This window comes from Doryrhamphus excisus, linkage group LG9 (genome assembly GCF_037039965.1).
Source record: "Doryrhamphus excisus strain RoL-2023G ecotype Guam linkage group LG9, RoL_Dexc_Guam_v1.1, whole genome shotgun sequence".
NCBI classification, from domain to species: domain Eukaryota; kingdom Metazoa; phylum Chordata; class Actinopteri; order Syngnathiformes; family Syngnathidae; genus Doryrhamphus; species Doryrhamphus excisus.
The window spans coordinates 12,857,422-13,001,600 of record NC_136365.1 but is presented as its reverse complement, the minus strand read 5'-3'; the positions used below and the strand labels follow the sequence as shown (position 1 = coordinate 13,001,600).

Below are 144,179 nucleotides of genomic sequence, written 5' to 3'. Positions count from 1 at the left end.
TTTACTCATGTCTAAAGGCAAATACACACATGGCATGATGTAGGGAGGTTATAGGACATCCTTGGCACTTTCCAAACTTGAGGCTCTCTTGCTAGGTGCTAGCCGTTAGCATGTTAGCATTTAAGCTAATTTACTCATGTCTAAAGGCAAATACAAACATGGCATGATGCAGGGAGGTTATAGGACAACCATGGGACTTTCTAAACTTGAGGCTCTCTTGCTAGGTGCTAGCATGGTAGCCGTTAGCATGTTAGCATTTAAGCTAATTTACTCATGTCTAAAGGCAAATACACACATGGCATGATGTAGGGAGGTTATAGGACAACCTTGGCACTTTCCAAACTTGAGGCTCCCTTGCTAGGTGCTAGCATGACGACTATTAGCATGTTAGCATTTAAGCTAACTTACTCACATTTAAAGGCAAATACACACATGGCATGATGTAGGGAGGTTATAGGACATCCTTGGCACTTTCTAAACTTGAGGCCCTCTTGCTAGGTGCTAGCATGGTAGCCGTTAGCATGTTAGCATTTAAGCTAATTTACTCATGTCTAAAGGCAAATACACACATGGCATGATGTAGGGAGGTTATAGGACATCCTTGGCACTTTCCAAACTTGAGGCTCTCTTGCTAGGTGCTAGCATAACCACTGTTAGCATGTTAGCATTTAAGCTAATTTACTCACGTTTAAAGGCAAATACACCCATGGCATGATGCAGGGAGGTTATAGGACAACCTTGGCACTTTCTAAAGTTGAGGCTCTCTTGCTAGGTGCTAGCATGGAACCCGTTAGCATGTTAGCATTTAAGCTAATTTACTCATGTCTAAAGGATAATACACACATGGCATGTTGCGGGGAGGTTATAGGACAGCCTTGGCACTTTCTAAAGTTGAGGCACTCTTGCTAGGTGCTAGCATGGTATCCATTAGCATGTTAGCATTTAAGCTAATTTACTCATGTCTAAAGGATAATACACACATGGCATGTTGTGGGGAGGTTATAGGACAACCTTGGTACTTTCTAAACTTAAGGCCCTCTTGCTAGGTGCTAGCATGATGACTGTTAGCATTTTACCTAATTTACTCATGTCTAAACGAAAATACACACATGGCATGATGTGGGGACACTGTAGGACTGCCCCAAACTTTTCAGGACCTGAGGCTCTTTTGCTACGTGTTAGCACGGTAGCCGTTATCATGTTAGCATGTTAGCATTTTAGCTAATTTACTCAAGTTTAAAGGCAAATACACACTTGGCATGATGTGGGGACACTATGGGACTGCATCAACCTTTTCCGTACTTGAGGCTTTCTTGCTAGGTGCTACGGCGGGCCCGAGGTTCACAGCACAGGTGGCCAGTCCATCAAAATTTCCGCGGGAATTTTCTAGTTATGGACTGGCCCAGTAGCCAGCCCATAGACTGCTACTTGCAGTAGCAGTCTATGGGCTGGCTACTGAGCCAGCCCATATTGTTATTGCTGTTTAGTTATTATTATTCCGTATATCTTAATCTTCCCTTTTTTGCGCGCGTAATGCGGCCAAAACCGCAAGAAGGACCCCCACACATGTTACACCGCCGGAATCGTGGCGCTCGGGACTACAGCGGTATTTAGTTTTTGGAACATTTTGTGTAACCATGGCGACGCTATTAACCAAAACGTTCAAAAATGGGCCACTAGATTAGGTTTTCACCTGTTCTATTTTTAGAACAGCACAAGGCAGAGAAAAAAACGAGAATCTACACATTTTTCACAGCCTTGTAGCTCAGCCATACGGCCACGTAGAAACGTGATTAACGGCTCATTTTTGAGATAAACTTCTCTACTCTCTCTGTGGCTAATTAGTTTTATCGTAGGATGTTTAGTTTTCGCTCTATCTTCGTCAGAAGGAGGTGTGCGCTTCGCCAGCGTCTCCCACTCTGACTCCACTGTGGCAGGGGAGACGAAAAGAAAACTTTTTGGCTTTGCAAACAACTCCTCTTCCTGGCCACACCGTTTTAGCCAGCTCGATTTAATTTGGTGAAAACGTAGGAAATCTTGTCCCCTTTCCAAAAATGTCACTCTTATGTCTGAGAGATGTACGGATTGCCTTCTGGGCCCTCAGAAGCGAGAAGAGCGCCGGCATGTCTCCCATTCACTCCCATGTTAAAGACGCCGTCTTTTCTTTCTCCAAATCTTTAATTTTCTGTGTTTTCAACTCGTCATCCTGCGGTCATTTCTCAACCGATATGCAAAACGAGCAGATCTATGCAAAGCCCCGACCCTCGGGCCGCTCACGGTCGTCTCGTGGTGTCCATATCTCCAATCGTTTGGCCGTAAGAAGCTTCTGTTCGACATGAGCGATTCAGCCCTCTGTGCTCATTCACTGCCATGGCCACCACCTCCTCCTCCTCCTCACAGCCCCTCCCTTCAAAAACCCCCTTCTCTTGACATGTGGATTACAATGATTCCCTTCCCAGCTGATACCATACAGCTCATTTATTATGTAGATTTTAAAAGTTAGATTTTTCTAATTAAGCACAGTGACTCCAGGCACCTCAAAGACCAAAGTATCAAAATATCAACATTTTTATAGAATCCATGATACAGCAATGAGCTGTGTTATCATCATGTCAGGAATCGATAGTTCAGTATCGACCCGCATGTCAGGCACTCTCTGCTCTTTAGTCCTCCATGGCAATGCAAGTGATGCTTTCAATTGGAAAACATCACATGACATGTACAGACACCACAGCAGTGCCTGGCAACTTTCAAGACTTGATGCTATGTTGCTCGGCCCTCTTGCTAGGTGCTAGCACGGTAGCCGTTAGCATGTTAGCATTTAAGCTAATTTACTCATGTCTAAAGGCAAATACACACATGGCATGATGTAGGGAGGTTATAGGACAACCTTGGCACTTTCTAAACTTGAGGCTCTCTTGCTAGGTGCTAGCATGACGACTGTTAGCATGTTAGCATTTAAGCTAATTTACTCAGATTTCAAGGCAAATACACACATGGCATGATGTAGGGAGGTTATAGGACATCCTTGGCACTTTCTAAACTTGAGGCCCTCTTGCTAGGTGCTAGCATGGTAGCCGTTAGCATGTTAGCATTTAAGCTAATTTACTTATGTCTAAAGGCAAATACACACATGGCATGATGTAGGGAGGTTATAGGACATCCTTGGCACTTTCCAAACTTGAGGCTCTCTTGCTAGGTGCTAGCATGACGACTGTTAGCATGTTAGCATTTAAGCTAATTTACTCACGTTTAAAGGCAAATACACCCATGGCATGATGCAGGGAGGTTATAGGACAACCTTGGCACTTTCTAAAGTTGAGGCTCTCTTGCTAGGTGCTAGCATGGAACCCGTTAGCATGTTAGCATTTAAGCTAATTTACTCATGTCTAAAGGATAATACACACATGGCATGTTGCGGGGAGGTTATAGGACAACCTTGGCACTTTCTAAAGTTGAGGCACTCTTGCTAGGTGCTAGCATGGTACCCGTTAGCATGTTAGCATTTAAGCTAATTTACTCATGTCTAAAGGATAATAAACACATGGCATGTTGTGGGGAGGTTATAGGACAACCTTGGTACTTTCTAAACTTAAGGCCCTCTTGCTAGGTGCTAGCATGATGACTGTTAGCATTTTACCTAATTTACTCATGTCTAAAGGAAAATACACACATGGCGTGATGTGGGGACACTGTAGGACTGCCCCAAACTTTTCAGGACCTGAGGCTGTTTTGCTACGTGTTAGCACGGTAGCCGTTATCATGTTAGCATTTTAGCATTTTAGCTAATTTACTCAAGTTTAAAGGCAAATACACACTTGGCATGATGTGGGGACACTATGGGACTGCATCAACCTTTTCCGTACTTGAGGCTTTCTTGCTAGGTGCTACGGCGGGCCTGAGGTTCACAGCACAGGTGGCCAGTCCATCAAAATTTCCGCGGGAATTTTCTAGTTATTATTATATCTTAATCTTCCGCTTTTTGCGCGCGTAATGCGGCCAAAACCGCAAGAAGGACCCCCACACATGTTACACCGTCGGAATCGTGACGCTCGGGACTACAGCGGTATTTATTTTTTGGAACGTTTCATGTAACCATGGCGACGCTATTAACCGAAACGTTCAAAAATGAGCCAGTAGATTAGGTACAGAATTCTATTTTTAGAACAGCCGCATTCCAGAGAAAACGAGAATTTACAGACTTTTCACAGCCTTGTAGCTCAGCCATACGGCCACGTAGAAACGTGATTGATGGCTCGTTTTTTAGATAAACTTCTGAACTCTCTCTGTGGCGAAATGCTAATTGCTAGCATGTTAGCATGTTAGCATTTAAGCTAATTTACTCACATCTAAAGGCAAATACACACATGGCATGATGTAGAGAGGTTATAGGACACCCTTGGCACTTTCTAGTAGCCGTTAGCATGTTAGCATTTAAGCTAATTTAGTCATGTCTAAAGGAAAATACACACATGGCATGATGTAGGGAGGTTATAGGACAACCTTGGCACTTTCTAAACTTGAGGCTCTCTTGCTAGGTGTTAGCATGATAACTGTTAGCATGTTAGCATTTAAGCTAATTTACTCACGTTTAAAGGCAAATACACACATGGAATGATATAGGGAGGTTATAGGTCAACCTTGGCACTTTCTTATTTTGAAACCCTCTTGCTAGGTGCTAGCATGGTAGCCGTTAGCATGTTAGCATTTAAGCTAATTTACTCATTTCTAAAGGCAAATACACACATGGCATGATGTAGGGCGGTTATAGGACAACCTTGGCACTTTCTAAACTTGAGGCTCTCTTGCTAGGTGCTAGCCGTTAGCATGTTAGCATTTAAGGTAATTTACTCATGTCTACAGGCAAATAGACACATGGCATGATGTAGGGAGGTTATAGGACAACCTTGGCAGTTTCTAAACTTGAAACCCTCTTGCTAGGTACTAACATGGTAGCCGTTAGCATGTTAGCATTTAAGCTATTTTACTCATGTCTACAGGCAAATAGACACATGGCATGATGTAGGGAGGTTATAGGACAACCTTGGCACTTTCTAAACTTGAGGCACTCTTGCCAGGTGCCAGCATGGTAGCCGTTAGCATGTTAGCATTTAAGCTAATTTACTCATGTTTAAAGGCAACTACACACTCGTCATGATGTGGGGACACTGTGTGACTGCTTTAACACTTTTGGGACCTGAAGCTATCTTGCTACGTGCTATCATGGTCGCCATTAGCATTTTAGCATTTAAGCTAATTTACTCATGTCTAAAGGCCAATACACACATGGCATGATAGAGAGAGGTTATCGGACAGCCTTCGCACTTTTTAAACATGAGGCTCTCTTGCTAGGTCCTAGCATGGTAACGGTTAGCATGTTAAACTTTAGCTAATTTACTCTTGTCTAAAGTCAAATACATGGAATGATGTGGGGACACTATTGGACTGCCTGGACACTTTTGGGACTTGATGCTACGTTGCTAGGTGCTAGCATGGTAGCCGTTAGCATGTTAGCATTTAAGCTAATTTACTCATGTTTCATGTAACCATGGCGACGCTATTAAACGAAACGTTCAAAAATGGGCCAGTAGATTAGGTACAGAATTCTATTTTTAGAACAGCCGCATTCCAGAGAAAACGAGAATTTACAGACTTTTCACAGCCTTGTAGCTCAGCCATACGGCCACGTAGAAACGTGATTGATAGCTCGTTTTTTAGATAAACTTCTGAACTCTCTCTGTGGCGAAATGCTAATTGCTAGCATGTTAGCATGTTAGCATGTTAGCATTTAAGCTAATTTACTCACATCTAAAGGCAAATACACACATGGCATGATGTAGGGAGGTTATAGGACAACCTTGGCACGTTCTAAAGTTGAGGCTCTCTTGCTAGGTGCTAGCATGATGACTGTTAGCATGTTAGCATTTAAGCTAATTTACTCACATTAAAAGGCAAATACAAACGTGGCATGATGTAGGGAAGTTATAGGACAACTATGGCAGTTTCTAAACATGAGGCCCTCTTGCTAGGTGCTAGCATGATGACTGTTAGCATGTTAGCATTTTACCTAATTTATTCAAGTTTAAAGGCAAACACACACTTGGCATGATGTGGGGACACTATGGGACTGCATCAACCTTTTCCGTACTTGAGGCTTTCTTGCTAGGTGCTACCGCGGTAGCCGTTGGCACACCGGGCCCGAGGTTCACAGCATAGGTGGCCAGTCCATCAAAATTTCCACGGGAATTTTCTAGTTATTGTATCTTAATCTTCCGCTTTTTGCGCGCGTAATGCGGCCAAAACCGCAAGAAGGACCCCCACACATGTTACACCGTCGGAATCGTGACGCTCGGGACTACAGCGGTATTTATTTTTTGGAACGTTTCATGTAACCATGGCGACGCTATTAAACGAAACGTTCAAAAATGGGCCAGTAGATTAGGTACAGAATTCTATTTTTAGAACAGCCGCATTCCAGAGAAAACGAGAATTTACAGACTTTTCACAGCCTTGTAGCTCAGCCATACGGCCACGTAGAAACGTGATTGATAGCTCGTTTTTTAGATAAACTTCTGAACTCTCTCTGTGGCGAAATGCTAATTGCTAGCATGTTAGCATTTAAGCTAATTTACTCAAGTTTAAAGGCAAATACACAAATGACATGATGTAGGGGGGTTATAGGACAACCTTGACCCTTTCTAAACGTGGGACTCTCTTGCTAGGATCTAGCATGATGACCGTTAGCATGTTAGCATTTAAGCCAATTTGCTCATGTTTAAAGGCAAATACACACATGCATGATGCAGGGACGTTATAGGACATCCTTGGCAGTTTCTAAACTTGAGGTTGTCTTGCTAGGTGCTAGCATGTTAGCCGTTAGCATGTTAGCATTTAAGCTAATTTACTCATGTCCAAAGGCAAATACACACATGGCATGATGTAGGGAGGTTATAGGACAACCTTGGCAGTTTCTAAACTTGAAACCATCTTGCTAGTTGCTAGCATGGTAGCCGTTAGCATGTTAGCATTTAAGCTAATTTTCTTATGTCTACAGGCAAATTCACACATGGCATGATGTAGGGAGGTTATAGGACAACCTTGGCACTTTCTAAACTTGAGGCTCTCTTGCTAGGTGCTAGCATGATGACTGTTAGCATGTTAGCATTTAAGCTACTTTGCTAATGTTTAAAGGCAAATACACACATGCATGATGCGGGGACGTTATAGGACATCCTTGGCACTTTCTAAACTTGAGGCTCTCTTGCTAGGTGCTAGCATAATGACTGTTAGCATGTTAGCATTTAAGCTAATTTACTCACGTTTAAAGGCAAATACACACATGGCATGATGTGGGGAGATTATGGGACAACCTCGGCAGTTTCTAAACTTGAGGCCCTCTTGTTAGGTGCTAGCATGGTAGCCGTTAGCATGTTAGCATTTAGGCTAATTTACTCATGTCTACAGGCAAATACACACATGGCATGGTGTAGGGATGTTACAGGACAACCTTGGCACATTCTAAAGTTGAGGTTCTCTTGCTAGGTGCTAGCATGATAACTGTTAGCATGTTAGCATTTAGCTAATTTACTCATGCTTAAAGGCTACTAAGCACATGTCATGATGTGGGGAGGTTATAGGATTACCTTGGCACTTTCTAAACTTGAGGCCCTCTTGCTAGGTGCTAGCATGATAACTGTTAGCATGTTAGCATTTTAGCTTATTTACTCATGTCTAAAGGAAAATACACACATGGCATGATGTGAGGACACTGTAGGACTGCCCCAAACTTTTCAGGACCTGAGGCTATTTTGCTACGTGTTAGCACGGTAGCCGTTAGCATGTTAGCATTTTAGCTAATTTACTCAAGTTTGAAGGCAAATACACACTTGGCATGATGTGGGGACACTATGGGACTGCATCAACCTTTTCCGTACTTGAGCCTTTCTTGCTAGGTGCTACCGCGCTAGCCGTTTTCACACCGGGCCCGAGGTTCACAGCACATGTGGCCAGTCCATCAAAATTTCTGCGGGAATTTTCTAAATATATCTTAATCTTCAACTTTTTGCGCACGTAATGTGGCCAAAACCGCAAGAAGGACCCCCACACATGTTACATCGTCGGAATCGTGACGCTCGGGACTACAGCGGTATTTATATTTTGGAACGTTTCGTGTAACCATGGCGACGCTATTAACCGAAACGTTCAAAAATGGGCCAGTAGATTAGGTACACCCTTTCTATTTTTAGATTCCAGAGAAAACGAGAATTTACAGACTTTTCACAGCCTTGTAGCTCAGCCATATGGCCACGTAGAAACGTGATTGATGGCTCATTTTTTAGATAAACTTCTGAACTCTCTCTGTGGCTAAATGCTAATTGCTAGCATGTTAGCATTTATGCTAATTTACTCACGTTTAAAGGTAAATAGACATATGGCATGATGTAGGGAGGTTATAGGACAACCTTGGCACTTTCTAAACTTGAGGCTCTCTTGCTAGGTGCTAGCATGATAACTGTTAGCATGTTAGCATTTAAGCTAATTTACTCACGTTTAAAGGCAAATACACACATGGCATGATATAGGGAGGTTATAGGACAACCTTGGCCCTTTCTAAACTTGAAGCCCTCTTGCTAGGTGCTAGCATGGTAGCCGTTAGCATGTTAGCATTTAAGCTAATTTACTCATGTCTAAAGGCAAATACACACATGGCATGATATAGGGAGGTTATAGGACAACCTTGGCACTTTCTCAACTTGAGGCTCCCTTGCTAGGTGCTAGCATGGTAGCCGTTAACATGTTAGCATTTAAGCTAATTTACTCATGTCTAAAGGCAAATACACACATGGCATGATGTAGGGAGGTTATAGGACAACCTTGGCACTTTCTAAACTTGAAACCCTCTTGCTAGGTGCTAGCATGATGACTGTTAGCATGTTAGCATTTAGGCTAATTTACTCACATTTAAAGGCAAATACACACATGGCATGATGTAGGGAGGTTATAAGACAACCTTGGCACTTTCTAAACTTGAGGCTCTCTTGCTAGGTGCTAGCATGGTAGCCGTTAACATGTTAGCATTTAAGCTAATTTACTCATGTCTAAAGGCAAATACACACATGGCATGATGTCGGGAGGTTATAGGACAACCTTGGCACTTTCTAAACTTGAGGCTCTCTTGCTAGGTGCTAGCATGATAACTGTGAGCATGTTAGCATTTAAGCTAATTTACTCACGTTTAAAGGCAAATACACACATGGCATGATGCAGGGTGGTTATAGGACAACCTTGGCAGATTCTAAACATGAGGCCCTCTTGCTAGGTGCTAGCATGGTAGCCGTTAGCATGTTAGCAATGAAGCTAATTTACTCATATCTAAAGGCAAATACACACATGGCATGATGTAGGGAGGTTATAGGACAACCTTGGCAGTTTCTAAACTTGAAACCCTCTTGCTAGGTGCTAGCATGGTAGCCATTAGCATGTTAGCATTTAAGCTAATTTACTCATGTCTACAGGCAAATACACACATGGCATGACGTAGGGAGGTTATAGGACAACCTTGGCACTTTCTAAACTTGAGGCTCTCTTGCTAGGTGCTAGCATGATGACTGTTAGCATTTAAGCTAATTGACTCATGTTTCAAGGCAAATACATACATGGCATGATGCAGGGAGGTTATAGGACAACCTTGGCAGTTTCTAAACTTGAGGCTCTCTTGCTAGGTGCTAGCATGATAACTGTTAACATGTTAGCATTTAAACTAATTTACTCACGTTTAAAGGCAAATACACACATGGCATGATGTGGGGAGGGTATAGGACAACCTTGGCAGTTTCTAAACTTGAGGCCCTCTTGCTAGGTGCTAGCATGATGACTGTTAGCATGTTAGCATTTAAGCTAATTTACTCATGTCTAAAGGCAAATACACACATGGCATGATGCAGGGAGGTTATAGGACAACCTTGGCAGTTTCTAAACTTGAGGCCCTCTTTCTAGGTGCTAGCATGGTAGCTGTTAGCATGTTAGCATTTAAGCTAATTTACTCATGTATAAAGGCAAATACACACATGGCATGATGTAGGGAGGTTATAGGACAACCTTGGCCCTTTCCAAACTTGAGGCTCTCTTCTAGGTGCTAGCATGATATCTGTTAGCATGTTAGCATTTAAGCTAATTTACTCACATTTAAAGGCAAATACACACATGGCATGATGTAGGGAGGTTATAGGACAACCTTGGCAGTTTCTAAACTTGAGGCCCTCTGGTTAGGTGCTAGCATGACGACTGTTAGCATGTTAGCATTTAAACTAATTTACTCATGTTTAAAGGCAAATACACTCATGGCATGATGCAGGGAGGTTATAGGACAACCTTGGCACTTTCTAAAGTTGAGGCTCTCTTGCTAGGTGCTAGCATGGTAGCCGTTAGCATGTTAGCATTTAAGCTAATTTACTCATGTATAAAGGCAAATACACACATGGCATGATGTAGGGAGGTTATAGGACAACCTTGGCACTTTCTAAAGTTGAGGCTCTCTTGCTAGGTGCTAGCATGGTAGCCGTTAGCATGTTAGCATTTAAGCTAATTTACTCATGTCTAAAGGCAAATACACACATGGCATGATGTAGGGAGGTTATAGGACAACCTTGGCACTTTCTAAACTTGAGGCTCTCTTGCTAGGTGCTAGCATGATAACATTTAACATGTTAGCATTTTACCTAATTTACTCATGTGTAAAGGAAAATACACACATGGCATGATGTGGCGACACTGTAGGACTGCCCTAAACTTTTCAGGACCTGAGGCTGTTTTGCTACGTGTTAGCACGTAGCCGTTATCATGTTAGCATTTTAGCATTTTAGCTAATTTACTCAAGTTTAAAGGCAAATACACACATGGCATGATGTAGGGAGGTTATAGGACAACCTTGGCACTTTCTAAAGTTGAGGCTCTCTTGCTAGGTGCTAGCATGATGACTGTTAGCATGTTAGCATTTAAGCTAATTTACTCACGTTTAAAGGCAAATACACACATGACATGATGTGGGGAGGTTATAGGACAACCTTGGCAGTTTCTAAACTTGAGGCTGTCTTGCTAGGTGCTAGAATGTTAGCCGTTAGCATGTTAGCATTTAAGCTAATTTACTCATGTCTAAAGGCTAATACACACATGGCATGATGTAGGGAGGTTATAGGACAACCTTGGCACTTTCTAAACTTGGGACTCTCTTGCTAGGTGCTAGCATGATGACTGTTAGCATGTTAGCATTTAAGCTAATATGATCATGTTTGAAGGCAAATACACACATGCATGATGCAGGGACGTTATAGGACATCCTTGGCAGTTTCTAAACTTGAGGCTGTCTTCCTTGGTGGTAGCATGTTAGCTGTTAGCATGTTAGCATTTAAGCTAATTTACTCATGTCTAAAGGCAAATACACACATGGCATGATGTAGGGAGGTTATAGGACAACCTTGGCACTTTCTAAACTTGGGACTCTCTTGCTAGGTGCTAGCATGATGACTGTTAGCATGTTAGCATTTAAGCTAATTTGCTCATGTTTAAAGGCAAATACACACATGCATGATGCAGGGACGTTATAGGACATCCTTGACACTTTCTAAACTTGAGGCTCTCTTGCTAGGTGCTAGCATAATGACTGTTAGCATGTTAGCATTTAAGCTAATTTACTCACATCTAAAGGCAAATACACACATGGCATGATGTGGGGAGGTTATAGGACAACCTTGGCAGTTTCTAAAGTTGAGGCCCTCTTGCTAGGTGCTAGCATGGTAGCCGTTAGCATGTTAACATTTAAGCTAATTTACTCACGTTTAAAGGCAAATACACACATGTCATGATGTGGGGAGGTTATAGGAAAACCTTGGCAGTTTCTAAACTTGAGGCTCTCTTGCTAGGTGCTAGCATGTTAGCCGTTAGAATGTTAGCATTTAAGCTAATTTACTCATGTCTAAAGACAAATACACACATGTCATGATGTAGGGAGGTTATAGGACAACCTTGGCAGTTTCTAAACTTGAGGCTCTCTTGCTAGGTGCTAGCATGGTAGCCGTTTGCATGTTAGCATTTAAACTAATTTACTCATGTCTGAAGGCAAATACACACATGGCATGATGTCGGGAGGTTATAGGACAACCTTGGCACTTTCTGAACTTGGGGCTCTCTTGCTAGGTGCTAGCATGATAACTGTTAGCATGTTAGCATTTAAGCTAATTTGCTCATGTTTAAAGGCAAATACACACATGCATGATGCAGGGACGTTATAGGACAACCTTGGCATTTTCTAAACTTGAGGCTGTCTTGCTAGGTGCTAGCATGTTAGCCGTTAGAATGTTAGCATTTAAGCTAATTTACTCATGTCTAAAGACAAATACACACATGGCATGATGTAGGGAGGTTATAGGACAACCTTGGCACTTTCTAAACTTGGGACTCTCTTGCTAGGGGCTAGCATGATGACTGTTAGCATGTTAGCATTTAAGCTAATTTACGCACGTTTAAAGGCAAATACACACATGGCATGATGTAGGGAGGTTATAGGACAACCTTGGCAGTTTCTAAACTTGAGGCTCTCTTGCTAGGTGCTAGCATGGTAGCCGTTTGCATGTTAGCATTTAAAGTAATTTACTCATGTCTGAAGGCAAATACACACATGGCATGATGTCGGGAGGTTATAGGACAACCTTGGCACTTTCTGAACTTGTGGCTCTCTTGCTAGGTGCTAGCATGATAACTGTTAGCATGTTAGCATTTAAGCTAATTTACTCACATTTAAAGGCAAATACACACATGGCATGATTTAGGGAGGTTATAGGACAACCTTTGTAGTTTCTAAACTTGAGGCCATCTTGCTAGGTGCTAGCAGGGTAGCTGTTAGCATTTTAGCATTTAAGCTAATTTACTCATGTCTAAAGGATAATACACACATGGCATGATTTAGGGAGGTTACAGGACAACCCAGGCACTTTTTTAACATAAGGCTCTCTTGCTAAGTGCTAGCATGATGACTGTTAGCATGTTAGCATTTAAGCTAATTTACTCATGCCCAAAGGCTACTAAGCACATGTCATGCTGTGGGGAGGTTATAGGACAACCTTGGTACTTTCTAAACTTAAGGACCTCTTGCTAGGTGCTAGCATGATGACTGTTAGCATGTTAGCATTTTACCTAATTTACTCATGTCTAAAGGAAAATACACACATGGCATGATGTGGGGACACTGTAGGACTGCCCCAAACTTTTCAGGACCTGAGGCTGTTTTGCTACGTGTTAGCACGGTAGCCATTATCATGTTAGCATTTTAGCTAATTTACTCAAGTTTAAAGGCAAATACACACTTGGCATGATGTGGGGACACTATGGGACTGCATCAACCTTTTCTGTACTTGAGGCTTTCTTGCTGGGTGCTACCATAGTAGCCGTTGGCACACCGGGCCCGAGGTTCACAGCACAGGTGGCCAGTCCATCAAAATTTCTGCAGGAATTTTCTAGTTATAAATGTGACACTGGCTATACAAAACTTGTGAATGAAAATGTGCCACTGTTTCGCTCTCTGTATGCTGATTAGCCACCATCTCATTCCATGCCGTACTTCTGTGTACTTGTGTGTACTTGTGTGTACCTTGAAGCTGCTGAGTTCTTGCTTGGTGAATCCATTGCTGTGTATGATCTTCATTTGCTTGACCAAAGTACTTTTACCGCTTTCCACTGCACCTGCAGGGTAACAATTGTAAAGATATGATTTGTTTCCTACCCAATAAAAGTACTATTGTTTTATGTATTTACTAGTGTCAAGATTTGGACAGAATTGAAAGATAACAGAAAACAGAAGAGAATATTGGGGGGTGGGGGTGGGGGTTTAAGGTAGACTCACCCAGTAGAAGTATTTTAAGCACATTCATGTCCCGCTTGGCACACTCGAACAAGTCTCGGTCCACCTTTGCGTTGTGTATCATCGCCTTCTTCTCCTCCTCCGTAAATTTGGTACCGAGACACGGTCCCATCCCGAGCACTCATCTCCTCCCGGGGACTGGACTCAGAGGAAGTCCTGGCTGCCTTCCGCTCGCTTCATTTCACGCTTTTCCCAAGTAGACCCCATAAAAACAACTTGTTGTGGGCTGAGGTGGAAAAAACAAGCTTAACTCATCGACTTGACTGCTTTTCTTCCTTCAAAGGTCTGTGAAACAACAAAGACTCCAAACAATCCACAGAATCAGAACCTCCCACTGAAACTGCACTGGTGCAAACCACCCACGGTGTGCTGACAGATACCAATATCGACATCAAAGGTAGCATCAGTATTGCATTGCTACTAGCCTGTCAACAAGGACATTTTTCTGTTCTCTTCTGTTGATTTTTGTTTTCATATTCAGATAATAACCATAATCAACAAATTCATGTCACAATCATTTCATGATCTTTAAAACTTGAAAAATAAGCAGTATCGATATCAGTATCAGCAATACGCCTGTATTTATTTGGTATCTAATGGATAACAAGCCTGGCCCACAAACAGCTGTCCCTTTAAGCCAGTTTGTACTGTACTTGTATACTACTGCAAAGTACACAGACCACAATAAGAAGCACAATTGTTTGGATATTTTTCTTGTATGGGAGGTTGTTACATTGTAGAATAAGCGCCATTGTAATGGCACAGTATGACTGTCACGACGTGGGCGTCACCCTCTCGTGACAGCTCTCTTTGTTTCCTTCTCTTCCTCTGTTCCTGTTTCCATGCCCTTATTTTGGTAATCACTTCCTTCTGTTCTCTTCCGTTTTCCTTACCCCTGCTCTTTTCACACACCTGCTTCTAATTTCATTACCCCTATTTAGTTCAGGTGCGTGCTCTTTCTGTTGTGGTTTCATTGCGAATTGTCCTTGCGTTGAAGTGGCTGTTGTGTTTTCCTGTTGCTGCCCTTTTTGGATTAAACTACCCTTTATTTGAACTTTTTGTCCTGCTCTCTGCATCCTGGGGTCGCAACGCAACACCGTCGAGCGCGCCCGTGACAGAATGAAACCACCACCAGACGACCTCGCGGAGAGCGATTTCGATTTTCATTGGCAGATCTTCAAGGCCTTGCAGAAGGAATCAGCCATGTTTACCCCGGAGGAGCTGGAGGATATGGTTTGGGGGCCGGACGGCACGCTCATCCCCATGGCGTGGGTGTATTCGGGACCCGCAATGGACAAGCCTATCCGACCACGACGCCGACGCACGTCTCGGCCGACCTCTGCAAAGGGTTTACGTGGCTGTAAGGTGAGGGCACCCCCTTCCTCCACGCCATGCCACGTCAAGGCGGAATTAACCCCCCATGCTGTCGCTGAGTGCCGGCCCATCACTCCACTAGTGATGGTGCCCCCGTTACGACAGCCCACTGAGCCCCAGCCGCCTACCTTTTCAGATTCCCTGTTGCCCCCCATGCAACACGAAGAGGAGCACGGCACACTTTCCCCTCCGGTGCCCGAACCACGCAGCCTCAAGGGTTCCCAAACCCCGGCTCCCGTGCCAAGCAGCGTGACGGCCCAGATTCCTCCTGTGCCCAAGCCACGCAGCCTCAAGGGTTTCCAAACCCCGGCTCCCGTGCCAAGCTGCATGACGGCCCAGATTCCTCCTGTGCCCAAGCCACGCAGCCTCAAGGATTCCCAAACCCCGGCTCCCGTGCCAAGCAGCGTGGCAGCCCGGATTCCTCCTGTGCCCAAACCCCACCTGAGGTCCCTTGTAGACCTGGTCCGGGCAGCTGAGCAGGCGGAACTCAAGACCCTCCTCCAGGTCCCCCTCCTCGCGTCCCAGGTTCCACATCCAGCAGCATACGGCGTCTGGAATCTGCCTTCGGAAGGGGGGGCTAGTAGGACCAGCAGTGCGTCGGAGGACGCACATCACACCCTGTCCGTGGAGTGTGGGGACGATGCCCTCTGCTGGTCGCCCAAGGAGGAACAGCCCACCGGACCTCCAGCACGACCGGTTCTAGCAGCTAACCGGGATGTGCTGTCCGGTATGTTACCATTCGCCCAAGACTCACATTGCTGTTCCTCTGTTTCACAGTCCAGCCAAGATCCAGGACGCGCCCCTCCTCCTCCGGCGTCCGCTCTTCAGCGGTGGCATGCCGCTCCTCCTCCGGCGTCACCGATACCACGGCGGGACGCCACGCCTCCTCCTCCGGCGTCACCTCTTCCACGGCGGGACGCCACGCCACCGCCTCCTCCGGCGCCACCTCTTCCACGGCGGGACGCCACGCCGGCGCCACCTCTTCCACGGCGGGACGCCACGCCGGCGCCACCTCTTCCACGGCGGGACGCCACGCCGGCGCCACCTCTTCCACGGCGGGACGCCACGCCGGCGCCACCTCTTCCACGGCGGGACGCCACGCCGGCGCCACCTCTTCCACGGCGGGACGCCCCGCCGCCGCCTCCTCCGGCGCCACCTCTTCCACGGCGGGACGCCCCGCCGCCGCCTCCTCCGGCGCCACCTCTTCCACGGCGGGACGCCACGCTGCCGCCTCCTCCGGCGCCACCTCTTCCACGCTGCCGCCTCCTCCGGCGCCACCTCTTCCACGGCGCCACGCCGCCGCCTCCTCCGGCGCCACCTCTTCCACGGCAGGACGCCACGCCGCCGCCTCCTCCGGCGCCACCTCTTCCACGGCGGGACGCCACGCCGCCGCCTCCTCCGGCGCCACCTCTTCCACGGCGGGACGCCACGCCACCATTTCCTCCGGTGCCACCTCTTCCACGGCCGGACGCCACGCCCCCGCCGCTGCCGCCTCCTCCGGTGCCACCTCTTCCACGGCGGGCGGGCCTCCCCTGCCAGGCCCACCACCCTGACCGGCCCCCAGAGGGGTCCACCCATGGCTTCTGCTGGGCCTGCTGTCATGGCCGTCCTCCAGAGGAGCCCGGTTCCCTTCGGGCTGCTCACCCTGCGGGCCGCCCTCCTGCGTGGCCTTGCCACCCTGGCCGACCTCCGGAGAGGTCCGGCCAGCAACCCACCTCCGGTCCCCCCGCCTCCCCATCCCTCTTTGTCTGTGGACTTTTTGGACGTCTGGGATCCGTCCTTGAGGGGGGGGGTACTGTCACGACGTGGGCGTCACCCTCTTGTGACAGCTCTTTGTTTCCTTCTCTTCCTCTGTTCCTGTTCCATGCCCTTATTTTGGTAATCACTTCCTTCTGTTCTTTTCCGTTTTCCTTAGCCCTGCTCTTTTCACACACCTGCTTCTAATTTCATTACCCCTATTTAGTTCAGGTGCGTGCTCTTTCTGTTGTGGTTTCATTGCGAATTGTCCTTGCGTTGAAGTGGCTGTTGTGTTTTCCTGTTGCTGCCCTTTTTGGATTAAACTACCCTTTATTTGAACTTTTTGTCCTGCTCTCTGCATCCTGGGGTCGCAACGCAACACCGTCGAGCGCGCCCGTGACAATGACACAAGGGAAGTGTGCACTTGCAGCCGTGCCTAAAATAAAAGTAAAGTCACACAGAAATAGTGTTTAGTGGAAAGGTCAGTTGTAGATGAGCAGAGATAGATCAGCTCATTATACCATCATCGATACCACACAATTCATAGTTCCTCACTGGCAGAAGGTGTGCTACACGACACTGCATCATGCTTACACGGGTGTGCTACACTACACTACACGTACACAGGTGTGCTACACTACGCTTACACAGGTGTGCTACACTTACACAGGTGTACTACACAAGTTTGCTACACTACACTACACTTACACAGGTGTGCTACACTATACTACACTTACACAGGTGTGCTACGCTACACTACACTACACTTACACAGGTGTGCTACACTACGCTTACACAGGTGTGCTACACTACACTACACTACGCTTACACAGGTGTGCTACACTACACTTACACAGCTGTGCTACACTACACTATACTACACTTACACAGCTGTGCTACACTACACTACACTTACAAAAGTTTGCTATACTACACTACACTCACAAAGCTGTGCTACACTACACTACGCTACACTTACACAGGTGTGCTACACTACGCTTACACAGGTGTGCTACACTACACTACACTACGCTTACACAGGTGTGCTACACTACACTATACTACACTTACACAGCTGTGCTACACTACACTACACTCACAAAGGTGTGCTACACTACACTATGCTACACTTACACAGGTGTGCTACACTACACTGCACTACACTTACACAGGTGTGCTACACTACACTACACTTACACAGGTGTGCTACACTACACTACACTTACGCAGGTGTGCTACACTACACTACACTACACTCACACAATTGTGCTACACTACACTACACTCACACAATTGTGCTACACTACACTACACTTACACAGGTGTGCTACACTACACTACGCTTACACAGGTAGGCTACACAACACTACACTTACACAGGTGTGCTACACTACACTACACTTACACAGGTGTGCTACACTACACTAAATTTACACAGGTGTGCTACACTACACTACGCTACTCTTACACAGGTGTGCTAAACTACACTACACTTACACAAGTGGGCTACACTACACTACACTTACACAAGTGTGCTACACTACACAACACTACAATTACACAGGTGCACTACACTACACTACACCACACTGACACATGTGCTACACTTACACAGGTGAGCTACACTTACACAGGTGAGCTACACTACACTACACTTACACATGTGTGCTACACTTACACAGGTGTACTACACTAGACTACACTACACTAACACAGGTGTGCTACACTACACTACACTTACACAAGTGTGCTACACTACACGACACTTACACAGGTGTGCTACACTACGCTACGCTACACTTACACAGGTGTGCTACACTACAATTATACAGGTGTGCTACACTACACTACACTTACACAAGTGTGCTACACTACACTTACACAGGTGTGCTACACTACACTACACTACGCTTACACAGGTGTGCTACACTACACTGCACTACACTACACTAACATAGGTGTGCCACACTGCACTACACTACACTTACACAGATGTGCTACACTACACTGCACTACACTACACTAACATAGGTGTGCCACACTGCACTACACTACACTTACACAGGTGTGCTACACTACACTATACTACACTTACACAGCTGTGCTACACTACACTACACTTACACAGGTGTGCTACACTACACTACACTTACACAGGTAGGCTACACTACACTACTCTTACACAGGTGTGCTACACTACACTAAACTTACACAGGTGTGCAACACTACACTACGCTACTCTTACACAGGTGTGCTAAACTACACTACACTTACACAGGTGCGCTACACTACACTTACACAGGTGTGCTACACTACACAACACTTACACAGGTGTGCTACACTACCCTACATTTACACAGGTGTGCTAAACTACACTACACTTACACAGGTGTGCTAGACTACACTACACTTACACAGGTGTGCTACACTACACTACACTTACTACACAGGTGTGCTCGACTACACTACACTTACACAGATGTGCTACACTACGCTTACACAGGTGTGCTACACTACGCTTACACAGGTGTACTACACTTACAAAAGTTTGCTACACTACACTACACTTACAAAGGTGTCCTACACTACACTACACTACACTTACAGGGGTGTGCTACACTACACTACGCTTACAAAGGTGTGCTACACTACCCTGCACTACACTCAAACAGGTGTGCTACACTACACTACACTTACAAAGGTGTGCTACACTATACTACACTACACTTACACAGGTGTGCTACACTACTCTAGATTACACTTACACAGGTGTGCTACACTACACTGCACTACACTTACACAGGTGTGCTACACTACACTACAGTAACATAGGTGTGCCACACTGCACTACACTACGCCTACACAGGTGTGCTACACTACACTACACTTGCACAGGTGTGCTACACTACACTACACTACACTACACTACACTACACGACACTTACACAGGTGTGCTACACTATGCTGACACAGGTGTGCTACATAACACTACCCTACAGTTACACAGGTGTGCTACACTACACTACACTACGCTTACACAGGTGTGCTACTCTACACTGCACTACACTACACTAACATAGGTGTGCCACACTGCACTACACTACACTTACACAGGTGTGCTACACTATGCTACATTTACACAGGTGTGCTAAACTACACTACACTTACACAGGTGTGCTAAACTACACTACACTACACTTACACAGGTGTGCTACACTACGCTTACACAGGTGTGCTACACTACACTAGATTACACTTACATAGGTGTGCTACACTACGGTTACACAGGTGTGCTACACTACACTGCACTACACTTACACAGGTGTGCTACACTACGCTTACAAAGGTGTGCTACACTACACTGCACTACACTCACACAGGTGTGCTACACTACACTACACGTACAAAGGTGTGGTGCACTACACTACACTACACTACACTTACACGGGTGTGCTACACTACACTACGCTTACAAAGGTGTGCTACACTACACTGCACTACACTCACACAGGTGTGCTACACTACACTACACGTACAAAGGTGTGCTACACTACACTACACTACACTACACTTACACAGGTGTGCTACACTACACTAGATTACACTTACATAGGTGTGCTACACTACGGTTACACAGGTGTGCTACACTACACTGCACTACACTTACACAGGTGTGCTACACTACACTACACTAACATAGGCGTGCCACACTGCACTACACTACACTTACACAGGTGTGCTACACTACACTACAATTCGTTTACACAGGTGTGCTACACTACGCTTACACAGGTGTGCTACACTACACTACACCTGCACAGATGTGCTACACTAAACTACACTTACACAGGTGTGCTAAACTACGCTTACACAGGTGTGCTACACTATGCTTACACAGGTGTGCTAAACTACGCTTACACAGGTGTGCTACACTATGCTTACACAGGTGTGCTACACTACACTACAAATTGCTTACACAGGTGTGCTACACTACACTACACTTGCACAGGTGTGCTACACTACACTAAACTACACTACACTTGCACAGGTGTGCTAAACTACACTACAATTCGCTTACACAGGTGTGCTACACTAGGCTTACACAGGTGTGCTAAACTACACAACACTTACACAGGTGTGCTACACTACGCTACATTTACACAGGTGTGCTAAACTACACTACACTTACACAGGTGTGCTAAACTACACTACACTACACTTACACAGGTGTGCTAGACTACACTACACTTACACAGGTGTGCTACACTACACTACACTTACTACACAGGTGTGCTCGACTACACTACACTTACACAGATGTGCTACACTACGCTTACACAGGTGTGCTACACTACGCTTACACAGGTGTGCTACACTACACTATACTACACTTACACAGGTGTGCTGCACTACACTACACTTACAAAAGTTTGCTACACTACACTACACTTACAAAGGTGTCCTACACTACACTACACTACACTTACAAAGGTGTCCTACACTACACTATGCTTACAAAGGTGTGCTACACTACACTACACTCAAACAGGTGTGCTACACTACACTACACTTACAAAGGTGTGCTACACAATACTACACTACACTTACAAAGGTGTGCTACACTACACTATACTACACTTACACAGGTGTGCTGCACTACACTACACTTACAAACGTTTGCTACACTACACTACACTTACAAAGGTGTCCTACACTACACTACACTACACTCAAACATGTGTGCTACACTACACTACACTACACTAACATAGGTGTGCCACACTGCACTACACTACACTTACACAGGTGTGCTACACTACACTACAATTCGCTTACACAGGTGTGCTACACTACGCTTACACAGATGTGCTACACTACGCCTACACAGGTGTGCTACACTACACTACACTTGCACAGGTGTGCTACACTACACTACACTACACTACACTTACACAGGTGTGCTAAACTACGCTTACACAGGTGTGCTACACTATGCTTACCCAGGTGTGCTACATTACACTACCCTACAGTTACACAGGTGTGCTACACTACACTACACTACACTACGCTTACACAGGTGTGCTACACTACACTGCACTACACTACACTAACATAGGTGTGCCACACTGCACTACACTACACTTACACAGGTGTGCTACACTACACTACACTAGGCTTACACAGGTGTGCTAAACTACACTACACTTATACAAGTGTACTACACTACACTTACACAGGTGTGCTACACTACACTTACACAGGTGTGCTACACTACAGTACACTACACTTACACAGGTGTGCTACACTACACTTACACAGGCGTGCTACACCACACTACAATACACTTACACAGGTGTGCGACACTACACTACATTACACTTACACAGGTGTGCTACACTACACTGCACTACACTTACACAGGTGTGCTACACTACACAACACTTACACAGGTGTGCTACACTACACGACACTTACACAGGTGTGCTACACTACACAGCACTTACACAGGTGTGCTACACTATGCTACATTTACACAGGTGTGCTAAACTACACTACACTTACACAGGTGTGCTAAACTACACTACACTTACACAGGTGTGCTACACTACACTTACACAGGTGTGTTACACTACACTACACTTACAGTTGTGCTAGACTACATTACACTTACACAGGTGTGCTACACTACGCTTACACAGGTGTGCTACACTACACTATACTACACTTACACAGGTGTGCTACACTACACTACACTTACACAAGTTTGCTACACTACACTACACTTACAAAGGTGTGATACACTACACTACACTACAATACACTTACACGGGTGTGCTACACTACACTGCACTACACTCACACAGGTGTGCTACACTACACTACACGTACAAAGGTGTGCTACACTACACTAGATTACACTTACACAGGTGTGCTACACTACGGTTACACAGGTGTGTTACACTACACTACACTACACTTGCACAGATGTACTACACTACACTACACTTACACAGGTGTGCTAAACTACGCTTACACAGGTGTGCTACACTACGCTTACGCAGGTGTGCTACACTACACTACACTTGCACAGGTGTGCTACACTACACTACACTACAATTCGCTTACACAGGTGTGCTAAACTACACTACAATTCGCTTACACAGGTGTGCTACACTATGCTTACACAGGTGTGCTACATTACACTACACTTGCACAGGTGTAATACACTACACTACACTACACTAACACAGGTGTGCTAAACTACGCTTACACAGGTGTGCTACACTATGCTTACACAGGTGTGCTACATTACACTACGCTGCACTTACACAGGTGTGCTAAACTACACCACACTTACACAGGTGTGCTACACTACACTACACTACACTTACACAGGTGTGCTAAACTACACTAATTTTACACAGGTGTGCTACACTACACTACACTTATACAGGTGTGCTATACTACACTACACTTACACAAGCTTGCTACACTACACTACACTTACACACTACACTACACTACACTTACACAGGTGTGCTAAACTACACTACACTTACACAGGTGTACTACACTACACTTACACAGGTGTGCTACACTACACGACACTTACACAGGTGTGCTACCCTACACAACACTTACACAGGTGTGCTACACTACACTACGCTACATTTACACAGGTGTGCTAAACTACACGACACTTACACAGGTGTGCTAAACTACACTACAGTACACTGCACTTACACAGGTGTGCTAGACTACACTACACTTACACAGGTGTGCTGCACTACGCTTACACAGGTGTGCTACACTACACTACACTTACACAAGTTTGCTACACTACACTACACTTACAAAGGTGTACTACCTTACACTACACTACGCTTACACAGGTGTGCTGCATTACACTACACTATACTTACACAGGTGTGCTAAACTACACTACACTTAAACAAGTGTGCTACACTACACTACACTTACACAAGTGTGCTACACTACACTACACTTACACAGGTGCGCTACACTATGCTACATTTACACAGCTGTGCTAAACTACACTACACTGAAAAAAATAACTCATTGGACTAACGAAATTAAAATGTTTAGCCCCAAGTCACAAAAAGTATGTTTGTACATTGTAATATATTAGTGTTTGTTGATCTTGTTCTTTTCCTGTTAATCCAACTCAAATTAATCTAAATGAGGTAAAAAAAATATAATTGAGATGGGTCTATCCAACTCTACAGGTAACACAAATTAATTTCATTAAACCCTCCAAAAAACAACTAATTGGACTAACTCAATTACATAGTAGGCAGAATTTCCATCCAATAAATATGTTTAGACCCAACTCAAAAAAACTATGTTTGCACATTGTGATATATTTGTGTTAGTTGATCTTTTTTTCCTGTTCATCCAACTCAAATTATAGCAATTGAGGTAACAAAATGCAATTGAGACAGTTCTATCAATTTCTACAAAGTACAGTTAACACACATTAATTTAATTCAACTAATGAATTGTTTTACTTCATTTTAACTAAAAATGTATGATTACTACAATTATTCAAATTAATCCCAAACTCCCAAAGAATATACAGTACAAGGAACTACACCTGACAAGGATTTATTTAAAACAAGGGATAAATCCACATTTCTCTACAACATAGCCAAAACTTCAGCTTTTTACAATAAACATGTTAGAGATGCACTGATACAGCTTTCCTTCCAAAATTGTCATTATTAGAAATAACAATCCTAAAATATAATTTAACCAGATCAACCATTGAAAGTGCAACCTTTATCATTTGTGAGTTACAAAGTGCTAATATGTCAAATGCCACATTAGCTTGGATTGGCATCAATAGCCACATTTTAGCAGACCTTTACATTTCTACTTATGTGCGGTGGACCAAATGGGACAAAATTAAATAAATCAATCTTTAAAGAACTAAATGTGTCAAATAGTTAAAATACCAGTTCATTTAATGTAAAACAATATATAATTATTACACAATTTATTTATTTGATTAATTATTTACTAATTTAATTAATTAATGAGCTGATATTTGACTTAAAGACAGTTATTGACGCATTTGATTACTTAATGGTGTTTTATGTAATGACTAACTTAAGTAATTTAAAGATTTGTAAAATTTAACTACCGACATGTAATTATTTAAAGATGCATTTATCTATTTCATTCTGTCCCATTTGGTCCTCCACACTTGGTTTCTTGAGGTAAACAGGTTTAGTAAAGTAGTGCAATTTCAAATGTTTAAACATGTTAGACAACAGGCAACAGAACAAACAATAGGCCAAATTCATACCTCCATTTAGATGAACATCTTCAGAGTTTGTGTCCATCCATATTCATTAGAACCTTTTGGACAAACTCAAATTTGTATTTTAGGTTGTCTGGATAGCTGAGATCCAAGGCATAGATAAGCCCAAAGAGCAAGGCAAAAGCCACAATGACACTTCTGACATTGGAGAGGACTTTAACTCCTTCAATGACAACCCATATGTTATCAGGAAAGTCACCACCTCTGACAACGAAAATGCACATAACAGTTTGTGCAAGATCATTTTCTGCATCCTCAATAGCAGTTGCCTGAAAAACACAAACAGATATACAGAAAGAATAAGCTCAGGAAAATGCTAGTTTTGAATATTTCATGTTGATGGATGAATTCCTTCCTAACCTAAATACATTTCTCTACAATGTAAATCCAATTAATCCGTTCCAAAAATGTTAACACAAAACATGTTTTTTATAGTTTTAAATGTGGAAAACAATTGGAAATGTTTATGAATGATGAATGGAAGAAATAAATGAACATTTGAGGTTACTTTTACCTTCACTGTAAAACTGAAGGTGGTGATATTTGATCCCACATTGACAACAGTCACGTCTTCAATTAAGGCAAAAGTAATCTTACATTATTAATTTATTCCTTTCATTGTAGTTTATATTACGCATTTACAATTGTTTTACACATGTAACATAATGTTAACATGGGGTTAACATTTTTGAGAGTCAACCATAGATGGTCAATGTAATGTAGTTCAGTTTTGCCAGCTATTTTGTTAGCTAATAGGATGCTAATAAAATTGATGTTTTCTGATAAACATACATCAAGAACAAAGATGGGCAACAATGCATTAACAATACAACAATGTACTGTATGTCAAGGAAGTTAACAAATGTAACAGACTGTAAAACTAATAGATGGAAGTGTAGGATACAATAAGTAAGGTGATGCGTGTTTAAATTAATTAAACCATGACCATTGTATGATAACCAAAACATGCATGCAATTCAAGGAAAAATTGTACATAGATTTTTGACTAACCCTCCCCCCAAAAAAAAATTTAACACTAACCGGACAGACACTACCCAATGTTCTGCTATTAATTAAAGAAAACAAAGATTAAACATTGGAACATACTACCAGTGCTAAGACATGCTCTTTTGTTAAAAGTGAAATTTACCAGGTACTCCTTGACGAGGGAAGATAATCAGGCTCTTCAGCACACACTCCCTCTTCGCATCTATTTCATCACACTGAAGCACATGTACATGTATTTGGCTTTAATAAGTGGGACATGGTAAACAACATAAAAAGCCAGTTGTGGAGATAATGAATTTTTCTTATTTTTATCAATTACATAGAACATTACAGTTTTTAAAGGGTAACTGCAGTTTTTGGAATTTTGCCCATCATTCCCAATCTTTATGTGAAAAATGAACACATTTCTTTCCCTTTTCTGTGCATTATAACACGAGAAAACAAGTTAGTATGAGCTAGCTTACAATGCTGTCATTGGGATACAGCTATGCTTAGTCAAAATACATTGTCTTTTGACACCACAGAAGACTGCTTCATTCTCCTCAGCTGACTGAACATGAACATTATGGAGCTCCCTTGTTCTAAGCTGGTATGAACCGGACATGACATCTTTTGTCTGAAAATCTGACTTATCTCCCATACAAAATCTGCATACGGACTCATATGAGAAACTTTCAACAAATCCGCCTATCCCATGAGCGGCAAGATTATCAGTTATTATACACTGAACAGAACCTTTGACAAACTGACCAAGCTGAGAAATAAAGATGCCATGCTGTTCCAATATCTTCAAGTCTTGCAAAAGAGGCTCAAAAACCTTTTCATAACCATAGACTTTCAAGTCAACAGATTTACAAAGAAGAGCTAAATGGATTGAAGTGAGTTTTGAAGTTGAACCTGGTGGCAAATTACCCAAGACCCAATACACACCGCAAACTTTGTGCTTCTTCCGAGATGTACCAAGTGGGTTGCAAACTTCAAAATCGTCAACAAAAAGATGAACTGCTACTTTCAGCCCTTCAGAAGACAGAAACTGGTTTTGCTTTTAGTAAACACCATCTCTTATGGTTCTGTAGACTTGTGGACACTGTAGTGGCTGATCTCTTGGGCTCTCAATATGTGCGAGAACATCCTCTCGTGCCAGCAAATGCTGCAAAGATGTTAAAAGAGGGACGTATTGGAATGTTCGCTTTTTTCCAACATCTAATATGTACTCCACTGGCTGTGTAACACCAAAATTAGTTGTGTAGTATTGGGTACGTTTATATGCTGTAGCCAGAGGACCATCTTTTGCAACTGCTAGTGCCGACGGGTGAGACTTGCATAGAACAGTGGCGAGTTCATCAGTGACTGACTCATCAACGTCTATGTCATACTTTTGAAACACACTGGAAATCGTAATTTTTGTGTCAGGTAAAGTTGTTGAACTTAATATAAAATTAAGCTCGGAACGGATCTCATCAATAACAGCCTTTGGAACGTGAATAATATTTTCCAACTTCAACAGAATGCAAGCAATTTTTTTGTCAATATCTTCTGGCAGGTATACGTCTGCAGCCCCAATGGAACTCAGATTTTCATGCTCGATATCTGAGGACACTAATGATACAACTGAATGGACTGACTCTTCTAAATGAGTGCATGTGGTGAGAATGTGATCTTTAAAATCTGTCAGTGAATGCTTCTTGTGTTTCCTGTTTTTATGTGTGTTGAATGTACTATAAACATTTGTTTCAAATGTGCACCCTTGAAAAACACATGAAACCTTCTCATAATGCCTGAGATGCCTATTTAGATGCTGAAAAAAATGTCTCTCTGTTGGTAGTGCTCTACAAGCACACAAATGACACTGGAATGTTGTCTCTGCTCCCTTTAAGGACAAGGGCTTCTGCTTTGCATGCTTTCTATATACATGGTTTTGTAGCTTACTCCATGTGTTAAATGTACAAGGGCAATCGGTGTAGGGACATGGATATCGATAAGTAGCTCGAAGATGCCCATGTGCCTGCCTAAAATGTTTCAACACCAAGTACCTGGTATCCACTTCCAAACTGCACTCTTTGCAAGTCCACATTTATTAACCTGTAAAACAAAAACAACAAATCACACACAGTAAATTAATAGTGTAGATAAATAAAAAAAAACTATATACCTAAATACTTACAAACTGTGAGAGGCTGCAAAAAGAGCTTGGTAACACAGCAAATCCGAAGAGCTTGGGTTGACTGCAAAAAACTAAATGGATACATTAGTGGTGTAGGTTGAGAAGCTATGCTTTGATCCATTTTGATCCACTTTTTACCTGATGAGCTATGTGCAAACCACAATGTTGGAAAAATCCTGTAGTGGTGTTTAGCAGCGCAGGAACCACTGAAAAAACATACCACAATGAGCTTTACAGCTTTCAAATGAAAAAATACTAAATGAACATTTAAAGTGTACAAAGAAACATAAGCCATATTTTTCCTGCCTCACACTGCAGTGCAGCATCACACTGCATTTTCACTTTTACCCCACAATAACCACAAGAAATACCTATAGCTAGCATCTATAACAGGAATGTATACAATCCACCATGCACTCCATATTTGAGAAAATGTGTATTTTTAGCATGACTTTGTTATAATACGTAAATTATCCACATTTTACTTGCTTTTAAATTTACAATCAAGGCATCCATATTGAAAATAGGACAAATAAATAGTGACATGTGCAGTACTAAATCCTGGTCAAAAAACATTTTGCACCATCGGATTTTACTGAAATTTCATCTGCAGATAGATATCGACGTGAATTTATATCCTATACACTTTTTATCTTGTCCTGAAGCTCTGATTCATTGGTTTGAAAGGCTTAATGTAATGGACTTAATATTCAAAGTATTCTTTTCAGATTATGTGGTCCAACACACAGTATATTTTAAATTGAAGCTCTACCAAACGAACATCTATATACATCTTTTCCTGTGAAAGAAATGCATTTTTACCGATGTCCCCTGCACGGACTCGCGCGCTAGCATTGTCAGATTTTAGCATCGCTACACACTTGTCAGCTTAGGCTAAATATGCCTGGGCAAGTTCACAGCAAGCCTGTAAACAATGACATGCACACGACATGCATGAATGCACATAGTCTTCTTAGCGGACTAGATCCGCTAATAATAAAAACATGTCCACCGTACACGAAACTGCAACGCCATGTTGTTTGAATATACACAATACGTCAGCCAAAAAGCGCGCCCACAGGGCCCTGCCGTAGCTTGTCGCCGTGGCGTGAAAGCGAGAGGTGTACTTGCAGCAAAGTAGCAATGCGAGTGTTAAAATGAAGGGATAAATGCCTTTTATTAAAATTATTGGACAACGACCTTCGCTTCGAAATTAAATAATGGTTGAATACGCAAAGCGAACCAAAAGAAGCAAGTATATACAGTATAGTCAGAACAATGGCGGTGGCAACTCTAACTTACTGTCCTGCTCAACAACTAACCTCTATATTTATGTCAAATTGAGGATAACATTTCACAATACTAAAATATACTTACCCAAAACACAATGTTTTTTCCCTGATCCAACGATGCTGACTTTGTAAAATTGCTGAGTCCCAAAATGGCGGACGCGGGTGCTCGCAAAAGTAGGGAGAGAATGGCCAAGGTGTTTAGGGGCGTGGTCTTGCCCCGACACAATATTATGGTGTTACAGGTCCAAATGAGATTCTCTTCAGTCACACTTCTTAATTTTTATTGAGTTTTATTTGAGGTAATACATTTTCACTGGACTAACAATATAATAATGTCTTACCTCTAAGAAGGGCTTGAGTCTGTTCTTTTGTGTGACCCATTGTTTTTGTGTTACAGGTCCAAATGAGATTTACTCCAGTCAAACTTATTAATTTTTTTTTAGTTTTTACTGGAGGTAATATATTTTCACTGGACTAATAATATAAAAATGTGTTACCTTTAAGATGGGCTTGAGTCGTTTTTTTGAGTGTACACTTACACAGGTGTGCTAAACTACACTACACGACACTTACACAGGTGTGCTACACTACGCTTACACAGGTGTGCGACACTACACTACACTACACTTACAAAGGTGTGCTACACTACACTACGCTACGCTACACTTACACAGGTGTGCTACACTACACTGCACTACACTTACACAGGTGTGCTACACTACACTACATTTACAAAGGTGTGCTACACTACACTACACTACACTTACACAGGTGTGCTACACTACACTAGACTCACACAATTGTGCTACACTACACTACACTTACACAGGTGTGCTACACGACACTACACTTACACAGGTAGGCTACACTACACTACACTTACACAGGTGTGCTACACTACACTTACACAGGTGTGCTACACTACACTAAACTTACACAGGTGTGTTACACTACACTACACTACACTTACACAGGTGTGCTACACTACACTAGACTCACACAATTGTGCTACATTACACTACACTTACACAGGTGTGCTACACTACACTACACTTACACAGGTAGGCTACACTACACTACACTTACACAGGTGTGCCACACTACACTACTCTTACACAAGTGTGCTACACTACACAACACTACACTTACACAGGTGTGCTACACTACACTACACAACACTACACTTACACAGGTGCACTACACTACACTTACACATGTGTGCTACACTTACACAGGTGCGCTACACTACACTACACTACACTTACACATATGTGCTACACTTACACAGGTGTACTAAACTACACTACACTACACTAACACAGGTGTGCTACACTACATGACACTTACACAGGTGTGCTACACTACACTAGACTCACACAATTGTGCTATACTACACTACACTTACACAGGTGTGCTACACTACACTACACTTACACAGGTGTGCTACACTACACTTACACAGGTGTGCTACACTACACTAAACTTACACAGGTGTACTACACTACACTACACTTACACAGGTGTGCTACACTACACTAGACTCACACAATTGTGCTACACTACACTACACTTACACAGGTGTGCTACACTACACTACACTTACACAGGTAGGCTACACTACACTACACTTACACAGGTGTGCCACACTACACTACTCTTACACAGGTGTGCTACACTACACTACACTTACACAGGTGTGCTACACTACACTACACAACACTACACTTACACAGGTGCACTACACTACACTACACTTACACATGTGTGCTACACTTACACAGGTGCGCTACACTACACTACACTACACTTACACATGTGTGCTACACTTACACAGGTGTACTAAACTACACTACACTACACTAACACAGGTGTGCTAAACTACACGACACTTACACAGGTGTGCTACACTACACTACGCTACACTTACACAGGTGGGCTACACTACACTACGCAACACTTACACAGGTGTGCTCAACTACATTACACTTACACAAGTGTGCTACACTACACTACACTACACTACACAGGTGTGCTAAACTACACTACACTACCCTACAGTTACATAGGTGTGCTACACTACACTACACTACGCTTACACAGGTGTGCGACACTACACTACACTACACTACACTTACACAGGTGTGCTACACTACACTACGCTTACACAGGTGTGCTACACTACACTACACTACGCTTACACAGGTGAGCTACACTACACTGCACTACACTTACACAGGTGTGCTACACTACACTACACTTACACAGGTGTGCTACACTACACTACGCTTACACAGGTGTGCTACACTACACTACACTACGCTTACACAGGTGAGCTACACTACACTGCACTACACTTACACAGGTGTGCTACACTACACTACACTTACAAAGGTGTGCTACACTACACTACACAACACTCACACAATTGTGCTACACTACACTACACAACACTACACTTACACAGGTGTGCTACACTACACTACACAACACTACACTTACACAGGTGCACTACACTACACTACACTTACACATGTGTGCTACACTTACACAGGTGCGCTACACTACACTACACTCACACAATCGTGCTACACTACACTACACTTACACAGGTGTGCTACACTACACTACACTTACACAGGTGTGCTACACTACACTAGACTCACACAATTGTGCTACACTACACTACACTTACACAGGTGTGCTACACTACACAACACTACACTTACACAGGTGTGCTACACTACACAACACTACACTTACACATGGTAGGCTACACTACACTACACTACACTACACTTACACATGGTAGGCTACACTACACTACACTACACTCACACAATTGTGCTACACTACACTACACTTACACAGGTGTGCTACACTACATTACACTTACACAGGTGTGCTACACTACACTAGACTCACACAATTGTGCTACACTACACTACACTTACACAGGTGTGCTACACTACACTACACTTACACAGGTGTGCTACACTACACTACACTTACACAGGTGTGCTACACTACATTACACTTACACAGGTGTGCTACACTACACTAGACTCACACAATTGTGCTACACTACACTACACTTACACAGGTGTGCTACACTACACTACACTTACACAGGTGTGCTACACTACATGACACTTACACAGGTGTGCTACACTACACGACACTTACACATGTGTGCTACACTACACTACGCTACACTTACACAGGTGTGCTACACTACACTACACTTACACAAGTGTGATACACTACACGACACTACACTTACACAGGTGCGCTACACTACACTACACTTACACATGTGTGCTACACTTACACAGGTGTACTACACTACACTACACGACACTTACACAGGTGTGCTACACTACACGACACTTACACAGGTGTGCTACACTACACTACGCTACACAGGTGTGCTAAACTACACTACACTACCCTACAGTTACACAGGTGTGCTACACTACACTACACTACACTACACTACGCTTACACAGGTGTGCTACACTACACTACACTACACTAAGATAGGTATGCCACACTGCACTACACTACACTTACACAGGTGTGCTACACTACACTGCACTGCACTGCACTAACATAGGTGTGCCACACTGCACTACACTACACTTACACAGGTGTGCTACACTACACTACACTACGCTTACATAGGTGTGCTACACTACACTACACAGGTGTGCTAAACTACACTACACTACCCTACAGTTACACAGGTGTGCTACACTACACTACACTACGCTTACACAGGTGTGCTACACTACACTGCACTACACTACACTAACATAGGTATGCCACACTGCACTACACTACACTTACACAGGTGTGCTACACTACACTACACTACGCTTACACAGGTGTGCTACACTACACTACACTACACTAACATAGGTATGCCACACTGCACTACACTACACTACACTTACACAGGTGTGCTACACTACACTACACTACACTAACATAGGTATGCCACACTGCACTACACTACACTACATCACAACCTAGGGTAGTCATCACAAGAGTACCAAACTTTCAACATGACTGCAAACAAAAAAATAATTAGTAGAAGCTGAGAATTTTTTTATACAGCTTAAAAGAATGCGGAGAATGTTTTTATGTGTGCATTTAAAGTTTAAAAGTGCAGGACACTGAAACGTTGGGATAATTTTTTTAAAAAAAGTTTAAAAGAATGCGGAGAATGTTTTTATGTGTGCATTTAAAGTTTAAAAGTGCAGGACACTGAAACGTTGGCTATCTGGCAAAGTGCTAATGTGCTAAAAATGGACCGCAGCACATTTCACAGAGCCAGCGAGCCACGAAGATCTGATCCTACAAACATCTCATCAGGCTGCACATTCAACTGTAATGCACTCAAGTTGAAGAAAAAAAGACAAGACTCTTTGCCACGAAGCAACTTTGTTTATTCCATGTGATTTTTCAATTATTATTATTATTATTATTAAAGCTTCTCACCTCTCTGTCACGTGTTTACATTGTCCTGTACATTCATATTATCCATTTAGTCACAGGAACATGCACAAACTTGCAAAGAAATTATTTACAACAAAAGCAGGGTGTCCAAAATGTTGCCCCAGGGCCTTTTTTAAAGCATATTTTATAATGAAATAAATTTATTATGAATTAAATTGATTAGCTATTAGGCTAATTTGCTTTGTTTTGTCGGCTATCACATAAAGCTAATATGATAGCTTATTGTATTATTGGCATCCAGTGGCTTGCTCTTAGCATCTTTAATGTACAAAATGCAGCAAAGTGGTTCATTTTTATGTATGTGATCTCACTGGGAAAGGTTTGGACACCCCCACTTTAAGTTGTTAGTCTCCAACATGAAGAAAATAATTTTTTTAGAATAAAAGTCAAACATCATCAACACATTAATATGAGCTTGCATTTGTTCTCGCTTGAGGAATGAGGCTTATGGTCTTTTAGACAAAACCTCCAGTAGATTACATACACAAGCATGTGCACACACACACACACACTCACACACCTGTCAGGTATTTGAAATCCAGTTAAAAATAGAAGATTTAAAATATTTTTAATATAGAAATCCTGCCCTCTTAAGATGAATGTGTAAAATACTTGTAAGAAAATGTAAGAATCAAAGAGCTGTAAGCGGTGACGTTATTTGGTAAGATAGAAGATACTCTACTAGGACGTGCTGTGGGATTTTCAAGAAGAAAATCAATCTTTGTTATGTAGCTCTTGGATCTGGCCGAATCCCGTCAGGAGCAAAGAGAGAAGCCACCCGGTAGCAGGGACGACGTCAAGCGGTCAAAAGAATGCGTCTTCACCTTGGAGCCGCTCACCTTAAAATGAACAAGAAAGAGAGAAGCAGGAAAAGTCTTGGTGTCTTTAGTCAGCGCCTTCGCTCGCTTCCTCTCGCTTCTTCATAGCCTCGAACACAGCCATCTCCTTGGCCTCCTTCTTCTGGTTCCTGGCTTCAAACTGCAGCCTGAGGAGCGGAAAGGTGACGTTAGGAAGCACGTGATGGTGAAGAGTGGGTAAAGGGTGGGATGACCTGTTAGCGATGATCCTCTGCACGATGTCGTCTGTGGTGAGGTTGTTTCCGCTATCGATGCTCCTGAAGATGCCTCTCTTCTTGGGCTCCTGGACACACACACATACACGGTGATACTGGAACTCCTACGATTTAGCAGCAACAGAAGGGGGCTATTTGCGACACCTTTTTCTTTTTATATATTATAGAAATACAGTAAAGTCTCGTTATATCAATATCAGTTAAAACGAATTACTACTTATTACGATACTATTTTCATTTCTAATTTCTAGTCTTTTATGATATACAGTGAAGAAAATAAGTATTTGAACACCCTGCTATTTTGCTATTTCTCCCACTTAGAAATCATGGAGGGGTCTGAAATTTTCATCGTAGGTGCATGTCCACTGTGAGAGAGATAAACTAAAAAGAAAAATCCAGAAATCACAATGCATGATTTTTTAACAATTTATTTGTGTGATACAGCTGCAAATAAGTATTTGAACACCTGTGTATCAGCTAGAATTCTGACCCTGAAAGACCTGTTAGTCTGCCCATTAGAAGTCCACCTGCACTCCATGTATCATCCTGAATCAGATGCACCTGTTTGAGGTCGTTAGCTGCATAAAGACACCTGTCCACCCCATACAATCAGTAAGACTTTAACTTGTAACATGGCGAAGACCAAAGAGCTGTCCAAAGACACCAGAGACAAAATTGTACACCTCCACAAGGCTGGAAAGGGCTACGGAGCAATTACCAAGCAGCTTGGTGAAAAAAGGTCCACTGTTGGAGCTATCATTAGAAAATGGAAGAAGCTAAACATGACGGTCAATCTCAATCGGAGTGGAGCCCCATGCAAGATATCACCTCGTGGGGTCTCAATGATTCTAAGAAAGGTGAGGAATCAGCCCAGAACTACACGACAGGACTTGGTCAATGACCTGAAAAGAGCTGGGACCACCGTTTCCAAGGTTACTGTAGGTAATACACTAAGACGTCATGATGTGAAATCATGCATGGCACGAAAGGTTCCCCTGCTTAAACCAGCACATGTCAAGGCCCGTCTTAAGTTTGCATATGACCATTTGGATGATACAGAGGAGTCATGGGAGAAAGTTTTATGGTCAGATGAGACCAAAATAGAACTTTTTGGTCATAATTCCAATAAGCGTGTTTGGAGGAAGAAGAATGAAGAGTACAATCCGAAGAACACCATCCCTACTGTGAAGCATGGGGGTGGTAGCATCATGCTTTGGGGGTGTTTTTCTGCACATGGGACAGGACGAGTGCACTGCATTAAAGAGAGGATGACTGGGGCCGTGTATTGTGAGATTTTGGGGAACAACCTCCTTCCCTCTGTCAGAGCATTGAAGTTGGGTCGTGGCTGGGTCTTCCAACACGACAACGACCCGAAGCACACAGCCAGGAAAACCAAGGAGTGGCTCCGTAAGAAGCATATCAAGGTTCTAGCATGGCCCAGCCAGTCTCCAGACCTGAACCCAATCGAAAATCTTTGGAGGGAGCTCAAACTCCGTGTTTCTCAGCGACAGCCCAGAAACCTGACTGATCTAGAGAAGATCTGTGTGGAGGAGTGGGCCAAGATCCCTCCTGCAGTGTGTGCAAACCTGGTGAAAAACTACAGGAAACGTTTGACCTCTGTAATAGCAAACAAAGGCTACTGTACCAAATATTAACATTCATTTTCTCAGGTGTTCAAATACTTATTGGCAGCTGTATCACACAAATAAATTGTTAAAAAATCATGCATTGTGATTTCTGGATTTTTCTTTTTAGTTTATCTCTCTCACAGTGGACATGCACCTACGATGAAAATTTCAGACCCCTCCATGATTTCTAAGTGGGAGAAATAGCAAAATAGCAGGGTGTTCAAATACTTATTTTCTTCACTGTAATTAGCTCCGTTAGTACGATACACGGTTATTATGATAATCCGGTTACTAGGATGCCCTTTTCATCTCCCACCAGCCAATTTGGTCTGCTTATATCGATACAAAAGCAGCTTAAATCAATCTTTGCTTAAGGATTTCAATACCAAAAAAGAACACGGCGAACGGCTGCTTCCAGTCAACTTTATTTTTCACATTTCCACCACCAGAGTGCAGCACACATACAGGGTGGCACGGAACCGGGGAAGTTTAACACAACCAAAATTGTAGGGACTCCCACAAGACAACAACAAGTCGATAGCTATCACAGAAAACATGAGCAGTGAGTAAAGTTGGGTTTAAATGCTTCATGGAGCAGCTCCAAGCTCACAAGATCCTCCAACCCAGCTGCCACCACATCGTGGATAAAACTATATGCCAGATACATTCTCCGAGTAGATTCATGGCTGCACTGCTTCCAGTAGGCTATTTCGCTTCTACTTCTGTATAAGTGACGAGAATAAAGGCTCCTTCATTTTGATGTTTGTCCAATCACGTGTCAGCTTCTACAGTGCATCCGGAAAGTATTCACAGCGCTTCACTTTTTCTACATTTTGTCATGTTACAGCCTCATTCCAAACTGTATTAAATTCATCTCTTACCTCAAAATTCTACACAAAATACTCCATTATGACAATGTGAAAAAAGGTTTTTTTGACATGTTTTGAATTTATTAAAAATAGAAAACAAAAAAATCACATTTACATAAGTATTCACAGTCTTTGCTTAATACTTTGTTGATCCACCTTTGGCAGCAATTACAGCCTCAAGTCTTTTTGAATATGATCCCACAAGTTTAGCACACCTATCTTTAGGCAGTTTTGCCCATTTGCCCATGCGCTCTGGGGCAGGTTTTCATCCAGGATATCTCTATATTTTGCTGCATTCATTTTCCTTCTATCCTGACTAGTCTGCCAGTTCCTGCTGCTGAAAAACATCCCCACAGCATGATGCTGCCACCACCATGCTTCACTGTAGGGATGGTATTGGCCTGGTGATGAGCAGTGCCTGGTTTCCTCCAAACATGGCGCCTGGCATTCACACCAAAGAGTTCAATCTTTGTCTCATCAGACCAGAGAATTTTGTTTCTCATGGTCTGAGAGTCATTCAGGTGCTTTTTGGCAAATTCCAGACGGGCTGCCATGTTCCTTTTACTAAGGAGTGGCTTTCGTCTGGCCACTCTACCATACAGGCCTGATTGGTGGATTGCTGCAGATATGGTTGTCCTTCTGGAAGGCTCTCCTCTCTCCACAGAGGAATGCTGGAGCTCTGACAGAGTGACCATCGGAGCCTTGGTCACCTCCCTGACTAAGGCCCGTCTTCCCCGATCGCTCAGTTTAGAAGGCCGGCCAGCTCTAGGAAGAGTCCTGGTGGTTCCAAACGTCTTCCATTTACGAATAATGGAGGCCACTGTGCTCATTGGGACCTTCAAAGCAGCAGAAATTTTTCTGTATCCTTCCCTAGATTTGTGCCTCAAGACAATCCTGTCTCGCAGGTCTACAGACAGTTCTTTTGACTTCATGCTTGGTGTTTGTGCTCTGACATGCACAGTCAACTGTGGGACCTTATATAGACAGGTGTGTGCCTTTCCAAATCATGTCCAATCAACTGAATTTACTGCACGTGGACTCCAATTAAGCTGTAGAAAGATCTCAAGGATGATCAGTGGAAAAAAGATGCACCTGAGCTCAATTTTGAGCTTCATGACAAAGGCTGTGAATACTTATGTAAATTTGATTTCTTAGTTTTCTATTTTTAATAAATTCAAAAAAAGTAAAAGAAAACACAAAAACGTTTTCACATTGTCATAATGAAGTATTTTGTGTAGAATTTTGAGGTAAGAGATTAAATTAATACAATTTGGAATGAGGCTGTAACATGACAAAATGTGGAAAAAGTGAAGCGCTGTGAATACTTTCCCGATGCACTGTATGTGTTGCCATGTTCATCTAATCTGCCCAGGGCCTTCAGAATGAGGAGTGCTGGCCCGTGAGACATACAGTGCATCCGGAAAGTATTCACAGCGCTTCACTTTTTCTACATATTGTCATGTTACAGCCTCATTCCAAATTGTATTAAATTAATCTCTGACCTCAAAATTCTACACGAAATACTCCATTATGACAATGTGAAAATTTTTTTTTTTTACTTTTTTTGAATTTATTAAAAATAAAAAACAAAAAAATCACATTTACATAAGTATTCACAGCCTTTGCCATGAAGCTCAAAATTGAGCTCAGGTGCATCTTTTTTCCACTGATCATCCTTGAGATCTTTCTACAGCTTAATTGGAGTCCACCTGCAGTAAATTCAGTTGATTGGACATGATTTGGAAATATAATAACTGTCTATATAAGGTCCCACAGTTGACTGTGCATGTCAGAGCACAAACACCAAGCATGAAGTCAAAAGTCAACTGTCTGTAGACCTGCGAGACAGGATTGTCTTGAGGCACAAATCTGGGGAAGGATACAGAAAAATTTCTGCTGCTTTGAAGGTCCCAATGAGCACAGTGGCCTCCATTATTCGTAAATGGAAGACGTTTGGAACCACCAGGACTCTTCCTAGAGCTGGCCGGCCTTCTAAACTGAGCGATCGGGGAAGAAGGGCCTTAGTCAGGGAGGTGACCAAGGCCCCGATGGTCACTCTGTCAGAGCTCCAGCGTTCCTCTGTGGAGAGAGGAGAGCCTTCCAGAAGGACAACCATCTCTGCAGCAATCCACCAATCAGGCCTGTATGGTAGAGTGGCCAGACGAAAGCCACTCCTTAGTAAAAGGAACATGGCAGCCCGTCTGGAATTTGCCAAAAAGCACCTGAATGACTCTCAGACCATGAGAAACAAAATTCTCTGGTCTGATGGCTTTCGTCTGGCCACTCTACCATACAGGCCTGATTGGTGGATTGCTGCAGAGATGGTTGTCCTTCTGGAAGGCTCTCCTCTCTCCACAGAGGAACGCTGGAGCTCTGACAGAGTGACCATCGGGGCCTTGGTCACCTCCCTGACTAAGGCCCTTCTTCCCCGATCGCTCAGTTTAGAAGGCCGGCCAGCTCTAGGAAGAGTCCTGGTGGTTCCAAACGTCTTCCATTTACGAATAATGGAGGCCACTGTGCTCATTGGGACCTTCAAAGCAGCAGAAATTTTTCTGTATCCTTCCCCAGATTTGTGCCTCAAGACAATCCTGTCTCGCAGGTCTACAGACAGTTCTTTTGACTTCATGCTTGGTGTTTGTGCTCTGACATGCACAGTCAACTGTGGGACCTTATATAGACAGTTATTATATTTCCAAATCATGTCCAATCAACTGAATTTACTGCAGGTGGACTCCAATTAAGCTGTAGAAAGATCTCAAGGATGATCAGTGGAAAAAAGATGCACCTGAGCTCAATTTTGAGCTTCATGGCAAAGGCTGTGAATACTTATGTAAATGTGATTTTTTTGTTTTCTATTTTTAATAAATTCAAAAAAAGTAAAAAAAAAAACTTTTTCACATTGTCATAATGGAGTATTTTGTGTAAAATTTTGAGGTAAGAGATTAATTTAATACAATTTGGAATGAGGCTGTAACATGACAAAATGTAGAAAAAGTGAAGCGCTGTGAATACTTTCCGGATGCACTGTATACGCTTGGCAGACATCGATTGTGTTGGAGTTGGTGCAGCGGTAATGTTGCCGTTGCTAAACACGGGCACCCTGACACTTTTCTAATATTACACTTGGCAGGAGTTTGGTGTACAAAACAGTAGGATTTTTACCTTGATATAGTTATAGATATAGATATCTAGATATAGATATAGATGATTCCATGAACAAGAATGTCAAAGCAGTCCAAGGGTTTTTAATACTCACGGCGTAAGGGTCGGAGCCATCTTTGTCAGGAAAGACTTTGGTCATGCCGTGACAAACCACGTCCACCTGCAGATTGATGGAAGCATGGAAGCTTTTATTATGGATTCCTGGGATATCAGTTCAATAAATACGCTTCTAATGAATATGTGATAATGAATGTTTGGCAGTAAAGCGACCCACCTTAAAATGATCCAGCAGGTCTTTGGTGACAGCATAGGGCGCCCCTATCACCACTTCGGACACGTACTGTACACAGGAAGAAGACGCATGCCATCAGCATGGCTTAGCTTTCACCACACAGCCTCTTTGTTAGAAAGCAACACAGAGACGTGTTGGGAGACGAGGGACTGTCCCAAACACTTGGCAGTGTGCATGCATTTACCCGACAGGCCAGGACGCTCAAGGTCCTCTCATGGACGTTCATGATGGGGTAGTTCTTCCCCTTGTATCGGTTGACTTCCTGCGGAGAATGACAATGATCCCAAACATAAAAGGTTTCAACTGATGGAGAAGGTGATGCATTTGTGGATACCTGGTCAAAGTGCAGACCCACAATGACGTAGGGCCTCTCTGCCAACTTGTAGACCATGGCTAGGAAGTCGACATGGCCGATGTCTACCAGCAGTCACCAGTCAAGGCAATCATATCGCAAGACTGATAAGACGCTTGTTACTTATCTTTCTTTCACTCTTTGGTTATTATTACCATTTCGTGTTCTCATTTGACTCTTTCATTATTTTTGGCTTTATTCTGATCATTTTTGCTGTTTAACACGTGAGATCTTAGTTTTGCTGGAACTTTTCTTCTCCCATTTGTTTTATGTATTATTGTGTTTCATTCTTTTAAATTGTCATTCATATTTCATATTGTCATTTTTTTTGTACTATAACAAACAGATCATTATTAATGTTGTTTTATTCTGATTATTATTACTGTTTCAACACATCAGCCCCACATTTTTTTTTCCTTATTAGAATTTTATTAGTAGCAAGTTAGTATTCGTCATATGACTGGATTGATTATTAATATTGTTTTGCATGTGTTATTTTATGACTATTGTTGCCGTGTAAGGTGCCAGATCTTGGTTTTGTGCTGCTGTGTTGAGGATACGGAAGAGGTCAAAAGCCCCAGCGACGTAGATGATGGTGTCCCCAGGCTGAGGCTCTTTTCCTGAGGCAAACTGGATGATCTTCTGGGATGTCTGCAAGAACTGAGACACTCCGGTCCACGGACTGTGGCCTTTAGGGCCCTTCAAGACCAGGACCGTCAGCGTCATATCTTACAGTGAGTGTAGGTTGGAGTTAGGCGACACTCACCTTGCCAAAATTGTCGGTATGTTGCTGGTAAGCCGGATTATCCTGCAGAAATACAAGATATTGTGTACTTCTTCAAAAGTACTTGAGCTGAAGGCTTGGGTCTCAGTAAAGTCATGCATGAAAATGAAATGTCACTCCTGGTTCCAAAAAACAAGACAGTGGCAAAGTCACATGGCCAAACATAAAATCCATGGGTAAGAAACAGCAATAAAATATCAAAAGACTTTCCCACACAACTTTGAGGTCGAAAGTTTGCTTCTCTGACCCTCCCCGTCTTACGGGCTCCTGCTGCTCTGCACACAACACCCCCATGAGGCTTCCTGGCTAATACGTATATCACTAGAAAGTAGTCTCCTCCCCTCATAAACCACTGAGGTTATTTAGCATGTTTCCCCAAACCTGTCGAGAATATCGGGAATGTCAGGAAGTGGGGTAAAGCAGTACTTCTAGGCAGCATCTCACCATGTTGCTGTGATGTGACTTGGTCATGAGCAGCATACGTCCCACCAGGTCTGTCGTGGACACTCCCTGAGTGCGTTTACATTCCCGATAGCGTCCCGCTCGCTTCACCTCCTCGTACGTGTCCTTGCCATCCACAGTCAGCGTGATGTCGTCTGTTTCAAAAAACAAACACAATTCCAGTGTGCACTGCACGGCGGAGGATTGTGGGAGTGACTTAGGGTTAGGGGTCTCGGTACGTACCTCCATGCACGCAGAAGTCACAGTTGAACTTGTTGAGGGTCTCCAGTGTGGTGACGTAGGGCGCTCCTTCCACGATCTCATCCACCCACTTGATGGCCCGTACCATCTTATAGCGCTCTTCCTGGGTGAAGACCGGAGGGCCTTTGTGCTTGGAAATTTCCACTATTGATGAGACGACGGAAGCACGTTATTCAAACTATACCACAAGGACACCATATTCTTTTTGAAGAATTTAACAGATGCTCACAATTCATCAGCTTTGCTTATTGTTTGGAGTTACGTTTAATTTTTCAAAGCCAACGCTATATCCACAAAACATTACATTTATAGTTCACGGCGCCAGGCCTGACAAGCTAGATCTGATCTTGCTGTTCAGTCTCATATCTGGAAGTGACGCCATGGGAGGACTGTCATCCAGGTAAACAAACACCATGGTGTATGATTATAGTCAAGATTTGAGCCATGTGTCGTTAGTTTTGGAGGAGGAGGAACATTTGGAGATGAAATAGATAACTTGCAGAACATGGAGACATAGAGATGAAGATCGGTCACCTTCACATCTTAGAATGGCAAGTGGAAATGACTCTGAAGCTCTGAGGCCTGCAGGCAAACCACTCAGTCTCCGTGCAGCGGCACGACTATTATTTTGATGAAAAATATACTGAGCCAAGTCGACAAAATTTGATGAATCATGTCCAGTCCTATCTACAGTATATACTTGAGGTTGAATGTAGCCGTGTTCTGTTTTACCATTGTTCATGTGCATTTGGGGCCCTTCAGGACTTTTCAAATTCTAACATTGATATGTATCTTGCAAATGACGTCTAAGTAGCTTGTATTTGTGTTCAACAAAGAATGCCATCTTACCATCTGTATGTACTCCAACAATGAGGTAATCCCCCATGCCTTTTGCTTGCCGCAGCTGATTGGAGTGGCCGTAGTGTACCATGTCGTAGCTACAAAAAGAGTAACACACAATGTCATTATGGAAACATAATACATTCTGTCAGCAATATTTATCACTTGGGAATGAGACTGTAAATGTTGCTCATTCCGTCCCAACTACTTTGCAATTTTGAATAACTTTCTGTGCTGGGTTTTTATTTTTTTACATCGCAGGATTAGGATTGTTTTGTTTTGCATGATACTTTGCACAATATGCCCTAACACCGTCTCTATTTGCTTGGCTAAAATATGCCCATAATGCATGAGATAAACATCATATTATATTGCAGTGATATAACAAGTACGAGTGTCAAGGGTTAACGGGGAAAGGCCTCGTATACAGGTACGGCTTTGCTTTTAAATTAAAAATGTATGGTTAAAAGGTCTTCAATCATAACTTTTCATCTGTTCTTTCAAGCTCCTGGATAGATTGTGTACCAAATGAAGTGAACAGTGGTAACGCTTTAGAAGAACCACACAATACATTTTTAAGATACATTTCATACACACTGACAATTATTTAATATCGATATATTACATATGCATTACACACACTGACAGTTATCAGGCGCGTATAGCTCTCATCGACCTTGGTAATACACATAATGCTAATAATATAATAAATATCAGCATTAATGTGAAAATATACCACTCTCTACAAGCCAGGTTTGATTTACAAGTTTTGAGTAAAAAGGTAGTTGGAAAACGGGGTAACCCGAGTAGTTTAATGATGTAGACCAGGGGTCGGGAACCTTTTTGGCAAAGAGAGCCATGAAGGCCAGATATTTTAAAATGTGTATCTGTGAGAGCCATGTACATTTTTTTAAAACATTGAATGCAATAAAGTGTGTGCATTTTTATGTAAGACCAACAGTTTTAGATAATGGGCTCTAATTACGTAGACCAGGCACACTACCCCACGCCAATGGGGTGTGGCCAGCACACTTTCGTGAGCAGCACAGTGTCTAATAATAAATCAAATACTTGTTGCCATTAATGCAACTTCTGCTGCTGCATAGTTTTGCACCGTACTCCGTAGACGTATTTCATTCTTTTGGCCATCTTCATCAGAAGGCTTGGTTCTGCAGCTTTAGCTATTTGACTAAAGGAGGAAAGTTTAAATTTACATGTTTTTTTGACATCTCAATGACCGAGGTAGACTACAGCATTACCCAGTAATAATCAAGTTTTGGTGTTTGACCTGGAAATATCATATAATATCATAATATCATAATATCATCAGGAAAGATAGATATGGTTGGCCGTATTGCGGCAGAATATAGATGGACGAATTAAAATGCATAAGAAAGTTGTTGATTTTGAATACTATTTTTAACAGTCATTTCTGTGATGGTTTACTTTAAAATGTTAGCAAAAATACATTTTTATTGTGGTAAGAAATGCTTGAGAGCCAGATACAGTCATCAAAATAGCCCTACCTGGCTCCCGAGCCATAGGTTCCCTACCTCTGATGTAGACACTGTGTTGCACTTTACCGAAAATACCGGTGTTGCGCAATACGACACAATCTAATCGAAACACGTTTAGATTGCACAACACTAGTGAATGTTGTCATGATTACGTGATATTTTTACGTGATTGCATTATGTTTACTACTACTACTACTACTATTAACAGTAGTAATTGCTAACTTAGCAAATCAGTTAGCATTAGCTTGTTAGCCAAACATGAGTTGCTGGTGTATGCATTTAATAGCCCCATGTGCCCTAACAACCCGGCAATGCGAGTTTCATTATCAATATCAATGAAAACAGTCAACATGCGAAGTGTACTTGCCAGCCGTCACACCACAACCTAACAACGCGCTTCCTTTTCTCCGGGCTGCACTGGGAACTCGCCGGCTTCATCTTTCGGTCACCTCCGGCCAGCTGCTGCTCATCCGCGTCGTGGTGGCCATTTTTCATCATGGTTACCGTGTTTTCACAAACACAAATGACTTGTACTACACGTTAAAGGGTACTTAATCCGGTTTGGACGGTGATTATTCAAACTACGTCCTCTGCACCGTCGCACTAGGACAAGGACGTCACTCCACCACCCACCGCCTCCAACTACGCCTGATCTATCACGTGATCAAAGCAGCCAATAGGAGTGCAGCACAAGTCTGCTCTGAAACATTAGATCGTCACATCAAGACAGTTGTTTTTTGTTTTCTTACACAGCCTCCTGAAACCTGGAAAAATCACTTTTTTGCCTTGTTGCCTTGGCTGTAAACAATGATAATCATTTTTGTTGTTGGAAAATATCTTCTGTTAAACTGTTTCCTGCAAATTTCCCACATTCCCAACAAAAGGGGACGGCAGAAGGAAATTCCCTTACTTTTTTGGGGGGGGATCCTTTACTCTATAATTCATTATATATAATCAGTCACCATATTTTCTGGATTATTTGCAACCTTAAACATGAAATAGTAGGAGAAGTCATTGAAGAATGTGCTTTCAACATCTTAAAAATACTGTACTTATTTACTGTATTAGTTATGGTATGTTATTACTTATTGGTTGTCATGTCTATGTGGCTGCATACTGACATTTCTGGAGGTAGATAATGTATCTAAAGTACATGAGGTGTTCACGATTGACTCCACAAACAGCACTTTCTATTCTCTTTATTGCTTAATACACCATTTTAGCAAAAGGTTCTCCAATAATAGCTCCATATGGTTAGTTTGGCCCCTTGTAACAATGTTGTCACCTTCCTGAGACAAAAAGCTTGAACAAATGCAAATTCAAACTGCAATAAAACTTCACTCCAAAATCCAAAGTTATCAGGTACAGTAGAAGTCCTTGTTGTGACAGCAGAGTGCCTGTATGAGAGCTGAGGAAATAAAGCAACTACAATTTCAATGAAATATACGACAAAGAACACAATGAGCGAGCTGGCAATGACAACATCATTTGCATAAAAAACAAAAAGGTCTATTGAAAATCCAGAGCCAGAAGAATATGAGCTGGCAATTCCAGTGGAACCCGTTTACATCAACACCCCTCAGACCGACTGAGTGGCGTCAGCATACGCTGTTAACCGTATAACCGACACTGGCCATTGCTGGCATGATTTTACTCCATTTGTTCATATTTTTAGACTCTTAGCCAACAGAGCTGCTGCGCTAATTTCCTTGTACAGCTTGACTACAATGACAATAATGTTTTTTGTGCATCTTTCTTACTTGGAGTAAGTGATGTGTAACTGTACGATGAAGTTAAAATAAGTTTACATCTATTGTGTACTTAAACAATAAGCTGACATAAACCGAACGTTTGGCGCTCACATTTTATGTCCACAACAGCAATCTACCGTTCACGTCGACCTAAGCGGGCAGTTTGTTGAAGAAGAACAGGGAGGACTAGGCCGTGATGGGTTGTTGACATATACGGCGTGTCAACATGAACAGGTCGTCGACGAAAACAAGTTTTCGAGGTAGACGGGTTGTCAACATAATGGGTTGTGTATGTAAATGGACGGGAGAGGTAGATGGGTTACCAACATAAACTGGTTGGCCGCGTAAACGGGTTGTCAAAATAGACAGGTTGTAGACATAAACATGTCGTTGTGACTGGCAGTCAACATAAACACGTTTTCAATGGAATGGGTTGTGGACGAAGATGGGTTGTCAACATATACGTGTTGTGGACAAAAACAAGTTGGACACGTAAACAGGTTGTCAACATGAACAAGTTTTCAATGTCATGGGTTGTCAACATCACCGGGTTGACATAAACTTGTTGTCGTACATGCGTCGTCAACATAGGTGTTGTTGTAGATGCTTGTCAACATACAACAAGCTTTAAATGTAGTGGGTCGTCGAGACGTTGATGGGTTGTCAACACAAACAGGTTGGACACATAAAACAAGTTGCCGTGATTGGGCTGTCAGCATAAGCAGTTTTTGTCATGTCATGGGCTGTCGATATTACCGGGTGGTCAACAAACAGGTTTTCAATGTGGACGGGCTGTTGATGTAGACGGATCGTGGACGTAAACAGGTGGTCGAGGTAGACGGGTCGTCAACATAAACGGGTTAGCCACGCAAACGGGTTGTCGTAAATTATTTGTTGACATTAACAGGCTTTTAATGTAGATGGGTTGTGGACATAAATGGGTTGTTGACTGGACACGTTGTCAACATAAACAGGTTGTTTATGTAGTCAGGTCGTGGACGTAAACAGGTGGTCGAGGTAGACGGGTTGTCAACATACACGGGTTAGCCACGCAAACGGGTTGTTATAAATTAGTTGTTGACATTAACAGGCTTTTAATGGAGATGTGTTGTGGACATAAATGGGTTGTTGACTGGACGCTTTGTCAACATCAGCTGGTTGTTGATGTAGGCGGGGCGTGGACGTAAGCGGGTGCTCAAGGTAGACCACCAACACAAATGAAGACGAGTAGTCAACATAAACAAGTTTTCAATGGAGATGGATTGTTGACGTAGATGGGTTGTCAACATAAACAGGTTTTCATTGTTGACATTGACAGGTTGTCAACAAAGATGGGATATCAACATAAACAGGTTGTTGTTTTCATGTGGATGGTTTGTCAACATCAACAGGTTTTCAATGTATGTGGCGTGTGGACATAAACAGGTGGTCGAGATAGAAGGGTTGTCAATGAAGACTGTTGTACACAGGTGGCTGACAGACGCATTGTCAACATAAACGGGTTGTTGACATTAACAGGCTTTCAATGTTAATGTTAGGGTTGTGGAGTAGACGTGTTGTCAACATAAGCGGGTTGTCAACATACACAGGTGGTCGCCATGAAAGGGTTTTCCATGTCAGTTGTGGGCTTAAAAGGGTGGTCGAGGTAGACGGGTTGTCAACAAAAGCGGGTTGTGGTAAATGGACTGTCAGCATAAACGGAGCGTCATAGATGTGCTGTCAACAAACGGGTTGTCATTGATATGTTGTCAACATAAATGTGCCCATGTAGACGGCTTGCCAACATAAACAGGCTGGACATAAGCGGGTTCCAGTGCAGTCTGTTGCTGTTATTTTCCATGTGCACACAGCAGGTGTCCTAAGAAGAAGCAGTAGGGTGGAATGATACACAAGATAGGTCGAGGTGAAAGATGTAAGCTAATAGCGGGAGTGGTGCATTCTACACATGCTATTATTGCGCCTGCGATGGGCGTATGTAAACAAACCACCTGTGTGATGCCAATACTCCATGCTTTTTGCTCCATAAATAACTCATTGTGCTATATTACATCACATTCCCACAACATTCAGCTATTACATCCCTCCTGACAACAAAATATAAAAAATATCAGTGACGCAAAAAGACATTAGCACCTCATTTTGTCTGAGTCATCATCATAATGTCCTTAATTCACCTCGAGGCAGCTTTCTTCTTCTTCCTTCCTTTGCCATAGCCTCTTCCAAACCAGCCTCCCTGCACGTCTTGGCTTCCTGCCGGCTTGTCGGGATCACCTGCGTGGGCTGCAATGAGTGCACGGGTGTGGCTGTGCTCATCCTCAGGCGTGAGAGGAGTGGCAAGGCTGAAGATAGGGTCCTCCGTCCTGAAGAGACGACATATGTCACGTCATGGCATCCAGGACCAAGTATCTCCAACGTGAGAGCTGACACTCGGCCTGTTTTCTACAGCTGTACCTGTCGTAAACGGGAACCTGAAGATGAAGCTCTTTCATGAGGAGACGCATGACATCGTCGCACTTTGCGTTGATTTTCAGCACAGCCAGGTCGTCTTTTGGCGTCCACTAAGAGAGACAGATTCACTTCAAGACCAATCGTACTAAAATGTCACACAACAAATGCTAAAAATTAAAGGACCTGGAGGTTAATGATGTACAGTTGGGGTCTTTTCTTTGCTGGTCTGTTCATGCACCAAAGACAGGCGTATTTTTTCAGCACCTGTAGAGATAACAGTATCGGTATAGGATTACGATACCAGCGAAATTCATATACTGGAACGTGCAGTCGCCACCTGTGGAGATTGCCGATCCACGTCTGTGCTTTAACGTCGTCACCAAATACAGCGAGAAGAATATCAGCAAACATAGGCAAAAGAGTATCCACAAACATAGCTACAAGAATATTGTCAAACATAGCTACAAGCATCAGCGAACCTCAATAGCCGAAAATCGTTATACAGAGACAAAAGCCCCACCAATGTAAAGCTTTTCAGAGCACCACCCCCCGGTGAGACATTTTTTGAGGTACGTTTTGCAGGGTGCAGAACTTCTGTCACTCTCACAAAGACAGGAAGTCCCACACACGGCAGACATGCTTGTTCTGGATGCTGCAGCGGGAGTGGTGCTGATGGGCGGCGGGGATCCCCTTTTCAAAAGCAAGCATCGGCTGAGATCGATACCGTGCTTTTCCACTGATGTCGGCTGATACCAATCAATCGGAGCATTATTTAACACTACACAAAACTTCTGAGTGGCTACAAAAACAACAACACCACATACTTGCCTGTGGAAATGAGTTCATTACCACTTGATCTCAAATCAATAATGATGATAATGCAACGACCTGATATGTGTAATATTAAAGAGTTCTATGCGGATAGCTATATTTGCTGATATTTTTTCCTTTTTTATCCAATTCGGTTGATCTGGACCAACACTGGAAGTGAAGTCATGCTAATCGGTGCATCCCTGATTCCTACATTACAGTTGTTGACGTGACCTACATACAGTGCATCCGGAAAGTATTCACAGCGCTTCACTTTTTCTACATTTTGTCATGTTACAGCCTCATTCCAAATTGTATTAAATTAATCTCTTACCTCAAAATTCTACACAAAATACTCCATTATGACAATGTGAAAAAGTTTTTTTTTACTTTTTTTTAATTTATTAAAAACAGAAAACAAAAAAATCACATTTACATAAGTATTCACAGCCTTTGCCATGAAGCTCAAAATTGACCTCAGGTGCATCTTTTTTCCGCTGATCATCCTTGAGATCTTTCTACAGCTTAATTGGAGTCCACCTGCAGTAAATTCAGTTGATTGGACACGATTTGGAAATATAATAACTGTCTATATAAGGTCCCACAGTTGACTGTGCATGTCAGAGCACAAACACCAAGCATGAAGTCAAAAGAACTGTCTGTACACCTGCGAGACAGGATTGTCTTGAGGCACAAATCTGGGGAAGGATACAGAAAATTTTCTGCTGCTTTGAAGGTCCCAATGAGCACAGTGGCCTCCATTATTCGTAAATGGAAGACGTTTGGAACCACCAGGACTCTTCCTAGAGCTGGCCGGCCTTCTAAACTGAGCGATCGGGGAAGAAGGGCCTTAGTCAGGGAGGTGACCAAGGCTCCGATGGTCACTCTGTCAGAGCTCCAGCATTCCTCTGTGGAGAGAGGAGAGCCTTCCAGAAGGACAACCATCTCTGCAGCAATCCACCAATCAGGCCTGTATGGTAGAGTGGCCAGACAAAAGCCATCAGACCAGAGAATTTTGTTTCTCATGGTCTGAGAGTCATTCAGGTGCTTTTTGGCAAATTCCAGACGGGCTGCCATGTTCCTTTTACTAAGGAGTGGCTTTCGTCTGGCCACTCTACCATACAGGCCTGATTGGTGGATTGCTGCAGAGATGGTTGTCCTTCTGGAAGGCTCTCGTCTCCCCACAGAGGAACGCTGAAGCTCTGACAGAGTGACCATCGGGGCCTTGGTCACCTCCCTGACTAAGGCCCTTCTTCCCCGATCGCTCAGTTTAGAAGGCCGGCCAGCTCTAGGAAGAGTCCTGGTGGTTCCAAACGTCTTCCATTTACGAATAATGGAGGCCACTGTGCTCATTGGGACCTTCAAAGCAGCAGAAATTTTTCTGTATCCTTCCCCAGATTTGTGCCTCAAGACAATCCTGTCTTGCAGGTCTACAGACAGTTCTTTTGACTTCATGCTTGGTGTTTGTGCTCTGACATGCACAGTCAACTGTGGGACCTTATATAGACAGTTATTATATTTCCAAATCATGTCCAATCAACTGAATTTACTGCAGGCGGACTCCAATTAAGCTGCAGAAAGATCTCAAGGATGATCAGTGGAAAAAAGATGCACCTGAGCTCAATTTTGAGCTTCATGGCAAAGGCTGTGAATACTTATGTAAATGTGATTTTTTTGTTTTCTATTTTTAATAAATTCAAAAAAAGTCAAAAAAAAACTTTTTCACATTGTCATAATGGAGTATTTTGTGTAGAATTTTGAGGTAAGAGATTAATTTAATACAATGAGGCTGTAACATGACAAAATGTAGAAAAAGTGAAGCGCTGTGAATACTTTCCGGATGCACTGTACCTTCAAACTCGAACCCAAGCAAAGGATGACATCGGCCATCTTGGCCGCCTCTGCAGCTCCCTTCCAGTTGAGAGGCTGCTCCAGAGTTCCTCGCTCCCCAAAGTGCACGATGGTGTCCCTGAGCTCGTTCCCGCAGTGCAAGCACCTGCGTCCCGTACCGTGGCGGTGCAGCGATGTCCGCTCTGTCACGTCAAACAAACGCACGTATTCCCTGACTGGAGAACAGGATGTACACACCTGAAGGACAGAGGCGTGTTGGTAGATTGAACATGAGTAATAAAATAACCTTTAGTAGTGTTTGTGTGCGTCACCTCAATGAACATGTTTCCATGAAGCTCAGACAGGGCATGTCTGGGAAGACCACTACGTAGATGGAGGCCATCACAGTTTTGAGACACAACATGCCTTACCTTTTTACAAACACACACAGAATATTACACGTGTACATGTGCAGTACTATATATGAATGTTACGTAGTGGTCGAACAAACCAGCATGTCCTTATAAAGCATCCTGATGCACATGTGTGTGAGTGTGGGCTCTGCTTTACTCAGGTCTGAAGAGCTGCATGCAAAGAACCACATGTCAAATGACGGGATGAAGCGTGAATGAGATGACATCTGACCTCACCTGATTGCACAGCCCTTCTGCAGCTGTGTCCAAACACCATTGGGACCTCGGTAGTCAGGGATGGAAGCGGCCTACAATCAAAAGACACCATCAGCTCGCTGAAAGGAAGCATCGGAGTGTGTTTAGCTCACCGTACTGATTCCAGCGCCCGTGTAAACCACCAAATGTTTGGCTTGTTGGACCGCAATCGCCAGCTGTCTCACCTTCGTCTTCAGCTCCTCTGCATCATCAAACACCTACAAGCACAAACAATTAGCAGGTAATTTTCATGAGAATATTACGTCTAGTCGACTGGGGGGCTGCCATCAGCTATCAACATTGCCATCAAGTGGCCATCTGCGACAAATATGTGGTATTCTGCATTCGTAAGGGACACATAATTTGTTGACATTAATCTTTAAGGTAACCTATTCTAATAATTACGTGTTGTGTTTATCATTTATATATAATGAATAATTGTATATTGCTATTATTCTCTTCATGCGAATTCAGCGCAAAAGTAGCTTAAAAAAAACCCTGGACTTCAAAGAGTAAAGAAGTCAACCATCGTCTCTAATCCTATTTATGCAAAAAAGAAAAGACGTATGTTTATATCACGCCACACCAACTTTATTTATAAAGCCTTTTAACCACAAGCCGAGTTGAATAGCAAGGGCTGTATAGTATATCAGAATAAGTCAAATGTAAGAAAAAGAACAAAAAGTTGTCAAACTTTAAAAGATTATATAAAATATAATAAAGCACTTCAGTGTTACAGCGGTGGAAAACGAGATCGTTCCTTGTGCTAATAGGTTAGCATTGACTGACCTCTTCCTGCTTCCTCTTCAGTTCATTTCTGCGTGTTTGCTTTTTCCAGAACTCGTCCACAGTGTCTCTGTGCAGAAGAAGCACCGAGGCTTCCTCCTCCGACCTGTCAGCTTCTGCTTTCTTCAGAATCCGTCCTACCTAAAAGTATACACGATGAACACCGTGGACAGTACAATTAGCTACACTTTTTCTTAGCCGCTAATGTTTTTTTTGTTTGAGCTTACCAGCCGAATGGCTTCCCTTTCACGTTCTCTTTGGAGTATCTTGGCTTTTTCTAAAGCTTTTCTCTCCGTCCTGGAAGACCCATCGAGGTTTGTCTGGTTAGCCATTCCGTGTTTAGCATTTGAGTAGCGGTTGTCGCCTTTTCAAAACAAAGCTCGTTATACCAACCGGATGTTGTCGTGAGGCGAAACGCAGTAGCGCCCCCTGTTGTTGGGAGGCCGCACACATCCAACGAGGGACTATTTTTTGTGTGAATTTATACTTTCTTGAGACAACAAATGTGTTTGTTATTTGCCATCATTGCCAACGCTTCAAATTGTTATTTTGCTCGATTTTTGTTAGTTTTGCTGTTTGTAGAAATAAAAAACAAAATAATTTGCAGCAACAACATCCAGCAGAGCCTTGAGGAATTCTGGGCGGAACCCGTCCGGAACTTTGCCACTGAGGAGCATTTTGACCACCCCAGATACCTCAGCTACAGTGATGGCTGTACGTATGTGTCCTCAGGCTCTGCTTCCTCTATCAGAGATATGTCAGTGGGATTGAGAAGGGCCTCAAAGTATTCCTTCCACCATCCGACTACATCCCCAGTCGAGGTCAGCAGGCCCCCGTCCCCACTGGCACCGGTCGGTTTGCCAGAACCTCTTTGAGGCCGACCGAAAGTCGAGCTCCATGGCCTCACGAAATTCCTCCCACAGAGTTTTTGCCTCGACAAACCGCTGTCAGCTGTTTCAGGAGCCACAAGCCACCCATGCTCAATAGGACTCCTTCTTCAACTTGACGGCGGCCCTGACCTCTGGTGTCCACCATCGGGTTCAGGGCCTGCCGCCACGACTGGCACCGACCACCTTACGGCTGCAGCTCTGATCAGCTCCCTGATCAGCAAAGGAGGCAAGGAATATGGCCCACTCAATAATGGCATCTCGTCTGGATGCCTCCCGGACGCCTCCCTGGTGAGGTGTTCCAGGCATGCCCAACCGGGAGAAGGCCCCGGGGCCAGGCCTTGGACACGCTGGAGGGATGTGTCTCACAGCTGGCCTGGGAACACCTTGGTGTCCTCCCAGTGGAGCTGGAGGAGGTGGCCAGGCACCGGGAAGTCTGGTCTTCCCCACTGAGACTGCTGCCCCCGTGACCCGGATAGGTGAAGGAAAATGGATGGATGGATAATTTGCAGCAGAAAAAAACCCCAAAACTGCTTGCCCCATGTGGCCACACTAGACATCCCTTCAGTGGTACATCCAAAAAAGAGCAATGTTCAAATTGTAAAAATGTTTACTTTGAACAAATATAATATACTTACAAATATAAATAAGACTTCACTATGGATAAAAACTCAAAGACTAAGATAATTAAGGCAACACTTGGGAAAAGCACAGTACTCAAATACAAGAGTAAAGAAAGGTCATCAGAATACTGTAACGTTCCTAAAGGTCCACAATAGTTCTGCAGTGTAGCATCCATCCTCCAGAGAAGCCCCTCCAACTGGCTAACTAGCTACTCTGAAGCTTATTTTGAACCAGAACATGTTCCAGTGTGTGAAAACATGTGCATGTTTTAATGCTGGGAAACATGACAGTGGTTGTGGCCGTTGACTTGACTCACTATCTTACGGACATTGGTGGGAGAATATCAAGGAATTCACAGCAAATCTAAAATTTAAATCAGCAAAATTACTTTTGAAAAACAAGTCAACGTGAAAGTTGTCAGTCATCGGGGTCTGCAGGAGTTGGAGCTGAGGGAGATCCTCAGAAGCTTTGTTTTCAGCTGTCCTGGCTTCGCTTCGAGCAGCTGCACACCAGTGAATCCGGTCTTGTGACGCTCTGACACCTTCCTCTGGATCCTGCGGGGTGAGAGAAGATCGCGGTTCAGCTGTTTCCAAAAACAAAATGTAGTGAGCCTACGCTGGCTCCCCAGGGGGACACGTTGCATGTTGTTTTTATAAGCTGGGATCTCCCATTTGGGAAAAAAGTCATGACAATACTCACAGCATGCCTCGTTTTCTCTGGAGGGACTTTTGTGTTGCAGCAGAGAGAGAGCTCCTTCCTTTGGGACAGTGTGTATGTCCCATCTGGAAGAATATGGCATCAGTTGGCAGTGCTTTATGCATAGACCTACAATGTCAATGTCATTCCAAACAGGAAAAACCAGGAACCGCTCATCACCAAGCCAATACCATCCCTAGTGAAGCATGGTGGTGGCAGCATCATTCTGTGGGGAAAAAAATTGGGATTCGGGATGTACTGTTGAATAACAACCCTATACTTACCTTTTACACTCACATTACTCGATGTAGTACATATAATGAAGAGAATGGGACTGGTGCTTGCATGTGTTTGAATAAATGTCTTCTGGACGTGTGGACGTGTGAAGTGACATCAAAGATTCAGAGTAGAATTTTAGCTGGAGAACTGTCACAACAGCACACCTTGTTATTAATAGGATTATGATGATTAATATTGTTATTATTGTGCTTGTGCTGAGATAATAAAAACCTGCCATAATTGTTGTTGACCTCAATCAAGTCTGGTGTGTGTACTACTAGTGACCCCTAGTGGTCAGTGCAATACATCAACGTCCTCTAACCTCAAACTGCATTTGTATTTTCATTTTAGTTCACCTAGTCATCTTCATGCTTGAAAATGCTTAATTCAGGCTAAGGCAATGAAAAATCTGCATGACATGCATATTTTGGAGGAATAATCGGCTGTAGTCAACCACAAAACTACAGCCATTTACTCATGAATTCTTTTTTTTCAAACTGCAATTGCTTACCTGTCGTCGGCACACTCTGTGCCTCGCCAGCTCCCTGTCCAAACTTATCAGCTGCATCCTTTCAGTCACTGACAGGCAGAAGAAAATGTTGTAGACCTCGTAACGTGCCACCCTCAACTGGAAATGGGGAAACAGCAATGTGTCAGCGTACGTTGGGAGAAACTGCTGTCTCATTGCAGGATTTTCCATACATTCATTCATTTGTGGTGGCCTGCCATGAATATATTTGGTGCCATCTGTTCGCCCTCGCTCACAAACACATTATAATGTCTGTGTAGCAACTCCATGCAGTGGAGGTCATCTACTTTAAGGACAAAAACGTACATTTGACTTGGGGCGAAAGGCCAAAATGCATTGACAAATACGCTGCTTGGAACCTGTGCAAGGGGCAGGTACAACACGTGACTGACTGGTTACCTGCAGAGTGACTCTCTTCTGCAGTAGACGGTCCTCTTTGCTACACACTTCACCTTTGGGATCATGCTGCTGGAAAGCCTTCAGAAATTGTTGCGTGTCCTAAAAGATAAAGCACAATCCCAACTGACAGTCAACGACTGGATGAATAGGGAGGGAATCCCATGATGTGCATTTCGCCTCGTCTGCCGTTCAAATGGCAAACCGGGACGACAAGACGGCTGCAGCAGACTGTGGTGGGATCCAGTGAGTGACAGATGGGACAATATTGGCTTCACTCACCCCGATGGTGCGCACCAGCTGTGCCACTCGCTCCGTCCTGAGCAGCCTGCGCGTCAGGTAGCCTTTGATGGCAGCTAACAGCAGGGGGCGACAGTGCTCTAGGTGTGAGCTGGGAGGCTAATGAAGAGGAAAGGAGCTATGAGCAGGGTGAATCATCAAACCCTGAGGGGAATGCTAATTCCTTCAGTGACAAGTCATTAATTTCCCACAGACTCTCAAGGTCTTCTGCTGGCATCTGTTGGTGCATCCATTTGCGTGCACATGAGATGACAAACAACTTGTTGATTCTTAGACCTTACTGGCTTATATGTGTGTGTTCATTCTTAAACAGTGACACAGATAAACAACAGCAGGTTGTTTCATACTAGTGGCAAATGTCATACCTGACACGGCGGAGAAAACGTCATCTTGTCCTCGAGATGAGAGCACAGGAAGGACGGACTCTGGACAAGGTGGTAACGCGCTGCCAATGCCTGAGAAGGAAAAGCAGACAAGACGTGATTTCACAGTGCATGTAGGTAAAAGGTTGGCCCATACTGAATTGGAAAGGACACAGGGGTGGAGCACAGGAGAAGCAGAAGGACGACGGGGATGAAAGGTAGGAATACAGGCGGAGAGGACAGCAGGGACAGCAGGGGAGGACCGAGACAAAACAAAGAGAAGAGAGCCCATTAGCCGTGGCGCACGGCAGGACGATCTGGCACTTAACCACAGACGCTCATGAATTAAACAAACCATCCTTTCCTGTTCTCGGTCAATTCCCTGCTGCAGACTCCAGCCAGCTCAAGCTCTCGTCTCATCACAAACCCTTTTTCCTTTTACAGCTGACATCAACAATGTTGTTGTTAGGCATATATCAAATCAACCTGTGATAAATAGACCAGAACATGTACACATACAAGCTGGAGACCGAGGGGAGGATGCTAAAGAACAGTGCCCTTGAAGTATGTAAACACACACGCAGTGGCCATGATACCAGCTACCATGATTCTTCGGGACGTGATGAAACATTTATGTCAGAACCCCTGCGTTTTTTTTTATCTTGGGTGGAAACAGAGTCTGGAGGTTTCTCGTAATGAGCAGATGTTTGTAGTGCGTCCACGAAGCACCTCAGGTAATGCAACATTGTGAGGGGTCCCGATGCCTTTCAAACCGTCTGCCTCAGGTTTCAAATGAAGCTACAGGAAAACACAGATTCTTCAGGTGTCTCTGGGTAGAGTTGCAAAACTAGGTGAAGTGGAGAATGTCTGAGCTGCAGGAATGACACCCTTACAACCCTGCAAGCGCAGCAGGTGATGTAACGCCATGCAAGACGTGGTCCATGAAGAGGGTAGGGTAACTGTTCTGCCATCATATTTTAAAAAGAAGACGAGTCACCTGGAGCAGCTCTTCCTGTTGTCTCCTGTGCTCTTCTTGCAGGGCTCTGACCTGCGCAGCATGGACCTGTCTCAGTTCTTCCTCATGACTGGCTCTCCATGGCGAGATAGCTGAAATCAATTCCAAGCATACTAGACTATTGTTGCTAACTGGCAGTTAAAGTATGCAAATGTTGGATTGAGTTGGCTGGGTTTGGGTCGAAGGGGAGTGTGGAAGAGTCCTCTATGAGCGGAAAAAGTTACTTTAAAGGCTTCTCAGTAATATATAGACTTACAAAGACGTGAAAAATGTCAGGAACTGCTCCATGGGAAGGAAGTTCAGGTGTGAAGCCTTAGAATTACGAGGTGTGTCAAAAAGGTTTCAGGGTTTCTTTCAGGCTAGGGCAGGGGTGGGCAAACTACGGCCCGGGGGCCACATCCGGCCCGCCAAGTGTTTGAATACGGCCCGCCCAATCTTTCCAAAGTATTTCATTTAAACTCAACATACAACCTGGCATCATGGCCTGAGCCAACCTTTTGATGGTTTTATCAATTTTGTTTTTTGACATGGTCTGTTGTTTACAAAGTGCTCCTGAAAAAAGGGACACAAGCACATAATAATAATAATTATTATTATTATTAGATTATTATAATTATCATTAGAACTATTATGATTACTATAATTATTATATTAATGCTAATTATTATATTAATTATATATAATATTATTGTTATATTTGCATATTTTACATAATAATAATATAATAATTATTATTTTAATTTTATTGTAATTATTATAATATTTTATTATTTTTAAAATATTTAAATATGAATATAAAATAATAAATAATAATAGCAGATATATAGTCTGCCCCCCCCCGTAAATTTTGTCATATCAATGCGGCCCGCGAGTCAAAAAGTTTGCCCAACCCTGGGCTAGGGGCATCCTCCACTGTGCCAATCAGCCAGTAGGTCTACTGTGTACGCGCAAGTTCCTGGCTGGGAAGAACGACACCGTGCTGGAGCAACCTCCCTTATTCACCCAACCTGGCTGTGTGTCATTTTTTTTCTTCTTGCCCAAGGTCAAGATGGTCATCAAGGGGGTTTCAAGACATGGCTGACATCAAGATGGCCCTGACGACAAAGCCGCAAAGGATACTGGAAGAATCCTTCCAGAAGTACATGACTTTGCTTTGAAAAAGGAAAACTTTGTTTTAAGTTTGTAGCTTGGGTTTGAAGTACGCCTTTTGTGACAACAGTTCTGGAACTTTTCTGACACACCTCATATTGAAAGTTGGACACTTGGTGACCTTGACGTGACGTGATCTAATGTGTGACAGGAACACACAGTGTTGGTCTCGAGCAGAACTTTATTATTCTTCAACAGCTGGAGAACAGAATGAAATGGATTGTCAAGATAAGGGAACTTCTATTTGACACCAACATCTGCACGTCCAAAACAGTCCACAAACCACTCCTCCAACCCAAGAGCTGCATGGGTGAGAGTGTTGTTATGCAGACTATGTGTCTATTAATATTTTATTGATTAGATATTGCAGCATTTGTAAAACATTCTGGTCTTTTTCAGCAAATGCCCTTCCAGGCACATCCTTGGCCAGGAATCAAACCTATGTCCAGGTGAGTGGCGCATGACCCCACCAGGGATAAACCTAATTTTTACTATATTAAACTGTACATGCGTTGCTCTTGAAGTGTGGGTCTTACCTGTGCAGCGAGGTTTACCCTCTGGGATGTCTTCACTGCCAGTGGGTGCAGCACTTCTGTCCATGTTCTTGTGCATGACCATCTGTTTGGATGACATACCCTCTGTCCCGACCACCCCCTCTGGGTTTAGTTGCTTCCCTTGAGCAAAGTCATTGCTGGAGCCCCGGTCAGATCCTGAAACCTCAAGGTCCCACATCCCAGACGGTGTGTCCACATCATATGATTGGTTGAGAGAGAGCAGGTGAATGGAGCAGTCACCTTCTTCGGTGGTGTCACCCTTTCTTTCCGTAGGCACGGAAGCACTCTGCCATAGGGTGGGATCCGATAGTGTACTTGTGAAAACATCACAAATTTGCATCCCCTGGGCTACAGAGTGACTGCATTTGGCTGGTGGCTGTCCTGAACTCTTGTGGAAGACTTTTTCCTTGTTTCCCCCCACTGTGGTAAAATTGTTGACCAGAATGAGCTCAGAGAACGGAACGGCGTCTTTTCCTTTCTCCCACAGCACTGAAGAAACCACATTTCTGCAAAAGTCAAGGGACTGTCTGCTTGAAACCAACTGGTGCCTGTGGACTTTCTCTCCAGCGTGGTCCTCATCTGACCTATCCTCCCATTTTCCCTCAATGTCCAGGATAGAGGAGCCTAGATCGGATATAACTTCTTTTAAACTGAAGAGGCAGGACTCCAGTTGCTTTATGTGCTGTGAATCATCAGCTAGAACACTTGGTCCATCACTTTGCTGTCCCAGGCTCCCTTCTTCTTCAGCCTTGTGGCTTTCGCTAAAGCTTGAAGAAACCAGAGCTTTCCCCCTGAACTTGCCCGTTTCATCTGGACTTGACACTTGACTGGAAACAGGACTCTTGGAGAAATTGGGCACCGGGATGGAGTGATGATTTCCTTTTGCTTCAACAGTAATGGGAACGTTGGTTGTCTGGTAATCTTGGGTTTGGCATCTTTCAATGGATAAAGGCCGTTGCTGAGGGAACAGGATCTGCTCAGGGACTCTTTCCAAATAGGAGTTTGCCTTTTTGCCAATCAACTCCTCCTGAAATAACTTTTCACTGGGCTTTTTGCAGGTAGCATTAACTATTTTGTTAAATAAGCATCTTCGCTCTTTAGGCCTCCTCCCCTGTGCACTTTTATAGCGAAACCCATCATTCTCCTTATCAGACAGGCTCTGCTCTTCCACTCTGGGCTGTTCGTGTGCTCGCTCTTGGATTCGAGCATTTCTGGCTTGGTTCCTGAGCATCCTCTGTTGGCGGCGGTACTCCTGAGATTTCTTCAGCAAGTCCTGAAGGCTGGGGCGGTGAGGTGGCTGCGACTGTGCTTGGGGTATCTGCTTGGCCGCTGGTGCCGTTTTTCCCGGGTCATGCTCAATAAGCTGTTCAGTGCTTGGACAACAATCAATGCATGGCGACTGAGCAGATTTGGGAATGTCTGAAGAGCTGCAGCTTTTCCTGGCAACTATCACTTTCTCAGACCTTTGACCTTCGTCCTTTTGAAGTGAGGATGGTTCGGGGAACTTACCCGGACTCTTAGCACTGTCCACTCGACCGTTTGCACTTTTCTCTCCTGGAAAATGATCACTTGTGACCGAATCCTGTGGAATTATGCTACAACTACTGTCAGTCCTTCCTATAAAATCACGACCGAAGGATGACTCCAGTCCACTTCTCTCCAATTCTTCTCCATCAATGGGAGGGTAACTAATAATATCAGGCATCCTGGCAATAGTGTTGGAGGTGTTGTGAAGGAAAAAGTCATTTGTGTAATTGCCTCCCACTAAGCAGACACTCATCAAGTCCAGGCTTTCTGAGACAGTGGCATTCTTCATAATCTCATGAGTCGCATAGCCTGAGGATGCAGACCAGTGATTCACACTCTCAAAAGAACATGGTTGAGAGACTTGCTGCTTTTCCCTTTGCTCAACAGGGCATCTTTCTTGGTTACTTTGTTGAGGTGTCACACGAGAAGAGACGAGGGCGCCACCACGTGTTCGTGGTCGAGTCGTTTCCTGTACGGTATCAGCACTGCATTCACTGGAGTTACACAAAGATTCGGCATCGACCTTCAGTTCTTGAAGCAAGTCCGCCAATGTCGGGGAATTCCTTAGCTGCAATTCAGAGAACAATTTTAATCTATGAAGTGAATCAACGTTCTTACAGCAGTGAATAAATGCTCTACCGTATTTTCTGGAGTATCAGTCAAAAAATGTGTAATAAAGAGGACAGAAAGTTTCTAAGTTGTACTGGACTAGACTGTAAGAGACATTTAACACAAACTACAGAAGTGGAAATAAGTCCATTTTATTTTTGCTTATACAGCTAATTTATGGCAAACTATAGTTCCCATGAGTGCATCTTCAGGAAGTATTAAAGTGTAGGCTAATATCAATCATGTTTTGATCTTATTATGCTTTTTCCACTTTTCTGACCTATAACTGTAGTTAGAATGTTGTATTCTCGTGTTAAACCATGAGCCCTAAAAGAAGTTTGGGATGGCTCAAAAGGCTGGGTTTCAGAATGCGAGTAAAACTGCCCCTTTGTGATGTCACAGAGGGGTGGACTTCCTTATATGGTTCATAGTTAGGAAGCACTTTGGCTGTGTGACCAATCACAGCGGAGTGGACATGCCTAGAGGCGGGTGGAATAAATGAAAAAAGACCATTTTGGCAGGAAGCACAAATCAAAGGAAATTGGTGGAATACAGCTGGAATAGGTGCAGATTCTGCAAAATCTAAAAAGTGTTCTGTGTGGGTTATTGTGTCTAGCTGCTCTATAGGAGACCACAACTCAATACAAAGGGTCAGAAAATGAGCATAATAAGTCCCCTTTAAGGAAGTTTGATCAAGTGTGAAATTACAAGAGGAATTACAATATTTGGAATGCTCACACCGCCAACTGTCCACTACCACCAACCAGGTTTTAGTTACCAGGAGGAGGATGAGGACGGCGATGAATGACGTTCCTGGTAGGCCACTGTTTAACTCACCATATTATACGCACCGTTTGGAAAAAAGCATTTCTTTAACCAAAAGTTGAACAAATTCTTCTGTGTAACATCTTTCTGTGTACTAAATATCCCGTGTTACAACGTGGACACCTTCTGCTTATAGACCAGTGCAGCCTATAGTATGGAAATGACCGTATATAGGTATAATAAAAATCTGTTTATATTCCGGAAGAAGCCACTTAATATGCGACATGACACCTGGATGCATCCCAATGTTGTAAAAACACATCATTTAACACCAAAATGTCTTTTTTGTATAGTAATCCCTTGTTGTAATTTGTTACATTTAACGATTTAGAGCCCCCTAGATACATATAACACCCCTATTTTCACCTTTACACTGGTATTACCCAATATAGTAGACATAATAATTAAATATTAAATTATAAATGTAATATTATATACAGTAAAGTCTCGTTATATCGATATCGGTTATATCGAAGTACTGCTTATTACGATACTATTTTCATTTCCCGGCAAATTTCTAGTCTTTTATGATATAATTAGTTCCGTTAGTAGGATACCCGGTTATTATGATAATCCGGTTACTATGATGCCCTTTTCATCTCCCGCCAGCCAATTTGGTCTGCTTATATCGATACAAAAGCAGCTTAAATCAATCTTTGCTTAAGGATTTCAATACCAAAAAAGAACACGGCGAACGGCTGCTTCCAGTCAACTTTATTTTTCACACTTCCACCACCAGAGCACAGCACACACACCGATTCCCGCACTTCCTGGTTCACAGGTCATGCTCTACCCGCCCCACATAGCTGGCCAAACACATGCCTGCAACAGAAGAACCAACTGACATAGCATACACACCTATTCCAACGAAGACACAAGCGTACAAATACATGTATTTAATTGTGTTGTATTCAGATATCTTTTTATCGCTTGCAATAATCACTTTTTTTCATATGTAAATATGTATATATATATATATATATATATGTACATGCTGGCGTTCGTGGTTTCTCTCGTGTGTATAGAAACCACGAACGCAGTTGGTTCTTCTGTTGCAGGCATGTGTTTGGCCAGCTATGTGGGGCGGGTTGAGCATGACCTGTGAACCAGGAAGTGCGGGAATCGGTTGTGTGCTGTGCTCTGGTGGTGGAAGTGTGAAAAATAAAGTTGACTGGAAGCAGCCGTTCGCCGTGTTCTTTTTTGGTATTGAAATCCTTAAGCAAAGATTGATTTAAGCTGCTCGACATTGTTCTATACTATAGAACAATGTCGAGTGCATTATTGCCCACTTTTAATGCAGTTCGGCGCAGGATCGGATATATCGACAGTCCGGTTATATCGATATTTTTTCCAACTCCCGACAATATCGATATAACGAGACTTTACTGTATATATAAAACAAAATATTTAAAAAATGCTCTTCTAAGGGTCATTAAAGCATTACCTGAACATTATGTAGAATGGTTTGCACGTAAGCCATTTTCTGATTGTCCTTCAACTTCTGACTGACGGCATTTTCATGCGCTGCTTTTCTGTGTTGTTGCATTTGCCGTCTTCGTTTCTCTGTGAGCTGTTAGCAACACAACACAGCCATCAGAGTCAGGCCACATGAAAATTGCCTGGAGCCCCGCGTGATGTGTAACAATTCAACACTTCAAGCATGAGTACAGTGCTGTATATTGCGTTGGAGAAAGGTAGTTGATAAATAAGTGTGTGCGTATTCAAAATAAAACTGAAAAATACTTGGTGGTTTGGTCGGTGTTTACCCTTACGTTCTTGTCAACTGACCAAAGAATGCTCAGTTGAGCATATGCATAAACATTTGTATTGAAAATATGGGAAATATGACAGAAAAACAGGAAAGTTGTACATCTTACAAAAGCACAAGTGGGTCGACCCTGCTCTTTAGGTATGGATACTAAGCCTCAGATTTGTCAATATATTTCCACCTTCTTTGGCAAACATGCAGCCATTTGATTGCATCTCGTGACGTGCAGAGTCCCGCTCTCTTGTCGTTGGTGTGGTTCATGTTCACGCCTGTCATTTGGATTCCTTTCAAAACGAATTCCAGTCCTTTTGCTCTTCTAGTACGGTCCAATTGGTCAAGTGTGAACGTAGTCCAGGACCAAAAGGATCAGACTGAGGGTGCGTACTCAAGCATACCAAACAGAACGAACAGAGCCATCGGATTGCAGTTCATTTTAACCGGACCAAAACGACGATTGTGAACGCATCCTGACAGCGGCAGTACATTTGTCTCCATTAAGATGCGATCTTTGGTCAAGTACCACATGGAGATGCTTCGTAGGTTCTAATTTATATTTCACACCACCCAAGAGGGATAAATGTAAACTCGGGGTAAAGGAAGTTTCATACCACAGGAGGCAGGATGGGACGTCCATAGAAGCAAATGGCAGAAGAAGCAGGGGCTTTGTGTTCCTCCTCTTTTTTCCTCAGCAGAGAAAACTTTTTCAGCACAAACGTATCGTAGTCTTCCATTGGATTTACCTGCAGTTTGGTGGCGAATAACATTAGCAACAAGTTAAAGTATGATTCAGTCTTTTATAACGTTAGTTATGATGTCACCAAGCTAGCTAGCTAGCTGGCAAGTCAACTGGCGCGCTGGTGGTCGTTAATTAGGTTTTAGGTTGAAAGGTAATCTTATAAAGGGTATAACAGAACAGTGAATAACAGAAGCATAACCTACAACCGACAAACAGCTGCTAAATTGCGTTACGTTTTGCCGCCTCTCTTTCCGGATAAAGTAAAACACTTTGGGGAGCCACAAGACCAGGAGCGGAGTTTGGATTGGTTACGTGAACTATATAATACAATTCTTGGTATATAAACATAACAAAAGACTAACTTAGTTTCACAGGATAAACTGTCGTTTCCAGGCACCAGGTTCACTGTAGATGTATTGCATTAACATGTACAAAGCCGTTGTTTTCCATGTTTTCATCATCTCCAGCCGAGGGCACGAAGAAGAGTGCTGCTAAGAGCTGCATCAGCGCTACTGCCCCCTGTAGGGTAACTAGCGCCATGCTATTTCACGGTCAAAACATTGCAGTTGAAAAAGTATGCCGGAGAATATACGTCACATTTGGAGCTACATGTTGGTGTCACGTGACCACATGCCCAGTGGGGGTCGTGTAGGTGTTGACTGAAGGTTTTGTAGTCGGTTTTAGTCCTGGCAACTATTTGTTCTTCTTTGTTTTACTTATCAATGTACAGTAATTAATATTTTTAATAAAACGAAATAAAGAATTAGGACATCAATTTAAAGCATGTTTATTGTTCATATACAAAATAAAGTGTTTATTGACATCAAGTGTATATACATCAATAAATTAAACATTTGACTGACGATGATAGTTAGTCCTATAATTACTAGTACCTTGTCATCATCACTTTGTATCTACAAAAAGCAATGATTTACTTGAAGATAAATACAAAGACTGTCACATTTTCAGTCATTTCCCACAGAAACAGTAAGAATAATTCATACAGAAAAAGTACGAAATGTAGAATATTTGCACCATTGTCACACAAACTCAATACATGTCTACAGCTTCAAATCCACCACGGAACACCTTCAGAAACATACAAGCAGTAAACACACCTGGAGTCAAGCGTCCAAATAAACAACAACTCAAAAATAGTTAAAGGATGGTCCTTAAAAAATTATAAAGGATGAATTCATTTCCTCCTACTAATGGGAGGTTTCACATCACATTTTCATGACGTGGCATGACACGGATGGCTATCGCAAAGGCTTTTCGGTGGCCTGATTCTGCATGAAAACATGGCCAACGCCTCACCCATTGGCCCAGCAGGATGATGACAAGTCAATGATTAACATTTAGCATCGACTTGAGTCAAAGAGCCAGCATTAGTTTTCTTATCTTCTCCATCAAACATTGACAAATAGCAAAGTCAGGGTGACCAAAATGATAAAATACAGAAAAAACACTTTGATATTCTTCATTTGTTTATAAGACACGCTGGAGTTGACTACACGACATATCCATGTACTCTATAAATAGAATGATATAGGCCAGGGGTGTCCAATGTGCAGCCCATGGTTGATTTTCTTATTCTAAAATTAAAGCAAAAAAAAAAGCAAAAAAAAGCAAATATGGAAGAAAAAACTGTTTTTATTTTACATAAAAATACTTTTTTTTTCCTTCATCATCCTTGGTTTGACATTGATTTTTTATATTCCTCTGGCTGCAAGTGACCCCCAGGGGCTTTGGACTACTTTGGACACCACAGACATGGCTCGACACTGAAGGGAAGAAAAACCCCAAATGAAATGGATCAAAAAATACTTCTGCCTGTCTGCATATTAAATCCACGTAACACATGAAGCAACCATCACAGCGTCATTAACACGGTGAATATGAACTTCAAATATTTGACAAAACACAAAGTACAATAACTTCCCTGACATATATCCAAAAATTAAATATGCTTACAGCGCGCACACACACACACAACACCAAAGTGTTTTTTGGGGGGGTGAATCACTCCCAGCACCACAGGACAAGCTTGCATCACGAATATGGGACATTAAGCTATCAAAAACGAAACAAAAGCATGCCTGTCATCATTCACTCAGTGAAAGTTAACAATACATACCTCGTCACTTGACTTTTTCACAGCTTCACACACACACATATCTAGACACTAGAGCAGAGGTAGGGAACCTATGGCTCGGGAGCCAGGTAGGGCTCTTTTGATGACTGTATCTGGCTCTCAAGCATTTCTTACCACAATAAAAATTTATTTTTGCTAACATTTTAAAGTAAACCATCACAGAAATGACTGTTAAAAATAATATTCAAAATCAACAACTTTCTTATGCATTTTAATTCGTCCATGTACTATATTCTGCTGCAATACGGCCAACCATATCTATCTTTCCTGATGATATTTTCCAGGTCAAACACCAAAACTTGATTATTACTGGGTAATGCTGTAGTCTACCTCGGTCATTGAGATGTCAAAAAACATGTAAATGTAAACTTTCCTCCTTTAGTCAAATAGCTAAAGCTGCAGAACCAAGCCTTCTGACGAAGATGGCCAAAAGAATGAAATACGTCTACGGAGTACGGTGCAAAACTATGCAGCAGCAGAAGTTGTATTAATGGCAACAAGTATTTGATTTATTATTAGACACTGCGCTGCTCACGAAAGTGTGCTGGCCACACCCCATTGGCGTGGGGTAGTGTGCCTGGTCTACGTAATTAGAGCCCATTATCTAAAACTGTTGGTCTTACATAAAAATGCACACATTTTATTGCATTCAATGTTTAAAAAAAATGTATATGGCTCTCACAGATACACATTTTAAAATATCTGGCCTTCATGGCTCTCTTCGCCAAAAAGGTTTCCGACCCTTGCACTAGAGAAAGAAGAAAGCTATCAGTAGTTAAGACACTTTTGGTACAATTGCAAAATAGACATATCAAAATGTTACAAGTCCATATAAAAAATGCAAAGCCATTTATAAAATACACGTGACCATGTACGGACAGACTCGTTGTCAATAGAACACCATGAGAAATGAATTGTAGCATAAAGCTTGTCGTCATGGCGTGACTGCACATTTCCAAGAATGTGCTTTGGAGTCCTGTCAGTTACAACTCTGATGCGATGACTGTTTTGAACGACCATTCAAATTTGAGGGTCAGCGCGGCAGAACCCCGGCCAACTTACGTTGACATAAGCGGTTGATGTAGGCCCGTCAAATGAACGGGTAACTGTTGTTATTCATCAGGATGGCTGCTACACAGCACGTACAGTATTATCTTATTCCCACATTTCAGTGGAAGCTCCTGTTTGTGTCTTTCCACTCCTTCCGTCATCACGTGGCTACTTTGGAAGTCATGGATGCCAACTGGAATACAACACAAGCAATAGGAAAATACCACCAACAACAATACCAATTTCTCATATACTGTATAACAATTCACACACAGACAATACATTTTCTAGCTCAACACGGTACGAAACAAAAAAAACACAATTGAACAAACACAATTGTGTCATATATATACAGTATATACAGTATATGTATATTTATATCAAGGAGCCAGATGGGACTCATCTGCAGCCACTGAATTGAGCAGGTCATATGATGTCTTCTAAAATTATTTAAAATCATTTGTGCAACTTTCCGAGTTGTCATGACGACAACATCTCATTTCAATCATAAACTGCATTGCCTTTTAAAGATACTTTTCATTGGCAGTAGTGGCAATTCTGTCTGGTTTTCCTGTAGCCAATGAGCGAGCACGAGTCCCCCTGCTGTCATGAGCACGAGTCCCCCTGCTTGCAAAAGCACGAGTCCCCCTGCTTGCATGAGCACGAGTCTTCTTGCTTGATGAGCATGCGTGCCCCTGCTTGCTTGAGCACGAGTCCTCTTGCTCTCTTGCTTACGTCAGCACGAGTCCTATTGCATTCACGAGCATGCGTCATCTCTGCCACTGCTTACATGAGCACGAGTCCTTCACATGCATGAGCATGAGTCCTCCTGCATGCATGTGAACAAGTTCTCTTGCTGGCATGAGCATGAGTCCTCCTGCTTGCATGTGAACGAGTCCTCTTGCAGGCATGAGCACAAATCCTTCATCTGCACTGACATCACCCATGTCCATGAGTGCAGTGCAAATGCAGGAAACGCAAATGCAGCTGAATTCCATCCTGGCACACCTTTAAGTCAACCAAGTCCCTCTCAAGATCGAGCGTCTGCTTTTGTCTTGACTATTGTAATCACGCTGGTCGCCGTCGCTGCCTTACCCGGTATAAGTGGACCAATGAGTGAGGACGCTCCAACCCCCACAGTGGGGCTCCTGGCCACAGTCCTGGCAAAGGTCTGTAAGGCCTCATACTTGGACCTGAGCGCGTCCAGCTCCAGGCGCATGGATGCATTCTCATTAGCCAGTTTGTCTACTTCTTGTTGCAGCTGGGCCTTCTGCTTCTCCAGCTCTTCCTTCTGGGTGACTCGCTTTACCCGGCAGCTGGCTGCATAGCCCCGATTCTTAAGGGTGCGTCTGCGTTGCTTCAGTTGCAGGATCTCGTCTTTGGAGAGCCCTCGGAGGTGTTGGTTGAGCTCACGTACCGACATGGTCACCAGCTCGTCGTCGGTCAAGCTGGTGCCATTCTCCCCTGGCTCTCGCTTCACCTAGAAAAAAAATGGAATTGAAAAGAATTATTCATGCAGGACACTTCACCTGGGTATGCATTAATTGCACTCTTCTCGAAGTCGACTTGGTTCAGTATATTTTCCATCAAATAGTCGTCATGCCAAAATGTTGTGTTGCTGCTGGATGTTTACAGTGACACTGTAGGTTTGTTTTCTTTTTCAAATGAAGACAAAAAAGACAAAAATGGATGAAGACAAGTGGACAAGTGCAGACAAGCAGAGACAGATGGAGGCCCACCTCGAGTTCTGTTCTTTGCAGTGATCATTTCACTAATGACTGCTATGAAGAAACAGCTTTACAAGAAGCATTTGGCTTCAAAGTATGCCACGAATGCATTTTGAAAAAGGATGAAATTCCACATACACAGGGAAAAAATATGTCATAGTTGCTACAGAAAAGAGTCATGTCTTGTTTACATGCCTTGTCATGTCTTCTAACACTACTCCATGATAACGACAAGGCTGGAAAGCATTATACATGCTCTATAAACATCTTTTCACAATATGTGTTTACTGTGGGGATTCTGGGTTTTGAAGAGGACCAATCTTCATCTCTCCATGTCTTAAAGCTTAAATCCATGTTCTGAAAGTTCTCCAAATGTTTCTTCCTTCTTTTCTCCTGGAAAACTATTACCACATTGCTCAAATCTTCACTATAGTCACTGTAAACATCCTCTGTCTTGTACACCGCTCTGTTTGTTTACCTGAGTGACAGTACTGGGAATGAGACTGAACAGTGAGAACTAGCTCGCCAAGGCATGCGCCATGAACTATAAATGTAATTTTTGCAAATATACCATTGGCTTGCAAAAATCGAACCATCTAGAACATTCATTCATTTTCAACGAGAACATTCATTCATTTTCCACTGCTTCCTCACAAGGGTTTTAGGGTTTATTAATATATAACATATTTAAACAAAGTCAATAAATCATTTAAGGGGCCCTTTAAAGCATACAAATCGTGTACTTGATGTTCTCACCTTTAAGGCTTTATTTCCTTTGTTTGTCGTCGTCATGCCACAGGACCCTTGTTCTTCTGAACAGACCTACACAAAACAACAGGGTTACTTCCATGCATGTAAAAGAAAACTACTTGCCTTTCTGTTGGTGGATCAATACCCAGCAGGTCAAAGTAACAGCTTGTATGAGTGAAAGTCACATGTGACATTTGTGTATAGCTGACATTTTCCTTGGCTTCCTGTTTCCTGATGCGTACACTGATAGTACTCAATGCCTTCGTCTTATAGGTTGGCAGGAGGCCAGTCGCTACGAAGACGAGAGAAGAGGAAGTGATATAATTTGTTAGGAGTCCATTGGAAAACACAAACCTCACGCGGATGTGCAGAAGCAATGGTGGGAAGTGCATGGATGACACATATTAGCTTACAAGTGCAAACAAAAGGCAAAGGATGGACATGAAGAAGCCAGTGATGAGATCAGTCCTCAGAGTGGACGTTCACAAGGCATGCTTTGCATTGTGCAGTGTGTGTGTTTTCAATAAAGGGTGTCTCTTGTTGCTGCTCCTAAGCGATCATCATGAGATCGGTCATGATGACTCAGCAGATTTCGAGCCTCACTCACCCCTCTCCCCTGCTCTCTCCAAACGTCGTCTTGTGTCACTTCTATCGGCCCGTCTTTTAGCATTTCAACGGGCACGCCAGGTGACATACAATGCAATGATTGGGTAATCGGGTAGATGAAAGCTTCACGAGGACAAGCTGCTGTTTTTGTCCACGTAAAGGAGGTGTCAGATTTGTGTAGAGGTGGTCCTAGGGTTACGTCAGAGTTCCGTTCCTAAACTATGATGCGAGTTGACTTTTGTCAGATGCAAGAATTATACCAGAGGTTCTCAGGTGCTTTGGCACCTCTCGATGACGAGCAGTGTCAATGCGGAAACTCAAATATTTCATATTTAAAGGGATTGTTTATATTAGTGAGACGCTGTCTCTCTCTTTGTGGCACGCTCTTCTCCAGCGAATATCTGCAGCTGTGTGTCGGGATGGACAGCATGCAAAAATGGCATGCACCTCATGATGGTGCATGAACAGCGCATTCAGGGACATCACAGCTGGCATCACGGCTGGCACCATGAACTATAAATGTCATTTTTGCTTTCAGAAATGGACCAATATATAACATAACTAATTAATTCTAACTTTAAAGTTCATCTGCTGAGAAAAGGCATTGCCATTCATCTTCGGCTTGCCAGAAGTGTCCTTCCCTCCGTGCATGAGGGCTGCTTGCCGTGCGTGGTGGGGTGCTCGCCGTGCATTAGGGCTGATCGCCGTGCATGGTGGGGTGCTCGCCGTGCATGAGGGGTGCTGTGCTCAATGCCAGTGTTGCTACAACACAGCATTTTTGCTGTGCTCGGCTGGATTTTTATAGAAAGAGCGCTGACGACTCAAGAGCGGAGGTGCTTATGGTTACCGCTGAAAGACAACACACACACATGCAGGCACACACACACGCACATGCTGTGGAGATGGCTGAAACACAAGCAGAGATAAGACTGAAGAAAAACAAGAGGGCGAGGAGGTGATGGGTAGCACGTCTAGTAGGTAAAAGAGGACAGATATAATGCTGACATCTCCTGATTAGTGTTACAGCGGACACATCACACCCACAGCTGAGGAAAATGCTGAGTATGGAGGGAAGACATGAAGGGTGGGGGTGCAAATGACAAGGGAGGCAGAAAAGAGGAGGAGGACAGAGGTGGGTTAGAAGGATGGAGCGCCTGGAGAGGACAGGAGGAGGCAGGCAGAGGGGGTGGGAGGGCGTTTGGGTGAAAATGCATCCTCAACACATTTGTAAGAGCTTAGCTGTTGGGGATAGGGGTGGGTGGAGGGAGGATGGAGAGAACACGGGGGAAGGGTGTGGGGGGAGAAAAGAACTGAGCTCAGCAACGACCAGGACTAAAACCTCCAATTAGAAAAGTTTTGAAGCTGACCCAGTGCAATCAGGCTACTGCTAACCATCTGACGCACACACGCGCGCACATGCACACACACACGCACAGGGTATAACTGAAACAGTCGTCCTGATAAACAGTCGGATAAAGAGTATCAAACATTCATGCACAGTACTGCACACCAACTGCATGCGAGCGTGTGTGCGTGTATGGCTTCAGTCTGCACTCTAATTAATCTTCTTGGAGAAAAACCTTTCACAGCAGGCCAGTAACAACACACAGAGGAATTTCTTGGAAAGTGACTTCCAGACACACACACAGCGTGTACAAATATATCGCCAGATTAGTCGCTACACAAGCTTTTGTGTGTGGGAGGATGCAAGCATAACAAGTGGACAAACAGAAAAGAAGACACAGCGAGTGATTAAGAATAGTAGGGTGCAGTGGAAAGTCTATCTTTAGCCAATAACTTACACTAACTTGGCAGGTAACAACCACACCCACAGTGGCGCCCAAGGAGCACCCCTCCATCTGCGATTTACTGTACATACTTACAAAAAGACATAGGATGCTATTTTTACTGGTTAATCTGTATGACCTTGCCAAAGGGGTCGGGTGCAACGTGAAATGTGACCTCCTGGGAAGTACGCTGCAAGGGCTCTGGAAGCAGTCCTCTCCAGAGGGGCTGGACTGCATTCCACTCAGGGGCAGAGGTGGCTGTTCTTGTTGGCCTGCATGTTTTCATCCTGGTCACAACGTCTTTGAACACGTCTGAGTGCCTCATATTTGCATTTTAGTTCATTCAGCCATATTTATGCTTGAAAAAAATGATTATTTTAGGCAAAAACACATACCATTTATTGAAATATATTTTTGAAAAAGCATGATAGAGTGAAGCCTCAAAATTCAAAGCCCAACGTTGCAAGACGGCGTCTTTAGCATCCGCCTCTTTTGCCTAATGGGCAACATCACTGGGAGGACACAGAGATGACACAAGGCAAGTGTATGAAATAAAATGGTCAAAGTTGTCCTGAAGTCTCACGTTGTGCGTTAGGAGGGGGCAGCGCTTGTGCGCAATGATCTGCGTGGGCTGTGCGCCTTAAATAATTAACGCTGAGCACTGTGGGGACGCTAACAGAGATTTAGGAATCAAAACATCGATCATGGCAACCTGCTAGAGAGGGAGCAGCCCCACAGCAGAGATGATGGAGAGTGAAGAGGCTAAACACAAGGGAGAACGCCGAGTGTGTGATGATGTGTGTGTAACAGAGAGCAGGAAGCTATTAACTTGGAAGTATGCAGAGCATGAAATAAGAGTGATAACACGGAGAGAAGCAGAAGACATGAAGAGCACATGAGGACAAAGAAGAAAGCTAGGCTCTGCTCCCAAAAATTGTACCATTGCCTTTTGTCTCAACAAAATAGCCATGAAAAACATGACGAGCAAACATCCACTAAAACAACATGTCCTCCTACTGTCGACAGCAAGGATACAATCTGGAAAGTGCACAATAATGTGGCTGCATAGTTTGTTTCCAGTATTGCAGACCATTTCTTGTCATCATTTAGCGGTTGAGTCCTGGTCATTCTTCCTGAGGTGTCATATTAGATTATTAAAAGTATCATTGCAAATGGTATAATTGCAATCCTCTTCACACGACATGCTAATGCTATACACTGAATGATACAGTCATACCGGCTAGGATGGCGTCCGGATCAGCAAGGTCCAAGTCAGGTGTTGGTGGATGCTCCATTCCCGGAGCAGGGCAGCAAACATGATACTGATGGAGCGCTACTATAGCAGTAACCCCAGCGAAAGGGGATACAGTCAAGCTCCCAGGTAGAGGACCCCAACTGTAAAGGAGATCATGCCCGGGTGGTGACGAAACAATTTGAATTTTTGTTAGATCATTCATTCCAATTGTTCCTTTCACGTTTATATGCATGTGTTCATGCAAAAGAAAGTGTACCGCACTATTTAAATAAATATATATTCAAATGTTTTGTATTTTACCTCATTTCTTTAATTAGTATTTTTATTGTATGTATTCTTTTTTGTATTGTAACTATTTATTTATTTACATTTTATTTGTACTTAATCTGTAATCTAATTGATTACATTTATACATTTTTGTATTATTATAATTTAATGTATTTATTAATTTGAATGTTTATTTGTATTTTATTTTATTTAATAATGTATTTTAATTTTATACAAATTATTTTCACGACTTAATCAACCAATTTATTTATTCATTACATTAAAAACATGTATTTTATTGGTAATTATCAACTAATGCCTTTATTTATGTTTCATTTAATTTGTAACTAATTAATTAATCGATGTATTCATTTGTAGTGTACCACAGTTGAGGCATCTGAGCTTGATACTACCCTGACTGCCATTGGTTGTTTCAATGACTTCGCTAGTCAGTTAATTGACTAGACAGTGACTTAGTAGGATTTAACAAATAATCAATTCCCATCAACGTTCACTTGTGGCAGCAAGGTGAGCAGCTCAAGCTGCAATGGAAACTTTGATACACATTAGTACTACCAACAAGACTGGAGTCAAACAGGAAGTACACACTGACCCAGGCATGTTTTGGACTGCTCGGCCTTGTCTGTGCTGTATTGATTAGCATTTAAGTAAAAGGCAGCGCTCATAGGATTTTATCCCTTCACTCAATAACCTTTTCTGGGAGTAGAAAAGGGTTATGTATGCGTTTAAAGCCACTTCTTGAAAGTGAGGGTAAAGTCCTGGCGCCAACATGTTTTTCCCATTCCAGGTACAGCAAGTTGGAATGTGGTGACAATTTCCCAACAAATGAATGATTCTGATAAAAAGCATGGTCAGGCTCCGGCTCTGCTTTTTTTTCAAAAGAAGAGAGGAAGCTGTTTCTGTGACGCTCAGCTATAGTAAATCATATAGCAATAATTCCTCTAAGAAGCCCATTTAGTGTGAACACAAATGAAGCCTGGGTCCAATGCTGAAGCTTCTGCACACACACACACACACACACACACCTCTGCCGCTGTACTCTATTGTGACACAGCTGTATTACAGAGACAATTCATGGCGCTTCCATCACTGTCTCTCATGCTCTGTTGACAAGTGTGCAGAGACGGAGCACATGCTCATCTCTATGCTGTACATATGCTTGAAGCATTTGCAACTTGTATCATTCCTCTTCAGCTGCTAGCTGGAGAGTGGTTGATGAATAAAGAAACAATTAACCTGCTATAATGTACTGTAACAACACTAAACCTTCCACGTCAATCCACTATAGGCTGAAATGATTGAATAGCAAGTCTGAATTCACGTTGGTCAAGGGTTGGAGGTGCCGATCCTCATCCCAGCCGCTTCACACTCTGCTCCGAACCGATCCAGTCAGAGCTGAAGGTCACAGCTTGATGAAGCCAGCAGTACCACATCATCTGCAACCCTGCAAAACCAGAACCCCACAATGCCCTGGCTGTGCCTGGAAATTCTGTCCACAAAAGTCATGAATAAAATCGGTGCCGAAGGACATCCTTGCCGTAGTCCAACCCCCGCTGGAAATGGGTCTGACTTATTGCCGGCAATGAGAAGCACACTCTGACACAGCTCAAACAGGGAACGAGTATGTTTCAGTTGGAGTCAGTCCTTCTGGAACGGATTCATGATGCTAATCAGGTTCCACTGTATTTAGTTAACCATTAGCAGATGTCTAGGCTGTGCTATTCTATTCGATTATGTTTATTATTTACAAGTGTGTGAGCCTCACAAGAAGCAATAGGGAAAGATCAATGCCAAAACAAACTATCCATTACCAACATTAACACAACAACTCAGAAGCACAGATGCCAAAATCCTACGTGAATAATTATCGTGTACACTTTTTAATGAGGTAAGTTTTTAAACTCTTTGTCAGTGACTGGGAATGATGCTTCATTTGGCACACACTTGTCTTTCTTCACTCTCTTTCCATCTTGATGTCCATCCAATATGTGCATGTTGTCACATGAATAAGCTGCAGGACTTCAAAGCACAATTCTACTATGGGCACACTGCAGGAAGACAGACAATGCAGAAAGTCGGTGCTTGGAGATGATGCAATTGGTAGAAATGTACAGATACTGCTGACATCTCAAATGCTACACTGTTTTTGGTTTTGAAGTGCATCTGTGTGCAAAGGTGTTGCATCCTCCTCAAGGAGTCCACATCAACTTTGAAGCACTTAGAGCAGGGGTATCCAAAATGTGGCCCCTGGCTGTTTTTTATTGGTCTACGGCACATTCAAGAATATAATTCAACAACAAAATTTTTAAGAAAAAACAGCAGAAATTTAAAAATCAGCTATGATTTTGTTGTAAAGTTGGAAGGAGAAAAAAGTTGCAATTTTACAAGAATATACTCGTAATATAATGAACAATTTGTGATTTTAGTAGCATACAGTTGAAATATTAAGGAAAAAAATTTAGGTATGTCCGATAATATCCAACTCTCAATTTGCAATATCGATATCAGCTGATACCGTTACAGATATGTGTAACATGACATATCTGCTGTGGTGGAATGAACACATGCATTATTTTTTTTAAATATTGGTTTTCATAATTGGGAAAAAAAAAATCCAATATCAACCAATATCACATTTTTATGTGATATTTATCGGACATCCCTACAAAGAATAGTGATGAGATAAGTGCTAATATCAGGAGAAATAAATCATGTCAGGGAGATCATGTTACATAATTCTCACAACAGAAACCAAAAAGCTCATCGTTTTACCTGCCCACACACAAACACTGAAGCCAGAGTTTTGGAAAATATGAGCGTGGACGAGAAGCCAAAACACCCAGGAAAAATATGCCTTTTTATAAATGCCCCTATTGGTATCAACATGACATAATTTGAGCTGCATAAATCCATCCAAGACCCTTTCTATTTTCCAGTCCCAGGGGTTCCAACATAAAGCAACAAACTGACACGGATAGAAAAAAGCAGCCAGGATAGTGATGATTATGCAGCAGATCTGCTTCCAGCATATTTCATCATTGCGCTCAACTATCGATCTGCCCAACCGCCTTCCGTCTCGCGAACAGAGCTCACTCACTGGAGCTGTCCTACCCAGTCTTTGCATGTGAGCTGCTGAAGCCTGCTCGGAACTTCGGCACACAATCCAACACATCCCTCTGAGATGTGACCTTCAGGTTCCACACCGACAGAACAATGCAACAACAGATACCGTAAAATCTCTTTCCACTGCTACACTGTCGTTTGCATGCTCACCATTGTAACCTTGGTGTGTAACCCTCTCACACTCACCGAGATTTAAACCTGCTTGCCTGGTTGACTCTTTCTCTCTCTCTCACACACACACAGGCGGCAAAGAAACTAGCTGTGATAAGTAGCAAGTGAAAACGCCATCTGTCAAGCGAGGGAGCGTTTGCTTCGCCTCAGCATTTTCAGGGGAGTGCCTTGAAGACAAAAAGGTCCTTGTTCTCAATCTTTGCGCAAATCCCATCTCTCATTCTTCCTCCCCCCGCTCCGCACGCTTTGCCGCCGCTCCGCCACCATCAGCAAAGTTGCACACATAAGCACTGGTCAGCGTTCAATTACTGTGAACACCAGGGAAGGATGGGGAAAGTACTTGACAGAGAAATGCACTTGAAGCACTGATTAAATACTGATACCGAGTATAAAAAGCTTAGCCCGAGCTTGTTTGTGTGTGTGTGCTAGGAGTAAAGGGGTCTACTCCTCTCTCAAACACTGATACAACTATTTCATCATTATGACCCTCTATTACAGTACTTGCCAATTTGCTTACTACATACTTTTTGATATACTCAGCAGAGTGCTGACTCCAAGTAAAGCTGCTGATTTGGAGTCATTAGGAGGTGAACTTTCTCTTTTCTTCCGTATTCCATATTACTCTTCCCTTGCAGTGCACTCGGCAGATCATGCAATCCTAAGTTCTCTCATGTTGTCTTTACTCGTCTTAGTTACATAGACATCTGACTGAATAAGAGGAGTTGGAATTGATGTAAAGCACACTGAGATATAGACATAGGGTTTAGTCTAATGTTAACATTCATTTCAAACAATCACATCCCAATCTGTGCACCTGTATACTTACTTAAGATTCAGAGCGATGGCACACGTAGCATTGGGAAAGGTTGCAGGCTTACAGATTTACAGCACACTTAGCATTTGTAGTGGTCGTGCACTCATAGACTTACACTTAGCATTAAGAGTGGTCGCACACGTAGACTTAAAGTTCACTCAGGATTTGGAGAGGCAACATACGTACACATCATTGGGAGTGGTCGCACAAATGCACTTCTATAGTTTACTGTACACTTAACATTTGGAGTGGTCACGTAATTAGAGTAAATACTTACCCTTAGTATTTGGAACGGTTGCATACTTTTATAGTTTACAGCACACTGAGCAATTGGAGTGGTGGCGGCACTCTACACTTACAGTACACTTAGCATTTGTTGTGACTGTGCACTTAGAGACTTACACTTACCACTTGGAGCGGTCGCACACTTATAGACTTACAGTGCACTTATAAACTTGCAGAACACTTAGTAATTAGAGTAGTCATGCACTTGTATAGTTTACAGCTAACAGTGCGCTGAGCCATTGAAGTGGTTGGGTCTGACACTTAAAAACTTGAATACAGTTAGTAATCGGAGTGGTTGCGCCCTTATAGACTTACACTTAGCATTAGGAGAGGTCACACACATTGACTTACAGTACACTTAGGATTCGGAGTGATGGCACATTTATAGACTTACAGTGGACTTTAACAGTACCGACAGTACACTTAGTAAATGGAGAGGTCGCACACTTCTCTTGTTAAAACTTAACAGTACGCTGAGCTTATTTGTAGTGGTCGCGTACTTATATAGTTCCTTGGAGCATTTGGAGCGGTCGCGCATTTCCAGTTTACAGTACACTGAGGATGCGGAGTGGTCGCGCACTTCTCCTTAGACTTTGGATCGCGTAGGCTATGCAGAGTAAGTACGTATGGAAGTCGCTGAATGGTGACAGCAGGTGTCAGCGCCCCCATCGCCACGAGGTGCATGCACTTGTTTAAAAGCCTCCGTCGTCCTCGCTCGAGTAGTGGACGTTTGTCTCCGCCCGCCCGCCGCCGGCCTGTGCCATGTATCCATGTTGCCATGGCTCCCCCTCGTGCCTCCGCTCTCCTCTCGCTAAGGTTGATAAAATAACAGGATTAGACGTCCATATTAACGAGCACACGTCCATTATTCGCTAAACATTGCGAAAAGGTTCACAAAGTTAACGTCAAAAGAACAAGAACCGGGATAAATGGTTCTCCATGATGAATCTCTCTCAAGCTATCCGCTGACAGACCAGCGCGGTTCTTCTTCACCGCCACGTTTTTTTTTTACTCCTGTCACTCCAAGTAGAGTAGGACGCATTAACGTGAAATGACCAAAGTCGATACCCGTCAGCAGCACTGCGCTCGGCTAACGTCAAACTAACTACATGTAGCTCATTTCACTCTTTGCATGCATTATACATTGCATAGTCTGCCATATTGGAGACACGCCATTGACACAAAAAGCACAAAAGCCGACCTTTGCTGTCAGCGCTCGTCTAATTCCGACACATGGCTTAGCAGCTTGCCAGCACCGGCGACCTCCTTTGTCAGCGGTTGCTTGGTTGGAGACGGCACCGCTGGTCCCGACTGGATGACGACCGGGTCGTGATGATTCAGCACTTCCCGGGCTTTTAAACACGATTCGGCGTCAACACCGGGATAACGCACACTCAGCAAAACACGCGTTTATTCAGCACTTCCAGGCCGTTTTACGTTGGGTTTTGGACTTTTGACTCACCGGAAGTGAAACCCGGCGCCCTTGGAAGGCGGGCGTCGGGTGATGTAGTGGTGGATGGAGGAGATGTTTTCTTCCTTCTGGCAGGTCCGTGTGGTGGATCCACTCCTCCTTCGCTTGTTTCAGTCTGGGCTCAGACGACAGACGTCAACTGATGTTTGGATCACGTGGTTTCATTCATGAAGTCACTAGGTCACGTGCTTTTAAAGAAACACTACTATTACTACTCACATCAACAGTCCCGTCTGGGACAAGTGGAGGATCACATCTTTTATTCCTCCCAGTCAAAAAAATACAAATGGCTATGTTAGATATAAATTAGTCACATGGCTTATTACACTTTAGAATATTATGAGAGGTCAACATATAGTTTGTCTAGTCCAGGGTCTAGTCCACGCCTCTCGCCCAAAGACAGCTGGGATAGGCCCGCGACCCTAGTGAGGATAAGCGGCATAGAGGATGGATGGAAGTCAAAATATTATGGGAATAAAGTCATAATTACAAGTAAATCTAAAACTACAAACTATGTCAGCAATCAGTCACGTGGTTTATTCCACTTTTGAATATTATGAGAATAAAGTCAAAATATTATGGGAATGAAGTCATACTTACAGGAAGTATATTTACAGAAAGTGGAAATATTTGCACAATTGTATGAAAAAAAAACAACAGCAGGAATTTTCTGAAAAAAGTTGCAATTTAACGCAAATAAATTCGCAAAATTATAAGGAAAAATAATGTCACTTTGGAAGCATAGAGTGGAAACATTAAAGAAAAAATGCATAATATGAGAAGAAAAACAGCAAAGAAAACATATTACAAGAATAAATGGGGATAGCGTCATAATTATAAGAAAATTTACAAATAGAAAGTTAAATTATTTGCAAAATTACACATAAAGCAAAAGCATACATTGAAAAAACACCACAAATATTCGGAAAATAAGGTCAAAATATTCAGAGAAAAAAGTTACATTCAAAGGAAAAAAAGTTGGAATTTGTACGCAAATAAAGTCACAAAATTATAGTGTAGGGGAAAATATCATTTGAAAAGCATGAAGCATAAATATTAAAGAAAATGACGTAATGCGAGAAAAAAACAAAACATTCTTACTAACTTCTTAGCATGCTTTAGGAAGAAAAACACCAGCAGATGATTAAAAACATAGCGAGAGCTGCAAAGAAACAAATGGCTATACCAGGGTGAAGGTATTATAGAAGTACAGCTACACCAGAAGATGCTAGCCATTCATTTGCAAGACAAATAAGCCCAGGCTGACTGCCTCTTGTGTTCATGATGTCTAAATACGGTCTACCGTGGCAAAACCAATTCAACCCAATCAAAAACTGAGCTTCCATTTTATGCTTGTATAAATGCAATATAAGTTGTTTTTTTATACTTCTTTTATCCAATGGCTGTGTTCAACTGATACTGTTATCAGGCTGAACATCTCAATTGTGCACACTTCAAAACAAACGCAAACAGCACAATGAGGAAATCTGAGAAGCAACAGCCTTTACCTGGCTCGTACGAGTTGTGCATATCAGAGAAGATGGAGGTACTGGGTGGCTGGAAAAGCTCCTCCATGCCTTGGTCTGGCATCCTCATCCTTGAACACGCATGTTCCGGCAAAGGTCAGTGATGAAACGGATTGGTTGGAGATGACAGCGAGCATCTGGTTTACCTGTAGATAATAATCCACCTTATGCTGGCCTGTGGTACACACACACTCAATCCGTGCTGCATTTTACACCGACCTTCAGTGTCAAGGTGAATGAGTCCTCATCACTTTGTGTGGACAGAGGCTTTTAAAATGAACGTGAAAGGTGACAGAAGTATTACAACGAATGTCTCATCAATGCAGGAAGCACACGCATTAGAGAAATTGCACCACCACACTTTCATCTAAGGAAGGGAAAATAAGCAATCATTTGTTCAATTATAAGATGTCGTCTCTTTTTCCACACAACCAGCAGAGCAAGTGTAGCCCACTATCAAAAGTACCGCTGATTGCTTTTCAAGGCAGGTGGGAGAACATGCTAGCAATCCTTGGATTTGGGTTCCACTTTTACAACTGGACGGCACTCCTGATTGAGACAGATACCATTAGACAAATACTACATACAAACTGGAGATGTTCCATGTTAGTTTGGATTATGCCCTCTAATTTTCCATTTGCACTCGGTATTTGTTTATTTCTGTCACGGTGCAGGATAGGTTGCATGTACTTCATACTCAGATGTTTTTGCATATATTTGCCAGTCAGATGGAAAAACAGAAGCTTCAACATATTTAATGTTGCGTTGATTAAAATTCAAACCCGGCAATTGGCGGCATTTAAAGAAAGACTGGAAAAGAACGAGGAGATATTTGAAACATATAATAAGGACGGACTATTCCGATATAATACTTGTACATCATGTTGGAACACGTATGACGATCAATTCCTTGTGTTCCATATATCCACAGAGACAGAGATGTTTAGTATGAAATATTGTGGGCTAAAGCTGTAAAAAAATATGTTGGTAATATTGGTGTCTGCTGAAGAGACAAAACAAAAAAATGAGAATGTGTGTATAACGTAAGATACATCTGCAATATTCTATCTGCGTGCAAGCACACCAGATCCACATAACTGGAGCAGAAATAAATTACTTGCTAAATGTCAATTTCACACGTGCCGAGGCTCCCAGTGGCTCATCGGTGGAGGAGACGCACGTCCATGTGTAGCTTGTTCATGTGGCATGTGTTGGCGTGCGCGCTCAGTTCTTCTTCTTGACCCCAGAGTTTCGGTTGTTGAACAGGCTGAGTCCTGACCTTCCATTTCCATTGTTGACTCCGCTGACTGTGACTCCAGGCTGCTGGAGCACTTTGTCCAGAGTGGTCTTCTTAATGGCTGCTGGGGAGATGCGCTCCTGATCAGCCAGAAACTGCAGCTCCCTGAGGAGGAAGATGAGGCTTAGTGGGACGCTTCAATATCATAAACTCTTCAATAGAATATGAATATAAAAGTGAAATATATGAAAATCGAGACAATAAAACAAAATACTTTGTTCTGAGAATGGCTGATTTTGACAGCCCCCCCCCCCCCCCCATTTGGTTAGATATAATGATTACTTTGCACTCAACAGGAAGTCTGTGCGTGTGCTCACATTTATGTCATCAAAAGCAGTCAACCATGAATTTCAACACCGAATTAGGCTCTGTCCATTTTTTAAACACAGATATATTTTATGTGTTTGGCTTCTCTTCCACACGCAAAAACAAAAAAATTAGCTGCTGGAAAACTCTCCTTCAGGGGATGTATGTGAATGGTGAAGACGGAGTAGTAAACATGACAATTATGTGTCGTTATTTCCACATTAGGTAAGCATAACCGAGTGTGTGCAATGACAAACATAATGCTGCTTTTAAGCATACTGAAAAACGGCTACTTTCACTTCACATTAACCAACAAATGGGCTTCGGAGGACGCTACCGCTGCTTTTGCTCTCTCAAACAGCTACGATGCTCCAGTCAAAGATGGCGATTTGGGACAAGACCCGATCGGACCTCTTGCCCCCTGAGCACGCCTGCTCAGTTGTGATTGGTCAGGGATTGAGGCTATGCTTCAACATTTGCAGGTCCGTGCTCCTTCTTACCTAGTCCTGATACAAGAGGCCTCCACAGCATTGATGAGAAGGCTGCGGAAGCCCCCGCTTTCCATGACATGAAGGGCATGAATGGTGGCACCCCCTGGCGAACACACGTTGTCCTTCAGCTGGCCGGGGTGCTGCTCCGAGTCCAGCAGCATCTTGGCTGCTCCCTGCAGAAGATGAAGAGCAGAGGCATGAAGGCAAGCGCGGATGGTCATACTCCTGAAAGGGGTACCGAAAGCGTGACACAGCAGGCAAAAATGTAAGTGCTTTTCTAACACATTTACATACATGTTTTTTTCCCAGGCAAATGAAATGGCCATATGAAAATGGATCCACGACCAACTCTCTCCTCAATGGTTACATTGAATTACACCTTTTAAAAGTTTTTTTTTTAAAGAAAATATTGGGGTCAAATTACAGTCACATTGAACTTTCTGATTTGTTTCACTAGGAAATAGAAGTTTACTGCCCTGCAGAAAGAACACTTCACATCAAAAATAATGAAGCAGTACCAAGATAGTAGAAAATATGTGCAGTGAAAGCGAAGCAATCCAAATGTATTCTACATGTACAATTGTACAACTGCAAGTGTATGAAAAACACAAACTGACCAATAGAGCCTGAGCTCCGAGTCGGACAGCGAGTCTCCTGGGCAGACCCATCTTCACTCCTCCATCTGCTAGGGCGTCCAGTGCTGTGAATGCCTGTTTCATTACAAAACACACACATTAAAACTGGAATTCTGAGCCTGAAGGACTGGGTCTTTGAAAATGATTCATAATAATACTACTGTTGTTGCCACAGTGACAAAAATAACACAAAAAGCCGATGGAAGCATAACGTAGTGCAGCAGGACATGTTGGAGTTAGGCGCAGGGAAGTAGCAGCCACAGTGCAGCTCTTAAAATGAGGCCGGCGGCTTTGTTCCGCAAATAAAACATCTGTTATATTCCACAAATCTCTCACATACACTATACCTCCAAAATACGTGCATAGTAATGGCAGATAGCAGCAGATAATGACTAAGTTACTTACGTAAGCAGGACCACTGCCGCTTAGCCCAGTGACGGCGTCAATGAGGTCCTCCTCCACCTCGGTGCAGAAGCCTACACTAGCCATCAGCTGCTCCAGCAGCTTACCATCCTCCACCTGGCAGGGGCAACACAACATGCCAGCCATTAACCATTTATGGCTTGTCCTCATCAGTCTTCATGTCTTTGACAAAATCCAGTGCCAAAGCAGACGGAGGGCCCCTTCAGGGAACAGGAGGAATGCTGTGTGATTGTTGAAAGATGAGGCTCCTCTAAAGCAGTCTTTCCCAACCACTGCAGTGCGGAACATTCGTCGACCGTGAGCGAACATCATTTGTGTGGTGGAAAATAACATAGCTTGTTCATCTGTGAAATATATGCTATGTACAGTGAAGAAAATAAGTATTTGAACACCCTGCTATTTTGCTATTTCTCCCACTTAGAAATCATGGAGGGGTCTGAAATTTTCATCGTAGGTGCATGTCCACTGTGAGAGAGATAAACTAAAAAGAAAAATCCAGAAATCACAATGCATGATTTTTTAACAATTTATTTGTGTGATACAGCTGCAAATAAGTATTTGAACACCTGTGTATCATCTAGAATTCTGACCCTGAAAGACCTGTTAGTCTGCCCATTAGAAGTCCACCTGCACTCCATGTATCATCCTGAATCAGATGCACCTGTTTGAGGTCGTTAGCTGCATAAAGACACCTGTCCACCCCATACAATCAGTAAGACTTTAACTTGTAACATGGCGAAGACCAAAGAGCTGTCCAAAGACACCAGAGACAAAATTGTACACCTCCACAAGGCTGGAAAGGGCTACGGAGCAATTACCAAGCAGCTTGGTGAAAAAAGGTCCACTGTTGGAGCTATCATTAGAAAATGGAAGAAGCTAAACATGATGGTCAATCTCAATCGGAGTGGAGCCCCATGCAAGATATCACCTCGTGGGGTCTCAATGATTCTAAGAAAGGTGAGGAATCAGCCCAGAACTACACGACAGGACTTGGTCAATGACCTGAAAAGAGCTGGGACCACCGTTTCCAAGGTTACTGTAGGTAATACACTAAGACGTCATGATGTGAAATCATGCATGGCACGAAAGGTTCCCCTGCTTAAACCAGCACATGTCAAGGCCCGTCTTAAGTTTGCATATGACCATTTGGATGATACAGAGGAGTCATGGGAGAAAGTTTTATGGTCAGATGAGACCAAAATAGAACTTTTTGGTCATAATTCCAATAAGCGTGTTTGGAGGAAGAAGAATGAAGAGTACAATCCGAAGAACACCATCCCTACTGTGAAGCATGGGGGTGGTAGCATCATGCTTTGGGGGTGTTTTTCTGCACATGGGACAGGACGAGTGCACTGCATTAAAGAGAGGATGACTGGGGCCGTGTATTGTGAGATTTTGGGGAACAACCTCCTTCCCTCTGTCAGAGCATTGAAGATGGGTCGTGGCTGGGTCTTCCAACACGACAACGACCCGAAGCACACAGCCAGGAAAACCAAGGAGTGGCTCCGTAAGAAGCATATCAAGGTTCTAGCATGGCCCAGCCAGTCTCCAGACCTGAACCCAATCGAAAATCTTTGGAGGGAGCTCAAACTCCGTGTTTCTCAGCGACAGCCCAGAAACCTGACTGATCTAGAGAAGATCTGTGTGGAGGAGTGGGCCAAGATCCCTCCTGCAGTGTGTGCAAACCTGGTGAAAAACTACAGGAAACGTTTGACCTCTGTAATAGCAAACAAAGGCTACTGTACCAAATATTAACATTCATTTTCTCAGGTGTTCAAATACTTATTAGCAGCTGTATCACACAAATAAATTGTTAAAAAATCATGCATTGTGATTTCTGGATTTTTCTTTTTAGTTTATCTCTCTCACAGTGGACATGCACCTACGATGAAAATTTCAGACCCCTCCATGATTTCTAAGTGGGAGAAATAGCAAAATAGCAGGGTGTTCAAATACTTATTTTCTTCACTGTACGTATGTCTCTAATATCTTATTGTCGGGGCATATACAACACTCCTGAGCCTCATTACTGCCACTTAACTAGCTAAACTCGTATTGTATATTTCTTAGCTACCTGTTAGATGTTAAGTTGCTGTGAGATGATTTCAGCATTCTTTGTAAAGATGACACCGTCGTCAGTCAGACCGCTATTTTGAGTCATGACCTCCTGCAATTTCCAACGGGTTGACAAGTTTTTTCATAGCTCATGGTTGGCTCCTGTCAAATAAAGACACATCTGGTCCTCATGGACTCATGCGTGTCACAATATGCCATTTGATGATGAGGGCATGTGTGGCTTGCTGTAAGGTCCGGTGCGGCTTATTTATGAACAAATATCTATTTCTCTCTAAATGTAGTGGGTGCAGCTTCAACACCGCAAATTAGGGTATGTCTAATACGTCTTATTTTCACTGATTATATCAACTATATTGCTATACAAATGTAAAGGTGACACTATGGGTGTTATATTATGTCTAAACTGATCGAATAGTGTTAAAAAGCAGACTTAGAAAATCTTAAACGGGTTTCCACACTACAAAAATATTCTGAATATTTATTAAAATGGAATTCCATTTCTTTGAAATTCACATATCATGGTCAGGGGTCTGGAACCAAGGAGGGATGTCTGTACTACATGGTTGTGGGTCGGGTTTTGGGGTTTTTGTGCAGTCAGGGATGTGTCTTAAATAACTTTTGGGGCAAAAAAAGGGGGGGGCAGAGGCCTAAATACTGTATGTTCAGAGACAATAAATGAATACGCTGTCAGTTAAAGACTACTTAAGGAGACAAAACCACAACAATACTGAGCTGCAAACACATGTGATCATTGTGTAATTACCTCTGCATGAGTGCCAGTAGCGTAGACCGTAGCTCCCTCTCTCACCACCACTGGAGTGTTGGTCATACACCTCATGACTTTAGGGGCTGAGCGGTACTGAAGGAGTTTCTGAGTACGATGGAAATAAGAGACAAAGAAGATATGGAAGATAAGTCAAAACAGTTTTAACCATGTTTGATTCATGTAGCAAAAGTCAAAGAAAACAAAAACAACAAGGACAATGCTCAGAAGAGTACAGGAGGCTGACCTTTTCAATGGAACTGATGGTGACACCTGCAGCACAAGACACGATGAGATGACGGTCTTCAATGTCTGGCCCAATCTCATCCAGGACGAAGGGGATTATGTGAGGCTTCACAGCCAGAAAGAGGACATCACTCTTGCTGACTGTCTCTTTGTTACTGGTTGTCAGGCTCACTCCCATTTTCTACAGCAATTAGTCTAGCATTAGGAGCTAAGCATTTGCCACTCAATACCTGTTACATGTTGGAAGCTTTCTTTTCTCACCCTCAGGCCGGTCACGGTGGGCAGGTCGGTGTCTGGGGAGCTGGCTGTGATCCTGTGCGTCGCAATCACACCTGAGGACATAAAAATGCATGTAGGTAAAAAAAGAAGCTACAAAATGACAATGCCAGTCATGATAATCAATACGTCAATTAACCGCATGATAAATAAAAACATAAGATAACTGAGCTGGCTTTGATAAATCAACATGGGCATGCGTGTTGGTTTTCCTCCTCTCTCTACCAAACAGGCTGGATGACGAGAGTTCACTCTGTGATACACTTGGCGTGCATAAAACATGACCTGGTGTCACTTTCAGTCAGTCAAGTTTGATGAATGAATTGAGTAAGACGATGAAAAAGTCAAGTGTGCTGACCTGCGGCTGTGAATCCTTTCACCAACGCATGAGCCAGCTGACCTGCTCCGATGAAGCCGACACTCATTCTGACAGGTGACGTGGCTCCTCCGCTTGGCAAAAAGCATAAATAAGCATCAAAAGCATCCACAACACACCTACACTGATTTGCCTACTTTAGTTATTGTCAATTCTCTATTTATGAAAGGTTAAAATAACAATGTGCCCCGTCTTACCACTTATATTACGGAGTAGCATAACTGGGGAAAAAAACACTACACAGTGATATTGACATTAGTTGATGCTGATACAACTCCATGCTAGCCGATGACCGCCTGTCCTCTGCTAGCTAGCTAACAGACTGATAGCATGGATTATACAGCCATACATTAACAAGAAACAGGACAAATAGACATTAAACGTGGATGCTTACCTATTCTTGTATAAACCAAAAGGCGCCCCGAGTCTGACAGGCAGCGGTTAGCGGTGTTGCTTTACTTTCCGGTGTCTCGAAAATGACGAAGTAGCAGTTTCTGTGTCAACGTGGCTTGCCGCTTCCATACACGAACCACCATTGCCACTCCAAACAAAGCCGACCAATCCCCGAACAGAGACTTGAGCAGCATCCAATCGGAAGGCATCTTACAAGAACCGAGCGGGGTTTACAGCCAAAACGTCACACCCATAAAAAAGCAATGAAATGGTGTCAAGTACGTAAAAAAAGATAAGTAGGTTAAAAAAAGGCCTGTTTACACTTCTGACAGCCTTCTTCTTTGACCCAAACAGGATGCAAAGTGAAAAAAATTAATTTGATTCGACTTCCTTCTGTAGCAATTATGTTGTAACTACCGGTACTTCACCTTTATTGTTGCACAATACACATGCATAAAATACACGCAACCTGCTCTGAAACATTCATCATAAGTGAACAACTAGGGCCTTCTATCTTCCAATCTTTCATAACGTCATACACGATAGTGTACATTTTGCTATCCAGTCCATAATATAGAACAGTGGCAAGATGATTGAATGACTTTGTGATGTTGCTTGAATGTGTTGACCGTGATTATAAATACAATTAGTATGGTAAAACGCTTTGGTTTAAGTTCCTAGAAGGAGTTCATCCAAATATGACCACAAAATTACTCCGTCCAAACGAAAACGGCCCACTTAAAAAAAAAAAAAACATTTCAGCCTTTTCCCTTTACATGATGTCTGTATTTTCTTCATTTTCTGCTGTTAGTAAAATGTATTTCTACAGTAGGCCTAAATGCCGCCAATAAAAGAATTGGCTAAATTAATGTCATAGTTTTGTGGTATAACCCGTGAAATAAATGTGTTTCATGTCATAATACACAAATACATCAAATCTTATCAACATTTCAGCCCTCCAAGAAGAGGGGAAGGAGCAGCGTTTCATGAAATACATTGGAGCTTGTTTGCTCAAGATAAACATCTGACTCAACAAGACAATTACTTTGTTTGCTGGCAAGACGCTCACTGCTCAAGAGGCAAATATGATCATTCATATTATTATGATATCATCATTCATACTATCATCACAGGCAGTTATCATCATGGATCCTGGTGTAATGATATTGTTACATAGATAGATATAGTTACATAGATAGTGTTAAAGTCCTTTTTAAGTGCATGTAATCAAATGGTATTATGTGTGTTGATATTGGTACATTGTCTCGTACTGTTCCATTATATATATATATTTGCCCTCTATTAAACATGTCTGTCTGAAGATGACAACATCATTTGTTCCGATGGATATAAGACAAGATAGAAATGTAGATTACAGCAGCACGATAGGACATAAAGAAAGAAAAACACAATGATATCTACAAGTGCAGCCTAGGGCCCATCTGTGGTTCGAGGTGGATTGTTTATGGACCTGTCACACATAAATAAAATTAAACAAATAAAAACATAAAAAATGGGGGAAAACCACAGCATAAAGTAATTCTGCTAATGAATTATCTGTACAATTAGAGAATGGAAGTCATAAATAACTGAGACGAGGACACAGGGCAGCCAAGTCTTCAGTAAGGAAAGACAAATCAGAGCATTATTAGCATAAGACTCATTCAGAGGGTGTACAGACCACCTTCACTTTGTCCTCAGATTTCTCTTTAATTGCCGTTGGTTCTTTCAAACCAAAAAAAAGTTGGGCATGTAAGATGTGTATGGTATTATACAGGGATGTATGTAGAAATGTATGATGTTAGGCCATCAGACGGGTGTGTATAGCACACTATACAGGATTTTTTTTCCAACAGAAAAGATGCAGTGCATCTATTTTCACATGCTGCTGCTGGACAGGAATGTAGACTGAGGGATTACTTTAGCTTGTGGCTAAATATATCAAGGTTGGCCTCCAAAAAGCCACAGCTGTTAGGATCCTTTCCCTCTTCACGTACACATGAATATATTCTACATACTAATACGACATCTTCATGCTAATTGGTGATGTTTTAAGTGTCCCCCATAATGCCGACATGAAGCAGATAAAACCAAACCAACAGGAGACAATGAGAGTTTATCATGTAAACAAAGAACTGAGGATGTGTGTGCGCGACACATTTGATTGGTTAGACAGTTGACCTGCACGCACGTCTCAGCGAGACGGAAGTGAAGTGAGTCTCAGCGTGGACATTCCATTGGTGAGCATGACAATTGGTGGGAAAGTTGCAAGAATATTTTTGGAGCTGCAGACATGCAAGCATGATAAGAGCGCAGGTGACAAGAATGGCACATACCAAGTGTCTGATGGCCACCCTAATCCCTCCACATGCTACAAAGGACCCCCGAGTGCCTCTTGTAGTGTCTGTTTGGGGTGTGGCAGATTCCATGCTGGCATTCCACGAAGCTACTGAATAGGCAGAACTTTGGTGAAAGTATGAGAGAAAGTTTCACGTGGAATAACATGGTCAAAATAATTGTTCACGCCAACCTATAAAAACCTAAAGTTTATGGAGTCTTGTGATGACATCAGACTTGTGCATCTCGTTGAAGTGCTACGCCCTAGAGGAGGTGGACAAACGTGACGAGACAAAGCGTATCCTCTGAGAGTAGACCAGGTCTGTCACATACAGCACAAAGTTGACAAAGGAGAAGACGGCCACCACAACTTTACTGTCCCATGGACATTTCCCTTGAGGACACGACGATGGTCGCCAAGGGGAGCCATATTTGGTGTCAAAACAGAATACGGGCCACACCACCGACGCACTCAAGTATAGAAGGACCTCCAACAGGGTGCACACCACCACAAAGCGATCAAAGGGCATACAGCGCACCGACTTGGTGCGCCCGCACACCGTCATGATGACCACGACTGCAGTCAGAGAGAAGCAGAAAGAATAGACCACTACACAGTAGATGGTGGCTGCGTAGCGGGAATACTGGCTCCCGTTGGCCAAAGCGCCGAAGATGACGCAGGCCACAAAGCCTTGGACCACTTTAAGGAGCCCAGAGACCGTGGCCATGTAGCCCACCACAGCCCGGCCCGGCCTGGCTCGACATAGGGCCACCTCAGACCCGTAGGCCAGTGCTCCCAGGATGGAACAGATGGTGACGGCGATGCGGTAATTTCGGACGTCGCAGCCGGCGTAGGGACACTCGGATCGGATGAAGAAGAGCGGGTAGACCACAGAGGCTGTCACATACCTGCAAATAAAGACAATGCAACGTCAGAGGCAAAAGGGAAGTATCCCGTCCGAGGTGATCATTCTAAATCTTCCAAGTTTTGGAAGAGTCCCTTGAGGGACAGTCAAACGTTCAGTTTAAATGTATTCTTAGAATGTGCAGTAGGCCAATACAAAAACAACATAAAACACATATTTGTCCTGTTAGCCATGAATGAATGAATGCCAGTCCAATATCCTGAGTCCAATTCTTCAAATGAATTGAGTTGAAATTCCAAATATGCAATTTTGCACAAGCCTGCAGAAAGGGATTAATAAAGCCATATATGTTATTTTAAATTCAGGGGTGTGGTTTGTAAATTGATAGCTGTTTCTAATATTTTGTCCCTGTCTGCAAAGCACAATAAGTTTTAGTAAGGGTGTGTCTGGTTAGAAGATGATACATGAACTTACACAAGAGTGGCAAACGCGGCACATGTGACCGTCAGGTTGTCCCAGGAAATCGGCAGGCAGCTGTAGAGACGAGTGGCATCCAAGAAGAAGACCACGATGGACATGGCGAAGCAGAAGCACCAAACGGCCATGCAGAACATGCCATGTGAACCGCTGTGTCCGGCACTGTGGGTTACCATGGCGATCACAGCACAGCCCATTGCCAGCTGGCAAAGTCGGGCAGCACCAAGAGGTGACAGCAGTGCCCCGGTGTTCAGGTATGGAGCACCTTGAGAATCCATTGTTGCCAGGACTGTCAGCACTTGTCAACCTTACAGTTTCTGTATCTTCACGCGTTTAACAAACAAGCTGGCATTAAGTCACCATGAAGGACTCACTGAACCTCTGCGCTCGTCCACTTTATCATTTCCTGGCCTTAGATGACAAATGTATCTCCACTGTTCTTGATGCCAGCTCGAAATCCTTCAACTGTTGTGTTCCACTTGTGATAGCCCTCCTTCAACAGGGCAAAGAAAATGGAATGTGTCCTTTCAGCTGAGTGATCAGTTACAAATGATCAGACTCAAAAATCAAGCAAACGTTCTTTAGTGCAGCCTTAAACCCCAAATAAGAAAAAAGTGAGTACAAAGCGCTCTTGTATGTAAATGCTCGTCTTGCTCCCCACACGCTTTTTGACTCCCAACAGTGTGTGCTGTGAGGGTGGTGCGCTGGGGGTCAGTCAGACCAAAATGGAAGATATTTGGGGTGGGGTCATGGCCAAATGAGTGTGAGAGGGTGGTGGCGAAATGAGAGAAATGTGAGATGACCGAGTCCTGGAATGATGATCCATCGATAAAGTCTTATGTTTGCAAACTAACACTCATTTTACCATTCATTCTTTTTTGCATCATCACTTTTTCCAGTTTATTTGGCACTTTTACACTTACACTCCAACATACAGTGCATCCGGAAAGTATTCACAGCGCTTCACTTTTTCTACATTTTGTCATGTTACAGCCTCATTCCAAACTGTATTAAATTAATCTCTTACCTCAAAATTCTACACAAAATACTCCATTATGACAATGTGAAAAAAGTTTTTTTTGACATGTTTTGAATTTATTAAAAATAGAAAACAAAAAAATCACATTTACATAAGTAGTCACAGCCTTTGCTTAATACTTTGTTGATCCACCTTTGGCAGCAATTACAGCCTCAAGTCTTTTTGAATATGATCCCACAAGTTTAGCACACCTATCTTTAGGCAGTTTTGCCCATTCTTCATTGCAATAAGTCTCAAGCTCCATCAGGTTGGATGGGAGACGTCTGTGCACAGCCATTTTCAGATCTCTCCAGAGATGTTCAATCGGATTCAAGTCTGGACTCTGGCTGGGCCACTCCAGGACATTCACGGAGTGGTTCTGAAGCCAATCTTTTGAGATCTTGGCTGTGTGCTTCAGGTCGTTGTCCTGCTGAAAAATGAACCTATCTCTATATATTGCTGCATTCATTTTTCCTTCTATCCTGACTAGTCTGCCAGTTCCTGCTGCTGAAAAACATCCCCACAGCATGATGCTGCTACCACCATGCTTCACTGTAGGGATGGTATTGGCCTGGTGATGAGCAGTGCCTGGTTTCCTCCAAACATGGTTCCTGGCATTCACACCAAAGAGTTCAATCTATGTCTCATCAGACCAGAGAATTTTGTTTCTCATGGTCTGAGAGTAATTCAGGTGCTTTTTGGCAAATTCCAGATGGGCTGCCATGTTCCTTTTACTAAGGAGTGGCTTTCGTCTGGCCACTCTACCATACAGGCCTGATTGGTGGATTGCTGCAGAGATGGTTATCCTTCTGGAAGGCTCTCCTCTCTCCACAGAGGAACGCTGGAGCTCTGACAGAGTGACCATCGGGGCCTTGGTCACCTCCCTGACTAAGGCCCTTCTTCCCCGATCGCTCAGTTTAGAAGGCCGGCCAGCTCTAGGAAGAGTCCTGGTGGTTCCAAACGTCTTCCATTTACGAATAATGGAGGCCACTGTGCTCATTGGGACCTTCAAAGCAGCAGAAATTTTTCTGTATCCTTCCCCAGATTTGTGCCTCAAGACAATCCTGTCTCGCAGGTCTACAGACAGTTCTTTTGACTTCACCTTATATAGACAGGTGTGTGCCTTTCCAAATCATGTCCAATCAACTGAATTTACTGCAGGTGGACTCCAATTAAGCTGTAGAAAGATCTCAAGGATGATCAGTGGAAAAAAAATGCACCTGAGCTCAATTTTGAGCTTCATGGCAAAGGCTGTGAATACTTATGTAAATGTGATTTCTTAGTTTTCTATTTTTAATAAATTAAAAAAAGTCAAAAAAAAACTTTTTCACATTGTCATAATGGAGTATTTTGTGTAGAATTTTGAGGTAAGAGATTAAATTAATACAGTTTGGAATGAGGCTGTAACATGACAAAATGTGGAAAAAGTGAAGCGCTGTGAATACTTTCCGGCTGCACTGTAGACAAGTACAGACCTCATGAGTTCATAAATAATTCCTGCACAAGTCAAGGTTTTCTTGCTTTGGAAGCCCAAAAAGTAAGAAAACCAACTTTTTTGGGCTGAATAAGTCTCATCTAATGATTTTTTCTTCTTGTGCTGAGGCCCATTCCATCACTACATGACGCACTCCTTGCATAACCACCTGCTTTTATACTTTTCGTCCACAAGTCCACAGATAAATTGTGACACCACTCATTTGTCCGCGTTTTATCAAGATGAAATGACCAAGCCTCCCACGTCCTTAAAGCTAGTCACTATCGTCTATAGTTGCCTGCTTGTTAAGCCCTTTTTGTGATTATGGGCTTTATAAATAAACTTGACGCCTCCGGTGCACCACACTTGTATCTAGCACAGTCAAACGTTCCACCTCTAATTACCACATAAAGGCCAACAGGGGGCAGCACATCCAGCCCAGCTCGGGAAGTAGTAAGTGGTCATTGAAGTCCTAAGCTGCATGGAAGTGTGGGGAAGAACACTAACAAATGTCACTTTTGAGAGGTCCAAATTCACATTGGTGAATCAGCAATTTTATTGAAGTCACTTTGAAGCCGTGTCACTTTGAAACCCCCACACATCAGCAGTCTTCTGTCAGATTGCCAATGAAATCTAACTTCTTCACTCAGCGAGTCTTTACCTCACACAGTCCAACGTGGCAGCCATCTTCCACGCCGAGTCCTGGTCTGCACATGTTGGGTGGCCCGTCTTATTTCTTACCTGTACACAGATGCCAGTCCATCCAAATGAGAACAGGAACTCCTTAGCTTCATGTTTTTAGCAACCAATGCAACATTTAATCATGTCATATACAGTGGAAGCCCTTTTAAGTCCACATCCCTCAGATTGGCTTATCCATGTCGACATAGCGTTTACTATTTACGAGTGAGTTTGTTCAAAAACATAAGAAGAATGTGCAATAATGAAAGATTTTTTCAACCTATGTATGCAAGTATGTTGCGACAATGATGAAGTTATCAATACATTATGTCTTATTTTCTTTTATTATAGTGGATATTCATAGTTGGCTATCGGTGAGAAATTTTTGGTGTTTATTTGGTTTAGATAAAAAAATGTATTTTGTTTAGACAAAATGGCCCTTTTTCCCATACCTTGTATTGCATATTGGAGCATTTGTCTGATCCAGTAGCATGACAGTAAAAGAAGCATAATCTGTGTTTTCACCGGTATCTGTTGATATTGGTACCGATAATGAAGTGCTGAACAATACTACAATACAGACAGTGGCAATACAATAATCTCTCGCAATTAATTGGTTCCAAACCAGACCGTGATAAGTGAATATCCACAAAGAAGGATTCCTAATTTATAAATAGAATATTTTTGTAGTTAGACCATAAAAAACTTGTTTATGACTTTCTAAATTCAGTTTATAACATGATTAGCGCCCTTTAGACACTAAGTAATACCCCTATAGTTACCTTTACACTCGTATTACTCAATATAGACTCACACATGGTAGCTTTGGGAGCAGTAGTAGCTGCTCCTTCTGTACAGAACATCCTGAGGTGGCTAGAGAGTGGACAATACTACACATTATCGTTTTTTAAATGTCTGATGTTTGTATTTTACTTCATTTAGCCATTGTTATGCTTAATATAGGTATATTTTTGACAAAAAATACCACATCATAGCATGATTTATTAATTTATAGATTTTTGAATAACCATAACAACAATGAAAATTTGAAATTTGAAGGCCAGGGACGACTGTATATTGGAAAGTATATCAGAAAATAAGCAACTATCAAATAGAGATAGTCGAGTATTGACCGAGTTGTTCACAACTCGTGAGTTTTTTACTGAAACAGGAATGGCGGGCATTGTCTCTGTTAGTTCATTCACTAATTTCAACATGGAAACCAGCTAACATGGTATGAATTGAACTGTTACTCTAACTGCATTGTATGTATGTATGTAAAGTATTAAGCCTGTGGAAAAATCAACAGATCTGCCACTTGCCTCTTTGGAGGGCTTGTGCCAATTCCGCAGCAGGAAACACACGCTAGCCATTATGTTTTGACCCGTTGAACCCCAATGACAGAAGCACCTCTCGAGTGACGTTGGGAACACAGAGGTAGTTGGACTGTAAGGAGTATAGTCTGTGGACCACTTAATATGTGCTTCCAATCCTGTCTGCATTTCCCTATTACATGTATTATCATTCAGTGTAGCGATGCCATAGTTTGCAGTCGGACTGGCTTCAAAAAAGCGCTGCTAAGCATGCGGAGTGTTGACAAACGCAGAATCTAAAAGCTGCATCGAAGTACGTGTGAGTGTGTGTGTCCCACCCTCACCTGGAAGCTTTAGCCACTTGGGCACCTTGCCCACATCAGATCTGCTGGTCTTAGCAGCCTGGGGGATGTTTGCGGACAGGTTTTCACCGCCCTCTGTGGATGCACTGGTGTCAAGAGATGGCTGGAGAGAAGCAGGCATCGCGTCTGCAGTGGCCGAAGAGCCGGGGGAATGTTCTGCTGACTGGAGCATGCAGCTGGGATGTGGAGAAAACAAAGTTGACACACAGAAGAAGCTGAACGATATGCTTAAATATGCCATTTTTGACTAATAATAGGCTGGTCATATGCAAAATTGGAAACGCAAAGTGGCAATGGGTGACTATACTGAAAACCTCTACAGACACTTTTTGTTAAAATAATGTTTGTGGCAAAAAAAAATGACTTAAAGCTTATTTTGTGCTGGCACAGTGTTATTTTGGCCTTACCTCTACGTATATGACAGGCCAAATGTTTGGACACACACAACCTCATGATCCTAACCCCATTAGTAAGGCAAGAAATACTTATTTTATTAAATGAAAAAGCCAAACATAAAGCAATACACAAGTGTATCTTTTCTTGATGCTTGCTTATTGAGGTCCGTTTTGCTCCATTACTGGATTGCACCAGAAACCATCCACTGAACACAGTGCACGTGTGCAGGCATACCTTGCAATGGATTCATTTGCTTGTAAAGCCGAGACAGAAGAGCTGAGGAGTTCCTTCTTTAAGTAGAAGTCTATGAAGTCAGCACAGACGAGTGGCAAATGAATGGGAAGGACATTAAATACATCAACATAGGCAAGGAAATAAAAGCAGTAGAAACCTGTCTTCACGTCACAGCCGAAGTACACCAGAGCCCCAGGAAACAGGTCGGCCTGGTCACAACACATCAAGAAATGATCCCACAATCAAAACATATTTGTCACATCAGGGAATTACAGCAAATACCACCAACAAAATGAAGTCTATCCCTGCTGTGGAGCCTTATGAAGTCAGTGCGGCAAGGCCACAAAGGTAACCAATGAAATGGTAAACTACAGATGCAATTTGAGGGACGGAAGCTGCTAAATTAGGTCCTTCACCAACCATGGAAGGTAGGAAGGCATTAATTTCTTGTCACTCATTTGCTTCAAGTCTGCCCATTGGTGTGTGTGTGTGGATATCAAAGCAAGGCTAGAATTAACCCCACATACGAGTTTGGGAAAAATCAAGTCCAGTTAGGGAGGGAGTGTGTGAAGTGTTTCAGAGTTCAGACTGATGCTGATGCTTGAAAATAATCCTATAATATTAATCCTATGATCCTCAATGTTGCACTTCCTTACCTGGAAAAGTGTGACACCGAGATCATCCAGAATTTTTTTTGGAGGGGTGATGACTGGAAAGAAGTTGAAATGAAATTATAGACTGGAGTCTTGAAGGGAACATGACTGATTAGATTGTATTCAACAAAATGTGTTTGTATTATATATTGCATGCACAGTATTTATCAAAACAACAACTGGGTGACCAATTTGATTATGACCAATTTATTATGAATACATTCACTTTAAACTTTTAACTAATTCAATCCCAACCATTTCTGAAAAGACAACCTCTTTAGACAACAATAGATAGATCTCTTCAGATTTATAAAAGACAAATGCACAATTTTCACACACTGGGAAACATGTTTGATTGTACTTACACAAGTAAAAAGTGAGCTGTGGATCGTCCAAGTGGCTCCTTACAAAATGCATCACAGCCCCAACTGGATTTAAAATATAAAAAAATACAAATGAAAGTGCTAATTTTGTTAAAAGATGAACTTTTGCGCCGATATTTACAGCTTCACATATTTGATGTATGCTTCAGTCATCGTCATGGTCGAGGGGCCACCAATAACTTTTAGTATTGAAAGGCAGTGACACAAACCTGTCTCAAGGGGGCGGAAGAAGCCCTGGAGAACGTGTCCATCTGGAAACTGGACCCTCAGGACCACCTGGACGCAGAGCAGAAGCGGACTTGAGCGGATGCGTCTCAAAACAGGACTGAGTGCGCGTCACATATACTGACTTTGGGGTATCTGTCCATCTTCTCTTTCATCAGAGTTTCTCGAAGACTTTTAGTCATCAGGGGTGCCTCCTCCAACAATTTCCTGGACAAGAAAAGTGATGAAGAGTAATGCGGATATACAGTAAATCATATGAGTGGGACGAAATAAAGGAGAAGACTCATTCTTCCAATAGGGAAAACAGTGAGCTTTTGATGCAAGTTGAACATTTTTATAGAGGGAATGGGGAAAAAGGGTAAGTGCAAAGGTCAGACATTTCTTGTAGTTCCTCATCTCAGGAGGGATTCTGGTCAGACAGCCATCCCCAAAGCAGAATGTACATACATCCATGTTTGACAGTAGGGATGCTGCTGTTGGACTAAGTCACCATTTCTCAGCCTCCAAACACGTCCAGTCCTCAGTCCAGAGTCCACATCCTCGCCAGTCTTGTGTGAGTCATTCAGGTGTGTGTGGGGCAGGGTTGGGTGGAGGCCTTGGGCACTGCAGGATATCAATCCATCACAGCAAAGTGTCTGACTGATGCTCTTCTAGCCAATTGTGCCCCCAACGCCCTTGACATCATGAAAGTAGCTCATCCTTTGTCATTCTGGGCTGCTCTCTTTCTCACCAAACTTCTGGACATTGAGCTGAGCTCTTTGGTCTTGCCCATGGTGGTGTAGAGAATGTGAAGGATTCGAAGAGTTTGTGTGACAGTCTTTTATCCACATAATGAGTTAATGAGGTTAATATTGTTAAGACAAAATTCCTCTTGTAGGGAAAAAAGATCATTTAGTGGGTTGGTTGAAGAGAATTTAATTATTAGTTTAAAATAAATACAAACAATAATATATACCGTATTTTCCGGTCATACTGCAAGTCATACTTTTTTTTTTTTTATAAGTTGGCTGTTCCTGCGACTTCTACTCCAGAGCGACTTACAAATGAAAAAAACTGTTTATGTTACATCAACAGTAGACACCTTTTCTGTTCATGTTTATTTTTGGTGTAGCTGAATAACATTGTGTTAGCATATCTTACACCTATTCAGCCTGTTCTCTATTATTTTATTGTTAGAACTTGACTTCCAAGAGGACGTAATGTCTGTTTTGGTCAAGTAGTTGGTCAAATAAATTACCCGCAAAAAATGCGACTTATACCGCAGTGCAACTTACGTATGTTTTTTTCTACCTAATTATGCATTTTTGGCCTTGTGCGACTTATGCTGCGGAGCGACTTACGAGGTCCAGAAAATACGGTATGTTCATTATATATATTCATATAACAATAATGAAATGTAGATTTTAATTTTGACTGTTTTTACACTCCCACTAACCTTTCGCTCTTCAGCTGGGCAAAGCGCTTCCGTACATCATCCACCGTCACTTCAAAAAACTCATCCGGCAACTCGACGTCTTCTTTTGCGTGACGGGACAGAGATTCCATATGGTAGACGAGGGGCTCTCTCTCCACCGGCTGAAGCATGAGAGTAAGGAGGAAGACATGATTTCTGATGCAAAACATGACGTGATTTCATACAGGACGATATCGGCGGGGACATCATGGCACGAGGGATGGGCGAGCCGGGAGTTATGTGCATGTTCGGAGTTCTGGCTGTTCCAACGTGTCAGGCTGAGTGTGTGTGCGCAGCACTGCTCGTGTTGACACAGATAAGTTCGCTGATTTTGCCGTAGTTGCATAGTAAATTATACACTACTGTGGTATCGGAATTCTATCAGGATTGGATCAGAAGTGGACAGCCTCTATTTTCTTGTCAAATATTACAGGATGATATTATAATTATTATTTTTTACCTCTAAGAACTTCGCTGCTTCATCAATGTCCTCATTTGAATTGTTGGCAGTGGGTCTGTGCTGCAGAGGGGGAAAGAAGCAGGATTTCTGATGAGAAATTTGAGGAACATATCCCCTTTTTGAGATAACTAACACATGGGTCAAGTATGACATGCAAACATCCTCATCATGGTGAAAGTGGCATCATTTTGTTAGGAAACCTTCTGTCGCACCGTGGTGGCTGAACTGTGGGAAGGCTTGGATTTCTTGGCTTTGGGTGATTCTACTGCAGATGTCAGAGATGAAGATGATACAGAAGAGGAGGGTCTGACTGCACTTCCTCCTGGACCGCCAAGGCGCTGACCGCCACCAGAAAAAGGAATGAATGGCTGGGAGATTAAGCTTGATGGTCCTGCTTCCTGGCCATCATGCTCCGGCACTCCTCTTCCAACTGGTTGAGCTACATCTTGGACTTTGGCTACACTGTCCTGTTGAACTGGGAGTGTGCTCATGGCAGAAACGTGAGCGGGAGCAGGAACAATTTCCTTGTGTTTATGTTTTGCATCGGATGCTGAGCTTTGTGAAAGTGATGGAGCAGGCTGAGTGGCTGAGCTAGCTGGGTATTCATCAGTGGCGGCTTGAGTTGTATCCATGCTATCTTCCTCTTCTATGGCTTTGTTCTTTTTGAACAAAAACCTGAAGAGAGTATTGTATCATTTAGCATGGACTGAGATTTTTAACACAACATACAAACAGGTAGTGATGGTTATTTGTCTACAATTACCTGACAATGGCACTTCCTCCAGTGAGGCCCAATGATTTCAGAGTGGCCTTCTTGAGGGCCTCTTCCCCACACACCTATGGACACACGCACATCTACATGCATTGACACTGCAAAACCTTATGTTGCTGTCAGTTAGAGTACAGCATACCTCATCTCGCATGTAAACACACACGGGGGTGGAACCAGCCTGGGACAGCTCTGACACACTAGTAGGGAATGAAAGGGAATGAACGTAGAGCAATGTCATGGAGATATTACCGTGGAACCTTGGTTAGAGTCATTCATTCGTTCCAGAAGGTCTGACTCAAACCAAAACGGACTCCAAAGCAAATATTACATGCAGAAAATAATGTGAAAAACTGGACATTATTTTGGACGCTAATCAACCGGCTTAACGCAAGCAAAGGCAAAATTTTATGTTAGCCGGGGCAGATGTTAACCAAGCTACAGTGCATCCGGAAAGTATTCACAGCGCTTCACTTTTTCCACATTTTGTCATGTTACAGCCTTATTCCAAATTGTATTAATTTAATCTGTCACCTCAAAATACTCCATTATGACAATGTGAAAAAAAAATTTTTGACATTTTTTTAATTTATTAAAAATAGAAAACTAAGAAATCACATTTACATAAGTATTCACAGCCTTTGCCATGAAGCTCAAAATTGAGCTCAGGTGCATCTTTTTTCCACTGATCATCCTTGAGATCTTTCTACAGCTTAATTGGAGTCCACCTGCAGTAAATTCAGTTGATTGGACATGATTTGGAAATATAATAACTGTCTATATAAGGTCCCACAGTTGACTGTGCATGTCAGAACACAAACACCAAGCATGAAGTCAAAAGAACTGTCTGTAGACCTGCGAGACAGGATTGTCTTGAGGCACAAATCTGGGGAAGGATACAGAAAAATATGGAATTTGGAATTTGCCAAAAAGCACCTGAATGACTCTCAGACCATGAGAAACAAAATTCTCTGGTCTGATGAGACAAAGATTGAACTCTTTGGTGTGAATGCCAGGCGCCATGTTTGGAGGAAACCAGGCACTGCTCATCACCAGGCCAATACCATCCCTACAGTGAAGCATGGTGGTGGCAGCATCATGCTGTGGGGATGTTTTTCAGCAGCAGGAACTGGCAGACTAGTCAGGATAGAAGGAAAATGAATGCAGCAATATACATATAGAGATATCCTGGATGAAAACCTGCTCCAGAGCGCTCTTGACCTCAGGCTGGGGCGAAGGTTCATTTTTCAGCAGGACAACGACCCGAAGCACACAACCAAGATCTCAAAAGATTGGCTTCAGCACCACTCCGTGAATGTCCTGGAGTGGCCCAGCCAGAGTCCAGACTTGAATCCGATCGAACATCTCTGGAGAGATCTGAAAATGGCTGTGCACAGACGTCTCCCATCCAACCTGATGGAGCTTGAGACTTATTGCAATGAAGAATGGGCAAAACTGCCTAAAGATAGGTGTGCTAAACTTGTGGGATCATATTCAAAAAGATTTGAGGCTGTATTTGCTGCCAAAGGTGGATCAACAAAGTATTAAGCAAAGGCTGTGAATACTTATGTAAATGTGATTTTTTTGTTTTCTATTTTTAATAAATTCAAAACATGTCAAAAAAAAACTTTTTTCACATTGTCATAATGGAGTATTTTGTGTAGAATTTTGAGGTAAAAGATTAAATTAATACAATTTGGAATGAGGCTGTAACATGACAAAATATAGAAAAAGTGAAGCGCTGTGAATACTTTCCGGATGCACTGTATGACTATAGGCCAGGGGTCGGGAACCTTTTTGGCTAAGAGAGCCATGAAGGCCAGATATTTTAAAATGTGTATCTGTGAGAGCCATATAAATTTTTTTAAACATTGAATGCAATAAAATGTGTGCATTTTTATGTAAGACCAACAGTTTTAGATATAATGGGCTCTAATTGTGTAGACCAGGCACACTACCGCACGCCAATGGGGTGTGGCCAGCACACTTTCATGAGCAGCGCAGTGTCTAATAATAAATCAAATACTTGTTGCCATTAATACAACTTCTGCTGCTGCATAATTTTGCACCATACTCAGTATATTTCATTCTTTTGGCCATCTTTGCCAGAAGGCTTGGTTCTGCAGCTTTAGCTAGGTGACTATTTGACTAAAGGAGAAAAGTTTATATTTACATGTTGACATCTCAATGACCGAGGTAGACTACCGCATTACCCAGTAATAATCGAGTTTTGGTGTTTGACCTGGAAAATATCAGGAAAGATGGATATGGTCGGCCGTATTGCAGTAGAAAATAGATGGACGAATTAAAATGCATAAAAAAGTTGTTGATTTTTAATATTATTTTTGTAATTTCTGTGATGTTTACTTTAAAATGTTAGCAAAAATACATTTTTATTGTGGTAAGAAATGCTTGAGAGCCAGATACAGTCATCAAAAGAGCCCTACCTGGCTCCCGAGCCATAGGTTCCCTACCTCTGCTATAGGCCCTTCCAGACAGCCAAAATTGTTAACACAACACGTTTTTATAGTTTTACAAGCAGAAAACTATTGCATTTAATGCATATAAATGTACATATCAGGTTAATTTTATCTTCACTGAAGCTGTGGTTGTTGCCAAAGACAAGATGCGGCAGCGAAATCAACACGGGCACCACAGTCGTTATTTTTTGAATTCAATAGTGTCTCTCATGTCTCTGCTTTTCTTTTGGTCACGGCTGCAAAATAACCTCAAATGGAGCCAGAATAACTCCCAGCAAAACACAACAATGGTGTCCGTGTTGGTGTCTCGCTGCCACATCGTGTCTCTGGCAACAATCAGGTCTTCAGTGAAGGTAAAAGTAGGTTCATTTAGCCCTTTCATTTGTCATGTATATGCATTTAGAATTGTTTGATGCTGTGATTGTAAAACTAACCGAGGTTCACACTGTGTTTGACAATAATAAAGTGCTCTCCCTACATACATAAGTACCTGGAATCATGTGTAAGCCAAGAAACCCTGATAAAGGGGAGTGTTTAAATAATATTTCTAACAGAACCAGGACGTTTGTTGACCTGTTCATGGCTCACATTCATTTGTCAATTTGATCATTCTGCTCTTAATTAGAGAACAGCAAGTTGTGTAAAAAGTACTGAAATATTCAACAGTTTAAAAACATTCACAAGTTTAGAAAATGTCAAACTGCTTTCACCACAAACACACACCATATTTTGATCATGTTAGCATATGCACACACACACCTGATTTGAGGAAAATGTGTCAGCAGTTCCCAAAGACTCTGACCACCAGAAAAACAACCCTGGAGACGAGAGCCGTCCTCCATCTGCAGCGCGATTCGCACCTGATAAACGTAAAAATCACATGCTTATTGCAGTTTTCCCTTTAGAAAACAATGTAATTTTACGTTGTTAGATCATAAAAGAAAATATAAACAAGCCAGCTGTGCCAAAGGATCACTGGAGATCCATTGCCCGTAAAGGCTGCAGCACCCAGATCAACAAGTAGCTAATGGTTAACCTTTGCAATGACTGCCACCGGGGGGCGCCTCAAAGTGGTTCAACATCGGCTAGTCCAGTGGTTTTCACTTATTTTGTCATGCCCCCAAGAGGGAAGAAATGTGTTAAAATATGGAAAACATTTAATAGAGACAAACAAAAATAATAAAGTTGCAATTTTAGGACATTTAGTTTGGGTAAGAGATGTAATATTACGATAATAAATCAAAAATATTGTAAAGTAAGTAAAGACATAAGTCGGGGGCCCAGGGTTGGCCATACAGTCAGTTGGCCCTGCATGGGACGGTCCACCTTATGAATTGGTGAGTCTTCAGTACATTTTGCACTGTGTGTGTGTGCCTAGGCTGGTGAAAAACACTCCCCGGGAAGTAATGTCCCCATTTCTCAGTGCATATTTCTAGTGAGGTACTGTCTGCCTAAAAGCAGACGAAAAGGCAAGGCATTTGGCGACAAGAGTATAGGACAGTATGTAGACAACAACAGCTGCCTGCACTCCTAGAATCTGCATGCAAGTCTGAATCAGGTATGAGCAGTGATACAGACAGGTGGTCACGACTTAGTTTTTACCTGACTATCAGGTAGGGTCTGGTTCCTTGTACTTGGCACCATTTCCAGCTTGGCATTATTGGGCAAGTTAGCAAACCTCCACTGCAGCGTCAGGTCAAGAACAGTCCTCTGAAACCTGTTGAACGAGCACAGAAGTCTTTATATATAGTATCATATACACACCGCCATGCAAACCTACTGATAAATGATGTGCAGGTTGACATTAAATAAAATGTAACTGTGGCTGGACCCCCAATGTAGTTAACTTCTTCGTTAATAATTTGGCATAAAGGGGAAGTTGACGACATACATTAGACGTTCCAAAACACAGGTTGTCATTTCCAACTTTATAAACACGTTACTCACTTCAAGCCGTAATTGTCCGGGTTGAATTCATGCTTTCTGCATACCTCTTCCAGCACCTAAGGAAACAAGATGAACTTAACATAACTTATTATTCTTATATATCAACGCACACAATCTGATCTGTCACTGGCTAGCTACAATTAGCCAGACAAGCTAACGGAGAGAAAATTTGCTCCGTTTCGGAAGAAAATTCAGAGAAAACATCAGCCTCGGAAACGGTGAAATATTCTTTCCAGTCATGTTACCTGCAATAACGGTGTGTTCGGAAGCACTTTAACTGTCTGTCGTCTTCCATTTGGAGTCAGCACCGTCACAGCTGTACCGCTGGCGGCCATTGCTGGGATGACGTCACGATGTTTATTTGAATCACCTTTATTGACATTGTGTGCGCAACAAACAAACAAAAAAACGGTATTCAGTCCTATCACTTGTTATTACACGTTATAATGACTCTAGTGTCACCTTTTGAGTTTTGAAGTTGTGAAGCTTTCACAAAGGAGGAAAGTATGATGCCAAACTTCAGCATCAATCACAACTAACTTGCCAGATGTAAAGTGGGCCCATACATGGTTTGAGTGGTCAATGTTGTGTATATGCTTTTATACAGCAAAATAAGAAAAGCGTACCTTAAAGCTTTTCAACTTTCCAGCAATTCTAACCACACACAGGGAACTTTTTTACTCACTTGACAGGAACATTTGTCATCACCAGTAATAGATACAAGGCAGTGTTGTGCTGAGGACTCAATTGATTAATTCTATTTGTCATTTTGTAAACAGGCTAAAACAACACATATTGATATGTTGTACTGTATATATGCACTGTATACCAGAGGTCATTGTTTTACTACATTCCGTGTTACAATGTTTCCAGCTTAAGAACACCCCCCCCCCCCCCCATTATGTTGCCTGGCAACTTCATCAAGCTTGCCGTTGCTCGTACATGTAGAACACACACACACACACACTCCCTGGACTGATCCAAGCTTGAGCCAGTTAGATGCAGATACACATCACACTCTGATCCACGTAGGTAGGAGTAATGTCCCTGCATAAATACTATAACAAGGAAGGCACATGCTAGTTCGAGACCTTCTGGCTTCCTGCTGTTAGCCTCCCATTTACTGTGTTTGTTGTAAACTTAAGAAAGTGTTTGAAACAGAGCGGGAAATGGACAATTTGGAGTCGCCAATTAACCTAGCATACATGTTTTTAGAATGTGGGAGGAGCACCCGCAGAAAATTCAATCATTCAAAAAGTTGATATTCAAACCGTGATGTATGGACGGACGACTGTATTGAAAAGGTGAAGGTCAAAGGTTGAAGGTTAAAAGGTAAATATATGCTAAAGTTATCAAGAAAGTATTGACATCTAAGCTTTATGTAGTGGTTCACAAAAGCCAACAGTTGTTATTGTGTAATATATATCTTATTACTCAATCTTATGTAAACAAAGTGTCAAATATGCAGCTTATTCCCTTTTAAAATGTTGAATGTGTAACCTTTGTTAAAAAACAAACCAAATAGGTTGGATAGGTCTTGTTTTTCAAACCATTAATATCATTAGCAATTCCGATGAGTTTATAACGTTCATTCATTCATTCATTTTCTACCGCTTATCCTCACGAGAGTCACAGGGGCTGCTGGAGCCTATCCCAGCTGTCTTCAGGCAAGAGGCGGGGTGCACCATGGACTGGTGGCCAGCCAATCACAGGGCAGTTTCTAACGTTGAACAATATAATTACATTTTTTAAAAATGGTCATATAATGTTTGTAAAATGTCACTTATTAGCATGCATCATGAATAAATACAACAATGTAAATAAAATATAATTTAATGAAAAAACAGTTACAACGCTAAAAACACAATACAATTTCCAGCATCCTGTCACCTACATACACACGTAAAACAGTATTTCTAAACATGAAAAAATTAAAAAAAAACCCCATACACAATATAGGCAGAGCTTAGATTTTTTGAAAGTTCACAGTTAGTGGAAAAGTGCATCTACATATCTATTTCTCTAACTGATTCAATCAGTTGAAAGATGTCCTCGGTTATCTCATCCTAACCTGCCAGGTGGAGTGATGGAATCACCTGCCTTTCCCTAGTATAACACAGTTGAATTCAATACAAGTATGGCATATTAGCTCATCTTGTCAGGCCTCGTTTCCAATTAAATGCCCTCCATGTTTGCATGCCAAAGAGTCTCAGCGGGTGGAGTCCTGCAAAGGAACACAAGAGGAATACGCGTGAAGATGTAACCTCTTGGAAGACGAGAGGCTCAGCCAGTCTCACACTCACCTGGCTTGCAAGTCTTCTGGAGGGGGTTCGTCTCTGCTCGTGGATGCACTGCAGACGGGTGATGATGAACTTCTTGTCTTCTCCCTCCTGGTCAGGGAGGACATACACAAACCTTATGAAATGACATTCTGATGGTGACATACAATATAACATAGTCCGACATACATTTTCTATTTGCTCTTGCAGTAAGCTGATGATCTTCCTCTGCCCATCCACCACCTGGCTGTGGAAATAGATGACGATCCTGGTGGGATAAGATATCCTGTGTCAAATATGCTTGGCCTCACTAGCCTGACAAAGTCACATGATGAAACACATGTTTATTAGGGATCGACCGATATGGTTTTTTGGGAGCCGATGCCGATACCGATTTTTTTCCCATCACCCTTAGCCAATGGCTGATTTTGCTTGGGCCAATATTTGTGGCCGATACTGCTTTTGATCCCTCAATTTACATGAAAAAATGACCGTGATAATAAATATTACCGGTCTCATGTTTAAACAAATATTTATTGAAATGTAAACACTGAACACAGTAGGATTCAGCTTTCTAAAACACACATTTAAACGGCATTATCAACTTAAGGAATAAATATTCAACCATGTGCAAAACACTTCTGTCGCTTAAATTTATCTAGCATCAATGTGATGACTGCTCCTCCGCAGCGTGAAGCACCCCCCCCGCCTCCACAAACACATCACACTGACACAATTTAGTACGATATATAAAACATTTCTCTCATCATTGAAGTTTGTGTTGTGCACGAAAGAAAGACCTCCCATAAGCAGACACGGCTGCTCCAATTTCTTCTGTGTGTGTGCATGCTTGGAGAAAGCGCACACACATAACACGACACGCATTTAAAGTTGCATAGTTGTTCTGCTCAAATAGTGAGAGTGCTTTTATTCATCTGTTGCGTTGGTATGTGATGTTTTTGGGCATTTTTGTTGTCACACCATGACTTAAACTGTTAGGCCTAGTGATCACCCAGTGAAATGTAATGGGCTTAGTGTTAAAAGCAAGCTAACTCTATTACTTGTGAAAACGTGCCCTTGATGTGATTCAACAGTGGGGGCCGGGTCCCGCGACTACGTGCGTTGCAGGGTCCTCTGCCACCGGGGCAACACAAAGCTGCCCCGACGGATGTCAAAAATACATCGGCGAACCCACGTGCGTATCGGCCGATACCGGTACAAGGAAAAAAACGCAAATATCGGCCGGCCGATGTATCGGTCAATCCTTAATCTTTATAATATATAAACATTCCGTGCGTTTGTACTAACAAGAAGATGCCTGCTCCCACAAACAGGAACACCGGGTGCTCCACCAGGTAGGAGTGGGCCTTGGCCAGCAGAGATAAATTGGGATTGTGATGTTCCAGATCCTCCACCCAGCGTTTCCCCGCCTGAAACATTGTTTTGAGTGTCCGAAAGGGGCCGCATGACGAGGAGGGCGTGATACTGGAGAGAAGAGCATGAAGTGAGGAGTGCTTCAGTCTTCTGCATCATCATGACGCCCTCATCCCGGGTTGGAATGGAACATGAGTTTACCTCCACATGGTGTATGTGACACACACTGAGGCCCCAAGGAAGGAGGGGAAGCAGAGGAGCGTGATGAAGGTGGTGGTCATCTGGCTGACTCTGTACGGCCGCCTGGGGGCCTGACAATTCATCATGACACTCTTCTGTGGGGAGAAGATGCACAGGTGTGGCTCACAACATCTCACATTTCCCAATTGTTGATGAAAGAGAGTGTACCTTCTTGATGTAAAACAGCAGCAGGAGTTTGAGGAGCTGCACTGCAGGCAGCAGAGGAGTAAAGAGAAGGCCCAGCCTGAAGAAGACAACACCGAATGTTAAACACAAAGCGTGAATTCAAGTCCATGGTGCGGGTGAGTTCAGAGACAAGAGTGGTACCAGGCCAGGGTTTGCCCGTAGATGAGATCGAGCACATTCCGAGCAATATCAAACACTGGTTTCCTCCTCCTCTTCAGCACCTTCTCAGAAAACAACCTGCGGACAAGCAGGGGGATACAATCCAAACGCTGTGTGTGTACACATACACTTTGTCCATAGGTTGCTTCACACTTCTTGCATATTGGCACTAAAAGCTCATGTTAAGAATGACCCACCTCCAAAGAAACTCTCCAAACAAGGTGTCTAGTAGTGTAAAGATGAAATCCATTAACAGGAAGCGATACAGTTCCTGGCCAACAAAACTCTCCCAGCACTGAGGACGGTATTTTCAAAAGGGGATCATATGCCAAAAAAAGCCAAGCTAATTTCTTACCGTTGTGATCATTTGCGTTACCTGGAGGCCAATACTGTTTGGATCAGCAGCCACCCGACCGAGCCAGTGGTAGCAGAGCACTCCCAGCACGCTCACTTTCAACATCAAGTTTCTAGGAAAAGGAAAAACACATTCGTCACCCATGGATGGCTCTCTTCCTTTTAACAGTCCATGCGTGCCCTGCTTGTACCTGTTGATGGCAACATATGTGCGCACAGAGGGTGACTGGTAGTCTTCCATCCAGGCGGCCAGGTTGAACATGGCAGGCAGCAGCAAGTTGATGAGGGACACAAGCACTGGGAGCGCCAGCAGGCTCGCCTCGCTCAACAACGGGTTCGTGCTCACACTGCGAGAACTTTGCTGGAGGTTCTGTCGAGTGACAAGTTTATCTGGACAGGGCTCCTTTACTTGGGATATAAGCAAGAGTTTCATGTACAAGCTCGTTGACGCACTGTCTCGGTTACCGTACGTACAAATAGTGAGCATCCACGCAAGCGGCGAGGCACAACTGTATATGATTTCTTATGGGAAAAATTGATTGGGTTTTTGTCTGACCTTATGGAACCAATTAATGATGAAAACTGAGTTTCCACTGCACTGAAAGCACTTAGTATTTATATCTATATTGTGCAGTTTATTCTAGGCTACACTGTATTATCATTGTCACTCTGTGCTACCATTTAGTATGTAGCAGTACACGGCTGCTTATCGACATGTGATGAAACTTCAACCACAATGTAATATTTAACTCACGCAATCCGAGCCGTCCCTCTCGGTACTGGCCATTTGTGATGCTTTTGACTGATTTTTCAGGCACACAGAAAATTATGCACTTGGCCTATATTCGATGCATAACCTTCACGCAACAAGCTTTTCACTTCCTGGTTGCTGCACAGAGCTCTTTTTGGGCAAAGATGCAGGCCAAAATGCACTTAAAACTGCCCCTACGTGCTCTCTGCTATTGTGGTGTTGCATCATCACCTCTGTGGGCCTCTCTCGCAAATAAACGTAGGGAGCAAGTGGTCGGGTTGAAAAGCGAATGTGTTAATGATGGACCCAAAGAACCGTTGCCACCTCACCTGGTGCATGTAGTCAGAGAAGTAGTAAATGCTCAGCACACAGGCGGTGGTGCTTGCTATGCAGATGGCCCAGGCCAGACTGTGGACCGCCAGTCTCCACAGCTTTTGCCACACAGTGTTTTTGGAATGCTTATGATTGACCTCTGCTATCAGCTCCTGTGAGGACAGAGAGAGAGAGACATGAGAAACTGTTGGAAATGGTGTGGGTGGGGGTGTTTGTTTCTTGTACCTTGAGCTGGGTGCAGATATTCTCAGACATGAGTTTGACTGAAGTTTTCTTGATAACATTGAAGTCCCAGCAGCAGAAGGCTTTCAAGGCCAGGTTGTTGTGAGATTTGTCAATTCGGAAGCTGCGACCAAATGACTTTGACATGCTGGTGGGAGATAATAAACATTATATTATAAGCATGAACTATATTGCATGCAGTCTTTACTACTCCCTCTAAAGAGTGCTATATTGTTACAGTCTATGTTCAGAATTGCATTTCCCTCTCAAGAAAGTGTACCTGTACACAAGGATGATGCAAGTGATAAAGAAGGCGGCGCAGATAGTGAAGAAATAGGCAAGCGGCATCTTGTAAGGCAGATGTTTCAACGTGCAGTCCAGGCTGGTTGTGTTGGATGCAGACATATGCTCCCCTCCGCTCTCACTTTCACTCCTGCAGCTCATCTGCAGCGTGTAGTTACAGTAGTATCCATAGTACATCACTGTGTCTGAGAAATAGCCCTGAAACATCATGACATGCACAGCAGTGCAAATATTCATTACCAACAGCTAACACTGGCAAGGTTAAATGTCTTTACTACATAACTCTCTCGTTTGTCAATAAGCGAGTTCACACAAAGTAGGATTCCTTATTTATAAAGGAAAGTTTTGTAGTTAGACCATAGAAAACCTGTTTACCACTTTCTAAATACCCTCTTTACATTAGAGCCCACTAGACATGAAATAACACCCCTATAGTAAACTTTACACTTGTCTTGCTTGCCCAATATAGTAACCTAAAATAAGACATAAAGGCCCAATATATTTTTATGGTTATGATTTTATTTCATTTGAACATGCATCAGATTACAATTGATTGCATCACATAATCAGTTCACAGTTCCACATGTCCAAAAGGAGTAGGAAGAAGCAAAGCTTATTAAATCCTACCCCTCCATCTGGTACTTTTACAATCAGTAACTGTTACATTTGTTCACTTCCTGCTTTCCATAATACAGTTTAGGGTTTGTTTGTTTTTTTAAATAATGCACCTCGTACCGAAGTACAAGGTGATATGACCATACAATGACATAATGGGTACCATAGTAAATGTCAATATAGTGATATAGTATATAGCACATCATGATTGGTTCAAGTCATGACTGGTTCATATAGTAACATAAAATAAGACAAAGGACATAGAAAACTTTTTTCGCAACCTTCTAAATAGCTTTTTACATTATTAGAGCCCTATAGGCAGGAAATAACACCCCTATAGTCACCTCGACACATGTATTGCCCAATATGGTCAAAATCATAACAGAAAATTGCATGTGTATGACACAAAACAGCTGACTTTCTAAATACCCTTTTAAAATATTATTAGAACGCTTTAGACATGAGAGCTGGCGTGGTGTAGTGGTTAGCGTTCTGGACGCTAAACAGGAAGGAAGAGCATCCGGAATATAAAGTGCTCAAGCCAAAATCAGTATGCGGATCAAAATAAAGCTCCACTGTGGCAACTCCATAATCAGAAAAAAGACGAAAGACAATTAAGAAGAACACTTTGGACATGAAATAACACCCCGTATAGTCACCTATTTTGCAAGCATGCAAAAATGCGACACACACGGCAAAATGTTGGAGGAGAGAGTACCACAACCTACCCAGCATGCCTTGTGGCAATTGGCTGTGTGGTAATTTTGGCATGGATATTTTGCATAGATATGTAATTGTATGCACACATGGTGCGGTAGGTAGGTTACGCTATGAGTCACAAGTATGAAAACTGGCGAAAATTGGCGATGTACTCAAAATAGTTCAGAAAAACAGCTTACGGCTCCAGTGAGGATCTCCAGTCCAGTGAAGTTGTGTCCGCCACCAGACTGCGACGGGGGGTACACCGCTTGAGGCAGTACCAAGAGCGCACAGGTCACCACAAAGAGGAAGAGGTTGAAGAAGAGCAGGGTCTTGAGGAACAGGAAGTATGAGAGGACTCCGCTGCCGAAGCGGCCACTGACCCGCTTGAGTGCCTCTTGCCACAGCTGGAGGGAGTGCAGGAAGGACAGCGAGCTGTACCAACTCTGTCTCCCCGCCTGAGAAGAGGAGGCAAAGGTTTACCAAGATTCAAGTACTGTAAAGACACAAAATGTTGATTTTTTTTGCTGAACACAATTCAGCTTTTGTTCCACCTGGTCAGTGACCATGACAACTGTGAGAGTCCTTTTTACGCCTACATTAACTACAAGGAGGTGCTGAATACATGCCACTTTGCTTTTTCATGGTTGTCTATGGCCTATTATTCATGAGAAAATATGCATATTTAAGCATACAAATTTGTAAATGAAGAGAAGAAATAGACGAGAGATACGAGAGAAGGAAATAACTCACGATGATGATGTAATATTTGAGTCGACTGCAGCAGGGGATCTGACTTCCAGACAGCGTCCGTCTCTCCTTCTGCAAAGCTAAACTCCTGCACACAAGCACCGTACCTCGTATAAGCCATTGAAAAAGAAAGGATAGTCATATAACCTGATCAAACGCTGCACTTACCTGAGTTCACTCTTTTCTGCCACGCTGAGCGGCATCGCTTGGAGCATCCTGACTCTGTCGCTGACCGACAGGTTTTGCAAATTATTCACCAGACGTTCCCGTTTATTTACTAAGACACACACACAGGGAGAATTGGTTTGTATTACACGTGCCTAACAGCCAGAATAGCAGGAGCGCACATCATGCAAATATTACGTGTTTTCTGGACTAGAAGTCACACATTCAATGGTTTGGTTGGTCTTATAGTGACTATAGTGTATAGTGACTTATAGTGATGACTTGTATATCAAAACATCCATCCATCCATTTTTTATGGCGCTTATCCTCATTACTTTCACAGGTATGCTGGAGCCTATCCGAGCTGGCAACTCACATTCATACCTAGGGACACGTTTCATGTTGCAAATTTCCCCACTGAGGGACGAATAAAGGCAATGGATCTCCTGACTGTGTGGCCAACATGCAAACCACTCGCTCACCGTGCGGCCCGTATCAAAATATATTAGATATAGAAAATATAAAAGTAAGACTGCCAAATGATTACAACTTTTAATCAAATTAATCACACTTTTTAAATGAATTAACCACGATTAATCATTTGCCACACTGTGTGAAATATGTCAATTTTTGCTGTATTTTATGAAAAGAAAGATGGACAGGACACAATGTATAATAATAAATATAAAAAATAAATAAATATGAAATAATATTAATATATAAATATAAAAATTAAATAGAAGTTACTATATTATAGTTTATTATCTTATATATTATAATGTATAAGAATAAATATAAAAAATAATAAATATGTATATATTCATTTTATTAAACAATATAAAATGTATTCCATTGAAATCAACCTCAAAGATAGTACACGTGAAAATGGATTTGCCTAATACTAGTCTAACACTAGCACATTTGAAATCATACTTGTGACCATGTTGACCATGTTGTCAGAAGCCATGAGGGTTGTGTTCAAAGGCACTTATTGTTTTTAGTTGAAATCACTGTTTTTGAAATTTCCAAGCATGCTGAAAATGCAGCAAACTGTACTCGCGCAGTAGAGTTACGTTAGTGAGAGACAAATTACTGTTTTTCTTTGTCTTTCTTTTTAAATCTATTTAGACCACACCATACGTGCATAATAAACATGTTGTGATTTCACTTTTTCATGTCAGTGAATGCACCTCGCTGTCGTCTAGAGAAAATTAGGAAGTCTTGTTCCCAGGACGAGCAGACTAGAGACGTGTTAGTGAGTTGAAGATACATCCAATATATGGGTCGGAATTGCACTGCTGTTGATGTGTTAAGGTCAGAGTGAAGTTATTACAGTGGCAGACCCTGCAGGGCCTTCTGCTGTCAGAACAGAGAGATGTGGCTTGACATGATGCTCATGCGTTAATCATTTTTAAATTAATGCTGCTGATGTGCTATTTTTGACAGCCCTAATCATAATGTAAATACCATTTAACAAGTTGTCAGATGTTAATTCAGACTGACGAACATGAACCAACTTGAACTTGTGACAACTATGCGGCTCCTGTAGCCCTGTGATGTGGAATGAGATTGGGAGCTCGGTGAACTTGCTTACGGGTAACTTGTTCATTGGACTTGTTGGCTGGCTATGTTAATTTAGCCTTTTCAGCTTCCCAGGTACGTATATATGCTATTGTGTAATTGTGTTAAGTAACAAGGTGTTATTTCAACATACAGGATACCTATTCAGCCTGTGTGTATGCTATTGTGTAGTTGAATAACTTGCCTTTCCCGATTATGAATGTCTGCTCGTGGTCTTGCACGACGCATTTTTTGACTGATGTGACTCTGGAGCGACAGTAAATAGTCCAAAAATTCGAAACATTCCTTCTCACCCTCTACATCCGTATTGTCCATCTCCAAGCCATAACCTCGTATGCTGGGTCTGGCCGAGCGTGAGAAGTCTTGGATGGAGGGTCTGCTCTGCCTGTGTCTCCGAAGTTGCATGGTCCTGTTGTAGTACTGCGAGATGATGGCTCCCCTGCTGCGGCCTAAAAGAGCACCAGTAAACATGCTAATGCTACAGTGCATCTGGAAAGTATTCACAGCGCTTCACTTTTTCTACATTTTGTCATGTTACAGCCTCATTCCAAACTGAATTAAATTAATCTCTTACCTCAAAATTCTACACAAAATACTCCATTATGACAATATGAAAAAGTTTTTTTTTTTACATGTTTTGAATTTATTAAAAATAGAAAACAAAAAAATCACATTTACATAAGCTCAAAATTGAGTGCAGGTGCATCTTTTTTCCACTGATCATCCTTGAGATCTTTCTACAGCTCAATTGGAGTCCACCTGCAGTAAATTCAGTTGATTGGACATGATTTGGAAATATAATAACTGTCTATATAAGGTCCCACAGTTGACTGTGCATGTCAGAGCACAAACACCAAGCATGAAGTCAAAAGAACTGTCTGTAGACCTGCGAGACAGGATTGTCTTGAGGCACAAATCTGGGGAAGGATACAGAAAAAAATTCTGCTGCTTTGAAGGTCCCAGTGAGCACAGTGGCCTCCATTATTCGTAAATGGAAGACGTTTGGAACCACCAGGACTCTTCCTAGAGCTGGCCGGCCTTCTAAACTGAGCGATCGGGGAAGAAGGGCCTTAGTCAGGGAGGTGACCAAGGCCCCGATGGTCACTCTGTCAGAGCTCCAGCGTTCCTCTGTGGAGAGAGGAGAGCCTTCCAGAAGGACAACCATCTCTGCAGCAATCCACCAATCAGGCCTGTATGGTAGAGTGGCCAGACGAAAGCCACTCCTTAGTAAAAGGAACATGGCAGCCCGTCTGGAATTTGCCAAAAAGCACCTGAATGACTCTCAGACCATGAGAAACAAAATTCTCTGGTCTGATGAGACAAAGATTGAACTCTTTGGTGTGAATGCCAGGCGCCATGTTTGGAGGAAACCAGGCACTGCTCATCACCAGGCCAATACTATCCCTACAGTGAAGCATGGTGGTGGCAGCATCATGCTGTGGGGATGTTTTTCAGCAGCAGGAACTGGCAGACTAGTCAGGATAGAAGGAAAAATGATCAAACATCTCTGGAGAGATCTGAAAATGGCTGTGCACAGACGTCTCCCATCCAACCTGATGGAGCTTGAGACTTATTGCAAAGAAGAATGGGCAAAACTGCCTAAAGATAGGTGTGCTAAACTTGTGGGATCATATTCAAAAAGACTTGAGGCTGTAATTGCTGCCAAAGGTGGATCAACAAAGTATTAAGCAAAGGCTGTGAATACTTATGTAAATGTGATTTTTTTTGTTTTCTATTTTTAATAAATTCAAAACATGTCAAAAAAAAACATTTTTTTCACATTGTCATAATGGAGTATTTTGTGTAGAATTTTGAGGTAAGAGATTAATTTAATTCAGTTTGGAATGAGGCTGTAACATGACAAAATGTAGAAAAAGTGAAGCGCTGTGAATACTTTCCGGATGCACTGTATGTTCCTCCACAAGTTTCTGAGTGGGGGTCAACATTAAATGGCTTACATAAACGCCACAGATTAGCTCTGTATTTTTTATGCATACATAACATGTCTTGTTTTTGTGGGGCTAACCAATGGTACGACTGGGCATAGAAGACAGGATCTTCAAGGTGGCTGAAGACCATCGTTCGCCAGTGGAGGGGTCAACCACTCTTTCATCATCCTCCCATCCAAGTACCCGTCTCTGCTTCCTCCTCTCCCTGAACTCAGGTCCAAGGCTAGACAGGTGGGCCACATTATCTGAGGAATCAAAATAAAACAACCCACAGTATGAGGAAGACGTAGTACAGGTACTAAGGTGGTAAGTGGCAGTCTTTGTATGACCTTGACTTTCCTCATCTAGTTCTTTCTGTAGCTGCTGCAGCTCAAAGGCATCTCCCAGGCCTCCGTTGTAAGTCTGTTCTGCGATCAGCTGGTTGAATGAGTCATGAACGCCTTCCTCATCAGCCAGGCTCCTGACAGCAGGATACACAGATGTGAGCGTGTACATAACTGCAGGAAACAGAGCTATAGGTTGTGGGATAGAGGCTGCAATACTCAATATACCCAATACACAAGTTCAGACCTTAGATAACACTACACATGTAGGAATATGAATGAGACCGTAACCCTCTATCACTTTTCCTGGTCAGCTTTGCAGGGGAAGCTGGGGCCAATTGCTGACAGTTTAGGTCACTTTCGATGATTGGATGGGAGCAAACAATTCAATACGGCGACATAGACACTCAGTATCTTAGTACAATGGTTGTCTGATCCGTGTGAATAACAGTGCATGCCATTGTCATGACTTGCACCAATAGTGTGAGTGTGCATGCTATGTTGCATAAAGACATGAAATAGCATTGAAAGCTAATATATTGTGTGTCCTTCATTCTTTCACTATGCTTTTTGGTAGTGTGAGCTACAGGGCCAAGTCTCCGGCTTCCAGGGTGATGGTGTCCAGTCGCTGTTTGGGCTAGGTTTCCCCCCGTGGAGCATCACTAGGCATGCTTCCAGCTGCAACACCTCACCGGGGTGCTGCACTGGAGGTCAGGAGAACCATGGAGAATAGCAGTACTCAGTTGCAACACCATACATGTACTCAGAAACACATCTCTCTGTCCGTCTCCACCATGCTACAGTGATATTCATTCACAAACTCTTCACTGAACTCTTAACATCAACACAACAAGAAGCATGTTGTAGATCAATGGTTTTCAACTGATGGGTCGCAACCAATGCCTGTGACTGCACCTCATGTCCTTATCTGCGCTATTTACTTGCTACCCTTTGCAGCCGTGAGGTATGGAGGACCAAAACTGCCAAAATAATAAATAAAAGTGAAAATAAAAACAAAAATGACAAAAAAAATCAAAAAATTAAATACAAAAATTAATATAAATGGAAATAAAAACAAAAATCAAAAAATATATACATAAATAAATAAATAAAAGCAAAAATAAATACAAAAATAAAAAACAAGATTCAAAAATTAAAAATAAATACAAAAATAAATGTAGAAATAAATACAAAAATAAATATATAAATAGAATTACATATCAATAAATAAATAAAAGCACTCTGCTCTCATACGTATTTTTTTCATGCTGCAGACAATGTCAGCTTGAAATGCAGAAGGAAAAACTATTCAAATGAGGGGGCGGTCCTAAGTGTGTCTTGGGTTGAACTGTTCGCCTATTGGTTGATCGACATGTGAGTGCGAAAATCGACTAGGTATGCCTGCAAACAGCCACAGCAAGAGGAAGTCACCACACCACTCTCAATGGCGGTAAATATGGCTGCAATCTCCAGGGATCTCCGTTTGCTAGCAGATATTTCGGATAATGCTTCCCCGGATTACCTGCTTTTCCGGGTGGAAGCCTTATTGGAGCAGTTAATTCACACAAATGAAACAACAGACTCAGAGGTCGACCCTGTAGTTTACAGGACCTTGTGTGAAGTTGTGGAGTACCTAAACATTCAAATCGCAAGTTCTGGTGACAGTGGACAAGTTGGTCGTCCATCGCTGGAGCTGTCCATGCAAGCCGTGGAGACTTACTTGTAACCAATAGGCGAACAGTTCAACCCAAGACACACTTAGGACCGCCCCCTCATTTGAATAGTTTTTCCTTCTGCATTTCAAGCTGACATTGTCTGCTGCATGAAATAAATACATATGAGAGCAGAGTGCTGTTATTTATTTATTGATATGTAATTCTATTTATATATTTATTTTTGTATTTATTTCTACATTTATTTTTGTATTTATTTGTAATTTTTGAATCTTGTTTTTTATTTTTGTATTTATTTTTGCTTTTATTTATTTATTTATTTATGTATATATTTTTTAATTTTTGTTTTTATTTCCATTTATATTATTTTTTTTGTATTTAATTTGTTGATTTTTTTTTTCATTTTTGTTTTTATTTCCACTTTTATTTATTTATTTATTTATTATTTTGGCAGTTTTGGTCCTCCATAGTGAGGTGCGTGCATGTTTCTGGGTGACTGAGTGCGAGAGGAAGTATGTTGGAGAACGACTCCCACCCCCTGCAGGACACTTTGACAGCACTTGAGAGCTCCTTCAGCGATAGACTGCTTCACCCCAAGTGTGTGAAGGAGCGATATCGCAGGTCTTTTCTTCCTGCAGCTGTCAGGTTGTACAACCAGCACCGCTCACAATAGACTTCTACACTGCTATGTACATCTGTGTAATACTTGCTTTTAGTCAGTATAGTTACTCCAGACCCCATTCACTGTGCAATATCTGATAAACCTCCATGTGCAATATTAAGGGCACTAATGCAATATACTAAGTTCTATGTGAAGTATTTCCTCATATTAACTCTCTAACAGGATATCAGTGTAAAGACTGGTCATATATCTCATCTGGTTTCATATTATCTACATACTGTATTGTATATAACTCTGGGAAAAACTGTTGATTTCTGTTAATACTTGGGCTGTTTATATTGTTTATTTTTCTATATTGTGTATTTTGTACTGCTTAACTGACTCTGTACTCTTGCTGCTGTGCAATACAAATTTCCCCACTGAGGGACGAATAAAGGCATATCTTAATCTTAATCTTAATCTTAATGTGTCATCTATCTGACACACGGCTGCAGATATCTGCTGGAGAAGAGCGTGCCATAAAGAGAGCATCTCGCTGTGTTGAAAACATTCTCTTAAATTTTAACTTGAAAAATTCACTCCGTTTGGGTCGCCACTTGTTACTGAGGGGCGATGCTGGGGGGTCCCGCAGCCACACCAGTTGAACACCACTGTTGTAGATGACCATAGGATGTCAAATGATTAACAACAACTACTAAAGTTCATCCAAGCAAGCATCTATTTTCCACCCAAACACAGGGATGACTGGATGGTCCAATTCAACTGTGTATTAGAACATTCTATTCTTACTGCACTGCAATTGAAAAGCACAATACCTGTAACTCCAACCTACAGCCTTGTTCAGAGGCATTGCAACGAGGCATGCAAGAGACATTGAAAAGAGCAGTTATCGAATTGTATTTGTGGATATAAAGGTACAATGCAAGTGCTGTGATTCAACAAAGTCACCAATAAATAGGTAATAATATGATTAGTGGCGCTAATGAAACAAGGCAACTCCCTGATTGGTGAAAATGGCCAAACGTGAGGCTCTGTGCGCAACTAGGCCAGGTTGAAACAAGCAAAGAAAGCCTTAGCATGACGACAAAGACAATGTCAAAGAGCAACACGGTCCAATCATCTTTTGTTCCCAAGTCTACGCCTACTGTTGGGCAATGACAGGTGAGCTTCAGATTACACCCAAGACTACACTGAGAACATGAAAAGAAGAAGTCCCACACTCACTCCAGTCCAGCCTCCATGAGCGGGTGGCCCAGGTCAAAGTTAACATTCCGAGCCATTCTTTTCCTGTGCGTCTGCGGGTTGTTGACACACTCACCAGCTCGTAGAAATAGACTCCACTCCCACCATGACACAGACTGCTCTACCTGAGAGGAGGAGACACAAAAGAGGAGAGGCCATGAGCAGGCTACGGGTTAAAAAAAACCAGCATACTACTTTGGAATCTGGAAGCACAGGTCGTGACTTGCAGTGGGAGGTCTATTTCAACCTGTGGGTGACTTTTAATGTGACCATGTCAGAGAATATACCGGTATATATTTACTATTTGAAGGGAAAAGCCGAAAGAGAAGAAAGAAGATATATAATAATATAATAAGGCTAGCAAGAGTTACCAAGAATGGTTTATGGTTCAGGGTTCAAACTCGAGGCCTGTTTTGTGTTTGCCTAGTTGTAGACCCCCCTCCGAGAATCACCACCTTATCGTGGTGGAGGGGTTTGAGTGCCCGAGTGATCCGAGGAGCTATGTTGTCTGGGGCTATTTGACCCTGGTAGGGTCTCCCAAGGCAAACAGGTCCGAGGTGTCGAGACAGACCAAGAGTGATTCAGAAGACCCATATGAATAAAAATAAGAGGAGGAACCGTACCTCGCCTGGATGTGGGATACCTCACCCTGGAGCCAGGCCCCGGGGAGGGGCTCGCAGGCGAGTGTTGGGTGGGTGGTGGTCAAAAGCGGGTAACTGGGCGACCTGGTCTTCGGCGGCCAAATCTGGTTCTTGGGACATGGAATGTCACTTCTCTGGTGGGGAAAGAACCTGAACTTGTGCGAGAGGCTGAGATATTCCGACTAGACATAGTCAGACTCACCTCAACCCACAGTTTGGGTTCCGGAACCAAACTCCTCTAGAGGAGCTAGACCTTGTTCTACTCTGGAGTTGCTGCAGGGGAAAGGCGGCGAGCTGGTGTGGGCTTATTAATAGCCCCCCAGCTTGGTGCCTCTGTGTTGGAGTCAGCCCCGGTGAACGAGAGGGTCATTTCCCTACGCCTTCGGGCTGGGGAAAGGGTCCTGACTGTTGTTTGTGCGTACGCGCCAAACGGCAGTTCGGAGTACCCGGCCTTCTTGGAGTCCATCAGGGGGGTGCTGGAGAGCACCCCAGCTGGTGACTTTGTCGTTCTACTGGGAGACTTCATGTGGGCAATGACAGTGTGACCTGGAGGGGCGTGATTGGGAGGAACGGCCTCCCTGATCTGAACCCGTGCGGTGTGATGTTACTGGCCTTAGTACTGTGCGAACCACAGTTTGTCCATAACTAACACCATGTTCGAACATAGGGATGTTCATAAGTGCACTTGGCACCAGGACACCCCAGGCCGCAGGTCTATGATCGACGTAGTTGTATCATCAGACCTGCGTCCGCATGTTCTGGTCACACGGGTGAAGAGAGGGGCTGAGCTGTCAACTGATCACCACCTGGTGATGAGTTGGATTAGATGGCGGGGGAGGATGCTGGACAGACCTGGTAGACCCAAACGAGTAGTGAGGGTGTGCTGGGAACGTCTGGCAGAGTCTCCCATTCGTCGAGTCTTCAACTCTCACCTCCGGCAGAGTTCCACCGGAGGAAGCTGACAGGTACCGTTAGGCCAAACGGTTCGCGGCTTCGGCGGTTGTCGAGGCAAAAACTTGGGTGTGGGAGGAATTCGGTGAGGCCATGGAGCACGACTTTCAGTCGGCCTCGAAGAGGTTCTGGCAAACCGTCCGGCGCCTCAGAAAAGGGAAGCAGTGCCCGGTCCACACTGTTTACAGTGGAGACTGGGGCCTGCTGACCTCGACTGGAGATGTAGTCGGACGGTGGAAGGAATACTTTGAGGCCCTTCTCAATCCCACTGACATACCTTCCATAGAAGAAGCAGAGTCTGAGGACACATACGTGGACAGTGCCATCACCGTGGCTGAGGTATCTGGGGTGGTTAAAACGCTCCTCAGTGGCAAAGCTCCGGGGGTGGACGAGTTCCGCCTAGAATTCCTCAAGGCTCTGGATGTCGAGGGACTGTCTTGGCTGGCACGTCCCTTCAACATTGCGTGGAAGTCAGGAACAGTACCTTTGGATTGGCAGACCGGGGTGGTGGTCCCCCTTTTCAAGAAGGGTGACTGGAGGGTGTGTTCCAACTAAAGGGGGAACCACACTCCTCAGCCTCCCTGGGAAAGTCTATTCCAGGGTGCTGGAGAGAAAGGTACAACCGTTGGTCGAACCTCTGTTACAAGAGGTCCAATGCGGTTTTCGTCCTGGTTGTGGAACACTGGACCAGCTCTACACCCTCACGAGGGTGCTTGAGGGTGCATGGGAGTTTGCCCAACCAGTCTACATGTGCTTTGTGGACCTGGAAAAGGCATTCGACCGTGTCCCTCGTGGCGTCCTTTGGGGGGTGCTCCGGGAGTACGGGATTGGTGGCGCGCTACTATGTGCTATCCGGTCCTTGTACAAACGGGGCAGGAGTCTGGTTCGCATTGCCAGTAGTAAGTCGAGCCTGTTTCCGGTAAACGTTGACCTCTGCCAAGGCTGCCCTTTGTCACTGATTCTGTTCACAATTTTCATGGACAGAATTTCTAGGCGCAGCCAAGGTGTTGAGGGAGTCCGATTCGGGGGCCTTAGAATCTCATCTCTGCTATTTGCAGATGATGTGGTTTTTATGGCCTCTTCGGGCTGTGACCTTCAGTGTTTACTGGGACGGTTTGCATCTGAGTGTGAAGCGTCTGGGATGAGACTCAGTACCTCCAAATCAGAGGCCATGGTTCTCAGTCGGAAAAGGGTACGTCTCTTCAACATTGCATGGAAGTCAGGAACAGTACCTTTGGATTTGCAGACCGGGGTGGTGTCAATTATGCCAAACTAAGCTATGAAAGTGTGCTCGGCGCCTTGTGGTGCTTTGGTTGGGAGCAGCTGGGCGAGAATACTATGGGGGTGACATAGCCGCTAAATAAAACCTTTAGGGAGTGAGGGCTGGACTGCCAAAACTAAGAGTCTGGACAAATACAATTTAAAACACGACGAGGCTGCACAAAAACATACCTATGCGTAGACGTAGTTCGTCTGTGTCTCTCTTTACTGTAAATGTAAATCTAAAAATCCTCTGATTTCAGCCTCTCAAATGTGGCTTTTTTAATTTCCTTCATGAAAACAGAGCCGTTATTTTTGTGTTTTAGGCTAAAACATACAGTTTTTCACACACACACATCAGCTTTGACGGTAGAAAAGGGTGATGGGCATTTTGGCCTTTTTCCTGATAAGTTGCGGACAAAACCACTGTTTGGTTCATGCTGATTTCGTCCGTCTAGGGCAGGGCTCATCATTTACTGCCCTCGGCTGTTTTTTAATAGGCCAGCTGCACACTCACACAGTATAATCCAATACAAAAAAAATGCAAAAATGTCATTTTATGGTTCAAATCTCCACTAGTAAGCATCCTCAGTATTCGTCAGGAAGGGCATCCAGAATATAAAGGGCTCAAATCAAAATCAGTATGCAGATCAAAAAAAAATCTGCTGTGGCGACTCCGTAATCAGGAAAAATCCAGAAAAAATAAGAGAAATAAGTCTAAAAGAAAAGGGAATTTTTTGCAGAATAAACTTGTAATATTATGAAGAAAATTGATGTCATTTTAGTAGCATTAAAGGTCAATAGAAACAAACAACAAATAAAGTTGTAATTTTGGGAAAATTGGGCTGGGAGAAAAGATATGATATTATGGGAATACATACAAAAGTACATATAAAAGTCATAATATTTCTAAATAAAATTGACAAAGGTTATTACAGCACAAAGATTATAATAAAAAATACAATATAAATTAAAATATATATATTTTTTTATTTAAATAAAACAACCACAAAATTGAGGGAACAAAGAGCAAAGACGGATGTTCATATAATAATACACTTTTTTCCCCAACTTCTTAGCACATCTTATATTACAAAACTACAAAGCAGTCCTTGCATCCCTTTATTGTTCAGTATGTGGCGCACACTGGAAAAAGTTTGGACAACACTGTTCTAGGGCCGAACAGAGTACTCGATCAAACACGAAGCTTCAGATTAATCCACTAAAGCAAATAATTGTTAGTTTGGAGTGAGTGAGTGTGCCGTGTTTTTGTTACATTTGCTAACTGGGCCTTCAGTTTTTGACATCCAGAAAAAAACACTACAATACTGATATAAATGTGCCGTTGCATGGTTTCCAAACACGGCCGCCCATGTAGAGCAATAGCCTCGCGAGCGATGCGCCACACTGGCGTATAGAGAGAGGGGGACTCCAGCACATTAAGTACGATTGCAACAATATTTGATCAATACAAGTCCCCTTAAATTGAAATACACCGTCACCAATATGGCTGGCTTGCTGCTAGTAGCTTCAATGCTTGTAAAATTATCGCTCAGCCAAATGTGAGGAACGTAACTAGAAATGCTCTGTGATTAAATTTTCAGACAACTACACTAAGCTTAGGTCCTGCTGAAGATCTTCCAGTCTGTGAACGGACATGCTGTGGTTTATTGGGACATAAACCAGAGGGACAAAGTGATCTGGAAAACCAAACAAGGTATCAACGCTCAGTCGCAGGTGTTTCTTACAGTGAGAGACAGGAGGACACTGGACAAACTGCAAAAACCCCCAACCACCCACTCCATCGGACAATAGAGGGGCAGTGGAGCTCATTCTCTAACAGACTCCTCCAGTTCCGTTCCCACAGTGAATGCTATAAGACATACAGGACAGGACACATTCAATCTATCCATCAATTTGTCTGTAAAAGATCACTCATAATGGCACTTTATGGCACTGTATTGTACAGTCTGTCCTTCTTTGCATAAAGTGAGCATAACTTCTAGAGATGGTAAAATGACCCCAAAGCCTTGAGTTCTGTGTCAGACGTCCTGAATCACACTGCTTCAAAAACAGTGCTTCGGAACTTGTATTGTTCTGCAAATATCATGCAACCGATTACGTTGGAAGTGTAATGCATCACAAACAGTGGTGGCTGTCATTGTTTGACAGTTTATTTTGGTGCATATAATAACCACCCAGCTATTGAACAATGTTGGCTTGTGTTCCACTCCATTTAGTGACATCAGCCCTGGGCATATTACATTGATATGGCAACACATCCATCTATCCATCCATTTTCCTCCGCTTATCAGTGTCCTGGTCGCGGGGGCAGCAGTCTCAGTAGGGAAGCCCAGACTTCCTGGTCCCCGGCCACCTCCTCCAGCTCCACCGGGAGGACATCAAACCGTTCCCAGGCCAGCTGTGAGACATAATCCCTCTCCTGTCCTAGGTCTGCCCCAGGGCCTTTTCCCGGCTGGGCATGCCCAGAACACCTCACTCGGGAGGCATCCAGACAAGATGCCCGAGCCATCTCAACAGACTCCTCTTGATGTGAAGGAGAAGCGGCTCTACTCTTAGACCCTCCCGGATGACTGAGCTCCTCACCCTATCTCATTTCAGCCAACACGTGGACTTCATTTTATATGTGTTGCCATATAAAATGAAATCTTATTGAACAAATTAATCCAACATACACAAACACTACTGGAAGCAGTGCAGCCACATGACGCTAGGAAAATAACTGACTGCTGTATACAGTTTAATGGAACAAATGCTAAAATTTAAGTTGTAAATGTAAACGCTAGGAAAATAACTGACTGCTGTATACAGTTTAATGGAACAAATGCTAAAATTTAAGTTGTAAATGTATGTCAGTGCTTCTGATAGTGACTTACAGTCAAAATGATGATGAAAGCGTAACAGAAAACGAGGGGAATCAAGAAAAGAGTTTCCAAGCAAGCAATAACACAACACAATCATGAAAATAATCTTCACTGCTGGGTCAACACCCACAAGGCATTGTCACACTGCCTATTCAGCCTTCCCACAACTTTTGGCTGAAGAAGATATACAGCCCTTACTTTCTGCATCTCGCAAAAGATTCTTCACCGTTCAAAGTTCTGAACGAGTGACGAAAAACAAACAACAGAAGAAAAACAAACACGCACCCATGTTGGCTTCACTTGCAGCTTTGTTGTTGCTGTCCGCTGTCGTGAGCTTCGTTGGTTACCGTATTTGTTATATGCAGTGGGGTTTGAATGAGGTGAGCAAAAGTTTGGAACGTTCGGTGTGATGATGGATGTTAAGTGTGGTAGCATGAATGACGGATAATGGAAGAATAATGCGGAACATCTAGTGAAAGGGATTCCAGATGATTCACTCACCAGTCGGCTTCCAAAACGCCTCGACAGCAAAGACGCTCCATAATCACAGGCTCGCTTGACTCTTGAGAGATGAGATTGGAGACTCAGTATCCACTTCCGTAGCACGCCATGCGCGGGCTTGGCCGCCATGATAGGAAGCAAAAGCCAGAAACATTGCATCGTGAACATGCCCTTGGCACACTGTTCAGTCATTAATTGCGCTAATAGACGGTCCAAAAGACCAGCTGTGTCATTTTTTTAAATTGACATCTACAAGTAGGTCATATTTTTGCAGTATAATGGATATTTACACATTTATATACTGTACGTACATATATGAACTCTGCTCAGTACATAACAATCATTAATTTCATTAAAGTGTAAAGACTTTATTTTACACTCAGCGCGAGTGAATACATTGCACAGTGTTGTGCGACTGGCCCCGCCCAGCTCTTGGGCTTACCAACGTGGCGGACTTTGTGCTCCATGGCGTACGACACTCTTTTACGGTTAAAACAGTCTCGGTAATCCTATGTCTTTGGTCTCTGCTAATCTGTCAAATCAAAACAGCGATCACACGCCATTACACAGCATGGGTGGAACCATTGTCGTTGAAGGGGTTATAAAGTTTCTCCCGTTTCAAAACCTCTTCAAATTGCAACAAACGGCGAACAATTTTTCATTCATTTCAAGAAGACTTGGCCGTTTAAAGATAATATTCACTCCAGTCCATACTGATGATGAATATTTTTCAGCATGACACATGACTGCCAAAAGTTACCTATGGATTTACACCACACTCAGAGTGGTTACACCCAAAGCGTTTCTTGTGTTGTGCAATACAAGCAATGCTAAAGGCTAACTTTTATCAATACAAATGCAATAATGAATTATTGTCGTGATTTTGTTGAAATGTTCTCACTTTATTTGTTGTTTTGTTTGTCCTAGTATTTTTAATTTAATTTATTTTTTATTTTTAATATTTCAACTTTTGTACTTCAATGTAAATTTTCCTTACAATATCACAATTATTTAGATAACAATAGTTATTCTTGCAACATTACCATAATTATAGTAACATTATTCTGATCCGTTCCCAACCTTTTGACGAGAGCCTTGGAAAATGACTGCTGATTTTTCAGTTTTTGCTGTTTAATTTTTTTTCCTTTTAAATTTGAATGTTAGAATGTGCAGCCAGCGAGAAGGTGGAAACAAGCATGCAGCGGAAAAGGGCAGGAGGATGGTACTATAACAATGTATCACAAATCATTGTTTGTTTTGCATCAAGAATCATTTATAAATTCATGAGAATAAGGTCCTAAACTTACGAGATAAAAAAGTAGTACATTTCATAAATCATAAATTTACAAGAATGAAGTCATAATGTTATAAGACTAGAGTTGTAAATTTACCATAACAAAGTCATACATTTACAAGACTAAAGTTGGACATTTCAGAGAGTAAAAGTCATAAATTTACAAGAATAATTTCATACTAGAAAATTCCCGCGGAAATTTTGATGGACTGGCCACCTGTGCTGTGAACCTCGGGCCCGGTGTGCCAACGGCTACCGCGGTAGCACCTAGCAAGAAAGCCTCAAGTACGGAAAAGGTTGATGCAGTCCCATAGTGTCCCCACATCATGCCAAGTGTGTGTTTGCCTTTAAACTTGAATAAATTAGGTAAAATGCTAACATGCTAACAGTCATCATGCTAGCACCTAGCAAGAGGGCCTCATGTTTAGAAACTGCCATAGTTGTCCTATAACCTCCCTACATCATGCCATGTTTGTATTTGCCTTTAAATGTGAGTAAATTAGCTTAAATGCTAACATGCTAACAGTCATCATGCTAGCACCTAGCAAGAGAGCCTCAACTTTAGAACGTGCCAAGGTTGTCCTATAACCTCCCTGCATCATGCCATGGGTGTATTTGCCTTTAAACATGAGTAAATTAGCTTAAATGCTAACATGCTAACGGCTACCATGCTAGCACCTAGCAACGTAGCATCAAGTCCCAAAAGTGTCCAGGCAGTCCAATAGTGTCCCCACATCATTCCATGTATTTGACTTTAGACAAGAGTAAATTAGCTAAAGTCTAACATGCTAACCGTTACCATGCTAGGACCTAGCAAGAGAGCCTCATGTTTAAAAAGTGCGAAGGCTGTCCGATAACCTCTCTCTATCATGCCATGTGTGTATTGGCCTTTAGACATGAGTAAATTAGCTTAAATGCTAAAATGCTAATGGCGACCATGATAGCACGTAGCAAGATAGCTTCAGGTCCCAAAAGTGTTAAAGGAGTCACACAGTGTCCCCACATCATGACGAGTGTGTAGTTGCCTTTAAACATGAGTAAATTAGCTTAAATGCTAACATGCTAACGGCTACCATGCTGGCACCTGGCAAGAGTGCCTCAAGTTTAGAAAGTGCCAAGGTTGTCCTATAACCTCCCTACATCATGCCATGTGCCTATTTGCCTGTAGACATGAGTAAAATAGCTTAAATGCTAACATGCTAACGGCTACCATGTTAGTACCTAGCAAGAGGTTTTCAAGTTTAGAAACTGCCAAGGTTGTCCTATAACCTCCCTACATCATGCCATGTGTCTATTTGCCTGTAGACATGAGTAAATTACCTTAAATGCTAACATGCTAACGGCTAGCCCCTAGCAAGAGAGCCTCAAAGTTTAGAAAGTGCCAAGGTTGTCCTATAACCGCCCTACATCATGCCATGTGTGTATTTGCCTTTAGAAATGAGTAAATTAGCTTAAATGCTAACATGCTAACGGCTACCATGCTAGCACCTAGCATGAGGGCCTCAAGTTTAGAAAGTGCCGAGGTTGTCCTATAACCTCCCTACATCATGCCATGTGTCTATTTGCCTGTAGACATGAGTAAATTACCTTAAATGCTAACATGCTAACGGCTAGCACCTAGCAAGAGAGCCTCAAGTTTAGAAAGTGCCAAGGTTGTCCTATAACCTCCCTGCATCATGCCATGTGTGTATTGCCTTAAGACATGAGTAAATTAGCTTAGATGCTAACATGTTAACGGCTAACATGCTAGCACCTAGAAAGACAGACTCAAGTTTAGAAACTGCCAAGGATGTCCTATAACGTCCCTGCATCATGCATGTGTGTATTTGCCTTTAAACATGAGCAAATTAGCTTAAATGCTAACATGCTAACAGTCATCATGCTAGCACCTAGCAAGAGAGTCCCAAGTTTAGAAAGTGCCAAGGTTGTCTTATAACCTCCCTACACCATGCCATTTGTGTATTTGCCTGAAGACATGAGTAAATTAGCTTAAATGCTAACATGCTAACGGCTACCACGCTAGCACCTAGCAAGAGGGCCTCAAGTTTAGAAAGTGCCAAGGTTGTCCTATAACCTCTCTACATCATGCCATATGTGTATTTGCCTTTAAACGTGAGTAAATTAGCTTAAATGCTAACATGCTAACAGTCATCACACTAGCACCTAGCAAGAGAGACCCAAGTTTAGAAAGTGCCAAGGTTGTCCTACAACCTCCCTACATCATGCCATGTGTGTATTTGCCTTTAGACATGAGTAAATTAGCTTAAATGCTAACATGCTAACGGCTAACATGCTAGCACCTAGCAAGACAGCCTCAAGTTTAGAAACTGCCAAGGTTGTCCTATAACCTCCCCACATCATGTCATGTGTGTATTTGCCTTTAAATGTGAGTAAATTAGCTTAAATGCTAACATGCTAACAATCATCATGCTAGCACCTAGCAAGAGAGCCTCAAGTTTAGAAAGTGCCAAGGTTGTCCTATAACCTCCCTACATCATGTCATGTGTGTATTTGCCTTTAGACGTGAGTAAATTAGCTTAAATGCTAACATGCTAACATGCTAGCAATTAGCATTTAGCCACAGAGAGACTTCAGAAGCTTATCTCAAAAAGTAGCCATCAATCACGTTTCTACGTGGCCGTACGGCTGAGCTACAAGGCTGTGAAAATTCTGTAAATTCTCGTTTCCTATGTGCTGTTCTAAAAATAGAACAAGGATATACCTAATCTAGTGGCCCATTTTTTAACGTTTCGGTTAATAGCGTCGCCATGGTTACAAGAAACGTTCCAAAAACTAAATACCGCTGTAGTCCCGAACGCCACGTTTCCGGCGGTGTAACATGTTTGGGGGTCCTTCTTGCGGTTTTGGCCGCATTACGCGCGCAAAAGTGGAAGATTAAGATATAAGAATAACTAGAAAATTCCCGCGGAAATTTTGATGGACTGGCCACCTGTGCTGTGAACCTCGGGCCCGGTGTGCCAACGGCTACCGCGGTAGCACCTAGCAAGAAAGCCTCAAGTACGGAAAAGGTTGATGCAGTCCCATAGTGTCACCACATCATGCCAAGTGTGTATTTGTCTTTAAACTTAAGTAAATTAGGTAAAATGCTAACATGCTAACGGGTACCATGCTAGCACCTAGCAAGAGAGCGTCAACTTTAGAAAGTGCCAAGGTTGTCCTATAACCTCCCTGCATCATGCCATGGGTGTATTTGCCTTTAAACATGAGTAAACTAGCTTAAATGCTAACATGCTAACAGTCATCATGCTAGCACCTAGCAAGAGGGCCTCAAGTTCAGAAACTGCCATGGTTGTCCTATAACCTCCCTACATCATGCCATGTGTGTATTTGCCTTTATACATGAGTAAATTAGCTTAAATGCTAACATGCTAACGGCTACCATGCTAGCACCTAGCAAGAGGGCCTCAAGTTTAGAAACTGCCAAGGTTGTCCTATAACCTCCCTACATCATGCCATATGTGTATTTGCCTTTAAACGTGAGTAAATTAGCTTAAATGCTAACATGCTAACAGCCATCATGCTAGCACCTAGCAAGAGAGCATCAAGTTGAAAAAGTGCCAAGGTTGTCCTATAACCTCCCTACATCATGCCATGTGTGTATTTGCCTTTAGACATGAGTAAATTAGCTTAAATGCTATCATGCTAACGGGTACCATGCTAGCACCTAGCAAGAGAGTCCCAAGTTTAGAAAGTGCCAAGGTTGTCCTATAACCTCCCTACATCATGCCATGTGTGTATTTGCCTTTAGACATGAGTAAATTAGCTTAAATGCTAACATGCTAATGGCTACCATGCTAGCACCTAGCAAGAGAGCCTCAAGTTTAGAAAGTGCCAAGGTTGTCCTATAACCTCCCTGCATTATGCCATGTGTGTATTTGCCTTTAAACATGAGTAAATAGCATGAATGCTAACATGCTAGCAATTAGCATGCTCGCACCTAGCAAGAGGGCCTCAAGTTTACAAAGTACCAAGGTTGTCCTATAACCTCCCTACATCATGCCATGTGTGTATTTGCCTTTAGACATAAGTAAATTAGCTTAAATGCTAACATGCTAACGGCTACCATGCTAGCACCTAGCAAGAGGCCCTCAAGTTCAGAAACTGCCATGGTTGTCCTATAACCTTCCTGCATCATGCCATGTGTGTATTTACCTTTACACATGAGTAAATTAGCTGAAATGCTAACATGCTAACAGTCATCAGGCTAGCACCTAGCAAGTCAGCCTCAAGTTTAGAAAGTGCCAAGGTTGTCCTATACCAGGGGTCGGCAACCTTTACTATGAAAAGAGCCATTTTACCCCCTTGCCCACTAAAGAAAAATAGCCTGGAGCCGCAAAACATAGTATGTTTAAAACAACATTGGAGGGAATTTGGGGGTATCAAAGTAGTTCAGATAAGAAGACAAGTTGTAGTACTCTTGCTAGTATTGACGATAAACTTACATAAATGTACGTGTAAACTTACTTGATTTGTTTACATCGCAAACAAGTTCCCATGCAGCAGTTTTTTTAAGTTATCTCAAATGTATTTTTTAGAATTGTCAAATAGCTCTGGGAAAGTATTACTTATTTTCCTTCATGTTTACCTGTGTGAGAGAGAACTGAATAGCATCCTGTCTGCTCATCCAATCACCAGTCAGAACTCAGTCAGGATGCATTCATGGTCTCACACAAAGTTGGATTACAAAGACATGCATTTTCCCCACTCGGGTGTTTAAAAATTTTCAAACATTGCAAAGGGAGCGGCTGCACGGCAGGCGAGTGTTTAGTGCGCAGACCTCACAGCTAGGAGACCTGAGTTCAATCCCACCCTCGGCCATCTCTGTGTGGAGTTTGCATGTTCTCCCCGTGCATGCGTGGGTTTTCTCCGGGTATTCCGGTTTCCTCCCACATTCCAAAAACATGCTAGCTTAATTGGCAACTCCAAATTGTCCATAGGTATGAATGTGAGTGTGAATGGTTGTTTGTCTATATCTGCCCTGTGATTGGCTGGTGACCAGTCCAGGGTGTACCCCGCCTCTCGCCCGAAGACAGCTGGGATAGGCTCCAGCACCCCTTGTGAGGATATGCGGTAGAAAATTAATGAATGAATGAATGCAAAGGGAGCCACAACAAAGAGGCTGAAGAGCCACATGCGGCTCTGGAGCCGCGGGTTGCTGACCCCTGTCCTATACCCTCCCTACATCATGTCATGTGTGTTTTTGCCTTTAAATGTGAGTAAATTAGCTGAAATGCTAACATGCTAACAATCATCATGCTAGAACCTAGCAAGAGAGCTTCACCTTTAGAAAGTGCCAAGGTTGTCCTATAACCTCCCGACATCATGCCATGTGTGTATTTGCCTTTAGACATGAGTAAATTAGCTTAAATGCTAACATGCTAACAGGTACCATGCTAGCACCTAGCAAGAGAGCCTCAACTTTAGAAAGTGCCAAGGTTGTCCTATAACCTCCCTGCATCATGCCATGGGTGTATTTGCCTTTAGACATGAGTAAATAAGCTTAAATGTTAACATGCTAACAGTCATCATGCTAGCACCTAGCAAGAGGGCCTCAAGTTTAGAAACTGCCAAGGTTGTCCTATAACCTCCCTACATCATGCCATGTGTGTATTTGCCTTTAAATGTGAGTAAATTAGCTTAAATGCTAACATGCTAACAGTCGTCATGCTAGCACCTAGCAAGAGAGCCTCAAGTTTGGAAAGTGCCAAGGTTGTCCTATAACCTCCCTACATCATGCCATGTGTGTATTTGCCTTTTATACATGAGTAAATTAGCTTAAATGTTAACATGCTAACGGTTACCATGCTAGCACCTAGCAAGAGAGCCTCAAGTTTAGAAAGTGCCAAGGTTGTCCTATAACCTCCCTACATCATGCCATGTGTGTATTTGCCTTTAAACGTGAGTAAATTAGCTTAAATGCTAACATGCTAACGGCTACCATGCTAGCACCTAGCAAGAGAGCCTCAACTTTAGAAAGTGCCAAGGTTGTCCTATAACCTCCCTACATCATGCCATGTGTGTATATGCCTTTAGACATGAGTAAATTAGCTTAAATGCTAACATGCTAACGGCTACCATGCTAGCACCTAGCAAGAGAGCCTCAACTTTAGAAAGTGCCAAGGTTGTCCTATAACCTCCCTGCATCATGCCATGGGTGTATTTGCCTTTAAACATGAGTAAATTAGCTTAAATGCTAACATGCTAACAGTCGTCATGCTAGCACCTAGCAAGAGGGCCTCAAGTTTGGAAAGTGCCAAGGTTGTCCTATAACCTCCCTACATCATGCCATGTGTGTATTTGCCTTTAGACATGAGTAAATTAGCTAAAATGCTGACATGCTAACGGCTAACATGCTAGCACCTAGCAAGAAATTCCCAAGTTTAGAAAGTGCCATGGTTGTCCTATAACCTCCCTGCATCATGCCATGGGTGTATTTGCCTTTAAACATGAGTAATTTAGCTTAAATGCTAACATGCTAACAGTCATCATGCTAGCACCTAGCAAGAGGGCCTCAAGTTTAGAACGTACCATGGTTGTCCTATAACCTCCCTACATCATACAATGTGTGCATTTGGCTTTAGACATGAGTAAATTAGCTTAAATGCTAACATGCTAACAGTCATGCTAGCTCCTAGCAAGAGAGCCTCGAGGTTAGAAAGTGCCAAGGTTGTCCTATAACCTCCCTACACCATGCCATGTGTGTATTATCCTTTAGACATGAGTAAATTAGCTTAAATGCTAACATGCTAACGGCTACCATGCTAGCACCTAGCAAGAGGGCTTAGAGTTCAGAAACTGCCGAGGTTGTCCTATAACCTTCCTGCATCATGCCATGTGTGTATTTGCCTTTAGACATGAGTAAATTAGCTTAAACGCTAACATGCTAACAGTCATTATACTAGCACCTAGCAAGAAAGCCTCTAGTTTAGAAAGTGCCAAGGTTGTCCTATAACCTCCCAACATCATGCCATGTGTGTATTTGCCTTTAGACATGAGTAAATTAGCTTAAATGCTAACATGCTAACAGTCATCATGCTAGCACCTAGCAAGAGAGCCTCAAGTTTAGAAAGTGCCAAGGTTGTCCTATAACCTCCCCACATCATGTCATGTGTGTATTTGCCTTTAGACATGAGTAAATTAGCTTAATTGTTAACATGCTAACATGCTAGCAATTAGCATTTAGCCACACAGAGAGTTCAGAAGTTTATCTAAAAAATTAGCCATCAATCACGTTTCTGCGCGGCCGTATGGCTGAGCTACAAGGCTGTGAAATGTCTGTAAATTCTCAGTTTTTCTCTGCCATGTGCTGTTCTAAAAATAGAAAGGGTATACCTAATCTAGTGGCCCATTTTTTAACGTTTCGGTTAATAGCGTCGCCATGGTTACACAAAATGTTCCAAAAACTAAATACCGCTGTAGTCCCGAGCGCCACGATTCCGGCGGTGTAACATGTGTGGGGGTCCTTCTTGCGGTTTTGGCCGCATTACGCGCGCAAAAAAGGGAAGATTAAAATATACGGAATAATAATAACTAGAAAATTCCCGCGGAAATTTTGATGGACTGGCCACCTGTGCTGTGAACCTCAGGCCCGCCGTAGCACCTAGCAAGAAAGCCTCAAGTACGGAAAAGGTTGATGCAGTCCCATAGTGTCCCCACATCATGCCAAGTGTGTATTTGCCTTTAAACTTGAGTAAATTAGCTAAAATGCTAAAATGCTAACATGATAACGGCTACCGTGCTAACACGTAGCAAAACAGCCTCAGGTCCTGAAAAGTTTGGGGCAGTCCTACAGTGTCCCCACATCATGCCATGTGTGTATTTTCCTTTAGACATGAGTAAATTAGGTAAAATGCTAACAGTCATCATGCTAGCACCTAGCAAGAGGGCCTTAAGTTTAGAAAGTACCAAGGTTGTCCTATAACCTCCCCACAACATGCCATGTGTGTATTATCCTTTAGACATGAGTAAATTAGCTTAAATGCTAACATGCTAACGGGTACCATGCTAGCACCTAGCAAGAGTGCCTCAACTTTAGAAAGTGCCAAGGTTGTCCTATAACCTCCCCGCAACATGCCATGTGTGTATTATCCTTTAGACATGAGTAAATTAGCTTAAATGCTAACATGCTAACGGGTTCCATGCTAGCACCTAGCAAGAGAGCCTCAACTTTAGAAAGTGCCAAGGTTGTCCTATAACCTCCCTGCATCATGCCATGGGTGTATTTGCCTTTAAACGTGAGTAAATTAGCTTAAATGCTAACATGCTAACAGTCGTCATGCTAGCACCTAGCAAGAGAGCCTCAAGTTTGGAAAGTGCCAAGGATGTCCTATAACCTCCCTACATCATGCCATGTGTGTATTTGCCTTTAGACATAAGTAAATTAGCTTAAATGCTAACATGCTAACGGTTACCATGCTAGCACCTAGCAAGAGGGCCTCAAGTTTAGAAAGTGCCAAGGATGTCCTATAACCTCCCTACATCATGCCATGTGTGTATTTGCCTTGAAATCTGAGTAAATTAGCTTAAATGCTAACATGCTAACAGTCATCATGCTAGCACCTAGCAAGAGAGCCTCAAGTTTAGAAAGTGCCAAGGTTGTCCTATAACCTCCCTACATCATGCCATGTGTGTATTTGCCTTTAGACATGAGTAAATTAGCTTAAATGCTAACATGCTAACGGCTACCATGCTAGCACCTAGCAAGAGGGCCGAGCAACATAGCATCAAGTCTTGAAAGTTGCCAGGCACTGCTGTGGTGTCTGTACATGTCATGTGATGTTTTCCAATTGAAAGCAGCACTTGCATTGCCATGGAGGACTAAAGAGCAGAGAGTGCCTGACATGCGGGTCGATACTGAACTATCGATTCCTGACATGATGATAACACAGCTCATTGCTGTATCATGGATTCTATAAAAATGTTGATATTTTGATACTTTGGTCTTTGAGGTGCCTGGAGTCACTGTGCTTAATTAGAAAAATCTAACTTTTAAAATCTACATAATAAATGAGCTGTATGGTATCAGCTGGGAAGGGAATCATTGTAATCCACATGTCAAGAGAAGGGGGTTTTTGAAGGGAGGGGCTGTGAGGAGGAGGAGGAGGAGGTGGTGGCCATGGCAGTGAATGAGCACAGAGGGCTGAATCGCTCATGTCGAACAGAAGCTTCTTACGGCCAAACGATTCGAGATATGGACACCACGAGACGACCGTGAGCGGCCCGAGGGTCGGGGCTTTGCATAGATCTGCTCGTTTTGCATATCGGTTGAGAAATGACCGCAGGATGACGAGTTGAAAACACAGAAAATTAAAGATTTGGAGAAAGAAAAGACGGCGTCTTTAACATGGGAGTGAATGGGAGACATGCCGGCGCTCTTCTCGCTTCTGAGGGCCCAGAAGGCAATCCGTACATCTCTCAGACATAAGAGTGACATTTTTGGAAAGGGGACAAGATTTCCTACGTTTTCACCAAATTAAATCGAGCTGGCTAAAACGGCGTGGCCAGGAAGAGGAGTTGTTTGCAAAGCCAAAAAGTTTTCTTTTCGTCTCCCCTGCCACAGTGGAGTCAGAGTGGGAGACGCTGGCGAAGCGCACACCTCCTTCTGACGAAGATAGAGCGAAAACTAAACATCCTACGATAAAACTAATTAGCCACAGAGAGAGTAGAGAAGTTTATCTCAAAAATGAGCCGTTAATCACGTTTCTACGTGGCAGTATGGCTGAGCTACAAGGCTGTGAAAAATGTGTAGATTCTCGTTTTTTTCTCTGCCTTGTGCTGTTCTAAAAATAGAAAGGGTATGCCTAATCTAGTGGCCCATTTTTTAACGTTTCGGTTAATAGCGTCGCCATGGTTACACAAAATGTTCCAAAAACTAAATACCGCTGTAGTCCCGAGCGCCACGATTCCGGCGGTGTAACATGTGTGGGGGTCCTTCTTGCGGTTTTGGCCGCATTACGCGCGCAAAAAAGGGAAGATTAAGATATACGGAATAACTAGAAAATTCCCGCGGAAATTTTGATGGACTGGCCACCTGTGCTGTGAACCTCGGGCCCGCCGTAGCACCTAGCAAGAAAGCCTCAAGTATGGAAAAGGTTGATGCAGTCCCATAGTGTCCCCACATCATGCCATGTGTGTATTTTCCTTTAGACATGAGTAAATTAGGTAAAATGCTAACAGTCATCATGCTAGCACCTAGCAAGAGGGCCTTAAATTTAGAAAGTACCAAGGTTGTCCTATAACCTCCCCACAACATGCCATGTGTGTATTATCCTTTAGACATGAGTAAATTAGCTTAAATGCTAACATGCTAACGGATACCATGCTAGCACCTAGCAAGAGTGCCTCAACTTTAGAAAGTGCCAAGGTTGTCCTATAACCTCCCCGCAACATGCCATGTGTGTATTATCCTTTAGACATGAGTAAATTAGCTTAAATGCTAACATGCTAACGGGTTCCATGCTAGCACCTAGCAAGAGAGCCTCAACTTTAGAAAGTGCCAAGGTTGTCCTATAACCTCCCTGCATCATGCCATGGGTGTATTTGCCTTTAAACGTGAGTAAATTAGCTTAAATGCTAACATGCTAACAGGCGTCATGCTAGCACCTAGCAAGAGAGCCTCAAGTTTGGAAAGTGCCAAGGATGTCCTATAACCTCCCTACATCATGCCATGTGTGTATTTGCCTTTAGACATGAGTAAATTAGCTTAAATGCTAACATGCTAACGGCTACCATGCTAGCACCTAGCAAGAGGGCCTCAATTTTAGAAAGTACCAAGGATGTCCTATAACCTCCCTACATCATGCCATGTGTGTATTTGCCTTGAAATCTGAGTAAATTAGCTTAAATGCTAACATGCTAACAGTCGTCATGCTAGCACCTAGCAAGAGAGCCTCAAATTTAGAAAGTGCCAAGGTTGTCCTATAACCTCCCTACATCATGCCATGTGTGTATTTGCCTTTAGACATGAGTAAATTAGCTTAAATGCTAACATGCTAACGGCTACCATGCTAGCACCTAGCAAGAGAGCCTCAGGTATAGAAAGTCCCATGGTTGTCCTATAACCTCCCTGCATCATGCCATGTGTGTATTTGCCTTTAGACATGAGTAAATTAGCTTAAATGCTAACATGCTAACGGCTACCGTGCTAGCACCTAGCAAGAGGGCCTAGCAACATAGCATCAAGTCTTGAAAGTTGCCAGGCACTGCTGTGGTGTCTGTACATGTCATGTGATGTTTTCCAATTGAAAGCAGCACTTGCATTGCCATGGAGGACTAAAGAGCAGAGAGTGCCTGACATGCGGGTCGATACTGAACTATCGATTCCTGACATGATGATAACACAGCTCATTGCTGTATCATGGATTCTATAAAAATGTTGATATTTTGATACTTTGGTCTTTGAGGTGCCTGGAGTCACTGTGCTTAATTAGAAAAATCTAACTTTTAAAATCTACATAATAAATGAGCTGTATGGTATCAGCTGGGAAGGGAATCATTGTAATCCACATGTCAAGAGAAGGGGGTTTTTGAAGGGAGGGGCTGTGAGGAGGAGGAGGAGGTGGTGGCCATGGCAGTGAATGAGCACAGAGGGCTGAATCGCTCATGTCGAACAGAAGCTTCTTACGGCCAAACGATTCGAGATATGGACACCACGAGACGACCGTGAGCGGCCCGAGGGTCGGGGCTTTGCATAGATCTGCTCGTTTTGCATATCGGTTGAGAAATGACCGCAGGATGACGAGTTGAAAACACAGAAAATTAAAGATTTGGAGAAAGAAAAGACGGCGTCTTTAACATGGGAGTGAATGGGAGACATGCCGGCGCTCTTCTCGCTTCTGAGGGCCCAGAAGGCAATCCGTACATCTCTCAGACATAAGAGTGACATTTTTGGAAAGGGGACAAGATTTCCTACGTTTTCACCAAATTAAATCGAGCTGGCTAAAACGGTGTGGCCAGGAAGAGGAGTTGTTTGCAAAGCCAAAAAGTTTTCTTTTCGTCTCCCCTGCCACAGTGGAGTCAGAGTGGGAGACGCTGGCGAAGCGCACACCTCCTTCTGACGAAGATAGAGCGAAAACTAAACATCCTACGATAAAACTAATTAGCCACAGAGAGAGTAGAGAAGTTTATCCCAAAAATGAGCCGTTAATCACGTTTCTACGTGGCCGTATGGCTGAGCTACAAGGCTGTGAAAAATGTGTAGATTCTCGTTTTTTTCTCTGCCTTGTGCTATTCTAAAAATAGAAAGGGTATACCTAATCTAGTGGCCCATTTTTGAACGTTTTGGTTAATAGCGTCGCCATGGTTACACAAAACGTTCCAAAGACTAAATACCGCTGTAGTCCCGAGCGCCACGTTTCCGGCGGTGTAACATGTTTGGGGGTCCTTCTTGCGGTTTTGGCCGCATTACGCGCACAAAAAGTGGAAGATTAAGATATACGGAATAATAATAACTAAACAGCAATAACAATATGGGCTGGCCCAGTAGCCAGCCCATAGACTGCTACTTGCAGTAGCAGTCTATGGGCTGGCTACTGGGCCAGTCCATAACTAAACAGCAATAACAATATGGGCTGGCTCAGTAGCCAGCCCATAGACTGCTACTGCAAGTAGCAGTCTATGGGCTGGCTACTGGGCCAGTCCATAACTAGAAAATTCCCGCGGAAATTTTGATGGACTGGCCACCTGTGCTGTGAACCTCAGGCCCGCCGTAGCACCTAGCAAGAAAGCCTCAAGTACGGAAAAGGTTGATGCAGTCCCATAGTGTCCCCACATCATGCCAAGTGTGTATTTGCCTTTAAACTTGAGTAAATTAGCTAAAATGCTAACATGATAACGGCTACCGTGCTAACACGTAGCAAAACAGCCTCAGGTCC

The 144,179-nt window shown here is 42.8% G+C and overlaps 8 protein-coding genes across 18 annotated transcripts; all 8 read right to left on the bottom strand.

Annotated features, from left to right (window-relative positions):
- Window positions 1-34,266: 34,266 nt before the first annotated feature.
- LOC131128698 (ethanolamine-phosphate cytidylyltransferase) lies at window positions 34,267-46,217 on the bottom strand. The gene is made up of 12 exons (XM_058071797.2): window positions 45,935-46,217; window positions 44,060-44,148; window positions 43,193-43,354; window positions 42,953-43,104; window positions 42,491-42,532; window positions 42,285-42,423; window positions 41,707-41,789; window positions 41,557-41,634; window positions 41,355-41,420; window positions 41,175-41,240; window positions 35,401-35,489; window positions 34,267-35,334 (listed from the first exon to the last, which is right to left on the bottom strand). Exons 1-12 carry the CDS (start codon window positions 46,063-46,065, stop codon window positions 35,235-35,237), a joined length of 1,197 nt encoding a protein of 398 aa, XP_057927780.2. The 5' UTR covers window positions 46,066-46,217; the 3' UTR covers window positions 34,267-35,234.
- Window positions 46,218-46,747: 530 nt separating this feature from the next.
- sirt7 (sirtuin 7) lies at window positions 46,748-54,305 on the bottom strand. The gene is made up of 10 exons (XM_058091211.2): window positions 54,088-54,305; window positions 53,864-54,001; window positions 53,188-53,292; window positions 53,057-53,127; window positions 52,918-52,990; window positions 52,739-52,837; window positions 52,428-52,664; window positions 49,950-50,030; window positions 49,770-49,876; window positions 46,748-49,678 (listed from the first exon to the last, which is right to left on the bottom strand). The coding sequence occupies exons 1-10, from the start codon at window positions 54,190-54,192 to the stop codon at window positions 49,489-49,491; spliced, it is 1,206 nt and encodes a 401-aa protein (XP_057947194.1). The 5' UTR covers window positions 54,193-54,305; the 3' UTR covers window positions 46,748-49,488.
- A 1,056-nt stretch (window positions 54,306-55,361) lies between these two features.
- On the bottom strand, window positions 55,362-66,683 carry cp110 (centriolar coiled-coil protein 110). Of its 4 annotated transcripts, none has more exons than XM_058074791.2 (11): window positions 66,479-66,683; window positions 65,989-66,120; window positions 65,057-65,182; window positions 60,634-62,746; window positions 58,931-59,040; window positions 57,937-58,026; window positions 57,554-57,670; window positions 57,275-57,373; window positions 56,858-56,974; window positions 56,071-56,153; window positions 55,363-55,925 (listed from the first exon to the last, which is right to left on the bottom strand). In XM_058074791.2, the coding sequence occupies exons 2-11, from the start codon at window positions 66,109-66,111 to the stop codon at window positions 55,793-55,795; spliced, it is 3,111 nt and encodes a 1,036-aa protein (XP_057930774.2). In that variant the 5' UTR covers window positions 66,112-66,120; window positions 66,479-66,683; the 3' UTR covers window positions 55,363-55,792. The 4 variants fall into 4 exon arrangements, with proteins under 4 accessions (XP_057930793.2, XP_057930774.2, XP_057930782.2 ...); XM_058074799.2 differs by lacking the exon at window positions 66,479-66,683 and adding an exon at window positions 66,320-66,388; XM_058074781.2 differs by lacking the exon at window positions 66,479-66,683 and having other exon boundaries at window positions 65,989-66,388.
- Window positions 66,684-66,887: 204 nt separating this feature from the next.
- Window positions 66,888-81,738, bottom strand: LOC131130814 (MAF bZIP transcription factor Gb). Of its 4 annotated transcripts, XM_078793422.1 has the most exons (5): window positions 81,329-81,577; window positions 80,628-80,938; window positions 75,429-77,782; window positions 71,805-71,870; window positions 66,888-70,801 (listed from the first exon to the last, which is right to left on the bottom strand). In XM_078793422.1, exons 4-5 carry the CDS (start codon window positions 71,838-71,840, stop codon window positions 70,352-70,354), a joined length of 486 nt encoding a protein of 161 aa, XP_078649548.1. In that variant the 5' UTR covers window positions 71,841-71,870; window positions 75,429-77,782; window positions 80,628-80,938; window positions 81,329-81,577; the 3' UTR covers window positions 66,888-70,351. The 4 variants fall into 4 exon arrangements, with proteins under 4 accessions (XP_078649548.1, XP_057930818.2, XP_057930827.2 ...); XM_058074835.2 differs by lacking the exons at window positions 75,429-77,782; window positions 80,628-80,938; window positions 81,329-81,577 and adding an exon at window positions 81,590-81,738; XM_058074844.2 differs by lacking the exons at window positions 75,429-77,782; window positions 80,628-80,938.
- Window positions 81,739-83,863: 2,125 nt separating this feature from the next.
- Window positions 83,864-90,583, bottom strand: pycr1b (pyrroline-5-carboxylate reductase 1b). 2 transcript variants are annotated; one of them, XM_058070675.2, is made up of 9 exons: window positions 90,408-90,583; window positions 89,996-90,082; window positions 89,623-89,693; window positions 89,363-89,542; window positions 89,116-89,223; window positions 86,259-86,372; window positions 85,836-85,928; window positions 85,228-85,391; window positions 83,864-84,526 (listed from the first exon to the last, which is right to left on the bottom strand). In XM_058070675.2, exons 2-9 carry the CDS (start codon window positions 90,060-90,062, stop codon window positions 84,349-84,351), a joined length of 975 nt encoding a protein of 324 aa, XP_057926658.1. In that variant the 5' UTR covers window positions 90,063-90,082; window positions 90,408-90,583; the 3' UTR covers window positions 83,864-84,348. The 2 variants fall into 2 exon arrangements, with proteins under 2 accessions (XP_057926658.1, XP_057926649.1); XM_058070666.2 differs by having other exon boundaries at window positions 89,996-90,087; window positions 90,408-90,582.
- A 1,852-nt stretch (window positions 90,584-92,435) lies between these two features.
- Window positions 92,436-94,955, bottom strand: LOC131134356 (myeloid-associated differentiation marker-like protein 2). Its single transcript, XM_058079526.2, has 2 exons — window positions 94,084-94,955; window positions 92,436-93,652 (listed from the first exon to the last, which is right to left on the bottom strand). The coding sequence occupies exons 1-2, from the start codon at window positions 94,362-94,364 to the stop codon at window positions 93,001-93,003; spliced, it is 933 nt and encodes a 310-aa protein (XP_057935509.2). The 5' UTR covers window positions 94,365-94,955; the 3' UTR covers window positions 92,436-93,000.
- A 2,155-nt stretch (window positions 94,956-97,110) lies between these two features.
- On the bottom strand, window positions 97,111-108,292 carry aspscr1 (ASPSCR1 tether for SLC2A4, UBX domain containing). The gene is made up of 17 exons (XM_058091544.2): window positions 108,180-108,292; window positions 107,935-107,990; window positions 107,590-107,704; window positions 106,747-106,847; window positions 103,650-103,707; window positions 103,502-103,575; window positions 102,951-103,413; window positions 102,739-102,798; window positions 102,261-102,400; window positions 100,951-101,032; window positions 100,810-100,876; window positions 100,583-100,645; window positions 100,221-100,273; window positions 99,722-99,773; window positions 99,565-99,634; window positions 98,917-99,110; window positions 97,111-97,319 (listed from the first exon to the last, which is right to left on the bottom strand). The coding sequence occupies exons 1-17, from the start codon at window positions 108,267-108,269 to the stop codon at window positions 97,309-97,311; spliced, it is 1,749 nt and encodes a 582-aa protein (XP_057947527.2). The 5' UTR covers window positions 108,270-108,292; the 3' UTR covers window positions 97,111-97,308.
- A 1,259-nt stretch (window positions 108,293-109,551) lies between these two features.
- tmc6b (transmembrane channel-like 6b) lies at window positions 109,552-130,158 on the bottom strand. Of its 4 annotated transcripts, none has more exons than XM_058091105.2 (21): window positions 129,993-130,158; window positions 123,737-123,879; window positions 120,224-120,354; window positions 119,972-120,139; window positions 118,239-118,394; window positions 116,368-116,476; window positions 116,203-116,287; window positions 115,650-115,907; window positions 114,113-114,333; window positions 113,836-113,980; window positions 113,607-113,762; window positions 112,718-112,896; window positions 112,549-112,639; window positions 112,370-112,467; window positions 112,155-112,250; window positions 111,996-112,071; window positions 111,789-111,922; window positions 111,522-111,698; window positions 110,403-110,481; window positions 110,238-110,324; window positions 109,552-110,158 (listed from the first exon to the last, which is right to left on the bottom strand). In XM_058091105.2, exons 1-21 carry the CDS (start codon window positions 130,149-130,151, stop codon window positions 110,144-110,146), a joined length of 2,763 nt encoding a protein of 920 aa, XP_057947088.2. In that variant the 5' UTR covers window positions 130,152-130,158; the 3' UTR covers window positions 109,552-110,143. The 4 variants fall into 4 exon arrangements, with proteins under 4 accessions (XP_057947088.2, XP_078649545.1, XP_057947096.2 ...); XM_078793419.1 differs by having other exon boundaries at window positions 111,789-111,919; XM_058091113.2 differs by lacking the exon at window positions 129,993-130,158 and adding an exon at window positions 129,777-129,984.
- Window positions 130,159-144,179: the final 14,021 nt, after the last annotated feature.

Excerpts from the sequence above, each read along its gene's own strand:
- aspscr1 (XM_058091544.2), bottom strand. The coding sequence starts at position 108,269 with ATGGCCGCCAGCGGTACAGCTGTGACGGTGCTGACTCCAAATGGAAGA. Across the intron at positions 107,705-107,934 it reads CCGGACAATTACGGCTTGAA|GTTTCAGAGGACTGTTCTTG; the intron begins GTGAGTAACGTG and ends CTCGTTCAACAG. Across the intron at positions 102,401-102,738 it reads AAGCAGCGAAGTTCTTAGAG|CCGGTGGAGAGAGAGCCCCT; the intron begins GTAAAAAATAAT and ends CTCATGCTTCAG.
- pycr1b (XM_058070675.2), bottom strand. The coding sequence starts at position 90,062 with ATGAGTGTCGGCTTCATCGGAGCAGGTCAGCTGGCTCATGCGTTGGTG. Across the intron at positions 89,694-89,995 it reads GAAAGGATTCACAGCCGCAG|GTGTGATTGCGACGCACAGG; the intron begins GTCAGCACACTT and ends TTATGTCCTCAG. Across the intron at positions 84,527-85,227 it reads GCCTCTTGTATCAGGACTAG|GGAGCTGCAGTTTCTGGCTG; the intron begins GTAAGAAGGAGC and ends CTTCCTCCTCAG.
- sirt7 (XM_058091211.2), bottom strand. The coding sequence starts at position 54,192 with ATGGCTAACCAGACAAACCTCGATGGGTCTTCCAGGACGGAGAGAAAA. Across the intron at positions 54,002-54,087 it reads AAAGGGAAGCCATTCGGCTG|GTAGGACGGATTCTGAAGAA; the intron begins GTAAGCTCAAAC and ends GTATACTTTTAG. Across the intron at positions 49,877-49,949 it reads TGTACATCATTAACCTCCAG|TGGACGCCAAAAGACGACCT; the intron begins GTCCTTTAATTT and ends TGTCTCTCTTAG.
- LOC131130814 (XM_058074835.2), bottom strand. The coding sequence starts at position 71,840 with ATGACGACGACAAACAAAGGAAATAAAGCCTTAAAG. Across the intron at positions 70,802-71,804 it reads AAGGAAATAAAGCCTTAAAG|GTGAAGCGAGAGCCAGGGGA; the intron begins GTGAGAACATCA and ends TTTTTTTTCTAG.
- LOC131134356 (XM_058079526.2), bottom strand. The coding sequence starts at position 94,364 with ATGGATTCTCAAGGTGCTCCATACCTGAACACCGGGGCACTGCTGTCA. Across the intron at positions 93,653-94,083 it reads GCCGCGTTTGCCACTCTTGT|GTATGTGACAGCCTCTGTGG; the intron begins GTAAGTTCATGT and ends CTTTATTTGCAG.
- cp110 (XM_058074781.2), bottom strand. The coding sequence starts at position 66,144 with ATGTTATTCGCCACCAAACTGCAGGTAAATCCAATGGAAGACTACGAT. Across the intron at positions 62,747-65,056 it reads CCATTCTACATAATGTTCAG|CTAAGGAATTCCCCGACATT; the intron begins GTAATGCTTTAA and ends TCTGAATTGCAG. Across the intron at positions 55,926-56,070 it reads CAGAGAAAACGAGGCATGCT|GATCCAGAGGAAGGTGTCAG; the intron begins GTGAGTATTGTC and ends CTCACCCCGCAG.
- LOC131128698 (XM_058071797.2), bottom strand. The coding sequence starts at position 46,065 with ATGATGAAAAATGGCCACCACGACGCGGATGAGCAGCAGCTGGCCGGA. Across the intron at positions 43,105-43,192 it reads TGACTTCTGCGTGCATGGAG|ACGACATCACGCTGACTGTG; the intron begins GTACGTACCGAG and ends TTTTTGAAACAG. Across the intron at positions 41,241-41,354 it reads ACCTGCTGGATCATTTTAAG|GTGGACGTGGTTTGTCACGG; the intron begins GTGGGTCGCTTT and ends ATCAATCTGCAG.
- tmc6b (XM_058091105.2), bottom strand. The coding sequence starts at position 130,151 with ATGCAATGTTTCTGGCTTTTGCTTCCTATCATGGCGGCCAAGCCCGCG. Across the intron at positions 116,477-118,238 it reads GGACAATACGGATGTAGAGG|TAAATAAACGGGAACGTCTG; the intron begins GTGAGAAGGAAT and ends TGTGTGTCTTAG. Across the intron at positions 112,897-113,606 it reads TCTCTGACTACATGCACCAG|AACCTCCAGCAAAGTTCTCG; the intron begins GTGAGGTGGCAA and ends GTCACTCGACAG.